At 32.6% G+C, this 143,034-nt stretch overlaps 13 protein-coding genes and 3 pseudogenes across 17 annotated transcripts; 7 read left to right on the forward strand and 9 right to left on the reverse strand.

Moving 5' to 3' along the window:
* Window positions 1–8,979: 8,979 nt before the first annotated feature.
* On the forward strand, window positions 8,980–11,198 carry LOC118060328 (cytokinin riboside 5'-monophosphate phosphoribohydrolase LOG5). Its single transcript, XM_035073549.2, has 7 exons — window positions 8,980–9,203; window positions 9,303–9,400; window positions 9,508–9,538; window positions 9,688–9,787; window positions 9,915–9,985; window positions 10,067–10,210; window positions 10,402–11,198. Exons 1-7 carry the CDS (start codon window positions 9,087–9,089, stop codon window positions 10,531–10,533), a joined length of 693 nt encoding a protein of 230 aa, XP_034929440.1. The 5' UTR covers window positions 8,980–9,086; the 3' UTR covers window positions 10,534–11,198.
* Window positions 11,199–19,949: 8,751 nt separating this feature from the next.
* On the forward strand, window positions 19,950–21,750 carry LOC118060317 (NAC domain-containing protein 6). The gene is made up of 3 exons (XM_035073540.2): window positions 19,950–20,224; window positions 20,333–20,604; window positions 21,138–21,750. The coding sequence occupies exons 1-3, from the start codon at window positions 20,059–20,061 to the stop codon at window positions 21,531–21,533; spliced, it is 834 nt and encodes a 277-aa protein (XP_034929431.1). The 5' UTR covers window positions 19,950–20,058; the 3' UTR covers window positions 21,534–21,750.
* A 768-nt stretch (window positions 21,751–22,518) lies between these two features.
* Window positions 22,519–23,882, reverse strand: LOC118060308 (probable inactive chitinase-like protein LaCIC). The gene is made up of 3 exons (XM_035073531.2): window positions 23,427–23,882; window positions 23,149–23,299; window positions 22,519–22,992 (listed from the first exon to the last, which is right to left on the reverse strand). Exons 1-3 carry the CDS (start codon window positions 23,833–23,835, stop codon window positions 22,593–22,595), a joined length of 960 nt encoding a protein of 319 aa, XP_034929422.1. The 5' UTR covers window positions 23,836–23,882; the 3' UTR covers window positions 22,519–22,592.
* A 4,009-nt stretch (window positions 23,883–27,891) lies between these two features.
* On the reverse strand, window positions 27,892–28,580 carry LOC118060300 (uncharacterized; annotated as a pseudogene).
* A 3,071-nt stretch (window positions 28,581–31,651) lies between these two features.
* On the reverse strand, window positions 31,652–33,131 carry LOC118060295 (endochitinase WIN8). Its single transcript, XM_035073507.2, has 3 exons — window positions 32,707–33,131; window positions 32,426–32,588; window positions 31,652–32,184 (listed from the first exon to the last, which is right to left on the reverse strand). Exons 1-3 carry the CDS (start codon window positions 33,095–33,097, stop codon window positions 31,776–31,778), a joined length of 963 nt encoding a protein of 320 aa, XP_034929398.1. The 5' UTR covers window positions 33,098–33,131; the 3' UTR covers window positions 31,652–31,775.
* A 15,198-nt stretch (window positions 33,132–48,329) lies between these two features.
* LOC118060437 (uncharacterized) lies at window positions 48,330–49,118 on the forward strand. The gene has a single exon (XM_035073664.1). It carries the CDS (start codon window positions 48,330–48,332, stop codon window positions 49,116–49,118), a length of 789 nt encoding a protein of 262 aa, XP_034929555.1.
* Window positions 49,119–54,928: 5,810 nt separating this feature from the next.
* LOC118060428 (uncharacterized) lies at window positions 54,929–55,798 on the forward strand. Its single transcript, XM_035073654.1, has one exon. It carries the CDS (start codon window positions 54,929–54,931, stop codon window positions 55,796–55,798), a length of 870 nt encoding a protein of 289 aa, XP_034929545.1.
* A 1,858-nt stretch (window positions 55,799–57,656) lies between these two features.
* LOC118060288 (serine/threonine-protein kinase BSK1) lies at window positions 57,657–62,146 on the reverse strand. Its single transcript, XM_035073497.2, has 9 exons — window positions 61,616–62,146; window positions 61,365–61,500; window positions 60,609–60,742; window positions 60,373–60,478; window positions 60,150–60,235; window positions 59,164–59,352; window positions 58,636–58,800; window positions 58,440–58,553; window positions 57,657–58,083 (listed from the first exon to the last, which is right to left on the reverse strand). The coding sequence occupies exons 1-9, from the start codon at window positions 61,928–61,930 to the stop codon at window positions 57,829–57,831; spliced, it is 1,500 nt and encodes a 499-aa protein (XP_034929388.1). The 5' UTR covers window positions 61,931–62,146; the 3' UTR covers window positions 57,657–57,828.
* Window positions 62,147–69,364: 7,218 nt separating this feature from the next.
* Window positions 69,365–74,942, reverse strand: LOC118060279 (uncharacterized). The gene is made up of 4 exons (XM_035073486.2): window positions 73,260–74,942; window positions 72,901–73,094; window positions 71,545–71,768; window positions 69,365–70,763 (listed from the first exon to the last, which is right to left on the reverse strand). The coding sequence occupies exons 1-4, from the start codon at window positions 74,581–74,583 to the stop codon at window positions 70,040–70,042; spliced, it is 2,466 nt and encodes an 821-aa protein (XP_034929377.1). The 5' UTR covers window positions 74,584–74,942; the 3' UTR covers window positions 69,365–70,039.
* A 16,588-nt stretch (window positions 74,943–91,530) lies between these two features.
* On the reverse strand, window positions 91,531–94,521 carry LOC118060276 (protein HIGH CHLOROPHYLL FLUORESCENCE PHENOTYPE 244, chloroplastic). The gene is made up of 7 exons (XM_035073472.2): window positions 94,035–94,521; window positions 93,837–93,935; window positions 93,405–93,599; window positions 92,919–93,011; window positions 92,721–92,816; window positions 92,368–92,508; window positions 91,531–91,919 (listed from the first exon to the last, which is right to left on the reverse strand). Exons 1-7 carry the CDS (start codon window positions 94,431–94,433, stop codon window positions 91,743–91,745), a joined length of 1,200 nt encoding a protein of 399 aa, XP_034929363.1. The 5' UTR covers window positions 94,434–94,521; the 3' UTR covers window positions 91,531–91,742.
* Window positions 94,522–95,007: 486 nt separating this feature from the next.
* LOC118060264 (O-fucosyltransferase 6) lies at window positions 95,008–99,684 on the reverse strand. 2 transcript variants are annotated; one of them, XM_035073459.2, is made up of 10 exons: window positions 99,369–99,684; window positions 99,125–99,190; window positions 98,926–99,016; window positions 98,463–98,539; window positions 98,233–98,321; window positions 97,967–98,150; window positions 97,055–97,236; window positions 96,779–96,881; window positions 96,357–96,688; window positions 95,008–96,025 (listed from the first exon to the last, which is right to left on the reverse strand). In XM_035073459.2, exons 1-10 carry the CDS (start codon window positions 99,564–99,566, stop codon window positions 95,590–95,592), a joined length of 1,758 nt encoding a protein of 585 aa, XP_034929350.1. In that variant the 5' UTR covers window positions 99,567–99,684; the 3' UTR covers window positions 95,008–95,589. The 2 variants fall into 2 exon arrangements, with proteins under 2 accessions (XP_034929350.1, XP_034929345.1); XM_035073454.2 differs by having other exon boundaries at window positions 98,463–98,545.
* Window positions 99,685–108,198: 8,514 nt separating this feature from the next.
* LOC118060252 (glycerol-3-phosphate acyltransferase 9-like) lies at window positions 108,199–112,180 on the forward strand (annotated as a pseudogene).
* A 7,470-nt stretch (window positions 112,181–119,650) lies between these two features.
* LOC118060236 (lysM domain-containing GPI-anchored protein 2) lies at window positions 119,651–122,516 on the forward strand. The gene is made up of 4 exons (XM_035073443.2): window positions 119,651–120,434; window positions 121,750–121,870; window positions 121,971–122,170; window positions 122,297–122,516. Exons 1-4 carry the CDS (start codon window positions 119,789–119,791, stop codon window positions 122,386–122,388), a joined length of 1,059 nt encoding a protein of 352 aa, XP_034929334.1. The 5' UTR covers window positions 119,651–119,788; the 3' UTR covers window positions 122,389–122,516.
* Window positions 122,517–123,679: 1,163 nt separating this feature from the next.
* LOC118060203 (protein DETOXIFICATION 45, chloroplastic) lies at window positions 123,680–130,057 on the forward strand. Of its 4 annotated transcripts, none has more exons than XM_073408774.1 (15): window positions 123,680–123,866; window positions 124,201–124,618; window positions 125,018–125,160; window positions 125,269–125,412; window positions 125,543–125,715; window positions 125,904–126,039; window positions 126,365–126,461; window positions 126,561–126,661; window positions 126,802–126,965; window positions 127,720–127,791; window positions 127,887–128,003; window positions 128,105–128,200; window positions 128,285–128,403; window positions 128,811–128,868; window positions 129,921–130,057. In XM_073408774.1, exons 2-14 carry the CDS (start codon window positions 124,266–124,268, stop codon window positions 128,866–128,868), a joined length of 1,773 nt encoding a protein of 590 aa, XP_073264875.1. In that variant the 5' UTR covers window positions 123,680–123,866; window positions 124,201–124,265; the 3' UTR covers window positions 129,921–130,057. The 4 variants fall into 4 exon arrangements, with proteins under 4 accessions (XP_073264875.1, XP_034929283.1, XP_034929327.1 ...); XM_035073392.2 differs by lacking the exon at window positions 129,921–130,057 and adding an exon at window positions 129,423–129,886; XM_035073436.2 differs by lacking the exon at window positions 129,921–130,057 and having other exon boundaries at window positions 124,216–124,618; window positions 128,811–129,105.
* On the reverse strand, window positions 129,255–131,673 carry LOC118060419 (26S proteasome non-ATPase regulatory subunit 1 homolog A-like; annotated as a pseudogene).
* A 2,188-nt stretch (window positions 131,674–133,861) lies between these two features.
* Window positions 133,862–136,362, reverse strand: LOC118060409 (cucurbitadienol 11-hydroxylase). The gene is made up of 9 exons (XM_073408918.1): window positions 136,163–136,362; window positions 135,737–136,073; window positions 135,513–135,650; window positions 135,171–135,422; window positions 134,977–135,069; window positions 134,790–134,868; window positions 134,588–134,694; window positions 134,374–134,501; window positions 133,862–134,034 (listed from the first exon to the last, which is right to left on the reverse strand). Exons 1-9 carry the CDS (start codon window positions 136,360–136,362, stop codon window positions 133,941–133,943), a joined length of 1,428 nt encoding a protein of 475 aa, XP_073265019.1. The 3' UTR covers window positions 133,862–133,940.
* Window positions 136,363–143,034: the final 6,672 nt, after the last annotated feature.

The raw sequence follows: 143,034 nt of genomic DNA on the forward strand, positions 1-143,034 counted from the left end.
ACAGAGACCCTATGAGATTCTAAGTTCGAAAGGCCTCAGATTAGGTATTTATCCACTAGGTGTATTATTTGCTAGCTTTGAGCTAAGGTAGGTATACAGACTGCTAAATGTCCCATCCTTGACCCAGTCAAGTTGAATGCCATGACCCCAGGTTTACAAGACACACTACCCTCCTGATGCTTCTAATTAGATTTATTAATATTTTTTAGTATTATCGTGAGGGAAGGAATTGCCCTCCAAATCATAGAGTTCTTCTCCTTGCTTGCCATTTATGAGTGTCAAATTCACTCGTTCATGTCCTTTTCTTCGAGTTGCATCTTTTCCATGTGCGTCAGCTGAAATTTCCAAGCTGTTAATGTGAATTGCTTGGTGTAAAGTGCTATTGATGGTGGTTTATTTTTTAAAAAATAAAAGATAAAAGATGATCCGGTGATATAAGAAAAATGTTTATCTCATATTTAAAATAAATACACCTACCATTAACTGTTTAAACTACTCTCAAATTAACGTCGAGCATGATGTTTATATCATGTTTAAATTACACTTTTAACGTATAAACAAAAAGGCAGGAAATAAAACGAAATAAAAAATTAAATTTCCACTTCAAGGTAATGCATGCACGGGGGGTGCCATAGTGCATGGAAGCCATGGTTGATCAGAATGTTCTACTTACAAGATCCAAAAACCTTTGATTATTCGAAATTTTCTTTCCAAGTCGTAATTTTATAATGATTAATGAAGTCAACGATTGGAAAAGCACGTCTCATGTAAAACGTTGTGGAGCAATTCTTGGTAAAGATTTATCGCTAACCTTTTTGCTTTATCCTATGGGTCGTCGTCGTCGTCTTTAATTCTTGAAATTGCCTGTCGGTATGGAGTTCAAAGATACTAATTAAACTCCTTTTGATACAGTATAAGACGATTACTATATTTAAATGGCAAGATGAGAAAAAACAATAGTTAAATAACCAAAAAGGCTGTTCTCTTTTCAAAATCCGCGTTGTTATCGTACTCCGATGTATCTCTCATTTTCGCACATTATTATAGCGAGGTGTAGATTCGAGGCAAAAAGAAAAGGAAAAGGAAATGACAAGGGAAAATTATCCTTCGAACGAGGGGGAGTGTTCTTTTTTAAAAAAATAGCATACCTTGCTAAAATAATGTGTGAACACATTCATGTTTTAGAATAATATTTCCGTACACAACTGCTATTTGAAATAGCGATCATGTCTCACAATATGTTTTTTTATACAATTATTGTTTGAAATAACATTATTTACGTTTTCAAATATTTTTTTTTTACAAATTAACTAATCTAAATAAAAGTCAATCAAAAAATTTATGAAAATCCAATGATTAAAGGATAAGATTCAAGTTTTAATGGTCAAAGAAAAAACATAATGTAATGTGGGGGAGAGAGAAATGGGGAAAGAGTAAAAAAAAAAAAAAAAAGGTTCACATGGAATACATAAAGATTTTATTTTTGACATACTTGATACTGTTAGAAAGATCTCAACAAGATAATTATAGTTACACTTTAGAAGAATATTAAATGAGATCGTAATTAATCCTAAACTAACCTCAAATAAAACCCCTGATAAATCATGATCATATTTGGTGATTTTTCAAGTTGTAATTAGAATTATCAATATATTTTTAACAGCATTGAATGTGTTAAAAATGGAGCTTCGATATGTACCTGGTAACCGTTATTTATTAGTTATTGAGTTTTCATTAAATTTTAAATTGATTTTTTATATATGTTGATTAAATTGAGAGGGATATTATTTTTATAACAATCATTATGAATGATTGTGCTCGTTCATTATTTTTAAAAGCAATTATATTTAAATTATGTTATTTTTCTAATAATTTTCAAACAATTACTATTACCCTGAAACTTTTATAAAAATATGACAGGATTCTAAAATATCCAAAGAGAAGTATAAACACAAGGCTTAAATTCGTTTGAAAAGTATGCTGTCATGGGAATAGCATTGTTTGGCATAGATTAGGAGGACATCCTTCTCAATGTGCAGTCACTTGATGGAGTCCGAAAAGCACACAGTTAACGTAAATAAATCCCTGCCAAAAATAATCGATAACGAGACAAATACTGTTTCAAGATTTTACTCCTGGAGGGTTTTTTTTTCATGGTTCGTAGCTGTGCTTCAAATTATTTTGTATGAACATTTTAAAAAAAAAAATTATGTAACATCTAATCCAGCCTGACAGGATAATCCTTTGATATATCTTGTTCGAGATAAATTGCACCCAGAAAACTTAGTTTTTTTTTTTTCTTTTCAAAACGATAAATCGCACCGGAAGGAATTTTAGATTTATTCTGTCCATGGGCTCCCAATGCAAATGAAATATTCTTACAATATTCCTGGAGCGGTTATCCGATAATTACACAAGTACACTGTACATTGTAAGAAAAATCACATCTTGCTGCAAGCAAGGAAGAAAGAGCAAATCGCTGAGAGGCACAACAACGTTGTGGCAGAAACAAGTTAAATCAAAAGGATGGTCGCTGATCACGGTCTTAATTGTATGTATCAGACTGGAGCTCGAGACCCAATATTCATAAAGTGCCTAATGATTCAACTTTTTTTTTTTTTTGAAGTCCTTGGGAACCACACCCCCTCCCCTGCAAATTTCATTTCATATAATTGGCAAAATCTGACGGCTAAACGTTTTGGGATTATCGTAGCCTGTATACTCCTAGCTAACTTCATTTCTCGGCACCGGGAGTGGCTATGGCTCCATGGCTGGGGCACATGCATGCGTGCAAGAAAAGGTCGACAGTTAGCCAATGGCATGTTTTCTGACATTTGAATTAACTTGTCAAAAAGAAAAGCTGGAGTGGAACAGTGATTTTTATGCGAATGCCGACTAAAATCACATCATTTTGCGAGTATTTTCGCAGAACTGTGAAAAAAACTTGTTTTCTAAAGTGGCATATTTGTGAAAATAACTTTCATTCCAGCACATAAATCGTACTTATACCATATACGCGACCCATTAAAGTAACAGACGCTTTCAATCCCAAACCATCTCAGTTAGGCTACCTGTATGTTTTTATAATTTAAAAGTATTTTTAAAAAAATTAAATTTTTTTATATTAATTTTTTTTGATATTTTTAGATTATTTTAATAAGTTGATGTTAAAAATAATTTTTAAAAATAAAAAAATATTATTTTGATACATTTTCGAATATAAAACACTTTAAAAAACAACCTCAGACACACTTCAAAACACGTTCGATAGCTTTGGATAGTCACAAAACAAAAACAGCAGTTCAAGCCAATATTTTACATGATCACAAAAAACAACAGTAATGCCTGACAACCAATATAATCACCTTTTCCTAGTTAGTAAACTTCTAATTAAAAATAATTAATCTAAATACCAAAATAATTCATTACAATTAAAAATATCAATTTAATTAAATTACATAGTTAAACGTCTAATAAATTAACTCGTCAAGAGGCAAAACCATGAGCATGTCGTCGTCATGCATGATAAATTCGGTCATCCTCGTAAACTGCATTGTGTATGAAAAGATGAGTTGTGTTAAAGGTATTGAAATTGCATTTATTGAAATTTTAATTTTTTATATTTTTAAATTGTTTTAATGTGTTAATTTTAAAAATAATTTTTTAAAAAATAAAAATAATATTATTTTAATATATTTTTAGTAAAAACATTTTATATTATAATGATTACCACACTCCCAACAAATTCTGCATACGGTGACAATGGAGACGGAGTATATGTACACGAGAGTCGGCGAAGAATAATCATTGCGCCGCTCTTGCTCAGTGTGCCATTACCATTTACCATTCCTCAGTTCTTCCCTGGACGACATTTTAAAGTTACCATGGCAGCGCACACACACCCTCAGGCCTCAGCTATGCACTGTGGCTTTGTCATCTGAAAGCTAGAGCTAGGGCACACTGATACATTTCTCTTTCCCTTTCTTCGATATGGGCCATGCCCTTCCTTTCAGCATAGTTCAACAGTAGCAACTTAATTAACAGCCTTTTGCCAGCCCAGCTTCACATGCTTTAACAGTTAGGCCTCGTTTCTCATTGCCCTCCAGCTGTTTTTTTTTTTTTTTTTTTTAAATTTTTAAAATTAATAAATATATAAACCTCCGGCACATTTTATCTTCTTCGTTGTAATGGTTTTACTGGCCTTATAAATGCTGCAAAGTATACACAACTCTATATTTGATCTATTCCTTGACATTATCATTGGATAATTATGTTTATTATGCCGTCAATTTTGCATTTTTAAAATTACTTGAAAATAAATAAAATAATTTATTTTTATTTTTTAAAATTTAATTTTTAATATCAGAATATTAAAATAATAAAAATACTAAATTTTTTTATTTTAAGCAAAAATATTTTTTAAAATTATAAACAAATAGTGTTCGAGGAACACCCCGTTGAACTTTAAGCGAATCCAAGCATAGATTGCAGGTCAATCAGCATGACTTGATTGTTTTTCTACCTAGTTTTTGTTTTTTTTGTTTTTTTCTAATTTCAAGTGGTACACACACGTAGTCAATTGTTTTCACAGATCAAATCCCGGCCCTTGCACAAGTTCAACCAGACGTCTAACATATTTTTGACAGAAAAATTGAAAATAGTTATTTTCTAATACTTAAAAATCTTTATTTCATCTCCTTGAAAATTTAAATTTGAAACTTTATAATAAAAATCTAAAAATTTGACTGGTGGGATTAAGTTAAATTGGTTCCACAAGTATCCTGTTATCAAATGCATATTTGAAAATATAATTGCAATTGTTTTTTAAAATATTTTTTATTCAGAAATGTATTAAAATGATATTTTTTATTATTTAAAAATTATTTTTAATATTAATACATGAAAATAAATTAAAAATATAAAAAAATATTAATTTAAAAAAAATAAAAAAAATTAAAATATAAAAATAAACAGGATGGTTTCAACTTCAACTGTAGCAAGATGGTAACATCAGGACACAACATGCCCTGATGGTGCCGGCCTATCAGGAGTAGAAACGTGCTCCTACAAGAGCCCCTATGATCAGCTCCATAGCGCCAATCAAAAGTCATAAAAAATATCTTTCAAGTGAATCCCACGGCCACCCTGTCCCTCCAATAACCGAACGCGCCTTCATTAACAAGATGTGACAAATGAGTAGGCGGAGGAGGAGAGGTTTCGTGTGATTTCTACAAGTAAAAGAATTTGAGAGGCGGCTGCTGCTGCCGCTGCTGCTGCTGCAGACTTATCTTTGACGTTTCAATTTTTATCTCCCCAATGGGAATTCATCCATTGATGTGTTGCTTGATAAATTCCTTCTACATGCAAGGCTGAGCTTGTTGGAATATACCCATGACCAACTTGTCTGTTTGGTTGAGTTCCTTTTGCTGTCTTGTCTCTTAATTAACATGCTAAGCTAAGGTTGCCGTGAATTTAAGCTGTTAATAATCTAACTGATAACATCCATGTATAATGATAATAACGATGTAACAAGATGAGCTAGCTTTTTACATATTCAAATCGATTTTCTTTCTAATTTATTTTTTAATACATAAATATTGATGAAATTACATTTTCAGTGCCATAAATGTTTTCGTATCCGTTTGCTAATTGGCCCGGAGGATCGAGAGCTAACAATACTAATCAAAATTAGTGTACAAACAGGTAATCAATAAATCCTTGTCCTGTCGTTAAATCTTTCCTACAAAAGATGAACAAGACGAGACGCTTGCTAGCTTTCACCATTATTGAAATATAAATGTAAAAACAATTACGCTTGTTTAACTAATCTAAGCCCTAAAACGTGTACCAAAGACAGCCAGTCTTGAAGTAGATTAAGAAAAAGAAAAAAGATAAAGAAAAGTCTTAAACTAAGTGGGTTAGCGTTGTTCTTTAGCAGCGAAAAAGTCTTAACTACGTGAGGTCTGGATTTAACGAGCTGTGTTAGCTGACAACTCATGTTTTCCGGGGGACAAGCAAATCTCTAGTGAAAGTTTAACTTGATATTGAAGTTTATGGACAAGTGACTGTAATGTTCTAAATACATAGTTACTGGTGGGGTGGAGAGAACAAGAGTCGATTTCTTTGATTTGGCTCAGCAGCAAACAGATTGATTACTTATACTGCACACTTGTGCATGCCCAGAACCTTAATCGTGGAAGTGATAACATAATGATTATTATTATTATCATTACTGTGATGTTTTAACTACTACAACCACACTTCATTGTAGTTGGGGGTAAATAGGGAGATTAGCACGCAAAATACAAATAAATGATGAATTAACACAGGGACAAAAGGTTGGGGATGGAACAGTACACTTTTAGGAGGGTGTGGTTTTTTAAAAAAGATTTTTAATTAATGTTTTCTTCAAAAAAATAATATGAATTATAATTTTATTTTGGATAAATATTGTTGTTTTGAACCAAACCATGTAATCAAATAGCAATTTAGTATGTCTATCTTGTTTGTAAAAAAATCAAAAAGATAAATTTTGAATCTGAAATATGTCCAAAGATACTCAAATACTATGATAGATTCGATTTTTGATTGTTTTAGTACTCGGTGGGGGGTTTTTTTTAGAGAAAGAATATCTAGTTTAAATGTTAATTTGACTTGAAAAAAAATTTTAATTTTAATTAATATCGTATTTTAAAAACAGGTTATTTTAAATTGTTGTATTTTTTTAATAATAAATATTTACTAAATATCATGTTATAATATCAAAATAAACTGTTTCATCAATTTGTTTTTTTTTTAAACAATGTTGTTCAGTCAGTCAAAACTGACTTTAAGAGTAATTTGCTAATTAAAAAAATAATCGATCCCACTGTACTGTTACCAGTAGTTAACTAATTACAGTGGGATTAGTTGTACTTAACAGTTGATATATTTAGCGTATCTAGATGTCAAAGAAAACATGCGAGCAGCAATCGTTATTAAATCTCAAACAGGATAGAGTTTTTCTTGAACCTATTAACTAAATTTTAGAATAGTTATTATTACATTTAGGTCCTACGATGATGTGCACATTATAACTTCTTCATGTATGGACCATGATATGATCTGCTAACAGGCGTATATTTCCGATCCCAATTTTAGTTTTTCCGGTGTTTGGATAAAGAGGTAATTTATTTTTTTTAGTAAAAAAAAAAATGTTTTTTTAGTTTTTAAATATATAATTTGTGCTTATAAAAATATTGTATCTTTAAAAAAAAAATCACCTCTTTAAAAAAAACACTTCTTTTTTTAAATGAGTTTTTCAATTCCATTTGTTTTTCTTTTTAAAAGGACCTTGCTCGTGGATAAAAAAGCTAGAGGGTGGAGAGCAAGATAGGGTTTTTCTGGGAATAACAATACCTGGCAACATATTTAAGTAATTAATATAATAGATGGTCTAGTAGGAAAGAATATTGGATCAAGAAGTTTGTTTTTTTTATGATTTCAAGTTTGAACCTTTGTGATTATTAATATGATGGACTACTAGAAATTTACTTGATCGTTAATTTTCAGGGTCCTGTGATATTAGTCGAGGTGTGTTCAAATTTACCCGAACATCCACATTAATAATAATAAAAAAGATTGATACATGATTATTGGATAAGGGTGTTTGAGAATACAATTATGCTTGTTTTTAAAGTGTTTTTAATTTGAAATTATATTAAAATAATTTTAAAAATTAATTTAAAATAAAAAAATTAAATTTTAATTAAAAAAAATTGTACCGCAGCTTTAAACGGCCACTTAATAACTTATCATAATCATCAGGCCAAGCCTCCGTATATCTAATCTAAGCATTCACACACTGCCACTACCTGCGTTCCCCTACACTGGCTACTAGCTAGTTATGGCTCATCCTCAACTGGCTCAGGGTGTATCAGAGAGTGTTGTTGAATTGTGATTATGAAGAATTTTAATTTTTTAATTTTAAATTAATTTTTTTAATATTTTTAAATTATTTTAATATTAAAAATAAATTTTAAAAAATAAAATATATTATTTTAATACATTTCTAAATATAAACATTTTAAAAAATAACCTCTATTTATTTAAATAATAATATATAAATTTTAAACTGAATTAAGCTCAACCAATTAAATTTTAGTTTTTTTTAAAGATTATTATTTTGAGTTTTATAAATTTTAAGATTATTTAATAATTATTAACTTTAAAATCTTAAAATTAATGAAGGTGTAACTCGTTGAAATATTTTGCCCTGATTTGAATTTAGAAAAGGAGCCCCTGCACGCGTTACAACCTCCAAGTTATAATTGCATTGCATTATAAAAATGTCACAGAAAGGGAGAGGTGGAGTTTGATTATGTCTATGCTACGATCAAGAACTTGAAAGTTTCATGATTCAAGGCACCAAAATACGACACGTGTAAGTAAGGGTGGATGGCACAGACTGTCCATCTGTCCCTTTAAGCCTTTTTGTCTTACTTCATGACAATCGCTATGTATGTGTTTGATTTTGCTGTGTAACAATGTTTTTTTAAAAAATATTTTTTTATTTTTTAAAATTAAAATTTTTAATTTTTTTAAAGTGATTATATTAAAAATAAATTTTAAAAAAAAAAAAAAATTATTATTTTAATTTATTTTAAACAATTTTTTTTAAAATGTAATCTTTAAATTATCTTTATCAAGTTTTTTGTATTTTTATTGTGTTATTTTTTTTAGTGCTTAATGTTTGGAAACGTTGGCATATTTTTTTTAAATGATTTTTTAAAATTTTAAAATTATTATTATATGTTGTTATAAAAAATATTTTTTTAAAATAAAAAATATTATTTTAATATATTTTTGTATAAAATAACTTGGAAAAAGCAACTGTCACGTCCATAAACACCTCTTTTATCTTGTTTGTTTTAATTGCTGTAGTATTTGATTTTCTTTTTAATACTATTGTTTTGTTGTGTCTATAAATAGTGGCTGTTCTGTTTCATTTAACTTCGTATAGTATTCACACAAAACCAACAAGCGTTTTTTAGTTCCCTTAGTGATTGATCTAGACACGCCAAATTTTTGCAAAAAGAGAGTGGATAATGGAGGGGAAAACAGTGAAACCTTCAAGATTCAAAAGTGTTTGTGTGTTTTGTGGTAGCAGTACTGGGAAAAGAAACTGCTACAGAGATGCTGCCATTGAACTAGCGCAAGAGCTGGTATAACTACTTCAAAGGCTAGACCTTTTCTGAGTTATCCTTGTGTTTTCTGGGGTTTTTGTGCTTGGTGTTTAAGGTTTTTCATGTTTTATGTTTAAGGTGGCGAAAAGGTTGGATCTTGTGTATGGAGGTGGAAGCATTGGACTAATGGGTTTGGTTTCTCAAGCAGTTCATAGAGGTGGAGGCAATGTTCTTGGGTACAATATACAGCTACTCTTTCTTGCCTCCTCTCGTTTGTTTAGGTTTTTGGTTTCTCGTTTTTCTGCATGACTAGCCTAATTTTGATTTTGGGTTATGTTTATAGGATCATACCAAGGACTTTGATGAGTAAAGAGGTGCAAAATCTAATTTGTGATGTATTTTCTTCATGTTATGTTTTAATTGTTGGTTGTTTTTCAGTTAGAGGAGTCTAAAGTTTGAAACTTTTAGCTTTCATTGGATGTAAAGATTGCGTCTTTATATGCGTATGTGTGTGGAACCCCAGATCACAGGAGAAACAGTTGGAGAGGTTAAACCAGTAGCCGACATGCACCAAAGAAAAGCAGAAATGGCCCGCAATTCTGATTGTTTTATAGCCCTACCAGGTCCCATACATTTCTCTCTTTTCCTGTATTAATAGATCATGTAAACACCTTTAGTCTCCTTTTTGCTCTTGTAGTAATCAATTGTGTTTTTAATTTCTCCCTTTTGATCCCCCGACTTCGGTTTCAGGTGGCTATGGCACTCTGGAGGAATTATTAGAAGTGATTACCTGGGCTCAGTTAGGCATCCATGACAAACCTGTGAGTTTCCTTATATGCCCAACAAAAACATCACTAGTTCTCTATTTCAAGCTCTTGACCCTGTTTCCAAAAAATGAGCAGGTGGGTTTGCTCAACGTTGATGGTTACTACAATTATCTTCTGACTTTCATTGACAAAGCCGTGGATGATGGCTTTATCAAGCCTTCCCAACGAAACATCATTGTCTCTGCGCCAAGTGCCAAAGAACTCGTTCAAAAGCTTGAGGTGGGTGGGTTACTGATGTTTTGCTTTATTTTTTGTTGTCCTGTAACATGTTGAAGCAGCTCATAAATATGGAAAAGACAATCTGGTGTTTGAAGAAAGAATCTTTCCCAGTTTGCTATCTTGGTGTTCCTTTTCTTTTTCTGGTGTATTGTTTGCTTGTGAATGATGGCACTGTTTTTTGTTTTAATCAGGAGTACGTGCCTGTGCATGATGGAGTTATAGCCAAGGCAAGCTGGGAGATTGAGCAGCAGCAATCACCACAGCAACACCAACAACAGGTGGGGTTCAATACTACAACTTTGCAGACTGAAGTCGCTCTATAAAGGAGGGATATTAAAAAAAGATGATATGAAGTTAGCCAGAAAAAAGGTGTTTTAGGCTTTCTTTCTTTGCTTTTTAGTCTTGATTTTGGGTCATATACCAACCGTTCCATAATGGTTTGGTACGGTATAAATGACTTGGGTGATAAATGAATGGCAAAAGTGGGTATTTTGTGTATTTTAGCAGCACTTTATCAAAAGGAGGCCGTCTAATTTAACTTTGGGTATTAAGATTGTAGTGGGGAGTATCCTGTATCTTGAATTATGTACAAAGGATTATATCTATATAGAAACAAGAAGCAAAAATTCAAAAAAAAAAAAAAAACTGCAGCTTTATTCTTCGTTCACAATGCTCTCTAGTGTCATGCACATCTACTTGCCATCTTGCTGATTCTTTAGTGTTATTTTGTGTGATGATCTGTGCATTTGACATCACCCACCTTGGGACCTTGAAATGGTGGGGCTCGCATTTGCCCTGTTTGTGGTGGGCGTGTAGACTGCTTTGTACCAACTTGGTGTTTGGCTGGGTGGCTGGTTGGGAGTGGTCAGGGAGCACTCCTACTGCTACAGTCCAGTAGCCACGGACAGGGATTTTTCGAACTGTAGCCAGAGAGGCTGGAGGCTGTCTGTTTTGTGCTATTGTAAAAGCACTGTAGAGAGAGAGAGAGAGAGAGAGAGAGAGTTAATGTTAATGATGGCCTGAAACAAAAAGAACTGACCAATCATGGTGATGACATAACAAACCACCAAACTAGCTTCTTTTGTTTTATTTATTATACTAGCCTTTTCGCAACTGGTAATGGCCAAGCAATGTTTCGGAGTCGCTCAAATCTTCACCTCAGCTTCCAGCAGCGGCAGCAAATACTTCTGTGAAAATTCAGGAACAAACAACCTCCAATAGATGTTTCTGGTGTAGTTACTTGACAAATTTCCTGTGGATGGATCCCGGCCATTTGGTTGGGATGTAACAGTAGGATAATTTAGGGAAATTTAATCTTTTGATACGATGTATTTTTTCCTGTCCAATTCTTGCTAGTGTGTGGAAGTTTTATTCGAATTTAAGTTTCTTCATCATCAAGTTTTAGGTCGTTAGAAGAGATGATGTCAGAAACAAATCCATTTACTATTAAATCTGTAAGAAAATAGAGTATTTATTTCATCCCTTCAAACACCCTATAAATGATGCTCCTATAAAGTCAGAAGATAATTAACTTTGGAAAAACAATTTCCACGACCGGCGATAAGGGATAACACCATGTATTTTCAGCAGCCAGCCAACATCAGAAGTTGGTCAAAAAATGACCCAGCGGAGCATCTGGATATGGGCCTGATTTGAAGTGTCGACAATGATGTTTGGAGAAGCTAATAACAGGCCGAGGAAGGAACACAGTTAGGCTAGACATGAAGTGCCTATAGATTCAACTTAGGAGAGTTAATTAATGCAACTCTCTCTCTCTCTCCTTCACTGTGCGCATCGTTTGACAATCTAGCTTGTGACTAGACCACACAGGGTCTGATATATGTTCATCAATCAAGACATGCAAGAAAGGGTTTGGAGGCAAGTCTCGCATCATTTACCTTGTGGGACACAGTTTCTGCTAGCCATGAGGCCTGTTGGAGAGCTGCTGGAGACCATTTTGTCTGTCTGGTTCAAGAAAGACATGGAAAGCATTAGCTTGGGTCGCCACCCAAAAGAATTATACGGAGGAGTATTCACAAGGTCCAGGTTTTGGGGCAATGTGACTGCAGCTGGGGACCGGTTCAAGTTTCTTGCAGTTATGCCTGCCATTTTGGCCCCGTACTGCTCTCAAAGTTGGTCCATTCCTTTAGCAAAGGCAAAATGATCATGATGCAGAGAGACTGCCGCCCTCAAGAGCATGTCCCAAGAGACTGATGACTACAAGCCAACAAAAACAGGTAGAGGTCATTGTTTCAACTCTAGTGGGGACCATGATAATCCCTTACATAACAAAGTGATTCTCCCCCAAGAGGTCCGAACAAGAAATGGAAACCAAACATAAGATGGGAAATTTGAGGTATGGAAGTGTGTAGGAGCATCACATGAAACTGAAAGCTAAGTTTCATGAAAAAGTTGGCAAACGTTAAGACTTTGGGGAAACTAGAAAGTAGGCCTAGAAAAAGAAATGTCTTCCCAACCAAAATTAACTAAAAACTTGAAAACGAAGAGTTAATCTAATTCTATTTGTTTTTTTTATAATTAATGTAGGTGTCTGGATCAGCTTGCATGTATCTCGACTAATCTCACGGATTCTAAAATTAACGATCATGTAAGCTTTTAGTTAATCTAATTCTTTATATTATATATACTAGCCCTACATCTTTCAAAATTTCTGATTAGAGTAGCTAGCAAAAGAAAAAAAGAATTGAAAAGATATGTATTTTGTTTTTAGTTTAAATACAACGATTCTAGTTTGAGTAACTTGGATAGAACCAGATCAAATAATCACGTAGTTTAAGTTGAAAATACCCTAAATTTATTATTATTATTATTTTAAAAGATACACTTATTGACTGCAATATCCATACAAATTTTCAAAACCAAACACTGAATTCAGTTTTTACATGTCATTGGTCTCGTGGACCTATATATAGATGATCTTTATTTATTTTCTTACTTTTATAAAAATTTATAACATGTGGATTCAATTTTTATACACGATTAGTTTTGTATATATTATTATCTTTTTATTATTATTATATTTTACTACTATATTCTTTATTTTTTTTTATAATAGATTTTATGAGCGAGTGTGACACTTTATGTTCGCCTGTTCAATTTTATGCAGGTTTAATTAATGCCATGAAATTATATTCATTAAAAAAACATTAAATTTGGAAAGGGGAATCCATCCCATTTCTAATAGCATGCCATGTTTTAAGTCAAAGCAAGGTGCTTGATAAAAAGAAAAAAAAAAAACCAGCTTGGTTTAGTTGTGGCCTAACAAGTTTTATCTCTCTTTGTTTTGCTCTCACCTCTTAACTCGATATAATCTTTTTTATTATTTATTAATAGTATTTGTTATTTATAAATGTTGTTTGCTATGTAAAGCTTGTTCAGAACGAGTCTCTAGACTCGGTTAGATCAAGCTTCATCCCTTTTTTTTTTTTTAGGCCGGTCCGAAAGAATTACCTTGTTTCAACTTGGTTTATTTGTTTTAAAATTTTAATTAATAATTAGCACTATTTACATGGTACTATTCCTGCATGGTACTATTCATTATTATTTATGAATAATATTTTTTCTTAGATATTTTGATCAATATTCTTAAGGTATTTTTCAAGCTATGTATTTTTTTATTTTGAGAGAGAATGAAAGAATCCAGAGGATTATTTATCGAAGAACACTATATTTACAAGTTCTTTATTATATAGAGAACATGTACGAAACAGAGAACACACAAATCTCTTCTCTATATGAAAACATGATTTTGTATTTGCTTGTTATGTGAGAAAAAAAACTCAAATACTGATTTAAATATCAAAGTATGTAGAGGGCTTGTTCTACAGTTGCGACTCAAGTGCATCACTCATTGAGTAGGGAAAGATAATATTTTCATGTGAAGTTTTTCGACAGTTTCATGAGTGCACTGGTACCATGTATTTAAAAGGGGTGACCAAAAATCTCAATAGTAAAAGATGGGGCACGACACCATGGCTGGGAGAGGAACGCTATTGATGTAAAAGATGCAATCCTTTCAGTTGAAAAGGCTAACAGTAGCTGATAGACCTTCCATGTCCGATGCCTACCACTACCCCGCCCGCCATCACTCCTGACACCGCCATCAAGTTTTCTTCTTTCTTGCTCCCCTCATTCCTCCGCCGCCCCCCTGACTTCTCTCACTCATTTGTTGATTGTCTCTGGTTCAAACCTAACTTGAGGGCCTTTGGAAAAACTTGCAATCAAACCATATTCACATTGCTTGCTCGGTTTTTCCTCTTTTACCAGCGAGTAGGGAGGGAGCCCTGTTCCATTTTCTTGGAAAAGCTATTGGATAAACAGTCTTGGGCTAAGGTCCAAATCCAACATGTAGTTTGGGTCCCTATTTTTCAACAAAAAAATTTTGATGGATTTGGTCATGCCTGTCCAATTTGAAGTGGGATTCAATTCTATTTGAATGTTTGAGAGAATGGTTTTAGTTATTATTTAAAGTGTTTTTTATTTAAAAAATATATTAATAATATTTTTTTATTTTTTAAAAATTATTTTTAACATCAGTATATTAAAATAATTTGAAAACCATCTAAAATATATTAATTTATAAATACAAGGGCATGTAAGAAACACTTGGAGGCTCCCACTGTCAAAGATGAGGCTCCCACTGTCAAAGATGTTTTCCATTTTGTAAGAGCGAAAAGGCCATTGTTCTTGAGCTCAAAACACTTGAAAATGTCAAATCCCGAAAGAATCGAGGAGAAGAATGCTGCTGCTAAAACCCCAGCTCAGCATGTTCTCCATTTGCTACCGCACTTCACTTGTAACCGATCCAATTCTGATTCGGTGGAGTCTTGCAAATTTTCTAGCTTAAACTACACTCAATATCTAATACATTGTTTCCTGCAATGCAGATACGAGAATCTTGACATGAAGCACTGAACATTTTTGAGGAAGTTGCTGTCAATTTGTATTTATGGGGGCCCTTGTGCTTTGACAGTTGCTCTTAATTGATGATTACCTCTCTTGAATTGCGCCTCAACTAAAGGTTGACTTCAACTTTAAGCCCTCCAGCACCTCTCCATACTGATCTCCAACACCCAATGCCCGCCCAAATCACGCACCATTTGTAATGTTGAGAGATTGGTCCCGCAACGAAGAAGGTTTTTTTTTTTTTTTTTTTTTGAGCTTCGACTTTAAAATCAATGTTAAAAAAGAATTATTCATTGAACTTTTGTGAATTTAATCGATTGATGTGAAATATATGTCTTTAAGATCATGTGAGAGAAACAAAACTTAATTTCAATTGATGAGCACATTTACATGGTGCTTATTTTAGTAATTGATTCTATATTTATTGTTGGGTATAATTCTCAATAATACAATAATACAAAAACAAGATCAAAAGCATGAAAATCATGTTTTTATGAGAACTAAATGAGGAACTTATAAAAATTGAACTTTGGGTTAAATTTAAATTAACCTCTCAATTATAATTTTTTATTTTAGTATTTTAAACTTATCTTTTAATAAAAACAAATCCTTATATTAATTTTGATAATAGACGATAATTTAGAAAGAAAAAGAAACATTTAATTTGAAAAATAATAACAATGGAGGAATCGGAACCTCAACAGAGACGCCTGTGTGTGTGTGTAAATAACTCATGGTTCTCGAATAAAAAATAAATAAATAAAAAATCAGAGTTAAAGGAGTCGGGATTATCCACATGATCTGGTCTGTGAATAGGCGTAGCCTGTAACCCTCTATGGACCATTCCGTACCTTTCCCTTTCAACTTGGGCTAACCAAGCCTGTTACACGAAATGGATTTATTTGGTCTGGGCTAATTAAAAAAAAAATAAAAAAAAGTTTCAATTTTCAATCATGCTGATAAAGGCAAGCATCTTTTTCTATACATGTAATGGGTTCCATGTGTAGAGGAATTTCCAGGAAATTTCATGGCAAGTTGCTACGAGTAATTCCACTGTTTTATTTTCGGTCCTTTAAATTGTATAAAACCTCCACCCTTGGATTAAACTTAATATCCTATGAAGTCAAGTCTTTCACTATTGGGTAAATTGATGGCCCAGCCTTGCTATTACTGAAATTTCTATATATATAAAGAAATTTCAGTAATAGCAATGCTCGACCGTAAATGAAAGACTTCCTCCAGGTCTTTAGAGGAGACTTGAGACTCCCGAGTCGTTTACACACATTATGAGATTGAAAAATATAATTTTGTTGATCTCCAACATCACTATTTATTGAAAAATATATGAAGAAAAGCAATGTAAAGAACGCGGAGTTGGCTTTGAATTGAAGATGTGACCATTTATTCTTCATGATCGACCATTGTTATTATATAGAACCACTACAAGTATCGAGAGCTTAGTTTTTAAACAAGACCAAGGTTTACCTGGGGAAGCCTTGTATCATGGTTTCGTGGGTTTTGTGAGTTGACCTGAATCAATTTAATTTTTATTTTATTTTATTTAATAAAAAAAATAAAAATATCATCATTTAAAAAAAATTAAAAAGATAAAAAATCAATGGATTTTTACTGGGTTTTTCTTATGCCGACTAGGTTGCGAGCCAATTCGAGTTTTAGATCGGGTCATTCCATATCAATTCTTAAGCACTTATAACTTTTTATATAATATATATTCAATTATTTTCTAAAAACACCTTTCATTAGTTATATTAACTAAAACATTATAGGGTATGAGTTTTTCACTATAGTCATGGACATGGTTTACTGTGGATTGTTAAATTAAAATTACATATTTGCCCTTGAGTGGAGACAAAAGAAGTCTTGAGGGTGAGAGTGCTTTGGTTTTTTTCAATGGCCTATTGTTATAAAAAAAAATTATGTGGGAGTGTCTAGATCTTTTCTATTTTTTGCGTAATAAACTTGCTCTTTTACCCTGTAGTTAATAAAACTTAGAGATGTTGACCACTGGTTTTTTTTTTTTAATTTTTCATAAACTTTTAAATAATAAAAATAATTATTTACCACATTATTAAAAAGTTGTTGAGTTGTTGGACACGAGTATTTTTGGTTTTTTTCATTATTTATGTACCATTAAAGTATGTTTTTGGCCTTGGAAGACACAAAAAAATAGGGCTTGTATTTGGAAATATTTTTGTACTTCCATATTGGTTTTTAGGGTAATTAATCACAATTATGAGGATGTTTTCACCTTGACTTTTTATTTTTAAATAGAAAAGTTGATGGTGCGTTCTTAGTACGCATCATTCAGGCGGCGCATGTGACATCATCTAATGGCTAAACCTGATATTATGCCATCTCTTTGGACTCTTCACTGTGTCCTCTTGCACAGGGTGTGACATATTACAGTTTATGGTGGTTTGATTGTTTCAGATAGTCGTTTTTCTTCCTTTGTTTTTTTCTTTCATTTGAGATAAAATGCATGATTTTCCTTTTTTTTTTTAAAATGTTTTTTCAATGCAAATCCTCATTTTTTTATATTTTGTTTTATAGATGTTTTTTTTTTTCCAATTTAGTCTTTCAATTATAATTTTTTTTTTTTTTTTTCATTTCAGTTCTTATTCTTTTATTCTTTTAATTTTTTTACCTTGGTCCTTTTGTTAAATTTTTTTAATTTTTAATTTCATCATTTAATCAAATTTTTTGTTATTTTATTTTTTCTAATTGAACCCTCATTCTTTTGAGTTTCTTTTCCGCTTATTAAAACTATTTTTCAATTCAATTTAACTTTCTAATTGAAAATTTTTGTTTGCTCTCTTATTATTGTTTTTTAATTTTCACCCTTATTTTTTATATCATTTTTGTGATTAATTTTTTTCCTTGATTTCATCTCTCAACATTTGAACTAGTAGAGATTCTTTTTTTATGAATCTTATTGTTCAACATTAGTCTTGTTTTTTTTTTTTTTAAATATTAATTTTGTGAATTTATTCAATTTATTTTTTATGAGTTTATTTTAGTCTCATGACCTAAGGTTACGGATTTTGCATGTCTTTTTAGAATATAAGTTTTTTTTAAAAAAATATTTTATTTGTGTTTGATTTTCAAGATATTATTCTAATTCATCTATATTTTTTTTTTGTTTTATACAAATGAACTTTATTTTTTAAAATAAAAAAAAAATCTTTTTTAAATAATGTTTCTTATGTGTTTGTTCTTACGTAATATTGTTTTACTATGTGAGTTTATTCAATTATTTTTATTTGTGTTTATATTTTAGGTCATAGATTTTTTATAGTACGAATTTATCTTATTTATTTAAATAAATAAGTTTAGTGAATCCAGTTGAGTAAATATCTCATTTTGTGTGATTGAATATCTTAATATATATTTATTTCTTATTTTTTTTTATATATTTTTTGTTTAGTTATTATTAATATTTTTTTTATTTATATAGATGATTATTCATTCATTTATTTAATTAGATATTTATATACACCTTTTGATTTATATTTTAAATCTTTTTATATAAAAAATCACATTACACTAGCCTGAAAAAAAAAAAAAAAAAACTAGCAGTGAAGCTCTGCACGGGTTAGATAGCTAGTGGAGTTTAAATGATGATATCATGATACTATTTTGAAATCTAAAATTGACAAATAAATTAAAGTTATAATTTCATTATTCATACTGATGCAAGAGTTAATATTGAAATTTACAGGGCTTATACTGTATGAAAACTACAATCAATTTAAAAAAATGATTTATATTTTTTTTATTATTTATTAACTATTTAAATCACTATTATTATCTCAACGTACTTCTACTTATTATTATTATTATTATTATTATTATATTGACGATGGTGTTATATTTTGCAAGCATATGTTCACCGGATTTTGAGAACTAAAATTCATTTCCAATAAATTATATATTTTTCAAGGGCTGATCATATGTATAAACGTCTTCCTTCTTTTATCGTATTAATTCGTATGGATAGTTTATCTTCAATAAAAAATAAAAACATATGCTTAATCTTTGTATATGTATCATCTGTTTAACTAAAATAAATAAATAAATAAAATTAAATACTAATTAAGTTAGAATATTCCAATAAAAAAGGAACTAAGAAAGAGCTATGTCACGACAGCATAAAAAAGTAATTAGGCACGCTTCTGGACAATTCTCTACTTAGAAAATCAACACGGCCATGCTCGTACTAGCAATATACTAGAAGAATTTGAATCCAGAAAACTAGAAAAGTAGCTAGGAGTTTGCAATACTTTTCAATGCACGAATCCAAGTGATTTTCTGGAGGCAAAAGATCTAGTTTCTATGACCAATTCAGTATGTTACTACCATACTGAAGAAGAGGAAGAAGGACTGGCTGACCATAACATTTCAAATCTGAGATTTACAAGCAAATGTTTGGTTCAAAAATCAAATCATTTGGATCACACATCTTTTGGAAAAAATAAAAAATAAAAAATAAAATCCTTGCCCGTAATTTCCAAGTAAAAGTCCAAAACCCGAAGAACATAGAAAAATCGGTCAAGCAAGATACCAAAGACCTGTCATGAGAGTCCCCTTCACAATGGTATTAGTCAGTGGTGACTTTATGATGACAAACCGTGTGGGTTCCACCATTGATGCATCATCCTAGCTTCCCATGTATTTCCAAATTTATCTTTCTGACTAGGTCTTCTTTTGATGCTCTCTCTATCACCCAAAAAAAAATCAAATAAAAAAACCACCAACATATCTTACCCTTATAAATAACCTTGTATGGAATCAGTGTCCATGTAGCTACATTTTCAATTTGATAACGAGAATAGCTAGCTAAACTACTACCATACACACACACTAGTCGCTAACCACTATAGATTGACTGCCAATACCATACCATGGATGAAATGCCATTACAGCTTGATCTTCCAGGCTTCCGTTTCCATCCAACTGAAGAGGAACTTCTTGATTTCTACCTCAAAAATATGGTTTTCGGAAGAAAAATTCGTCTCGATGTTATTGGCTACCTCAACATCTATCGTCATGATCCTTCGGAGTTGCCAGGTATATGTATATTGCTTGCTCCCTTCTCATAAAATCTCGGTTCATGTTACGACACAGCTAGTTTAATCATGCATGCTCACATCAAAGTTAATGTTGCTGTGTTAATAGGTTTGTCCAAGGTTGGGGAGAGGGAGTGGTATTTTTTTGTGCCTCGAGATAGGAAACATGGCAACGGAGGAAGGCCTAATAGGACTACACAAAATGGATTCTGGAAAGCTACTGGTTCTGATAGGAAAATCGTGAGCTTATCGGACCCGAAGAGAATGATCGGATTGAGAAAGACTCTTGTTTTCTACAAGGGAAGAGCACCGAGAGGGTCCAAGACCGATTGGGTCATGAACGAGTATCGCCTGCCTGAATATTCGAGCCCCCTGCCGAAGGTACTTACTATATATTAATTAATGTTATTACCTTTGTTAACTCTTGATATTAACGGAAGTTCTTGCGTTAATTTCTTACTTTTGGTGGGAGATGATTAAGTCAGTGCAAATTATTTACACAGATCATCACTTCATAATTTAAAAGAAAAGGCAAAAGGAAATTAGAACTCGTTTAAAAAAACATAATTGTTCGGCTAATTCTGATATTCTAGGCATGCATGTTGTCAAGAAACTTCACAGAATGGTTGTCATTTTAGAGAAACAACATCTCATCACTATAGTTAAAAGTAAAACCATTCAATTCCATTTTATTAGACAGTACTTGCTGTTTTTGAATTTTCCTGGGAACCTCTTTTTTTTTTTTTTTTTTTTTTCCCTGATGACAAAGAAATGTGTTAATTAGTGTTAGAAGAATGAACATCATTTTTTTTTTTTATATATAAAAAAAATCTGATATAATGATCTTACAAGTAAATTTGTCACTTTATTCGAAAGTGCCTGTACCTGTCTTAATTTTCTGATATTGAATGCAGGACATAGTATTGTGCAAGATATATAGGAAGGCAACTTCGTTGAAAGTTCTAGAGCAAAGGGCAGCAATGGAAGAAGAAACGAAGACAATTCATGCATCTCCATCATCATCTCTGGACACCATGTCATTTTGCAGTCAGCCAGAAGATCCAGTCCCATCCGAGTTGCCTTCGCAACACTTGGTTTTCAAGAAAGAGATAGAAGATGACATTACTAGATATGAAAAGCCCAGGGAGATTAAAGGGCCAAGTCTTCAATTACCAACGGGGACGGACATGTTACCTGAGCTCCAGGTTCCCAGCAAATTGAGCATGGAGTGGAACCAAGATCCAATCTGGTCCCTAAATAGTCCCTGGCTTCAAAATTTGATCCCTTATGCAGACATTTTGAATTTCTAATATGGGTATTAAACTCAAATTTTTTGTTTTGTAGATAACTTCTTTCACACCCTAATTATCAACTATTGTCAAACCTAGCTCAGCAAGTAAGAATCTTCAAGATGAGTGCTTAAGAGGGTGGCAATAACTGTGAGTTAAATATGTATTCGAAGCTTATAGCTTATCTTTGTTAACGAACTACTTAATTAAGAATTTGATTTACCATTGCTCTGAATAATCAATCCTCGAATACTCCCTTTTGTGAAGTGGAATGTCATTGCATCATGTCGATGGGCCGAGACGTTGGTTCCTTGCAATGATGATTGCTTGGGCTATGATTTTATGGTATGGGCCTGGTCACCAGCGGGCCTAAATTATTATTTATGTCAAGATATATATGGGCCAATATCGTTTTTTTTTTTTTGGGTTTTTGGTAACGATCGATATTTTTTGTTTGGAGTCTGGACTTTTCTCGTATTTTTGTCACTTGAAATTAGTAAAAAAGAATAAAGGGAATGACATTGACCTCCTCGGCACATAGCTCAGCTGAGAGTCCTAGCAGGAAGAAGGACAATAAAGAGAAAAATACCAGTGTCCATGGAGCATAGGCATTGACTGACCGGAGGACTCTTTAAGTTTCCCGATCATCTTGCAGTGACGATCAAACATCCAGTAAATAGAATAGTTTAATCCAATATAATCTCACAATCTTGTTCATGCGCTTGTAGGAATGGATAAGCTTCTTTTATTTTCTAATGTTATAGTCATTTTGAATCACCATGAATCAAGATATAAATCTTCGAGGCCAACACAAACATAGTCCGACGAGTGTGCGGCTCTGGTTGTGGACAACCAGGGAGGCCCAGAAATGAGAAAACATAATTCTGGGCTCAAAGGCCTCAACATGATTCATCATATTATTAGATAAATTCAGACCATTGTTTTTAAAATCATTAAAATTTAAATTATCGGTAACTTGAGGAAAGCTCATGAAATCACATATATATTGTTTTTACTCAGAACAGGCAACTTCTTGTTTATTTATTTTTAATTTCATCGTACAGAAATTACGTCGCCAAATCACATGGTGTCAACCAAGTCCAAAAGTCCATTTCCAAATGGTCTTTGGTTGTAGCAGTCAAGATTGCTTCCATAGCCAACTCCGAGTATATCACAGTACCTCTTGTAGAACCCAATACGATCCTCCACTTGTTGCTTCCACCCCTTACCGCATTCAAGCCCGCCATTGATGATGTTTGTTAACACACCATAGCCTGGAACCCGGCCAGCTGCTGAATCAGCTCCAGAAGGTGACCATCTTCCCGTGATGACATTGTGGCATGAGGGCTTTGGAGACTGTGGTGTCATCCAGAACCAAATTGCTGTCTTGAAGGAGATTACTGGATCAGTTGCAACAAGGTCAGGATTGTTTAATAGATCCACCCCTATGGCTCTTCCACACTGCCCGTAGTTGTAGTTCCTGTGTCACATTTATCAAATTAAAATAATAAAATTACCTAAGTGCAAAGTCGTGGTCAATTATAAAAGAAATATCGCATTAAATCTGATTTGATGGATGCCCATACAAACTCATCGATGAAGAAAAAATATCTGCAAAATAAATAATCGGACTTACCATGAAAGTTGCATAGGACCTCGGCCGTAATATTGCTTGCCACCAGCACATGGATATGTGGAGCTTGGAGCACAGTAAGATCCTGGATTTTGTTCCCTCACGTAGCAATACCCCCAAGCGTATGGGCCATCAGGTGCAGTTTGCCATCCTCCTATATATATAACATACATTCATCAAATGAAGTAATGATTATATTATCTGTTTGAGGTAAAGTTGTGCTAGCGTTTTGGTAACGAATAAATATATAAATTAAGGTAATTAATCTTGATTAAACGAACCAGTAGTTTCATGAGAGGTCTGGCCGAAGAAAGCAGCTATCTCCCTCTTACGAGTGGCAACATCACCAGTAGTGCCAAAGCCAGGGAAGGCCTTGGCGGCTGAGATGAAAGCATCGTAAGTGTAGAATCCCTTTGCCGGGCATCCGCCATCATTTCTATGTTTGAGCATCTCGTTGAACTTTTCTCTTGAGATGATACTAGTAAGGTCTCCTCCACCACCACTACCACCACATTGGCTTTGACAGCCGCTACCGCAGTAAGCATCAGTGTTGCCACACCAACCAAATTGGCTACAGCATTGACCTCCCGGACAAAGGGCACCCCCAGCCTGCCTTCCACATTGCTCAGCTGAGACTCCTAGGAAAAGGGACAGTAATAGAGAGAAAACTGAGAAGACCCAAATCTTCATTTTCTGGTTTTGTGTTTGGGATTTTGTTGGATGACAAGCTTGTTAGAGCACTGGTGTATATATATAAAGGGGAACCATGGACAATTAATACTTGGGTCTTTTCTTAATAAATACTAGCTGGACTTATTCAATAACGGTGGCTGCCCATTTTTATCTAATCTACACGGCAACATGATTGATATCAAACAATAAAGAGATGCATGAACAGTCCACGACGGCTCTTAGGTGTCTAGATTTCGACCTTCATGTGCATGACTTTTGCTGTGAATCATCAGTAGATGTGGCCCTGCTACTCTTTAGGATATAATAAACATTAGTTAATTAGAAACGAAAAAAAGATAATGTCGCATTGACCACTGTTCCTGGGTTGGAAATTTATGGAGACGAGAAGACATATGAGGAGCTCTTTTCGGTTGAAATTCTATCACAAGAAATCCTACATGACTAGCTTATGATCTTTGATAACATCAAGTAATTTGTGAGTTAACGTGTGAAAATTGGATATGATCTTTAATGACTTGAACTTGAAGGGTTATAGCGAAAATTAATCTAAGCTAAAGCCCATGATATTTTAAATGACCTAAAGCTTGAGCCTTAATTTGCTTAAAAATTGCTTATAATTCCAACGTACGTGAATATCATTATTTTTAAAATATTAATTGTTTTTATTATATTTATTGTAGAGTTAAAGCAATAAATATGTCTATAAAGTATTTGCATAGTCTAGAGACCAATATGTCTATAAAATTTTAAAATATAATTTTTCAGTCAAATTAAAAGAATAACTTGGCAGGAGGTATTATATATGATTAATTAAATTAAATTAAATTAATTCAAAATTTTAAAATTAAATTTTTCAGTCAATGTCACTTCACCCATTGAATATTCAACTCTAGAAACCAAATCGTTTTGCCTTATGACGATGGAGATTGAAAAGCAGAGGATATGCTCGAGGAAAAAAGAGGATAATCCATCCATGGGGCTGCTTTAAACAGGTCGGAAAGTGGGTCATAATTGCTTGCTGCTAACCACCATTGAAAATAAGGTTTCCTCTGGTTCATGCACTTGAAAAATATTGCTAGAAGATTGACAGTGACACCCTCCGAGCAACCCTAAATTGCTTACACTCGTGATATATACAAAGTATCATCTGCAATCTTGGCCACCCTCGAATTGCCAGGATTCACCTTGGATCATGATCATATCACTAGATGGCATAAAGCACATCCTTGAAGGAATTATATATTCCATCTTTATTATAAAAACAAATCTAGACAGAATAGGATTGTGCTACTTGCAATTTTCATCATTGACTAGTCTCTTTAAGGCAGTCTTAAGCACTGATCAATACAATTCCTAAACAAATTAATACTATGATGTTTAGCATAAGTAAAACCAATAACCCAGATTAACCCATAAAATCCGGATCAATTGCTGTACTGAATTTAAAAACTATGGTGAAAACTTCGTCTGTTAGGCTAAGGTTGTTCCCTTCCCTGGGCTCATCTCAGTAAACAGCTGTCTATCACTTTTGTCGCCTATCCAACTTGTATGGGCTATTTAGTGTTGCGTGCACCTGCACGCATGCAAGTAATTAGCTAGTTTCTCTCCTTGGGCTGAGCTAGATGAGATTTTTTTTTTGTTATAGTGGGCTACAGTTACACATGGTCTCATCTCAAGATTAGGGAAAGATGTTTTTTATTATTATTGAATTTTGTTTTTACTTTTCTCATTTTTTTCGTAATCCTAACAAAGTGATTGAGATTACCATATTTTCAACAATGTGAAGAATTCAGTGTGCATATATATATTGAAGTTACACAAAATTAAAATTTTTTTATAAAGAATAGAATACTTATTATTACATAGTAATAAAGTTTAATATATTTTTTAAATTCAAATATTAAAATAGCTCTTAAATTTCTTTCTATCAATTTTTTTTTTAAATTCATAACCTACGTACATATCATAATTATTATTTACGACTCACTAAATCATATTATTTTTTAAAATAAATTTTGAACTTTGTTTTTTCTATCGTGCTTCTTTGCAAACAAAACTCAAATGTGTTGCATGTTTGGCTTGATTTTGAAGAAACAGGTTGGCTTTACCATTAAATATGCCTAGACGTCTAGCTCGAATATTTTGGGAACATGGAACAGTTAATTTTTTTAGTAAAATAGTATAGAAAAAAAAAATTTAGAGATCTAGCCTATATAACCGAGTTGTAAATATTATCTGCAACTTGATTATTGTATTTTTTATTCACAACTTGAGAGTCGCAAATGTCAATTACAACGCTCAAGTTATAGATGTTATGTACGACTTCACTAAAAGAATTAGTCTGGGACAATTTATTATGCCGTTAACTGTCTAAAAAAATCACAATTTAAACAACCAATTTTTCAATATCAAAACATAATTTACAGAAGTAACATATAATATATTCAATCATAACAAACAAAACTAGATCAATGATTAATATTACATGAGTTTTTAAAAAATTAAATTAATTATACATCTATTCATAATTTTTTTGATATATAATAACATATAACCATATTTAATAATCACCTTAGCTCGTGAATGAATGAATTTGGAGGATCATTCTAACTTATCTAACTCAATGATGAGTTTATAATATCCATGTAGGTGTAAGTAGGATTAATATTATCCTAGCTTGAGGATGAGACCGAGACACTCATGGACAAACTTGAGAGGCTAGATGACAAAACTTGAGAGTTTAATAAGTGATTGTGATTTATGATTTTATTGATTCCTTCATAGAAAGACAAATAATGTGTTTTTCAATGAATTTTGATTGAAATCTATAATGTGAATGTTATTTTATTAAATTTTGATTAGTTTAATCATAACTTTTGCAATTATAATGTATAGTTATTAAACTTAACTTAATGAATTGATTAAAAACTAACGATTTGAAATCTTATTTAGAATAAGATTTTAATTTGAATGAAAAAATCATTTCATTTTACTTATCAAATATATTGTCCTTATAAACTCTATTTTTTTTAATAAATAACACCAAATAATATTATTTTGATTAAAAAAATAATAATTGACTCGTGACCTTTGCCCAACAATTTAATAAAAGTGTTTGCTTTTATATTTAAAAAAATAATTTTAAATAATTTTGTTTTTTTTAATAAAAAAATAAATCATTTCTACGATTCCAAATACGATCTCAAATCCGAGATTAGCTTCGGACAATTGTGCTGTAGAGTACTCCGGATGACAACGATGGCGATTTTAATGTCAAGAAATTTCAGCATATGCATTACGTAAACTCGATATTTACTAAGAACAATTATGACCGTCAACTTATCAAAGAACTCGATATTTCAGCATATGAAAACTATTGTGGCTGTCAAGTTATCAAAGAACAATTATCTTGATTGTCAGAGTTTCTTAAGCATAGCTAAATCAATTTACTAACTTGGATATCTGATCCCCGGATATATATTTATCTGCAGTTTTAAATCACAACTCTCTTGGTTTACAACACACTTGTGGTGATTTATTAATGGATACAATATTGAATGTCCTGAAGCCTCTGTTGTAAAACAGGAAGACAAGATCTGCATCCATGGCTTCAGTATCTCTTGCCACATTGTAACTTAACGATAAGATCTGCAGGGAGCTAGGGACTGACTAACATTGCTGGATGGTTCCACTTTCCCCCTAACAGAAAGACAGCCATCGAATTTTTCATTGCTTTCGATGCGAAGAAATTCGAGTCTACAATGTGAGCGCCATTAAATTTCATAAGGTGTTAAATGACTAAGGTCCCAAATTATATATCTGGACCAACTTATTCATGACTCTACCTTGTTAATTCTGCTGTATTTAATCTGGCCCCGACCCTTCAATCTTTTGACAGCCTTGTATTTGCTAAATCTTTTTCTGTCCCCCATCTCCAATTGTGAAGTGCACTGTCATTTAACTGCTAAAGGAAAAGAGGCTGTTGTAAATGCATAACAAGGTGAAATCTGAAAAGATGAAAAAAAAAAAAAAAAAAACTAAACTTGGAAAAACTTTGAGCAACTGAGTTATGATTTCATTGTCTTTGGAATATTTCCTGTATATTTCTACAACGTACAAACATGACTATATCAAAATTGTTCATGCTAATAATGGTTTAGGATGTTGAGAAGGGAGACTCTATTTTTGATCAAATTCCTGATAAGGCACTTAAGACCACTATCAAGATCTTGAATGCACAGTTCTAAATTCTCCAGTTGGCTTTGAACACCCTTGATTTTATCAGATCTGCTTGTGTTCTGATCTACCAAGGCTAGTAATGCTGCATCCACTGTAGAGAATTCATTTATATCAGTTTCTTCATCCGCATCTATATGCTACCTTTTTGTGGTGCACCAGCTTGGGGACTGATGACCAACCAGTGGTCTTTGCCTTTGCCCAGAGATGAAGGAGAGGAGAGATTGTAATTCTTTGAGAGAAACTACTTCAACCTCTTTTATCATGTTAAAAATGGTTGTAGTTTCATGGTCTCCGTTAGAGGTAGAGAAGTTGGCTTTGTTTTGCATACCCTTCAAGGCCTTGCGAATCGCCTTGTTCACTGTCTTCCTCCGGGTAAAATATTTCTTAATCTCAGTTGCAAGACCAACTTCACGGCAACCTTTCCTGCGTAAAATCGATTGAAGTTCGTATACGCACTCTTTTGTTTGCAACAAGGCATCCTTCGCAGTATTACACAAATCAAGAAAAGTTCAGGCTGCTGTGGGGAGGGAGGGAGGGAGGGAGAGAGGGAGAGAGAGAGAGAAGACGAGAAGGGGGGGGGGGGGGGGAGAAAGGCTCCCTATGCTATCTGTGCGTATCGCATATAACAACTAATAAATAAGAGTCGCGATGCGCATCGCGAGTAGAAATTATTATTTACTAGTTAGATGCTCGTGCGATACCGCGGGTCAATTATTTTTTGCATTTTAAAAATAGCTAAGATCTAAAAGTGTTAGGTTTTTTTGTAAAGTTATATCTAAGAGTCTCAGTTTTGGTTACATCACCTGATCCAAGAGTAATGTTTATAATATTAATAATAAAATTAAACTTGGGTTAACCCTTAGCATAAAAGTGTCTGAACTACAATACCAGATCCAATAGCATTGGATGTGGGTCTGGCTGCAAGGTTGTGTCATAAAAGTGTGATAATTAAATAGATTAGTTAAAAAAAACCAACAGGAAGAAAAAAACTAATGAGAAAAAAGAAAAAAATATATAAATTAATTGGATTAACCCTTCAAACCTGATTAACCCGTCATACCTTGAATTCGCATCATGAAAGTTTGACAATTAAAAAAAAAACAAATTAATGAGTTAACCCAGAATTAACTGGGCTAACTCGTCAAACCAGGTTAACATGTCAAACCCGGAATCCGTATAATGAAAGTTTGATAACTAAATAGAAAAAAAATTTAACATTAACAATTTAAATTAAATGAAAAAAATTAATTAAAAAAAAAACAAAAGACAACAACCTTTTCACTGTGAACTGCACTGTGCAATCCACAGTCAAAGGCATAAAAAAAAAAAAAACTAAAGGCATCATCCGAAAACTACTTAGAAAAAAATTTAATATTAATAAACTAAATTAATTAAAAAAGAAAAAAAAACCTCTAAGAAGAAAAAAAAAACTAAATATAAAGAAATTTAACATTAACAAACTAAACTAAACAAAAAAAAATTAGGATAACTTGTCAAACCAAGTTAACCCGGGATCTGTGTCATGAATGTCTGGTAACTAAATAAAAAAAAAAGTGAACATTAACAAACTAAACTAAACAAAAATTAATTAATTAAAAAGAAAAAAACAATCTGGGTTAACTCGTCAAACCATGCTAACCCGTTAAACCCAGGATCTGTGTCATGAAAGTCTGATAACTAAATAAAAAAAATTAACATTAACAAACTAAATTAAACAAAAATATTTATGAAAATAATAATAATAAAAAAATTGACCGGTCAACCCGGAATTAACTGGGTTCACTCGTGAAACTCGGGATATGTGTCATGAAAGTCTAATAACTAAATAGAAATAAATTTAACATTAACAAACTAAACTAAACGAAAAAAATTAATTAAAAAGAATAAAAAGCAAAAAAAAAATTCTATTTTAACTTGTCAAACCAAGTTAACCCGTTAAATCAGATAAACGTGTCATAAAAATCTGACAACTAAATAAAAAATTAAACATTAATAAACTAAATTAAACAAAAAAATTTTGTTAAAAAAAAAACTAAAGGAAGAAGCAAAAAAAAATCCCAAAAAACATAAAAAAAAACAGCTAAAAAAACTAAGACAACTTAAAAAAAAAAGGCCTAAGAAATCAGTGTTTTACTATGGAAATAAAAAAATTAATTAAAAAGAAAAACAAAAAAAAAAAATTTGAGTTAACCTGTTAAACCTGAAATGCGTGTTATAAAAGTTTGAGATAGAAAAAAATTTAATATTAACAAAAAATTTTTTTTAAAAAAATATCCATTAAAAAAAAATAAAAAATGAAGAAAAAGAAAAGCAAAAAGTAAAAAAAAAATTCTAAATTAATTGGGTTAACCCTCAAACCAAGTTAACCCGTCAAACCTGGGATTCGCGTCATGAAAGTTTGATAACTGCATAGAAAAAAAAATCAACGGGTTAACCTATAATTAATTTTGTTAACCTATGAAACCAGGTTAACCCATAATTAATTAAACAAAAAAATTAATTAAAAAGAAAAACCATAAAAAAAATAATTTAGGTTAACCTGTTAAACCCGGAATACATGTTATAAAAGTTTGAGATTCAAAAAAATTTAACATTAACAAAAAAAAATTTAAAAAAATATCCATTAAAAAACACAAAGAAAAAATGAAGAAAAAAAATACTTTAAAAAAAAAGCAAAAAGTAAAAAAAAAATGAAAAAAAAAAAAACAACAACAACGGGAAAGTAGTAGGGATCAATGTTTTACTGTGGACTGCACAGTGCAATCCACATTAAAACACTGATTTCTTTTAGTTATATATAACAATAACTTGGGAAATTATGATGTATTTTCAAATATTTTTTTCAGTGTATTACTTTACTAATTTTTTTAACCGTGCTAAAAAAAACTCACTAATGAAACAATTGCATGTCTTGTCAAGGTCAGCCACATTGTTTTGGATATGAAAATTGAAAGGTTATACTTTCAAAACGTGGCAAAAATTAAAACACATTACGAAATTGTCCGGAATACGGTAGAATTTGTGTTTTTTAAAATTTTAATTTTTTTAAAAAATAAATATTATTTTAATATTTTTAAATTATTTTAATGCGTTTGTATTAAAAATAAATTTTTAAAAATAAAATTATTTTAATTCATTTCTAAAAAAAAAAAACATCTTAAAAAACCAACTACAACTATTTTCAAAACCTTCTAAACCTATCTGGTCAAGGCAAGGGTGAGCTACCCTCGCGGTATCACTTGAGGGTATATAACATGTCCTTTCATCACGGATAATTCAATATTTTCATCTGCAAAAAGACAAGTAAAGAGGGGAGCCTGGACATTTAATGATCGGAGAAGTTCAGTTTATTATCAGCCATCATTTTCCCGGTCCATCTTTTTATGGCATGTCTCTTAATTTCTATCGGTTTGCACAAATAACACACTGGAAGATTGATGAATCTGACAAGAAACCTTTAATTTTCTGGGCGTAGCCCTCGTCTCATTTGTGAGCACATACGAGTTTTGTGAACACATTCCAGGCAGAGATATAATACTGGCATGCTGAGCTGGCCATTAATGGAGTAATAATATATAAGTAACAAACACAAGCCAAATGTCTTGGCCTTTTATTCATTTATTTATTGCTTGGATTATTTAGTTATATTTGGAACATAGACGTCCTTGCTAATTCCAAGCAATAGCCTTAGCATCAAACTACATGGTACTGACCACCATTTTTAAGAGTCCATTATCGTCAAATGGCTTTTGGTCGTCGCAATTAAGGTTGTCTCCAGGGTCAACCTCTAACAAGTCGCAGTACCTCAAATAGTACTCAATGCGATTCCGCTCCCTTGTTTCCTCGTCTTTAGCACATTCACTGCCATTAGTGATAATGTTTGTTAACAAACCATAGCCTGGTTTCCTGCCGGCCTCTTTATCCGCTTCTGATGGAGACCATTGTCCGGTGATGACTTCATGGCACGACGGTGCACCTGATGGATGTTGAGTCATCCAGAACCAGAGTGCTGCCTTGAATGAAAGCACTGGATCCTTTGCCACCTTTTCTGGCTGGTATAATAAATCTTTCTCTAATTCATGTCCAAATCTCCCGTAGTTGTGGTTCCTGTACGACATAATTAATATCGAATTAACACAGTGCAAATATATAACAAATATCACTACAACGTTAATTTAATTTAATATAATATCCAGTTTCTAACCCGGACAAGGAATAAAGGAACAAAGATTAATTTTAAGATATCTGTTTACTTTTTTAAAGTGAGACACTAGTTTGAAAAGATCAAATTGAATAAAGAGTATGCGGGAAAAAATAAATAAATTGTACCCAAGTATATCGTACTCACCACGTAAGTTGGATAGGACCTCGGCCATAATAATGCTTGTCGGCTACACATGGATAAGCAGAATTTGTATTTGGATCACAGTAATGAGATTTAGGGTTCGTCTCGTTAACAAGGCAATATCCCCATGTATATGGAGCAGTCTCCTCTCCAATTATCCACCGTCCTGTACATCGACCGTGTTAACCGCAAACAATTAGTCAACTGATCAAATCAAATGTGAGGTGATGCGATGCCATAAATCAATGAATATGCAGTTTCATTTATAGTATGCCATAAATTACCACTAGTTTCTTGAGAGGTTTGTCCGAAGAAAGCAGCAAGCTCTCTCTTTTTAATGTCATCATCGCCAGTCATGCCAAATTCAGGGTAGGCTTTAGAGGCATTAATAAAAGCATCATACGTATAGAATCCCTTTCCAGGACAGCGGGAATCGTTTCTATCCGGTAGCATCTCCTCAAACACTGATTCCGTGATGATGCAGTTATGGCATTGGCTTTGACAGCCTGCACAACAGTAAGCATCTGTTGAACCGCAGTAACCAGCACTGCTACAGCACAGGTCGTTTGGGCATGTGGCATTCCCAGCATCCCGTCCGCACAGTGGAGTATCCGATGAGACTCCGAGTAACAGAGACAACAATAAAGATAAAACTGTAAGTGCCCAGAACCTCATTTCAGGAATATAGCTATTTGGGTTTTGATGATGTTTAAGAACGTTTCGGGATTGGTATTTATAGAGAAGGATGGAGATCATGAACAGGGAGTAAAGTTCTTGAATTATTTCATTCAATACATTATTTCTATTTAATCATTAAATCTATAATAAAATATAGAAAATATTAAATAAGACATTAGAAATAATTTCACTGCAACATTATCACTTCTTCTCTATATTTTAGTGAGTAAAATTTATTTTTCCTCCTGCTAATTATCTTGACACGTTTATCATTGATCAAAGGCCATACATACAATAATATATTGTTCTTAATATGGAAGAGGCCACATTACCACTTCTTCTCTATGTATATTCTAATTCTAAAACAATGTTTTTTTTTTTTTTTAATAAGACTTTTACCCGATATGATTTAGATTGAGTTGATTAATAGTATTGTTCAAGCCAATATTTTACTAGTTAGGTAGCCCGGGCTACACCGCAGGCACACCTTTTATTTTAATAAAAAAATATTATTAAAAATCTAAAATCCAAAAGTATTTGGTCTGGTTGTAACGTCGGAATATTCAAGAGCGTTAGTCTGGTTGCAACGTCAACCCCAACAATAATATTTGTAATATTAATCATAATATTTAACTTTCTGCCAAAATCTTTAAAAAAAATTATGAATTTTCTTTGATAGTAATAATAGTTTTTTAAAATTTAATAATAATAATAATAATAATTTTTCATTTTTCATTTAAAATCAAATCTCTATTTGTTTTCAATATTGATAATAATTGTTTTTACAAATTTATTAGCTATTTTGTTAATGATATTAATTATAATAAAAATAATAACATTTATAACACAAATAATATTATTTTAAATATTAATACTTTTAATTATAATAAAAAAAATAATATTTATAATACAAATAATAATATTTTTTATATTAATACTTTTAATTATAATAAAAATAACAATATGTATAATACAAATAATTATATATAGAAACCCAAGATTCAAGAAACTTGATCCTAACGCCAGACCCAAAAATACCTATCTTTTGATATACTAATATTAAAAATAATTTTTATTAAAATTAATATTTTAATATATTTTTAAACAAAAAATATGCTTTAAAAAGTACCTATCTTTCTCACATTTAATCACTGGTGGTCCTCGTCGGTTTAACATTATCGAAAATTTTATATATGTTTAATAAATGAATATAAACATCACATCAAGACATGTACTCTGTGAGGTCGATGATTAAGCTGGAATTAATTAAATATATTATCACTGCCAGCTTTTCTTGGGTGGGTATAAAGTTTAAAACTAAGGTGGTGTTTGATAACGTGGCTGCGGGTGAGATTTATCCGCAGCCACGTTAATTTATGTTTGGTAAGCAGAGTGAAATTGCTTTTAGTGGGTAGGACCCACATGAAACCTGTGGTTTTTGAGAAGCAGCAAAATGCTGCTTCTCGTTTGAAACTCAACAGTGGAGCATGGCTCCACTGTAGCAGTTTCTCTTTTTTTTTTTCTTTTTTTTTTAAAAAAAAAAATTCAAAAACCAGTGTGAGTGAATTAATTCACTCGCACTGTTCACCTGAGAAGTTTAGTTTTTTTTTTTTTTAAAAAAAAAAACCAACGCAATTAATTGATTTCACTCGTGAACGTGAATAATATTTTTTTTATTTGTTAAAAAAATAGTTTAAGGTGAATTAAATTTACTCATACTATAATCTCAATTTTATTCTTGATAATATTTTATCTAATTTTATTATACGCTCAAAAAATTATGAAAACTATAGTCCTTATTGAATGAATTATGTACGTAATGAAATTGTAAATTTTTTTTAAAAAAATTGAGTTTTACTCGAAAAACTAGTATATAATATTATTTAATAACACTACATAAATTAGAAAAATATCGCATGATGACGTAGCATTTGTGAAATTTGATCGCAATTCCAATTATGTTCTTGCCGGGTCCGACCCAGCTAAAAAAAATTCAGTTTTTATTTTTATTTTAATTGTGTTTTATTCAAACAATTAGAAGGATATCGCTTGATGACGTAAAAAAAAATTCAGTTTTTGTTGTTGCATGCTTAAGAAACTAAGAAAAATATAGTCATTGTTGGATAGATTTCGTATGTGATGACATTACAAATAATTGAATTGAATAATAAAAAATATTTGATATCAATATTATTTATTTCATGATGTAATAATAGTAGTTAAATCTACAATATTTAAATTAAAAATATTTTTAAATTGTTTTATAACCTCAATTTGAAAAGCATTTTTTTAACCAAACACATTAAACTACTTTTTGTTTAGCCTCAATTTCAACCACAGTTTTAACCAAACATATATTTTTTAAAACCAACCTCAATTAAAAGTACTTTTTATAAAACAACTTTTTTAAAACCACAACCACAACAGCAACCGCAATACCAAACAGACCCTAATTAAATTAGAGAAGACAAAAGCGGGACACACGTGAAGAAAATGGTACGAAATAAGTTTGAGTCTCTTCGACTCAAATTCTATCATTTTCTATGTAAAAAAAGAACATTATCTTTATAAATCATCCGAACCGTGATTTGGACTGAAAAAAGGGGTCATCTCTACAATATATATATATATATATATATATATATATATATATATATATATATATATATATATATATATAAGGCATATTGCAAAATAATTTACTCTATACGGAGATGTAAGTGCCCATAGCTACGTGAGTTTTGATGATGTTTAAGAAGGTTTCAGGATTGGTATTTATAGATAAGGATGGAGATCATAAAGATGCCAGCCATTTATTGTAAAAAATTTATTATTGGAACTATTATATATATTAAAAAAAATTAAAAGAGAAGGAGAATATACTGTTCACCTAAACGTAGTTCGCTATGAACAAGAATATTATTTTTTCCTTCTTGGCTTTAAATAAAAAAGCTCTTTGCCATGTGTTAAAATAGTCTTTGCCTTGAGATAATTTTGGTGTTTTAAAATTAATTGGGAGCAGGACGAGTATTTTGTGTTTGAATTGTATATTGAATTTACAACACTACCCTCAGAAGAAATCAATTTTTGAACTTCTATTTAGGGTTAGTATACACAGTAATATAATATTTTTACCCTTGTAATTAAAACAAAATAGATGGGAAAATGGAGGGCTTTTTTTAGGGTGACTTTAGCTTTGTCTTAACGTCATTTCCCTGGATATGTGGTGTGCACATTGATTAGAGGTCTGGTTTGTCATCGATGACCATGTTTTTCTTCTTTTTTTCCCTTCTTTTCCTCGATGTTTGTGCCTTGCTACTTGATTTTTTCAAGTCAACTCTCAACTTGTATTTATAGTTTTTTGTTATATTTTTTAAATAATTCATGAAATTATATTTTTCTTTTAATTTCATCCTCATCCAATTTTTTACTTTGTCAAATTTTATCTTCATTTTTTATTGCCATTTTTTGTAGTCTAAGATAACTTTTAGAGTTGCATTTTATTTTCGATTCCACCCTCTGTAAATTTTTTTTCAAATAGATTTCATTCTCATTCTTTTGATTTTTTTTTTGCTCTGCAAAATTTTCAAGAGTGGTATTTGTCACGGGTGTGCGCCACAACATTGTCGGGAAACAACGAGGCTTATGTCGTACCTTTTGATGAGGTGTGATGTTTTTGGAAAGGAAAATAGTTTTGTTTTAATTATAAAATTATGATTAAGGTTCAGAAGTTGTCATCTAGTATTATGATCACTAGTAAGCTATGTTTTATGAGAGTCTAGGTAAGGCACTAGTTTTGCAAGGAAAAGACGCACCACCCTCAGTGCACCCTACTTAAGGTAAGTTGCATTATTATTTTATTGTTTTTAAAGGTTGGGTTTCTATTTGTTTGTCTCGTTTACGATTTAAGATATATCTCTCTTCATGAGAGAGTCTTTACTTTATTGGGTGAAGTCTTAACCATTCTAAAGTCAAAATTTAGCATCCTGAGTCACCAATCTAGTAAAACAATAAAGGGTATGTGTTTTTTACTATAGATAGCACTGTTCACACACTAACAAAACATTTTTGACCCACTATTCATTTTTCAATAATTCATTTTGGTCCTCAAAATTTATTTTGGACGATTTGATCCTATTTAGAAGCCAAAAGCTTTTGATTTCTTAGGTAATGATAGAATTGAAAGAAGATAGACCGGAAAAAAAAAAAAGAAAAAAAAAAGAGGCTCCAAACTTGGATGGTGTGCAAGAAATTTGACAAGAAAACTTGTTTCATCTTTCCGCATTATGTTATTTTGGAATTAAGTTATGTGATTTTTCTTGATTCATTATTGACCCACTATTCATTTTTCAATAATTTATTTTGGTCCTCAAAATTTATTTTGGACAATTTGATCCTATTTAGAAGCCAAAAGTTTTTGATTTCTTAGGAAATGATAGAATTGAAAGAAGATAGACCGGGAAAAAAAAAAAAAAAGGCTTCAAACTTTGATTGTGTGCAAGAAATTTGGCAAGAAAACTTGAGTCTACATCAAAACAAAATCAAGAAAAATCACATAACTTAATTCCAGAATAACATAATGCAGAAAGATGAAACAAAAAAAGAAACAAAAACAATTTAAAAAAGGATAAAACAAAAACATGAATTTACTTGAGTTAACCTACCAAACTCATTATTTGGGTTCTGAAACCGGGGCAACCACTTAGAAATCAAATTGAAAAAAATCACAAAACCAGGGCAACTTAATGTTAAGGGATGAAATTAAAAAAAAAATCAACTTAAAAACAAGACAAAACAAAAACTTGAGTCTACCCAAGTTAGTCTACCAAAATCATGACCAAAATCATGAAACCGGGATAATTACATCAAAAGAGAATCAAGAAAAATCACAAAAGTCAATTCCAAAATAACATAATGTGGAAAGATGAAAAAATAATTAAAAAAAAATAGCAAAAACATGAGTTTACTCAAGTTAGCCTACCAAACTCGCAACTTGGATTGTGAAATCAGGGCAACCACTTAGAAATCACAAAACTCAATTCCAAAATAACATAACGCAAAAGAATAAAACTAAAAAATAAAAAAAATGATAAAAAAACCTAGAAAATATGAATAAGCCTATAAAACCTCACGACTTGGGTTATATGAATGAAATAATCTAATAGAAGGAAAAATTAAAAGAATTAAGATTACCAAATCCTAAACCAACAAAATCAATTTGAAAAGATGACAAAAAAATAACTCAAGTCAAGTCAAGTAAACTTGTCAGACTTACAATTCGAGTCATAAAATTGGGATAATCCTATAGAAAGCAAATTGAGAAAAAATACGAAGCTCAATTAAAAAACCCAATTTTGAAGGATAAAATAATAATAATAATAATAATAATAATAATAATAATAATAATAATAATAATAAAAGAATCAATTAGAAAAAAAAAAAACGATAGCAAAGCATGTAAATCTAGGTAAGCAAGCCCACCAAACCTTGCAACTTGAGTTATGCGAATGAGAGAACCTAATAGAAGGAAAAATAAAAAAGAATTATGATATCCGTATTCTTAAACTAACCAAATGTTGAAGAACAAAACTAGAAAAATATCCAAATCAAGCCAAGTAAACTTGTCAAACTTACAATTTGGGTCATGACATCGGGATAACTCTATAGAAAGCAAATAAAAAAAAATACAAATCTCAATTAAAAAAATCAACTTCTCAAGTGAAGCTCGGGTCAATATAATATATTGTAGTCTCAATATTATATACAAAAAAAGATATCATCTTAATTTTTTTAAAATAAAATCATGTTTTTGTCAATCACTTAAATATTTTTATATTTTCGAATAGTTTTAATGTGATATTATTAAAAAAAAATAAAAAATATATATTATTTTAATATATTTTTAAATAAAAAATCAGTTAATGAAGCTCGGGATTACATTTTTTTTATATTAATTTTTTTTTATCCGATCCGAAGATAGCGCCAGTCGGCTATAAAGCAGTAAAAGATCGAGCCATGTGACACCGAATTGCAAATACTGACTAGGGGTATTTAAAGCAACAGCGTGAATGAATTAGTCTCACTTTTCTCGAGCATATCCTCGGCTTTTCAATCTCGTGTCAAAAAGGCAAAACGATTTGGTTTCTGGAGTTAATAATGCCACGGGTGAAGTGACGTATTTTGTTCCCTTTTTTTATTTACATTGACGAGGACGTTGTTTTTAAGGGGAGGCTCACGTTTTAGGTCATTTAAAATATCATGGGTTTTAGCCTCGATCAATCTTACCTATAACATTCACCGAAACTATTTAACGATATTTTTGTCGCTACTTGAAAAAAACTTATAACTAGTTATTGACAACATCAATATCTTTTCATATAACACTTTACTTATTTGTAAATTGATGAAGGATAATTATATCTTTTCCCAGCTGAATACAAAGTAAAATTATTGAAATGCTTTTCAAAACAAAATCTTCAGTACTGGCATTAAAGAGCAATTTGATACTTCAAAAAAGATTTTTTTTGTTATTATAATATAAGATGAAGGATAATTTTATATTTGGACATGTATAAACAATAAAAAAGAAATTTAAAATAGTTAAATGATTAAAATGTCATCAAAGGTAAAAAATTTAAAACTGTTTTCTAGAGGTTTTCTTATAGTTTTCCTAAGGTCTTTTTATTATTATTGTATCATATCAGGGACAATTTGACATCTGACTATATATATAAAGAACAAATGCATGCACGACATTTAAAGGCCCGTGGGAGGTGCCCACAAACTTTAAACGACTAGACTAAGCCCTACCTCACTTTTTTCATTTATGTTTACCTACAATTATGTGTTTCGCTCACCCAAAAAGGTTCCCATAATTACCTTGTCATAAGCAAATAACAAACACAAGTAAATAAACTCAAAGTACATTGAAAATACAAGAAAATCTCTTGACCTTTATTAATCTCACAAACAAAGGATTACACAATATAAGTGTGTGTGGGTGTATTATACATAAAAATTGCATACTACACAACCAATGTTTTCCATCATATTCATGAATAAAGATATGTGAATTACAAGCCACAACTATCATCCTTATCTTTCAGGACATAATAGGGCCCTTTCTCCCCCGTGTTTTTCATGAACTTAGTGGCCTTTTTTACAACAAGTATTCAGCAGTTTCTCCTCCATGTTCCCATGATCTTAGCAACTTGTAAAGCAACCCCAGCTTTGCCCCAAGTTCAGCCCCATGTCCTTTATGATCTTGATATTCATAACTGCCACAACTAACCTATAATCAGCATGTCTAATTGCCAGTCCCAATTGTCAGTCTCTACCGTGTTTGCTACCAGCTTAGAAGGTCCATGATCCAAGCTCCACGTCCATGCCAAGGTAAGAGCTCAATAACTCGCACAAACCGTTGCACGCTGCTTCCCAAATTCATCGTTGTCTATGCAAGGCTGTCATTATCCATCGTTGTCGAATTCTAGACAGTGTACATTTGTTGGCAAGTCCTCGCACCTAGAGCTTGAGAAACATTCATCACTGATAAAGGATCAATAATCATTAACTCAATAAAATCCTATAAAACGAGGTTGTCCCATCTCATGTTTTTAAGGTGGTGCTTGACATTGAGTTTCAACTTATTTTTCATTAAAATTTAAATTTTTTGTTTCAAATTAATTTTTTTTAGTATTTTTAGATCGTTTTAATATATTGATCTCTAAAATAAATTTAAAAAAATAAAAAAAATATTATTTAAATATATTTTTAAATAAAAAATACTTTAAAAAACAATTATTATCACACTTTCAAATACTCCATCACATTTTATTATTGTTGGTCTTGTTGGTTTAACATTATCGATAAAATTTATACATGTTTAATAAATGAATACAAACATCACATCAAGACATGTACGAACACAAAATTATACGTTTAAATTCCTTTAGTGAGGTCGATGATTAAGCTGGAATTAATTAAATATATTATCACTGCCAGCTTTTTCTTGGGTGGGTATAAAGTTTAAAACTAATTAAATTAGAGAATACAAAAGCGGGAAACACGTGAAGAAAATGGTACGAAATAAGTTTGAGTCTCTTCGACTCAAATTCTATCATTTTCTATGTAAAAAAAGAACATTATCTTTATAAATCATACGAACCGTGATTTGGACTAAAAAAAAGGGTAATCTATGCAAGCTATATGTTGCTACTCAATTTTTAACTTATTTTTTTTGCTAAAAAATTTTCAACGTGCGCCACTATATATAAAAAAAGCATTTTATAAAATAATCATAACAAACACTAAAAAAAGCTAAGACATGTACTATAAATTTTGAGTATATTTACTTTGGATTCGAGCAATAGTTATCACGAAGAAATTGATTGGTTCTCGCAATAAATCATGAGCAATTTGCTTTTTGTAATTTTTTTATGATGTGGCGTGTTGTGGGTTGTTGGGTTGTTTGTTGTTAATGAATATTTAGTGGGCTGTCATTCTCTTGATTTGTTCAATATGGAGGATCTAGTAGTTATATATACAAGCCTTACCTACAATTTACATGGTTGTTCTTGGAAAAGTGCTGATCTTGTACAGATGAATGGGATTTTGATTAATTTTGCACAGGATAACAGTTATTTCTTTGTTGTTTCTCTTCGTTCTGCGCAGGTGTAAATACTCTATCACAACGTTGGGTTTGTATAAGTACCCAGTAACTGCGATGGATTGTTTATTTTAATTATTGCTTTTGAATTTTGTTGGATTTAAGAGATTGCGAATGGATTTTGCATTTGAATTGATTGAGACAATCATGTTTTTTTATTTTATTTTAATCATGTTAGGTTGTCAGACCCAGGTAACATGGGTCTAACAAGCTTATAAGACTCAACCAAAATAGGTCAAGTAGGGTGTCAGACCCAAGTTCCTTAGGTCTTGTAAGTGTTGCCACATGTCTAGCAGAGGTTGGTTATTATTATTATTATTATTATTATTATTATTAATTTAATAATTAATAATAATAATAATATGTCAGAACCAAGTGAAACTTGGGTCTAGGATCCGGCGTATTGTTGTTGTTATTATTATTTAATAATATTTAAGGTCTAGGAAATTAGTGAAGGGTATGCAAAATTGCCGCACCTTCTCTGCCTCTCAAGAAGACCATGAAACTAACAATATTTGCGTAATGTTAAAATAGGTTGAAGCAATCTCTCTTGAGAGGCAGAGAAGGTTTCAAGTCCCTGTGCGTTGCCTTTTTCACTAACTTCCAAGACCTTAAATATTTCCTAACCTCACTTGCAAGACCAATTTTACCACCTATTCTCCGTTGACGTTTGCTGATGTTGTGGCAAGCTTGGACATTATCAAAACAAATACAAGGCAAAAAAGAAAATTAATGTCCCTGCAATTGATGAGAACCTCATGTGAGATCCTGATTCATGAATTAGAAGGTGAAGATCTAGAGCTCAAAATAGTTCGGAGATCGGATTCTGACTCTTCCTCTACCTCTTATGTTTGCCCAGTCTGATGGCTCATTTACATAAATCATTGCAACGCTGCACCCTATCATGAAAACAGTTCGATACCTTATCAACAGTTTGATTGATCTTGGCATCCCGTCCTCAGCCTTTTTTTTCTCCTCTGTACTGCAAATCACTTTCCCTGTTTCTTCTAGTAATTCTTAACCTGCGTGTTTTTTTTAATCACTAAGCTCGAAATTAAATAGTTAATCTCTGTCTGTCTTAATTTTTTCTTACCTTTTCAGCGTAAATCTTAATTCCAAAAACTCCATCAAATCCACACCGACCCTTTCAGGGAAGACCCGAAGGGCACCCACATGATTCTAATTCGCTACATCCTATCATGGGTGATGGGTATTGCACAAACTCCTTCCCTTTAATTGCTATAAACACCTCAGCCCTAGTGGTGTTTAAGGAAGTAGTCATCAATTCTAGGTATACTAGTCTATTTTGTGCTGGGGCTTTAATATTACCTCTGAATGGTTAGGTATTTAAATGAGGATACATGTTATCTTCCTTTGGAGACACTTTTCTTTGTCTATTAAAGCAAGAATGCTCTTGTTATGATACACTAGCTTCTTCCACTCAGATGTGATTTTATATCAATTGTTTTACAATGAGTAGATTTCTCTAAAGAATGGTATAGAGTCATTCTTAAATGGAGCAATTGTGTATATCATTGATCAAGGCTTCTATTGCCATAAGTTCTAGCAAATTCTTCACCTTCAACATCTTTTCGTTGAACCTTTTCAAATAAGCTCTGATGGTTCTTCTTTTTTCTAGTTGAATAATAAAAAACAGTTTAGTTGAACTTTTTTTTGGTAGGAATGCTCATGCTGAAATGAAGGATAAACTTATTTCATAAGTTAGGAGAACTGGATATGGAACTAGGTTTTAGATTGTGATACCAGGTTAACTTAGACCATTGAAAAGTAGTTGGAAGGACCTTGCCCATAACTTTTAAATCTTGCACCACCAATTTCAAAGTGCTCCTTATATTCTAAACATGTTCTTCTGATAATCAATCACAGTTATCATAGTTTTTGCTAGCTATAAAGTCTTTGGAAAAGTGTGTGTTCAACACACTGTCACATAGTGTTGGTCGACCCTCATACCTAACTTGAGTCCATTTTATCTTCATTTATGTTTCCTTTTTTGTTCTAAAATGATAGAGTGAGACTTTAAAGGAGAACAAGCTCGTTAACGAGGATGGTTATGGCTCTCGGCTTTGCCTCTTGACCTATGGTGACCATGTCAATCTAGATGGCTACATGAGATAACTGCTCTTGGTGATGTAATCTACTTCTTGTATGAATGTGGGTATGATGTCTATTTTTTACCATATTTTGGTCATTTTCCTCAAGATATTGGAGTAACCGTTGTTGCATAAGAGGTGCAATAAGAGCAACTGGTGCCACCAACACAATGAGAGTTTGTATAGCAACTAGAAAGTTATGGAGAGAACTAAGTTGTAGTTGGGTAGCTAACACAACCTTAGTAAGTTTCATCATCCATTGAGTGAGTTGATAGAGATCTATATAACAAGCTGATGAGGATGGTGAGGGGTCAGTGACCCTTCCTCTCGAGGTTTCTATGCTATCAGCCATAAAAGATTTAGAATTAGGTAAATAAAAAAGATTACCATAGAAAACGAACAAAGTTTTTGTTTAGTTTTCCACAGACAATGATGATGTGTACCCACATCCACACACAGTAGGTCCTTCAAGAGATATTGTCCTAGTTATCATGAGTTCATCCATATAGTGAGTTTTGTATTTGAAAAGAAACCTTTTGGAGAGAAATGAGACCTTTATGCTATATAAATGATTAAGGCCCTCGTCTCCTAGCCTCGAACATCTTGGTTGGGCCTTTGCCCAACCAAATATCTTGGTTGGACTAGGCTCATCAAATCCCTACTCCTAGTTGGTCCCAAGGACTTACCAAGTTTTCTCTCTTTCCTTTTAATCATTTTCTTATATATTACAGGTTAGAATCCTACTATAACATTACGTGAAAAAATAACAAAAAAATAGGGTTGCCACCTTAAGTAGTTGAAAGATTTTTTCTAGATATTATCTAGATTTTTTCATGTTTTTCCAACTATAAATTCAATGTTTTAGTAGGATAGAAAGGCATTCTCTCAACATAACACAAAAAATATATAACTCTATCTATCCATTATTTTTACAAAATATCTATCTAAAAAACCCTAAAGTGACTTTGACATCGAAGGGGTTTTTTTTTTTTTGTAGGTAACACCTTCATCCAATCAACTATCATCGTCCATAAAGAAAGCCCATGTCCAATCAAAGTCTTTTTTAGCTTTTTTAGTGGTGTCATCTATAGGAACACCAGCCATGCTGCACTATCCAAGCTCCTCATCTATAAGGCTATGATGATGCAACTATCTTACATTGGCTAGGAGGAAAGAGCTTTAGTTGTTTATATAGCACAATGATCTTCTCTCTCATCAAAAGGTGTCTTTTTAATAACAAAAACCACGACGCGGCTAAACCCATGTTAGTTAGGACAAAACTTTTTAAAGAGCCTGCCATATGTGAATATGAGCGTATATCATAAAAAATAATTAAAATAGATCATCTAATAAAAATTGAAACCCAACACCTAAAAAGACAATGACCATGATTTTCTTAACAACAAAAAAATGTTGAAAATAAACCATTTCGCACTATGAAAAATGAATTAATCTAATATAATCTCATCCAAAGGAAAATATCATGATAGAATAAGCTTAAAAAAGCTTTGAAAAAATCTTTAAATAATAAAATTGAAGAAAACAAGTTGAAATGCAAAGAACAATAAGAAGACCCAGAAAAATACAGACCTAGGTAAAGATAAACATGTTATGAAATAACCTGTTACTCACCAATTTCCTTTACAATTTGAAAGAATCAAACCCATCTGTCTTTTAGAAGGGGTTTGATTCTTTTATGACTACAATTAGTTTTTTTTTTACTAGATTATTAATGTGTGATATGCTACGAGTCAAATTAATTTATTTTTTTCACATAAAAAATGTTCAAATATTGCTAATATTTTTTCTAGTGAAAAAAATTTAAATAGTGCGGGGGTTGACCTAATATGATCCAATTCACTTTGTAGGTACAAAAACAACCTAAATGACTTGTAAAAACATAGTTTAACTAAAAACAATTCAAGATGTTTTTTTTTTTGTATTAAGATTATAATATATTGGATTGACTTGAATTAACTCAGATTAACATATCAGAACCTGGGTTATAAGATTATGATAAACTCATAGAAAGTAAATCAAAATAAATTATGAAGTCAAATTCTAAATCAACTTAATGTTAAAAAGGATGCAATTAAAAAAAGAAAAAAATTACTGGAGTTAACATGTCAAACTCGTGACCTTAGTCATAAAACTAAGATAACCTCAAATAAAAAAATAATAATAATAATTACGAAGTCTAATTTCCAATCAACCCAACATTGAAGGATGATATTAAAAAAAAAATCAATTAAAAAAAGAACATAAAAGAAAAACTCGATTCAACCTACCAAACTCATGAATCATGTCATAAAAGCAAGATAACCTCATGGAAAGAAAATAAAAAAAATGACATGGTTTAACCTAGGTTAACCTATCAAACTCACAACCATGATCATGAGATCGAGATAACCCCATAGAAAGTAAATCAAAACAAATAAGTATTTTGAGAAAGTTGGTTTTAACATTAAATCTTTTCTTTTTGGAATTGTAAAGTAAATGAGGTAACCTCTAATTTACTTTTGTAGTATTTTTAGAGATTGAACTCCATTTAGAATTCAATTCTTAACACTTAAAAGGTTCCAGACATGAAATTTCGTTAAAACTTCTGAGTTGAATTCAATTCAGCAAGTTCCAAACATGTTGTAATAATAAAATGACACAAAAAAACAACCTTAGTTAACATAGGTTAATCTCTTAAGCATTATTCTTGGATCATGAGACTAGGATAACCTAATAAAAAGTAAACCAAAATAGATCATGAAGCCTAATCCCCAATCAAACATAATATTAAATTATGAAATTGGAGAAAAAAGTCAATTAAGAAAACAAAAACCTGAGTCAACTAGGTTAACTCATCAAACTCACGCGTCAAGTCATGAGACGAGGACAACCTAATAAAAAAAATTTAAATGTTGAAAGACATGTGACCTAGTTCATGAGACCTAGATAACCTATTAGAAAAAAAAAAAAAAAAAAAAAAAAACCTGATTTAACCTAGTTAACGTGCCAAAATCTGCAATCTTGATCATGAGACCAACATATCCCTATAGAAAGCAAATTAAAATAGATTATGAAGTTCAATTCTCAACTAACCTAATGTTGATTAATGAAATTGAAAAAAAATCAATTAAAAAAAGAATACAAGAAACAACTCGAGCCATCTTAGGTTAACCTGCTAAACATTATTCCAAGGTCATGGGGCCTGAATAACCTAATAGATAACAAATTAAAACAAATTATAAAGTCTAATTACTAATTAACTTAATATTATAGAATAAAATTGAGAGAAAAAGTTACTTAAAAAAAAAGAAAAAAAACCCGAGTAAACTTGGTTAACCCATCAAACTTGCGACTTGTTTCATGAGAATGAGACAACCTAATAAAAAGCAAATTCAGAAATAAAATTAAAAAGAAAAAAAAAAGCATTGATTGAAAAAAAAAAAACAAGAGAAGAAAAAAAAAGTCACTATATTCCCAATGAACAATGCCTTGTAAGAAGTCCTCTTTTAGGGTTTTTTTTTTTATATATATAAATAATTAACGTTATGTCTCGCTTTCCTCCATTGATTTTGTTTGCTTGTGCGTTCGGCTTGCAAGTTGCAACAGTTGATGAAACATCAATTAACCATTTCGAATGAGTCCAAAGGGGGCTATTTCCAAATACAAGCTGTCCTTTACAGGACCCAAAATTTGATATCCTAGAAGATCAATATCCGTGAGGGTGGTGGGAATCTCGAAGCCACTCGTGCATCATTCATATCTGTAAGTTAAAATATTCAGCTCATGAGTTGGAAAGCTGGTGGAGAGGAGACATAAGACATTGCTCGAACATCGCTGAGATCCCACATGTATATGAATCAAGATCATGCTGTCAATAATTGTTATACGCAAAGCCACTGGTGTATCTTCATATTTTAGATTGAAGTGTCATTATATCATGCAACATTATCATTAATGCCAAGGAGTTGAGTGAATTTGTAAGTTAAAATACCCGGCAAACGATGAGTTGCAGAGATGGTGGGGATTGGGGAGGGGGCGGTGATTTAACATGGACCGCGATGGAGATTACGGAGCTTATCTAAGAGATTAAAATCGGAAGAGATTCATTAAATAGTTGTGAAGAGCATAATTAATGTAGATGCTTAAAATAAGTTCCTATTTACGTGCAGATGTATTATAGAAAATGGCATCGAAACCATTCGTGTGTCGCAAATTATATAAAAATCACTACCAAATGTGTATTATGAGTTGGTGATCAGGCTGGAGGGAGACATTGCATAAACATTGCTGATAGTGTTAGATCTGAATCTGAATCACATTACCACCGGTTCACCATACGAAGCTTTCGAGATTCTTCATGTCTCCCTTGCCTTGGAATATATATTCAAGCTGATAGCTGTGTATGGACAGCAATATTTCAACTTCTTGGCATTCTCTTTTCCAAAGAAAACAAATGGCTTTCTACCATACCCGTTCTAACAGCTTGCCTTCAAGGCCACACCCTCTAACTTCACAAATCAACGAGCATTTCAGCAGATTGAATGCTTCTCAAGCCACCTCCTCTTCTTCATCGTCTATATGCCACAAACTATGTTGCCTTCAAGATTTGCATGATTGTGTTGATAAGTTGATTCTGCTGCCTCTCACTCAAAAATCGTTAGCCCAAGAGCAGAATGAGAAGTGGGTTGATGTATTGGACGGATCCCTTGGAGTCTTGGATGTTTGTAGCATGGCTAGAGATGCCTTGTTGCAAACAAAGGAATGTGCTCAGGAACTTCAATCAATCATGAGGAGAAGAAGGGGAAATGAAATTGGGTTCTCAGGTGAGATTCAGACGTACTCGACCTCTAGGAAGGTGGTAAAAAAGACAATCCACAAGGCCTTGAGGGATCTGAAAGATATGGGAAATAAATCATCTTTCTCTCCCTTCAACAAAGACCATGAAGCTGTAGCCATAGTTAGTATGCTTAAAGAAGTGGAAGCAGTCACTCTCATTGTGCTCGAATCTCTCCTGACTCTTATCTCAGGTGGGTCAAAAGCACAATCAAAGCTAAGTGGCTGGTCCTTGGTGTCCAAGCTAATGCACCCCAAAAGAATAGCTTGTGAGGCAGAGGAAGCAGAAGTTAATGAATTTGAAAAACTGGACTCTGCATTGCACTCTCTCATTTATAAGAAGACAAGCAAATCTGATAACACAGTGCCGGTCGAGAATGTGCAGCACCAGCTTAAAGAATTTGACTAGTGCATTCAAGAACTTGAAGAAGGACTCGAAAGCCTTTACAGGCGTTTGATCAAAACTAGAGTCTCTCTTCTCAACACCTTTGTAAACTAGATGTATTTATATCTATACATGAATGAAATATATACAGAATATACATAGCATTTTCAGCAAATCTTGTCTCTATGTTCATTTTCTTGTGCTTTTCCTCTCAAAATTTGAAAGATCATTTAGTTTTTTAGTTCGAGTAACTAAACCTTTTGCATTTACTTTGAAGGGAAAGCAATACAGACAAATAAGCCATTTATAGTTCCCATTTTTATCACCCAGAATTACAGAGAAATCTTTTTTTGTTCTTCTGACAAAAGTTCTCTTGGCGGTCAGAATCTTTAAAGGAAAATTCTTTCTGATAAATCTAAATTTAAATTGTAAATTCCTACTTCTAGCTATGAACCAGGTTATTTATTAAATGGATTTGTTAAGTTTAAGACAAATAAAAAAATTAATAATTCCATGAGTTAAATTACTGATCAAAGGAAATGATTATCACTGATAATCACAGTTTGAATATCCCAGGCTCTAAGCTGAACGAAGGACAGTCGAACCGTGCTGCACACTTACTTTCTGGCCTCAGAGTAGATTAAGAACTCTACCATATCATGAAGGCTGATAAATCAAGAATGTGGATCTTGCATAGTTGTTGAGCAACAATCAGGCCTATCATTTAAGAGTTCTATAAACGACTTGCACGTTTACATGAATTTTTATTCTACCATTTGATCTTGAACAGATAAAACAAAGAGACCCCTCGTGCAAGTATGTTCTGGATAAATGGAAATTGCCAGGACACTTCTATCTAGAAAATTGGTTTCAATGTAGCTTTGTTATTGTCTTAGCTTTCATCCATGGAAATTGTGTTCCATTTTATTGGTTTATAAGCACGTCATGGCGATGTTTCATGATTCTTCAACCGTTTTTTTCTTTTATAGTTTGTAAGTGGAGGTTAATTTCATTTGTCATTCTGTGCTTTGAAGTTTGAAATTTGTTTTTCTTGATTTTTACAGGTGCTTGGCTGGATTTTCTATTACTTCGCTTTCTAACAAGTTCTTTGTCGTTTTTTTCTATAAACATAACTGATATTCTTATAAGAAAAGGCCATGCTTGAGGAATACAATCAGGCACCAATACTCCAACGGAGAATAAGTTGGTTCTTCTAATATCAAATTTCGCTGTCTTAGCGCATAAATAATCTGGGACCTTAATCATTTAGCACCAAATGAAATGAAATGGCACACATGGTAGACTCAAATTTCTTCATATCAAAACAACGAAAAATTCGATGGCTGTCTTTTGGAAAGTGGAATCATCCAGCAATGGTAGCCAGTCCCTACCTGCAGCTCTGCAGCTCTTATCGTTAAGCTACAATTTGGCAAGAGATACTGAAGCCAAGGATGGGGATCTTGTCTTCCTGTTTTACAACAGAGGCTTCAGGACCTCCAATATTAGACACATTAATAAATCACCACTCGTATGTTTCAGAAACATTTACCATCATTAATACTTGAAGAGGATGGGATTCCTCATGTATCCCTCACCCCAATATATATTCTGTAGATGCCAACAGATGGAAACCACGTTGAGTTGAACCAATATTTTCAATCATCAGACGTCTTCTCTGAGAAAGAAAAATGGTTGTCTCTCCAATCTGTCCCAAAACCAGCTTTCATGCTCGATCCAACAGTCTGCCCTCTAGACCACACCCAATCATTTCTGAATTTGAGAGAGATTGTTACCCGAGTGAGAGATTCACAGGCCACCTCTACATCATTTTCATCATCAATAGGCCACAAACCAAGTAGCCTTCAGGATTTGTATGATTCTGTTGATAAATTCTTACAACTGCCACTTACACAACAAGGATTAATAGGATAACACAGAAAAAAAATGTGTTGATGAGCTCCTAGATGGATCTGTCAGGCTCTTGGACGTGTGCAACTCTACCAAAGATGCACAGTTGCAACCAAAAGAATACATCCACGAGCTTCAATCGGTTCTTCGCAGAAGACAAGGTCTTGGCAGCGAGATCAGGAAATACATAGCATCCAGGAAAGTAGTAAAGAAGGCAATAAAAAAGGCCTTGAAGAACTTGAAGGGCATTGAAAACAAGTGCAAATTCTCTAGTGAAGACCCTGAGATTGTTACCATGATTCGCATGTTAAGAGAGGTTGAGTCCATCAGTCTCGCCGTGTTCGAATCATTGCTGCCATTCATTTCTGAACCAAAGTCACAAGCAAAGAAAAGTGGGTGGTCATTGTTTTCCAAGTTGATACACCACCAGAGAATAGCATACGAGGAAGAAGAAACAAATGTGAATGAATTTGCAGTGGCTGATGCTGCATTGGAATCTCCTCTCAGTCGCAAAACAGATAAGATGATGAATGCGCAAAAGAAGCTAAGCAGCTTGGAGTTGTGCATTGAAGATCTTGAAAATGGAATTGAAGGCCTCTACAGGGGCATGATCAAAACTAGAGCCTCCCTTCTCAACATTTTCATTTAGTAGCCTGAACAATCTTTGAAAATCATGCTATGTATACTTGTGAATATTTTCTTATACTAGTTCACAAACTTAATATCAAACTATACACGTGTCCCTTATGAAGTGTTTCCTCCTAGTTTTTCACAACATCCATCCTTAATAGTTATAATTTTCATCCCTTAATAACAAAATATTAAACCTGATAGATCTAAACATGTTTGTAAAACAATTTTTATTTAGATCAGATATGAAAAAATAAATAAATCAAAATATATCTTTTGTTATTAATGAAAAACAATCACATAACTTTTTTAAAAATTTTGGTAAACTGTGAGATGCTCAAATTTAATGGTATATTTATGTAGATAAAAGTTTGTATTTCAGTATGTGAACTTAGAGACCAAAAATCTGTATTTATATAACAAGGGTCTCATTAAACTCATATTAATATAATTCATAAGCCATTAATTTAGGAAATATAACAGGGGAGTTAACTTTATTGGACCAAATATTAAAGTTCTTGAAAAAACTAAATCCCACATTAATATGGAAAAAAATAATTTTAAAATTCTCTCACTTGGTCCATACATTTAACATAAATTTTTTTATGTTGATTTGCGTGAAACAATACAGCTAGCAAAATCTGAATTTGAGTAGTCAATTACTTCTAGATTATTCGTTTGCCTAGACATAAACATGCAGTCTTTGGTCTCTTAAAGGTACCTCATTACTTTCTTTACAGCTCTCTAGTTGTATGTACCTAAATTACTCTGATATCGTACAAACGTTCCTATAACAAATGCAATGTCAGGCTTTGTACAAACCTAAGCATACATTAGGCTTCCTACAGCAGAAGCATATGGAATGTTCTTCATTTGTTTCCTTTCAATATCATTTTTCAAGTATTGGTTCAAATTAAACCTATCACCCTTTACAAGGGAGTTACACTTATGGATAATATTTCATTTGAAATATCTCTAAAACTTTATTCATATAGATTTCTTGAGATAGACCTAAAATGACTTTAAATCCATCTCTTTAGATCTTAATGTCAATGATATAAGATCTCTCACTTATATCCTTATGTCAAAAAAAATTAGAGAGAAATTGTTTCACCTCATGCAAGAAACCGTTATCATTGGTTGCAAGTAAAATATCATCCACATATAAAACAAGAAAACAATTCTTACTCCTATTGACTTTCTGGTATATACATTGATTCATGATGTTTTCTACAAATCCAAATGAAGAAACTACATCATGGAATTTAAAGTACCATTATTGGGATGCTTTTTTTAGACCATATATGGATTTCTTGCTCTTGCAGATCAAATGATCACCATCACTAGAGAAGAATCCTTCGGGTTATTTCACGTAAACCTCATCCTCTAGATCTTCATTGAGAAATGTGGTTTTCACATCCATTTGTTGCATTTCCAAATCAAAATGTGCAATTAATGCCAAAATAATATGCAAAGAATCTTTTTTAGATACAGGGAAAAAATTCCTTATGTAATCGATTCTTTCCTTTTGAGTGAATTATTTAGCAATGAGTCTTATCTTGTATCTTTCAATGCTGCCCAATAAGTCTATCTTTGTCTTAAAAACCCATTTATATCCAATGGCTCTTACATTATTAAGCAACTCAACAAGATCCAAGACTCCGTTAATTTTTATAGAATTCATCTCTTATTTCATGGCATTGTACCATAATTCTAATTCTTTGCAACTTATGGCTTGTGAAAATAATTTAGGATAGTTTTCAGCTCCAATATTATAGTTAGATTCTTGTATATGTATAACATAATTATTAAGAATTGTTGATATCTTTGTTCTAGTAGATTTTATCAATGTTGTACCATCATCTTCTTAAGAAGTATTTAGCTCAACTAGTTGTTCAAAAGTTCTTAGTAATGCTTGAACTATCTAATCTATTAGGAATGTTGTCAACAACTTATGGAACCTCAATAATTGATCATTCAAAACCAGTTTGTAATTGAGGGATGTTACAAATAATAACCAATCTATCACTGGATGTGGAAAGTTGTGATTCTGAATGATCTTTTTTAGAAACTATGTTCATGATTTGATCGCTCTCATTGATCAAGTCATTTTCAAGAAACTTTACAATTCTTGATTCCACAATTTTGATGCTGTGAGATGGACAATAAGATAGGTACCCTTTAGACCTTTTATCATATCCAATGAAATACCCAGTAATAGTTCTTGGGTCTAGCTTCTTTTCTTGTGAATTATAAATTTTTACTTCAGACAAGCATCCTCAAACATGCATAAGTCATAAATTTGGTTTCCAGTCTTTTAATAACTCAAATGGTGTTTTTGGAACAATCTTGGTTGGAACTCAATTTAATATGTACATTGTTGTTTTTAGTGTTTTATTCCATAAGGATTGAGGTAGATTGGAGTTGTTAAGCATACTTTGTACCATGTCCAATAATATTTAGTTTCTTCTTTCTACTACATCATTATGGTATGGTAAACCAAACATGGTGTATTGGGCAACTGTCCTATTTTCTTGAAGAAACTTTGTGAACAAACCAAGTGTTTGTCCATCCTTTATATATCTACCATAATATTCTCCACTTCTACCTAATCTTACAATCTTAATTCGTTTCTCACATTGTTTCTCTACTTCAGTTTTAAAAATTTTGAAGGTATCTAATGCTTTGTTCTTGTTATAAAGCAAGTAAAGATATGTGTATAATGAGTAATAATCTATAAAAGAGATGAAGTGTTTGTGAACATATGAGTCCATGTTTGGACTATATATATCTGGGAAAAATTTATTGCAATAGGTATTTACTGTTCTTTCAGTGATATCTAAATTCTAGTGTAGCATAGAGGCCTCACCAAATCATTTATGCGGATCTTGCCTGCCTGTTGAGCGACAATCAGACCTGTGATTTAAGAATTTTATAAACAACCTGCACGTTCACCTGAATTTTTATATGATCATTTGGTTTGCAAAACAAGTTCACTCGTGCAGATGTCTCCAGGCCACTTCTATCAAGGAAAGTGGAATCGATGCTGCTCGTGTGCGATAATTAGATTAGTACTATACCTTGTCTTCTGTTAATGGGCTATAGAGGCTGTCTTGTGAGTTGGAGATGAGGTGGGGGAGGAGACATTAACAAACATAGCTGATATGGATTGAATCGAAATAATGTTGGTGAGATTCCTCGTCTTTATAAAGGCAGTGCAAACGCAAAGGAAGGCAAATTGCAAGACTGACAATTCACATTCACCTGCTTTAGTCTCTCCCCATTGAGGAAGAAAAATGGCTGCTTCTTCTAACCACAAAAACAGCTTCCATGCTCGCTCCAACAGTTTGCCCTCTAGAGAAAACCCAATCATCACCCAACTTGATGAGCATTTGTGCAGATTGAGGGCTTCTGAAGATGCCTCTGCGTCATCATCCTTCAGCGGCAAACTAAGTAGACTTCAGGATTTGCATGACTGTGTCAACAAGGTGCTTTTGTTACCACTCACCCAAGAAGCCATAGCCCAAGAGAACAATGAGAAATGGGTTGATGAGCTATTGGATGGATCTCTTCAGGTCCTGGATTTGTGTAATACCGCAAAGGATTCCTTGTTGCAAACAAAAGAATGCATGCACGAGCTTCAATCCATTTTACGCAGAAGAGGTTATGGTGAAATTGGTCTCACAAATGAGGTTAAGAAATACTTAGCCTCAAGGAAGGTAGTGAGAAGGGCAATTCACAAGGCCTTGAAGGTTATGCAAAACAAATGCACCTTCGCTACCTTTAATGGAGACCATGAAACCACAACCATGTTTAACATGTTGAAGGAGGTTCAAACAACCTCTCTTAATGTAACGGAATCCTTCCTCTTCTTCATCTCCGGACCAAAGACGAAGTCTGTTGGTTGGTCATTGGTCTCCAAGCTGGTGCACCACAAAACAGTAGCATCCGCAGATCAAACTGGTAGAAATGAGTTTGCTGAAGTGGATTCCGCATTGATAGGATTGGTAGAACACAAGACGAGCAAATCTGATTACATCAAGGTTGTGCAAAGCCAACTGGAGAGCTTAGAGTTGTGCATTCAAGATCTTGAAGAAGGTCTCGAGTGCCTCTTCAGGCATTTGATCAAAACTAGAGTCTCCCTTCTCAACATCCTAAATCACTAGAGCCTGAACAATCTTGATCTACTCATACTTGTACATTATTAATGAAATATACATGTATTATTCCGGAGACATACAATGAATTCAGATGATGAAAATCTTCCACTATATGCTGCATCAATTCTTTTTTATCTTTTCCGATATGATTAATTACCTTAATTTGCATTTGCCATATACCCGGTTTCATTAGTAAATTACAGTGTACAGATTAGTCACAGAGAAATTACCAAACGAATCATTCAAACCATAGTAAATTTACTTCTGAAATAATGGAGATTTCTTTCTTAACCCGTAATAATTATAAAGTCATTGGCATAATGCGTGAAATCTATGATTAAAAAACACTAGAAGAAATTGCTTAACAGTCACATTATAGCTAGAACATGGGGAGAAAATGGAAAATGAGATCGCTGTCTCTCTGTTAGGAGGAAAATGGAATCATCCAGCAATGTAATACAGTCACTGAGCAGCCCCACATCATTTTTCTACGATTTGGCAAGACTCGGGAGATGCTGATGCCAAGCATGCGGATCTTGTTTTCCTGTATCACAGCAGGACTTGCAGGAACTTCAACATTTTAAACATTAATAAATCAACATGCACTCGTGTGCTCCAAAACTGTTTCCTGTATCGCCACCATTTCCCAACATGATGAGCACATTTGCAGAGTAAGAGATCCATACACTGTGATTAGACAAGTTGATCTACAACCAAATTTATATATAACAATGGTAACTGTTCTCCCACAAATTCATATTATATTAAATGGCATGATATTTGCCAAAACTAATGTAATAATATTTGCTGCAAATTTGGTAACGTTTTATTGTATTGATTATATTCAGCAATTAAAATGTTTATTTCTCTTTTATTTGTGGTATTTTTATCTCTTTCTGGTAAAATTTTATTATGTTTATCATATATATTGTATCCTTATTGTATTTTCTGAGTTTAATTATTTATTTGTGATATTTTTATGTTTTTGGTAGTATTTTATTATATTGATATCGATGGTGTTGAGAATAAAAAATAATTTTAATTCATTTAAATATATCACACACGTTGAAAAAGAATGACTCATCCTAGTCATCAATCGACATGTCACTTTAATATTTTAATTAAATATTTAATTGATCTTGATTGAAATTACTTCTTATTTATTATAATCATTACAGGGATCCCACGCTTTAAGGAGTAGAAGGAAATGCAAGGTGGGCCGGGTTATTATAATATTGGGCTTAAAGCCAACTCAGGCTTAGAGCAGATTAGTCCAAGGCCGCAATAGGAGGTTTCCAGAATTAGTTTAGCTGGGCTGCCCTACGGTCGGTTCCTTTGCTTTCAGCGGCCCAAGAGAGCCCAAGAATGCACTTCTTATTTCTTATAGTCTTTCTAGGCCGCTTGATTAGCAACACCAATTCTCTCTCTCCTACCTGGGCTTTGGGCTAAACAAGATATCCGGACAAAATCTCAAGCTAAGGACCAGGCCCGTAAATATAGATAACCCGAAAACCACCCCAAAAAAAATTATTGTTTTAAAATCTGTTATATATATAAATCAAAAAAATCAATTTAAAAAAATTCAACATATTATTTTAACAAAAAAATATCCAAAAAAAAAAATTAATCAGTTAATAATTAGATTTTGATTAGGTCATGCTTAAGTTTGCGGTTGAATCACCAAGTCAACCCATATTTTTCACTAAGTCAGCCATTTTTTTTTTTCAACTTAGATTGATATACATCTGGAGTCAACCCATCAGGCCAATATAGGTTTTAAAACAATGCCAAAAAACAGGCTCATTAAATAACAAGCAGATCATCGGGACGCCATGGTGAAACCTTTTGCAAGTTCCCCACGAAATGGGAAAAATTATACATGCATTAATGAACAAGGGTTTTGTTTTTTTCTCTACATTACACTGATGATAACAAATTCAATTCCCAGCTCAGATTTTACACAAACTTGGGGTAGCCTCAATGACAATGGGTAGTGGTGTGGGATATTTATTTATTTATTGTTGTATATGTTTTTCTCATGATCCTTTTCCACTTCTTTGCTTCTTTTCTTCTAATCCAGCAGCTTCATTCAACATATCCGCGGCATCATTGTGCATGTCAAGTTTAGCAAGGGCAACTGACTGCATGTAGAACGCTGTAGGCCAATCTGGATAAACACATTGTGCTTGCATTGCATCTCGAAGAGCGGCATCCGGTTGATCACACAAGAGATAACAAAGACTACGCCGAGCAAAAACAGTTGGGGAAACCATGGTTCCTACGTCTATGAACTGCATCATCGCAAAACCAAGCAAAAGGTTTTGGGAACATGTATACGTAAGTTGTTTCCAAATCTTATTTGTCTAACTAATGCTTGTGCATAATAGGCACAACTCTTCTGCACAAAGCATGAAACCATGCTGATATAATATATCATTTTCTGAGAAAACCGATATGTTCTGTGACTAATTTGCAAAAATGAAAACAAAGTGTTTGAAACTCCTGTCTCAATGAACAAAACATGCAATCAATGAATCTGTGGATATAAAATGAATAGGCAGGATTAAAACACACTATAAAGCCATCCAAGAAATAACCAACTGACTGAAAGATTCAATGAATAAGTGGGTAGCTTTCAAGGATATACCTGGGAATAACAGTCAATGGCAGTTTTAAAATCTTTGTCGCGGAATGCAAAGTCCCCTCGCTTTCTCGATTCCAACATATCTCTCATCTGTTGCGTCCACTCTTGGAAAGATAACTGAAGCAAACCACGTTTTAGAAAACATATCAGCGTATTCAAGAACAAAAATAGATAGGACTTCCTTTTCTTAAGCAATTACCTCATTTGTTCCCTCGTCATCTTTGTAGTGCGTCATAACCAAGATCTGATGAATTGCTGTTAGGTCCATCCGTGAACAGGCCTCCCCCATTGGGGAGAGGGGGCGCTGAGGAGTTGCTGGGGCTTCCTCGTGCTTTGATATTCCGAGCATAACATAAGATGGAACCTGACAGCCAACAATTATGATAATTAGTTTCCCAGCCTGACATGGACTAATATGCGGAGATGATCCCATATGAAGAACAAATGGAGTGGGCATTAAGATACTTATTTCTGGAGAGAAAGAGAGAGAGAGCAAGAAGAATATAGTGTCTTAACATCAGAATATGTGATGTACTTATTGGTGTAGGATACTTTCAGGTCTCTTAGTTGTGATTTGAAGCTTAAGACATCCAAAACATTTGTTAAATTGACGGAGTAAATAACCACATCCAATGTCTGGTTCAAAATATTTCACTCTTAAAGGAATGAAGAGCTTAAATTGATAGCTGTAAAATCAAAATATATGATGTAGATTGAATTTCCTTACATCAGGTTTTGTTTGCAGTGGAGCTAGTGTTGTAACGAGGTCCTTCGTACTGGGCCGCTCCCTAGGTTCATATTGCAAACACTGGGAGGCATGCCCAACAACCAAAGTTGCTTCTTCTGTAGAAAAGTTTCCCTCCAAATGTGAATCCATCAAGAGAATGATGTTTTTGCCCTTTATCATATCAATAGCCTGCAGTGGCAAAATCAAATTAACACCCAAGATTATATCTTACAAAAATTGAAGAAACATCAATGTTGTATCTATATGGTCCACGTATAACAACCAATAAAACCGAGATGAACTTTTGGGGATGCCTGGTGCTTTTGCTAAAATGCATAGTAACATATACTATATGCTATTTGTAGAATATCATGAAAGATGATGAGCATAGATGCAAAATAAGACTACTGAAAAACATCTAAACCTGCTTGTCACTTTGTCCTGAGGTTACACAAAAATGAAAGATATGCCTTCAATCAAATTCAAACATTGTGTTTGAGACAAAAATGATCATGGTCAAGATGTCTTTGATTCAACTGAAATAATAATTCAAATGTTTATGAATGAGTGAATAATGCTACTACCAGTTGAGAAGTGCTGTTTAATTGGTTTCAATATTGCACTAAACCATGATATTTAGACAAATGAGGTCAACAAAAATCCAAGGTTAGCAGACTATCGTAGAACTGGAGGAAACAGGGGATGCACTGAATTTAGCAAATTATTGCTAAGATGCATCGTACAAGAAAGAGAAATTCACTATAGAGATTCATTATCAGAAAATTCAGAATTACAAAAAATCTCATTCTTCATACCCCTTTTTTAATCATTTCATTTAGATTAAACAGAAACCATGGTATTTACAACTCATAAGTCTACTCGTTAGATAGGAAATTATGGATGACGTTGGCTCGTAAACCAGATAAATAACAGAACCATCCAAGATTGAAATGAAATGCAACCAGCTATGTGCATACACCACTTACACGACTTGGAGGGATATGCTTTCCACTTAGCAAATCCAGAAGAACAGTACCAAAGCTGTAAATAACACTTTCAGGTGTGAACCTTCCTACAACATTCAAATTATGGCAACAACAAGAAGCATTAAGCCAAAACACGGACAAAAAATGGCAATGTGATTTGAAGAGAAGACAAGTCAGAAAACAATTAACAAGCTTGCCAATATAAAAATTTGACAGTAATTACCATTTCTTAGATACTCTGGAGGAGTGTAAGCAAGATTTGTACTGTAACTTTTCCCATCTCTGCTATTTTTCATCAAGCCAAAACATGAAAGGCGTGGATCACCATCCTACAAGGTCCATTAAAGAGAATTGATAAGCAACCTAGATTCCAATAAATGCATAACGCATAGTATTTATGAACACAAAAGAACCACAATACTACATGGTAATTTCTTAGAAGCTGAGAAAAGGGAATACCTCATCAAAGAGAACCCTATAGGCATTCAAGTCATGGTATAATGGACGACCCTCGGAACTACAGTAATCTAAGGCTTCAGCAATGTAGAGGGCTACTCTTAAACGCATTGCCCATTCAATGGTTTGATTTTCCCCTGAAAAGAATGGAAGAAGAATCAAGTTTAGCCCATGATATGTCAGCATAGAAAACTATCTAAAATCGATGCATCACACCAGGCATAAAGTATTTTTTTTGTTTTTAGAGTTGGGTTGGGTTGCTTTCGTAAATACTTTAACTCCAATTGAAATCTTTCTTTGTTTTTAATGGAATAAAATTCTTTATTCATTCAAAAAATAAACTTATTGATGATTTGAAATAAAGTATAAACAACTACAACAATGCAATTGAATTTACTGTGCACCATAGAGGCATAAACCCTATATCAAGTAAATCAATCCTGCAATAAAAAGAGAAGGACCAAACCCAGCGCTATCATAACATATGGAGAACATTTTAATTCAATAAAGCATTGACTAGGAGCAAAATTGGAATTATTGGATACATTACCAGAGCCTTGAACAAGATTTCAACAAACTATAAAAGTAACAAGAAGGAGAGAAATCAACAATTCCTCGCCATCAGTCAAACAATCATAAATAAATAATACCAATCAAACTACCAATCATAATTATACTTCAAGTTCAACACAACATGACTATAACAAGAATCAATAATGGAACAGAAGTGGTCAAACCAGATAAGAGATTCACACATACAATGGAATAAATGCTTAGCTAGAGTATCATTAGGCATGTACTCAGCAACAAGCAGCCTCTCATCTCCATCACAGCAATACCCTATCAAATTAGCCAGCTTTTTATGCCTCAACTTCCCCACCCCCCATGCCTCCTCCTATGACAACAACAACAACAACCCAATTCACAAAAGCCATATAAAAATCAAGAAACCATATAAAGAAAAAAACTTGATAAGCTAAAAAAATCAAAGCAAGAAACTTTATGGATACCGCAAACTGTTTAGGATCAGGCCAAGCCATCTTAGTAAACTTCTTAACAGCGATCCACCTCCTGTTTTGAAGTCGACCTTTGTAGACAAGATTAGGTGCCTTTTCACCACTTTCAGAGACTATGTTATCAGAACTGAAGTTATTGGTAGCTGTTTTGAGGTCAGAGAAAGAGAATTCACAGAAAGAAGGGACTCCTGTTGCAGGGTCAAGTACAGCAGAACCTGATGGACTGCGAGGTGGTTGTTGTTGATGGGTTTTTTTATGGTCTTTTTCTGGATGTGTTTCAGATAAAAATGAAGAAGAACAACAACCCATGATAGCTCTAGTGCTGGTGTTGGCGGTGGAGGTTGTTTCTTTCTTTCTTGAATTTGTTTTGGTATGGATAGAGCGGCGAGGTGAATGAGTTTTATTATTATTATTATTATTATTACAAGAGGCGTCTTTTTGTTTTGTTTTCAGAAGTTGTTGTTTGCTGCTGAGTTGTGTTCTTTTACTTTGATCCTTTGTGATGTCTTTTCTTTTCTCGTTTCTTGTATGGGCATCGTCATTTTGACCTTATCAGAATACTAATACCAATAGTCAAGTTCGTTGTGATTAAACCCGTTCTTGGTTGGGTGTGAAATTATCTTAATTAATTAAAATATTATTTTATAAAAAAATAATTTAAATTTTGACCACATCACAATTAACTAGTGAAATTGACTTTGAACTAAAAAAAAAATTAACACTCATTTAGGTCTCAGATCAATTCATTAAGCAAGGTCAAGTTTAATGATTGTTCTTGTGGGAGTAAAAATTATCGGTAAATAAATCTATATGTTGGGGAAATTTGGAAAGTTGTTAAGTAACGATATGTAAGATTTAAGTAACCTTCCCTATTAGTGATTTTTTAGAAAATACAATGAGTTTTTTCCCATGCTACCTTTAAGGTAAACTAGCACAGTAATTCTCAAACTAAAACCAGGTATATTTTGGCTGGTTGTGCGAGCATAACATGTGCAACTTGACATTCACAGATGCAACATGCAAGTAAATAAATTAAAGAACAATAAGGCACCAATTGCCATAGCTAAAGAAAATAGAAGTTTATCTTGTTTGTTTTTTAAAAGGTTATTAAACTGATAAGTAAAGAAAATAAAAGTTTAACTGATTTGTTTTTTAAAGGTTATTAATTTAAGTTTTACAAATCTCGAAATTATTTAAGGTTTATATGATCATTAATTTTAAAATTTATAGGATTAATTGAGGTGCATGCAAACTGATACGAATATCCATTTAAAAAAAAAAAAAAAAATGAGAGAAGAAGATAGAAGCATAAATGGATTGGCACAATAATAAAAGATGTATGAAAGACAAAATAGAAAGGGAAAAAAAGGAGGAGACATTAAAGCTTTGATAATCAACTTTTAAAGATGAATATAAATTATATGCGCCGCCTGGAAACAGCGGTATGCTCACTATTATTGAATAGAAATACATATGTCAGCAACTTGAACTTTTTTTCATCACACGCCAGACATAAAAATAAAAAAATTATGGGCGTAATGTGTTGCGATGCACTAGAAAAGGAAATTGATTGTGAGATGTGCATCTATATCTTTCTATGTGTCTCAAGTTGGGATTTTGGGTAAATTTAATATTATAGAAGGCAAGTTCTTAAATGAATTATTTAAAAGATCTGGTCCCTTGAATTAGGAGGATACATGTTGAGGCCTACGAATTCAATGGGTCACATGAAACTGTATTTGGAAACCCATTTTATTATATTAATACCCTTTTTTAAAAAACAAATGTTTCTATTTTTACACTCATGCCCTCGTATTTGATTGTGAATATTTTTAAAGTGTTTTTTATTTAAAAATATATCAAGATAATATTTTTTTATTTTTTTAAAAAAAAAATTTAATATCAGCATATCAAAATGATTTAAAAATATCAAAAATATATTACTTTGAAATAAAAAAAAATATTAAAAAATTAAATTTTTAAAAAAATATTTTTGAAATACAAAACATGGCCCGCAATTCTACTATTATATTATGACTTTTAAAATTTTTAATTTTAACTAGCATTTGAAAAAAAAAATCTATTAAATAAAGCGTATAAACAATGGAGAATGTAGTGAGATTTGTAGTTATTTGCAAGTAAAGATAGGTTAGGGGTTCGGAAATTATCCATCCTGAGTAAGCTAGAATGTTATTTCATGAAGAATTGGAACGTTAAGAGAATCAAATGATATTATCATTATGATATGCTGCTTTTTATTATTATTAACAGGAATCTTTGGTCTTGGTATTAAAGCTCTGCTTGAGAATGCGTTAATTTAAAATCGTGTTTTTGAAAAGAATTTTAAAAAAAATATTAAAATTATTTTTTTTAATAATTTTAGATTGTTTTGATGTACTGATATTAAAAATAATTTTAAAAAATTAAAAAATATATATTATTTTAATACATTTAAAAAAAAAAAACCATTTTATTACTACACTCATAGACACCACTATTTACTATGCATAAATTGAGTGAAGGCATCTATTCTCTACCATTAGCTGCTCTTAATTCTTTTTGCACAGATCATCATTCGCCACTTCACCACTACTTAACTGTGGGAAATTAGTAGCAAAGTGGATGCTAATGCATTTTATTGAGCTAGAAAAACCTTTAGAGGCGGACGAAGGAGGAGTGCTCAAAGCGGACTACTTGTCGCAGAAGTTTGATCCAAAATGTAAAGATGAATAGACGACCTGTATTGTTGTTCAGGGCAAAAGACACATGAAATATCAAAAAACATTTTCAATTATATATCAAATTAAGCAAACCAACCAACCCAGCTATAACCCAAGGAAGCTGTGTTATTTTATTCTTGCTTCAATTCGAGATAGGAGAGACTGTGAGCTAGCATGGCTGGACCACAACAAAGTGTTCTTTTGGGTTCACAACGTTGCCACACTTGAAAAAAAAAAAAAAAAAAAAAAACAACGATAGATGCTCGAAGATGAGCAAGAACTGAATATATGCCACCTTTTTAGAGATTTTGAAGGTATCCATCCCTTTCAGATTTTCTGTCATGCTAAATCATGTCTACTGTCAAATATACAGTAGTTTTTCTCACTCGTAAATGCATGTGTAGGCTGTCAAGCAACATTGATTTTCTTCTTTTTACACTGGAACCCTACACTTTGAGTTTACTCTCCACTATTTTTGCTTGCACGAGTGTACAATTGTGTCAGCAGCCTAAAGGCATGACGACGAAGACGACGACGATGATGAACACTCAAATTTTTCTTCCACCGGAGCAGTTATCACAAGCTTTTTCTGAGTCGAGGGACCGCGGCTACGCCATGGAATATGCACAGTAAACTGCTGCTGTATATCAGAACCAGAGAGTACTGATCGCTTTATCACGACACTGTAAAGATAGGGCTCCATTATTTGAAGCTGAGTCATGAATTGATAATACATCGTACCTCTTCAAATCTATCACGTAAATAATGGCATTTGCAGGTTTCTTTACGGTTGAAACATTACTTTTTTTCAAAAATATGGGCCTGAGATCCAGAGCTGTGTTTTTAGTGCATAGCATACAAGACAAGTTGTTGATTATTAACATTAACAATTATAAAAAAACCTAGAAGAGCTCATGGATTCACTCTCCATGAACTCATATTTTACTATAGCTTTGTACAATAAAATTATTATTTTGTTCTTAGAGAAAGAACTCTCTTTACTTGAATTTAGGGGTAGAAGGGTTTTTTTTTTTTTTTTTTTATAAAACCCATTAGTCATTACAAGAAAGGAGAGGGTTAATCGGTATTTTTATATCTTTGATACACAATATAATTACTAAATCACCCTTAAAAAATGTTTTTTTAAAGGTCAAGGGAATTTAGTGATTTGTTATGGGTTTTATTATTACTATTATTCTCATATTGATATCAAGGGAGTCATTAAATCTTTATATATATATATAAATGTGCTAGCAAGTGGGAGCAGTATGCAGCACCAAAACAACTCTGAACATTGTTGTCTGGGACGGCCTTTGATACATGTCACCAATCCTTAGGGGTGTTCAAAAAAACCGACCAACCGATTAAACCGAAAAAACCGAGAAAAAATTAACCGAAAAAACCGATTAAAAAATAAAAAAACTGACCAGTTCGGTTCGGGTCCGGTTTAAAAAAGCTTAAACCGATTGAACCGGACCAAACCGAACCAAACCGAACCGGTTTAATTATATCTAAAAAAAAAGTATAAAAAGAAAATCCTAACCCTAAAACTAAATCCTAACCCTCACAGCAGCCGCCCCCCTCCTTTTCCCCATTCCCCCCCTTTCTTTCCCTCTCCCCCTTCCTTTTCCCAATCTTATTTTTCTACGTTTCTTCCTTATTCTGCCCATATATTATTCTCTGCCTTTTAAGCAAAACCAATGGCTAAGGAGCACCAGTTCTATTCATTGAAGTTAGCTCTTCTCGTTTCCTGTTCCCTGCTTGTCCTTCCCTTTTCATCTTTTTATGTCCAAGCACTCAACATTGGAGTTCAAGCAGCTGATTCTGTTATCTCCCTGGTTTGGTCGTTCGATCATCTCTCAAACTATTACATAAGCCTCACTGTAATAAATATTTGAAAATTTCTTTGATTATATGTTTAACTTCTGCGTGGAATGTGCTGAGAGGGCTTCTGAAGGTTCTGCCGTTATTTTCCATTCTTTTGATTCTTTGAAGCAAGAGGTCCTGAATGCCTTTTACTCCATGTTTTCTCGTGTCTATGCGATTGGTCCACTTCAGTTGCTTCTCAATCAAATACCTTTTGTTGCTTTATGGAAGCCATAGATTCATCCTAAATGGCAATCTATCGAAGATGTAGTATACCATCTCGTTTTTTCATTGGCACAAAGCCCAGATTAAGGTATACAACAGCAGCAACAAAAATGCTTCGGTTTTTCTGGTTTTGGATGCTAAAAACCGACCCGAACCGAACAAAACCGGTTCGGTTTGAACCGGTTCTCGGTTCGGTTCGGGTTATATTAACAAGGACTGTTATTTTTCGGTTTGGTTAAATTTTTTAGTTAAAACCGGACCGAACCGAACCGTGAACACCCCTACCAATCCTATCATGGTAGCGAGGTGTGTGCTGTTAAAAGATCGGCAGTTGAGCTCTAGCTACACTTTTTTTTTTCTTCTCTCTCTCTTTCCTCATAAAAAAATGTGTTGGCGATTGTGGGAAAAAAAAGTTTAGTTTTTTCTTTGTTGAGTCAAATTAGATCTTTATTTATTTTTTATTACAATGTATTTGGTCTTGAATCATTTATTGAGTTTTTTTTTTAATTTTATTCCTTGACATTTGATTTTATATTAGATTTAATCCTAATTCTTTTAATTGTAATATATTTAGTCTTGAATCCTTTATTGAATTATTTTCTTTTCAAGTTCATCCCTTGACATTTGATTTTTATATCAAATTTGATCCGCATTCTTTGCTTGTTATTTTTAGTTATTTTTATCCTTTTATTAATTGAAATTATTTTTTAATTCCACCCCTTATGATTTGATTTTATTTTCATTTTATGTCAAATTTGCTTATTATTCTTTTCAAATCTATATTTTTTTCTATTTTATCATTTGTTTTAAGTTTATCGATAACTATTTTGGTTGATTGAGAATTTTATGTTGTTAGTTTTTTGGGTTTCCCATACATGATGTGATCCAACCTCATGATTCATGTCACAAGTTTTGAAAGTTGAACCAAGTTGGCTTTGGTCATTTCTGATTTTTTTTTAAAATTCCATCCATCATCAATTGGTTCATAGGAAATTTATTTTATTTGTTTGTTTATACATTTTTCTTATTATAGAGTTATCCCGATATTATGTCTCGGGTCATGGATTCAGTAGGTTCACTAGGTTTGACTCGGACCTTTTTATTATTATTTTTTATTTTATTTTATTTTTCCCTTCAATGTTAGATTGGTTTGAAAATTAAGATCCGTGATTTTATTCAGTCTACTTTCCACAAAATTATATTGGTCTCACGACTAGATTATAAATTTAGTTTGATTTTTGCTCAAGTCGAATAATAAAAAATTATCATGTATGATTCTTTTGAATGATATAGTTTTAAGAATTTACTTATGTGATGGCTTAAACATACTCGAATTAATTTTTTTAAAAAAAAAATTGTTCTCTTAAATTTTGTCATTTTTCATTTTATTTGCTAGGACTTGAAATTAATGCTTTTTTCATTTTTCTTTTTATGCAATTATCTCATCCTCATTTAATTTTTACTTTGTTAACAAATAATATCATTAAAACATTTTAGAAATATTATAAGGATATATTTTTATAATATTGGCAAGTATTCATCTTTTGCATTGAATCGTTGTTATTTTTTCCGTCTTATTTCCTGTCAATATCTTATTTTCTAATCATATTATAATATTAACCAAGTTTATTAAATCAATTTTTAGAATCTTAGATTTTTTTTTCTCCATTTTGAAAATATATGCATCATCTTGATGTCTTTACTACAATAAGAAAAAATAGGTAAGCCCGCGGTATAACGCATGTCACTTGTCTAGAAAAATACTAAAAAATAAACAAATTTTATTATACCCTCATCACAATATACTATTCATTATAATAGTGTTTTGTTTTCTCCCTTGGTTTTTTTTTTCAATCTATGTTATTTTTTAATTTCAATTATATTATTCAACATTAGATTTATTGGAGATTGAACTTCATGATTTTATTTAATTTATTTTTTATGAAGTCATTTTAGTCTCATAATCTAAATCATAGATTTAATAAATTGACTCGATTTTTTTTATTATTAATTTTTTTCTCAATATTAAAAATTAAACTTCGTGGTTTATTTTGATTTGTTTTTTATAAAATTATTTCAATCTCAAGACTCCAGTTGTTTTTATGTTTTTTTTTAATTAATTTTTTTTCAATTTCATTTTTCAACACTAAATTAATTAGATATAAAACTTTATAATTTATTTTCTATTAGGTTATTTCAATTGTGAATTTAACGAGTTAACCGAGTTAATTCTTATAATTTTTTTGTTTATTAAAAATTAAATTTCATAATTTGTTTTAATTTATTTTCTATAAAGTTATTAGAATCTACATACAAATTAACTCAAATTAATCAAATATATTTTTATTTTAATATTTATAGAAAAAACATCTCTAATATTTATTTTAAATCAAATTATATTTTTATTAATCATTTAGATTATTTTTAAACTCACCAAATCAAACAGTTATATTAAAATAAAAAATATATATATAGTAAAAATACCTAGATATTGTTTTTACTATTTATGATAGCACCACCGAGGACGAGAAAACATAAGTCATCGATGTGGAATTAAAAAGAAAAATTTCTTTTCAGACGATCCACGTACACTTAAACCTAAGACTATAGCTTGTGCTGGTGTTTGGGAGAGGATTAATAAGCATACTCAGCCCTGCGATTTAAAATGTGACAGTAACAACCCAAAACTGCCCTCAGTTGGAAAGCATTCTTACAAAAGATTTAATTTTTTTTTCATTTAATTAAATTTTTTAATAATTTTAGATTTTTTTTATGGGTTGATATTAAAAATAAATTTTAAAAAATAAAATATTATTTTAATATATTTTTAAATAAAAATTATTTAAAAATAAAAACCCACCATTACTTCAACAGACAATAAACAAGTTACTAATCCTCTTGTCTGCCCAATTGTTGTGTTTGCAAAAAGTACTAATTATCGAAAGCATTTCATTTCGTTGAAAAGGCCTGTACAAAAATTAAGTATAAATAAATATTCAAAAGAAAGGAACAAAAAGATTGAAGTTATTTTACCATGCATCTGATATCTCTGTGCATTTCCATACCCGTGAAGCCACAGAAACTCATCCTCGTTCAAAATAGAGGGGAACTATCCTTTGCTCAGATTAACAGGGTTGCAGATCGATTGTTTTCCTTAACTTCTCAAAGATTGTTCCTTGGTTCTTTCCCAAGGAGGCTAGAGGCGCCAAAATGTCAAGGATGCAGAGTGGCTTGCTTTGGTTTTATATCATCATCCCTTTTTATCACTTGCAAATTGTTATCCTGCTCTATTGTTTACTTGATGCAACTGAATTCTGCAGGGGTAACAGAAGGATGATTCTACTCACAGCCTTGGAAAGCCTCCCAAATCTAGGCCCCACCGAGTGTGGCTCAGCCCCCAGTTGAAGACTTGAACAACCGGAGCTGCCCATTATGGACCATATTTGGAGTAAAAAATATCCAGCAAGGACTGAGCAGATTGAGCCATTACCATGGATTCTTGATGATCCTCATAGGGATGTAAATTTCAGTTATGAAACAAGCTCAAGATTAAAAAGGAGACTGAGAAATTTCTGATAGCCAATACCTGTGAAACTCTTTTATGTTCTCAAGCACGCCTTTCTTCTTCACTACGTTGCAAGAGCTCCTCATAAGCCTTCATTGAATCAGCCATGAATCTTTCCATGGCTTCAAAAATGCGTTGTAGGCTCCCCTGTAGACTACTATTACTAGTGTCACTTTGATATACAATGTTTCCAGTTACTGACAGATTATTACCATCCCCAGCAACCAGGACTATTTTCTTGTCTAATGCCTGAATCTCCTTTTGTATCTTCTGATCCTCTCTATCTAAGTTTCTGACTTTTCTCTCCAAATCCTTGTCTGTCACCAATCTCTGACGCATTTCTAGTTTGTCATGCTCCCGAAGTTGAAAAACACTTGTCGTAAAAATACGCATGGCCTCGATTACTTCCTTCCCAGATATTCTATCCATAGCTTGTGCCCACTGATTACAAATAACAAACACCGGGGGCGCACCCATCCTACCAGGAGAGAAAGGAACTATGCCATCTGGTGTTTCTTCTGGTTCATATAAAAGACACTTAACAAGCCAGTTATTCAAGGCTCTCACATAACCTCTCTGGGCACCGATCCAACTAGAGAAACTAGAAGTCCAACTAAGAAGCTCATGCCCCAGCTGCAGTGTAACATCTAGATGATCATCACTGGGCTTTTTACCTGATCCAAGGGGACCTAAGCCTCTGGCTTCTCTAATTGCTTGGCACTGAATATGATGACATTCAAGCATACTCTTCCACATTCTGGTTAACCTGAAAAATTAAATGCAGAAAAACTGCCGTCAAGACTAAGGATAAACATTAACAATTAACTTCTATATAAGATCATATCAGCATGGTAATTGGAGTCTGGAGGTGCTCCACATCCAGAGAAGAGGCTACTGTTATATATATGCATATGAAGAATTTTTAAAGGGATCGCTTGAAAGCCATTATAATAGCAGGAGTAATATAAAAAGGTTAACTCCATAAATTTAATTAAAAACAACGCAATCCACAAGCTTTTCCATAGGGATCATTTTAGCCAAGTTCAGGTGTGCCTGCTGTTTGTGATTAAAGCTTTATTGTTATTGTGGTGGTGGCGTACCTGCAGAGGGCGCAGCTAATGCAAACATCATAGAAGGCATGAACACCTGCCCTTATATACAAGGCTAGAATACAGTTCACTGATAACCAACAATTCCTTTCTTAGTCTTCAAACGGCCAACTTGTCTCCTTTAGTAGGTGTGTAAAACTAAATCATGTATTCTAAATGATTGGGCATATTGAATAACATCTAATAACTAAATCATGTCTTCTAAATGATTGGGAATCTATTGATAACATCTATTGATATACTAGCACATCCACAGACCATAAAAGAAAGGGACTGCAACAGGAGTGCTTTACACAAAAATCAAACGGCTTCCAACAATTAATAAAAGAGGTAGATTTTGCATTTCTGTGTGGCCCCACATACATACACAGCAAATGGTAAGATGGGAAGCAGCTAAAAAGAAAATGGTTCTTAGAAAAATGGCACATATTAACATACCCTTGAATCAATTCATTTAGTTGAGGCCATAGCTCTTCATCCCTAATCTTGTTTATGGTAACCGATATCTTGTCTACGACTTGAATTGCCATCCTTATTTTTGTTGATAAACTCTTGATTAAAGTTCGAGTTGCATCAACTTTATGAGCTTCAGCACCCCTCTCATCTAGACGCTTCAGCTTACGACACTTTTTCTCATGAGCCACCCGCATTTTCTCCTCAACCTGCAAAAGCAAAATCTGTGAAACTTCGAGTTCTTCAGCTTAAAGATAATTATTCACATAGATAAACAAAACACTAAGTACTGCAGTGCTGTAATTCCAGATTCCACTACATGCAGAACACTGCCAAAAGACCAAGTGGCATGCGTCACGGGAAATATTTAGCCATTTAACTATAAAATAGAACTTCCAGATATAGCAGTATGCTTACTGAAATGAAACATGATAATAGGCACAGAAATAGCATAGCTTGGTTGGTAAGCTCTGCTCTTCATTCCAACAAAGAGGTTATTCATGGGAGACATGCTAAGAATTTACTTCCAGGGGGGGGAAGAAAAGGTTAAGAGACTGTTTGTTTTGTAGAAAATATTTGTTAGGAAAATGTTTTCCTCCATTTTTCAGTGCAAAACAAACACTGGGAATCAAGTCCATAGAGAATATTTTTCAGTCGACTCCTGAATAGTGCCAATTTGGAGAGAAATATTCTCGTGAAGGCAGGTAAAATATTTTCCATGGCGCTACCAACTCATGATATTCACTGACACCACCACTACCACCAAAACCACCATCTTCTTGTGACCATCATTTTATAATCATCCCACTGTAAACTCCAACCACCACCACCACTGGCCACCATCTTATTATCAATATAACCACCATTTTATCACCATCCCACCATAACTCTATAACATCATCACTACCACCACTACAACAACCATAACAACCTCACCTCCATCGCCGTTGCCGCCACCACCTCTATCACAAACAATACAATTTTTCTCATCTTATTAAAATCATTCAAAAACCATGAATGAAAAATAATTTATTTTACAGGAAACTATTTTCCTTTATACATCCAAATAGTGGAAAATAACTTATTTTCCAAAAAATATATTTTTCACAAAACAAACACCCTGAATCTTTACCAACACTTGTAAGAAAATCATAGCAATTACCATGTCTCATCATTACTGGAAACACAGACAAATAAAAGCATGTTTGGAAAATTCATCAGATTTCAATGAATGTACAATACATTGACAACATTTGAACTTGTCAATAAAGTCAGCTGCCTGAAGCAATTTAATTGGTATGATTCCCAGATAATGATAGCAAAGAATAATGCAGGACGCACCTTAACTTCTTGATAGAGTTTCTTCTCCCATAGATATAGCTTTTGTAGGGTAGAAGAAAGATTTTTCGATCTCACCATCAATTCTTCATCAATCTCCAAGGAAGGGGGACCAGCCACAGCACTTCCAGAAGTAGACGGCTGCGAAGATACTACAGATAATGGCGGAGTAACTCCTTGCAACATCTTGGAAACAGCTTCACAAAGATCCACAAAAACTCTTAAGAACTACGGCGTATTTATATATAAAAAAAATATATACCATTTTTACTTCAACATTCACAACAATAAATAAAGCACCAAAAGAAAAACAGCTTATACAGATCAAAATTATGAGCAATCTATAATCTTTTCACACCTACCATGTTTGCGCTGATATGGGAGCTTTCCGACTTCAAGCATCTTCGCAATCTCATTACCACACTCTGAAGCTCTCTCAAACTGAATCTTAATTTCCACAGCCACTTCCAGTGGTCCACCTCCTCGGCCCTTAAATCCAGCATTGCTTCGCTCCTCTGACCTCTCATTATCAACAATTTTCTTATCTACCACATGAACCTCATACGCCACTCTATCTTCCTCAGTAGCCACACTCGGCCTAGTTTGATAAAGCGAAGCAGAAGCCTCAGTGTCACCTTCAACCTTACCATCCCCATCATCCATTACCGGCGACTGTGAAAAGTTTTTAGCCCCATCCATATATTTTTTATCCACGTGAACTTCCTTCACAACCTCATGTTGGTAATCCTCATCTTCCAAATCCGGAATCCCCTCCTCTTCTCTCAACTCCTTGGAGTCCCTACTCGGCGTGTACTGTGGATAATTCCTATCATAGCCCTCGAACAGATTCAAGAAATCCCAAGCTGAAGCTCCTGGAGGAGGAGGAGGAGGTGGTGGTGGCTTAGACGATGAAGGCACCTCCGGAGGCGGTGGAGATGAAGAAGATCCATACTGATTCTGAGACCCATTATAACCACCACCATAATTTGGATATCCAGAATAACCATAAGGGTTCGAATTACTCATTGCATAACCGCTATTTGAATAATTATTATAATAAGCAGGCGACGAAGATTCACCAAAATGAACAGTCTGGGAACTCACTGGCCTTTGCTCGTAAATAACAGACGGAGTAGCGCCTTTATTCTTCATATAATTCGTATGAAAAAACGTTCCGCCGCCTCCTGGATATGAATCCTGATCCATATTCATATAATCCGAGCTCATATACGGAATATGACCACCTCCACCATCATCACCACCACTCCCCTCGCCGTGACCATGCAACGGAGAGGAGTTATCAGAACGATGAAGATGTAAAACATCATCATCGTCTTCATCGTCACCATCCGAGTGAAAACGAAGATGAGAGCCCGAACTGGAATGAGAAAGATGATGACCTTTCCTCGGCGAACTCGATCCAACAACCTTTAAGTCTTCACTTTTTTTATTCAGAGGTAAATTCAGCTTAGGAGACATCGGACGGCCGCCGCTGCCGGCGGTAAAATTTTCCTTCTCAATAAAAACATATAACGAATTACCAATTCTTTTTAACGAGTGGATATAAGCCACGTGAGCTTCTGCTAAAGCATACCGCTGGTGAATAGCTTCGTCGAGAAAAGCGCAACGGTCACGGCAAAGCGCAACGGCCGGTAGATCTTCTAGTTTCGAACTTGTACAGCCCATTCGAGACGTTAAAATGAACTTGCTGCTTTGGCTTCAAATAATAATAATATTTATAAATTAATATTAATTCTTTTAATTATTATTATTATTAATAACAGTTGTTTTAGGCGTGGGAGGTGATAAAATATTTATAAATAGAGTTCAGAGGGATGAATGTATTGATGGTGATGGAGGAAGAGTGTTTGGTTGGAGAGAAAATTATTGTTAGGGTTTCAGAAAGGGAGGAGGAGGAATCTTTTGCCAGCGGGGAATGTGTCGTCGTTTGTATTGTAGCGGAAAGGTGGTGGGCGAGAGAGAGAGAGAGAGCGAGTAGACGGAATCTGTGCAGTGTGGGCATTGTGGGTGGTGCGTGTATGCGTCGGTGTGAGTTTTGTTTGTATTGTTACCTTTATATATATATAAGAGTATTTTATGGATAAACTATGGTTTGATCCTTGTAAATGTCACAGTGTTTCATCTTGGTTCTTATATAGTTTAAAAGTTTTTATCAGTAGTTTCATGAGTTTCCAGTTGTCAAATAGTTAACTGCAACTAATATTTTATCTAAAATCAAATTAAATATATTTACATGCAGTGTTCAATCTAAAGATATTGTTATAAAAAAAAGTTTGCATAAGCTAGATTTTGAAGAGTAGGCAAAAATTACCAGTAAAAGGGCTGTATTTTAATTATTGGAAAACTAGAAAACTCATTAAAAACATTTAATCTACAGTAGCTGAAGTGGTACATCGCTAGATGTACAAGGACTAAAATATAGTTTGACCACGTTCTTTTTTGAGTTTGTTTTTGACGGAAAGTTTGACGCCAGTTGCCGCCATGACGTCTCCTTTTCTTCCAGTCTTCAGCCTTAACATCGTGTATTTTGCTGTTACAAAAGTACCCTTGTGTAAAATTCGATAGAACGTTCTTGTTTTCCTTTTTTTTTTTTTTTTTTTCTTTTTTCACGTTATAGCTAAGACGGTATGTAACGGTGAGATTGTTAATCCGTTGCTGCATGCTTGCTTAAACTTAAATCAGGAAAAAATTTGTAACGGACATAATTTACTGAATTTTTTTGGGGTGTTTTTTTTAAATAATTATTGAAAGGATACCCGGCATCAAACCATCAGGAAACTTGACACACCTATTGTCTCATTTGATCCGAACAATGTGTTTTTGAAAGTCTGTTTTTTTTAAAATAATATTTTTATTTAATTTTTTTATTATTATTAATGTAAGTATTCAGGTCAGCTTGCGTATATCTCAATTAATTTTACGGGTCCTGAAATTAATGATCATGTAAACTTTTAGTAGCTATCATATTTGCAACTATAAAAATCGAACATAAGATCATAGGAGAAACAATTTTCTTGATCCTAAATTCTTATTATTAAGCTACCTACTAGATAATTATTTATTAATGAATATATATTTTGCTATAAAAAAAAATAGACATACAATGCATTATATAAAAAACATTAAAAAAAATCACATAATTTGATTTATCTATCACCAAGAAAAGGTGGTTTTATTTTATTTTTTCACGTAAATTGTTTGTTTCCATGGTTAAGGGACGTGGCCAATTTTTCTCGCAAGGAATTATCTTAGATTTGTACCCAATTTTTTGAGTTTTTCAGAACAAAATATAGGGTATTTGTTAAATCTAGCATTTTAATTTTTAATAATTTACAGATGGACATATTATAATAAATGAATGGAGGGAATTATATATATATATATAAGGAGAGGAATGAAAGCTTGAGAAGGGAAGCTCGGGACGAATTCCCATTTATTGCTGGGCCTCAAGACATGATATATGTGCTCGTAAGAATTAAAACCTCACCATAAAAGAGAACATCCAATTTGCCAACTAGTGTTTCGTACAAATAAAGCAATTATGACCCTTTTATTTTAGTTGACAGATAACTAATTATTCAACAATTCTATCACTTTAGTTGGCCATCGGACATGTTCCCCGTGCTTCTTCATGGCGTGGAGAAAAAAAATTGACGTATCAAAAGTGTCGGCCTAAAAAAAAATTCAAGTTATTAGTTCAATAGCTAATTTAAATAATGTAAAAATTAACAATAATAAGTAAATTGAAAAAAAAATTAATAGTCTATCCAAACTATTTAATAAATCAATGCTAAACTAATAGAAGCATGACCATAAAAAATAAAAAGAAAAAAATATTAGCTTAGAAAAAGAAAAATAAAACAAGAAAAATAAATTTAATTTTAAATGATAAAATCATCTAAAGGCATTAATAAAAACACTTATAAAAGAAAAAAAAAATAGAGATGAAATTTGACAAAAAGAAACTTGAGAAGCATAAATTTGAAAAAAAAAATGATCCCAAATGAAATAAATTGCAATTAAAAAATGAGAATAAGATTTGAAAAATTAAAAAATCATAGGAGGAAATAAAAAAATATTTGTAATTTGATGGATTATTTATAAGATTAAAAAATAATAAGAGTGAAATAGAAAGAAACAATTGAGAGATGACCTAATAGAATCAAAATGCAAAAAATAATAGCAGGATGATTCTACAATGTGTGGTCCAAACAACGTGAGGGTTGTCAACATGTTGGCTACCACACACACTCAAGCAAGTTTTGTTTTAATTATATTTAATAAAATTAATTTATAATAATATCCCAAGGAACCTTGAAAATTATATAAAAAACAATGACAAATAATGAAAAAAAAGTCTTTGGATGGGAGTTCAATTAATTTTGTCTATAAGAGTATCAAAGTAATTACATCATACAAAAAAAAAATACAAAAAGTCCCTAAGTACTAGGTGTTAGATTATTTTATTTTATGATTAAATTATTAATTTTATTGTACATAATAATAATTTTTTTTTAATCAACCTAACCCCATACAATTAAAAAACAAATTGTGTCTTTATGAAAAGACAATCTAACCTAGGGCTTAATACATTGTTTTTTTTTCTACGATAAACTTGTAATTATACTATTGTAATAAATAATAATTTATATGTTAATGAACAACTTCCTTGAGAGATTTAGCTTTTTTGTTAATACTATTAGAAGATTGTTGACAACATAGAATGCAGTGTAAATCATGTTTTTTTAATTATTAAAATATTTTTTGTTTGAAATTAATTTTTTTTAGTGATTTTAGATCGTTTTGATGCATTGACATTAAAAATAATTTTTTGAAAAATAAAAAAAAATTATATTAATTTTTTTTAGTAAAAAACAATCTCAACCACACTCTTAAATACCTTCTAATTAAGAAAGTATAAGTAATTGTATTGTGGTGCATCATGCTTTTTAAAAATATTTTTTATTTGAAAATATATTTAAAAAATTAAATTAATTTTTATTTTTAATATCAACATATATATATAATATTAAAAATAAAAATTAATTTAATTTTTTTAATATATTTTCAAATAAAAAATATTTATAACATTGAAATAAGTTAACCCTAAGTCATCTCAATGACCTAGACCCTCAGCCCCTCAATGGAGTCAGAAGCCATGTATATTAGATCTCACAGTCTTTTCAACCCATAAATCTAAATTTTAAAAAATTTAAGATTAGTGCTAATTAATGACATTATTGTAAAAGATTTGGATTAAAAAAAAAAAGTGACAAAGGAAATAATCAATCCATCTCTGGACTCCCAAAAAGGCCAATTGGGAATTCCAGCTTCGAATCTCCCTGCCAAGAAAGGTTCGGCCGAAAGCCCTAACAGTCCCCCAACTTTTCTAGTGGTGTAAATTGGTCCCTGGTGACCAATACCTAGCAATTAGCAGATAAGCTCTCATTGACGGGATCTGCTCAGAAAGAAATAAAAAAATAAAAATCATGAACGTACCTAGCTGAATTTAATATGAAAGCTGATATACAGAACAATATCTAACCTGCAATTTGCTGGTATAATAAGCTTAATTTAATGAATATAATACAATTAAGATGTAGCTAGGTGCGAGGCAAGGTAATGGAATATGCTCTCGTAATATATAAATTAAACTAGCGATCCTCTCAGCCATGCATGACACTCTGCAACCACCTTTCTTCTCTAGATTTGAGCTGAGCTCCACTTTATTTTTGCTTTCAACAAGGCAGTGGCAGCCATGATTGGGAACATATTCTAAAGAGATATGGATGCAGCCTAGAGAGAGAGACCTGCCCTACACATTCAAAGACAAACACACCTCCGATCTAACCATTTCCGGGCAACACTTTCTTCTGCTCAAAGCCCTTTGAATCGGAATGTTCAGATTCCTCCCCAGCAAGTGCATGCACGTGGGGAAGGTGCTGTCCGAGGGAGAAAAGAATCCAGGAGATGAGAGCGACCTAATTATCTACCATGCATGGCAGTTCCAATTTGGAATGTTAATTTAAAATTGAGCTCCTGGTGCGCGCAGGAAATTAATATGATATCCATGTGAGGAAAGTGATGTGCATTAAAATAATTTTGAAAAACTTTGTTATATAAAACAAAAAAAAGAGATCTTAATCAAGGAGAGGCCAAGGGGCACTTCTCTTGCTCCAATCACCCTGTCAGTATAATCAAGGGCCACCTTCCCCGCTTCAAAAATTGTTATTTTAGAGGCATTTTGAGTGGGTGATAGTAGCTGTTTTTAAAAATGTTTAAGTATTAAAATAATATAGTTTTTATGTTTTTAAATTTTATTTTTAATATCGGTATATTAAAATGATTTAAAAATAATAAAAAATATATTAATTTTTAATAAAAAACAGATTGAAACATACTACCAAACACCCATAATCTAATAATTTTGATTTGTATATGTCACACCCGACATAGCAGTGACCTTTAAAATTAAATTTGTGAAAGAACAAATTTTTGTTATTTTATTCTTACATAAAAAAAATTTAATTTAAGGAATAATCATCTAGTATTTTGATCGTTAGAAAACCTAATTGGTTAATAAAAATTTTATGATATATGACTAGTTATAAAAAAAAATAGAAGATATTATCATTACCTCTTAAACATCTACATGAAATAGATTGCATTTCTGATTTTATTTTAAATTGCTAAGGATTTGTTTTGTTTTATTTTTTTTGATTTACTTAAAATATTCCCGATTCTGACGCTAATAAATATTCGATTATGAATCTTTTTAATTTTGGTATTGATAAATATTATGTAACCGAAAAAAATATGATATTATTGACTATGCACTATATAACATTTTATTTTCATATCTTAAATTTTAATACATCATCACTATCAACTTTACGTCAATGTCATTATTCCGAGTGTTTCAAATCTTTAAAGTCTTGTCCATAATTAGAAACAAGAAAACAAGAGAAGGAAAGGAGAAGTGTATATATTGTTTCAATAGTCGTTCAACATAAAGTGATTCACGATCGAATCGAGTAATTTCTTCCTCACAAGAGAGGGATCACTTCTGATCATTCCTCTGGTTGTTTATCTACTATGCATGATTCTTCCTTGTTCCTTGTAATATACTCAATTATTTTTGCTCTAATTTTCCAAAAGTTTAGCCAAATTAGCATGATTTGGTAGCTGAGACTTTGTAAAGGCTTTCCTTTTTATTCCTTACACACACACTATGATCTCTTTATCATACAAGGAAGGGCTACTCGCACATCCACACCACTCATGAATTGTCCACAAACACCAAGTTCTGGTTCAAGAAATTCATCTTAGCCAAACTTAAGATTGGTCCCCTAACTATCCACCGATCCTCAACTCAGTCTATAAACTATTGTTTTTTTTCAATTGGGTCCCTAAACAAGGGACCCGTTTGATAAATATACGATACATTGAGGACTTGATTGATGTTAGCTTGAGGGCTGTGTTGACAATCTGGGGGCTAATTCTGAGGTTTTTTCTTGCATCCATTTCCCGGCCCTCTACCTATGCATGTATAGCCAACTTTTGCCAACGAAATATTAGCAGATTAATTAGTCAATGAGTCCACCTAAAAGGGTAACAATCCGTTGCATGTAGTCGTGTGATCTACTCAATTAGTACTAATGCTCCAACTAATTATCGACTTTCACTAATTAATTGCTTTTTAACTAACAAATCACATCGAACCAAGGATTTCCTGTTAAGGACCTCTTCATCGAGTCCCAAGGTTTCTGTTCTTCCTTGCTTTAGAGATGTACAGTGAGTGCATGGAATAAGTGTCATGTCAAGAGTTTTTCTTTAATCTCGAATGATTTCGAGATAATCTCCAAGATTATAAGAAAACACATAAAATAATATCATTTTAATTAGAATAATTAACTCGGTGACTTGCAATTGCTAGTTGATCCCATAACTCAATTGCCAGAAATCTTCTCTAAGAGCCATGATTCCTACGCTAATCTCCTCAACTGGCCAGAATTGATATATATATATCTTCCTGGGATCCCACAGATAAATTTTGGTAGCCCACCGTGTTTAAATATGTTGGAAATTATTATGATCCATCCACAGCAGCGTTTGATGTAAGAACCCTGCAGTGCTGGACCACGGGCAGAGACACAGTGTTTTTAATCTGTAATTTTACAATGATGTCTTCCAGCTAGTTCAGTAATCCTTTTGAGCATTAACCTGTAGTTTGTCTGTTCCTTCGTGTGTTTTTTCTGGTTTCTTTTTATATATATATATATATATATATATATATATTAGATGTTTGGAAGTGTGATTATGATTATTTTTTAAAGTTTTTTTATTTAAAAATATATCAAATTAATATATATTTTTTATTTTTTTTAATTATTTCTCATATCAACGTATCAAAATAATTTTGAAATTTTAAAAAAAATATTTTTAAAGTACAAAAAGTGTTTTTAAATTCCTACCAAAAGCTTGATGTGGCTGGGATAGCTATGACCAGGCAGTAAAAAAAAATTTAATTAATTTGTTTAAAAATATATATTTGAAATATAAAAATAAACAGTGCACCTGGAGTCTAGCTTCCTGCCAATCTTCGAGCATTAAATTCTTTGGTCCCCACTGCTCTAAAAGAACCAGGGTCGAGTGGCGTGGTTGCATAGAGGAACCAAGCAGGAATTTAACGCCGTAATAGTAGTGTGTCCTTTTTAAACTTTTATTTTCCTTTGCATTATATTTTTTTTTTCTTTGATGGGAAAGATTTTCTTTAAAGATAGGATGTTTTTCCAAACTAACACCGTTGACAATTTTGTAAAAAAAAAAAAAATTAAAAATAGTACAGATGAAAAAAGATTTTAGAAAATAATATAGGTAAGAAAACTTGAAGCCAAGGAGAGCCAATTTGTATTTTAAAATAATATTTTGAATTTTATATAAGAATATATCTATCACCTTGATTGTGTATAGTAGCATGATGTTTATTACTTTTTAAAAGTGTTTTTTATTTTAAAATATATTAAAATATTTATTTTAGATTTTTTGAATTTTTAATATCAAAATATAAAAAAAAACACTAAAAAAATTATCAAAATAAAATTTTTTAATATTTATTTTGATTCTAAATATTCATCCTCTGAGTTTCAAGTTTATTCAATAAAGTATTTTTCTTTATACATGACCATGATTAAATTAACATGTGTTAGAGAGTGTGGTTGTGGTTACTTTTTTGAAAGTACTTTTTACTCAGAAATGTATCAAAATAATTTTTTTTTTATTTTTTAAAATTATTTTTGACATCAGTATATTAAAATGATCTAAAAACATAAAAAAAATATTAATTTAAAGTAAAAAAAATTAAAAATTTTTTTATAAAAACTTTTGAAACGCAAAAACAAACAGGACTACACTTTAAATAAATAAAAAATTGTATCATCTTGTAAAAAAAAAAAAAAAAATTTATATTAAGGTATTCTAACAGGTGCTTTAATTGAAAAATTAAAACTAGTAACAGATAATCTAAACAAATTTTATTTGAAGGTAAAACGGATGAAGGTCCCAATTATTGGTAGCCTTTCTTTAAAGTTCTATCAAGACTCAAAGGTGTTTGAAAATGTGGTAGCGGTTGCTTTTCAAATAGTTTTTGTGCTGAAAAATATGTTAATAATATTTTTTTATTTTTTAAAAATTATTTTTAATATCAACACATCAAAACGATTCAAAAAATATAAATCATACTTAATTTTAATAAAAAAAAAAATTTAAAAATGTACAAAAAAACAGGTTACACCACAGTGTCAAATGAGCAAAAGAAAAAAAGACATCATATAAGGAGAAGAAATTTCAGTGCCACCGTCAAATCACACAACAGCTGGCCCAATAAGAGTTGGGTATCGTGATTTGTTTCCTTTTTTTTTCATGATTAGATGCGTCACTGTCAAATGGCCAGTAGCTAGCCAGGCACTGAACCATGGATGCTTTTTCTTGGCCGTACATGAAAATAATTCTTGTTCTTGCTTCAGTTTCTTCTCTTCTTATGATGCCATGTGATTTTTCCTTCGATAAAATCCCTCCTCCGCATAAAATCTTCCCGGAAATCGATCTACAGAACGACCTCTTGAAGGGAAATCATGGAAGAAACCCCATCAGTACTGATCATGCTGCCTTGTCAATCTGCAATCATATTCGCTATATATCTATCCATGATAAGGACACGATGAATCGATGAGGCCAACTTGTTTAAAAATTCTCAAGAAAGCGAAGCTAAATCTCTTGTTCAATCAAAATCGCTAAGAATGTTATGCACACAGTACTGTTCCTCGTGATGGCCTTGCCAGCACCAGCAGTTGGCTTATTTGCTGTCTTCTTCCCTCCATTCGTCCAAGAAATTCATTTGTCTTCTCTCCCATTGCTATTCTGCAGAGGATCGAGCTAGCTCATGCGACGTTTACAGTGCCAGTAGCAGCGTTGATAGTTCCCTTTATTGCACCTAAACTGCTAGACTCAAAATCCCCCTCATGTTCATCCTTCTTGACACAGTAAAGTGAATTATTGTCGACTCCTTGTGTTTTATTTGTGTTGAGCTGCTAGCAATCTTTCTTTTTTTCCCTTTCAAAATACCATTTCAGGCATAAATTAATTGAAAGAAACCTGGAAGTAGCTTGGCTTGGTTATTTTCTAATAAAGGAACTAATGAAGCTTTAAAGTAATTAACGATCATACACAGTCCATGGATTAACCTTTTTTTTTCCCTCCTAAAACCAGAGAATTTAGGTCATTATTAGCTAAAAAATACAGTATTAAATTATTAATTACTCATTAGTGTTCGAAAGTATGATAACAGTTATCATATTAAAATATTTAAAAATATTAATTTAAAATAATATATATATATATATATAATATATATATATATATATATATCCCACAGTAACTCCTTTATAGATAGAGCCAAGGCCACCAGTGCCCCATTCACTCTCCGAAAAGTGAACCAACGCATAAAAAGAATCCAATGTGTCACCACTCATTTTGAACCAGGGGGCCCACTAGACATCCTGTACATTGACCAGCTAAAAGAATAGCCATAGGTGGATATATCGTGTCAATACACATTTTTCAGTAAAATTTTTAAATATTATATATTCCATTATATTATATTAATTTTAAAAATAAAATTTTAAAAATAAAAAATATTATTTAAATATATTTTCGAGAAAAAAAATGAAAAAAAATATTATTTATCGATATACTCGAGTGTATGTGTACGGTTAAGTAGTGCAGTCAAAGATGAACGGAACATGATTTCAACAAATCATGTGCACTGGAGCATTCATGTGCCTAACACCACCTCTCTCTCTGCGGACGTGGCATTGAGCTTGAGGGTCAATTTCAAGATTATTTCCCATCCTCCTCCTCACTGTGATTCTTGCAAAGAGCTCACCTGTAGCGCTGTGCACAGGATCAGATGTCAACCTCATGACACTGTATGTGCATCATCGAATCAAAATGCAAAGAGTATACGGCTGTTAATTAATTAATAGTATAGGATTAAAATGGATAATAAATCTTCTTAATTAAATCTAATTCAAACAGAAAAAGAACAGAAAAAATTGCATTCTGATTGCAAACATGCATTCCGTGCCCTAACTTATCGATATCGGTAAGAACATAGTTTAGTGGCCTGGGACCTAAACTATGATCTCATCATGAGTGCTGCCAAATATATAATCGAACCCAGATAACTTGTTTGAATACAGGCTACAGTCACATCATTTTCACATTTATTACTGTTTTCTCGAATATTAGACAGAGTAATCGCAGCAAGAGCGTGTTTGGCAGTGTAGTAGCAGTTGTTTTTCAAATAATTTTTCGTGTTGAAATACATGTCAATGATATTTTTTTATTTTTTAAATTATTTTTGATATTAACACATCAAAACGATCTAAAAAATACAAACCGTACTCAATTTTAAAAAAAAAATTTAAAATTTGATGAAACGCAGGTATAAAAGCAATGCCAAACGGTGCTTAAAGAAATTTAAGTAGCTGCTCGAAACATATTTAATTTCAATGCACGAAAGTTCATCCGAAGAATTTAAGGAGATTGTAAGGCAATAAAAAAGCAACGTGGAATGTTTGAAGTCGGAAGCCACACCATGGCAAACCCTCCTGGCCAGCGGTGTCCCTCGAAGAACTTTATTAATGGAGCCCTCTCTCTCTCTCTCTCTCTCTCTCTCTCTCTCTCTCTCTGCGTTGATCAGGAAAGGGAAGTTGACATGGAGCGGGGGCAATGGAGGGTCCTGCGAGAGGGAAGTAGCCATATTGTGGCCGAGTATACATGCATTTTTTCTTCTTTCAAGGAAAAGCAAGCTGTTCAATGGTGAAAAGTGCTGAGTGATCAGAGATACGTGAAGACTGATCTTAACAATCACTTTCACTTTACATCTCTGCAGGGAAAACCTCACGTTCATGAGGGGGTGCGAACTGCCATGAAAATTTGCTGCTGGAAACAGTTTTAGGTCTTAATTTGAAGCTTCATTTTCATATTTATATTTATCAATCTGGTGTCTTTGTCTTCTTCCACAAATCTTTAGCTTAATTTATACCAGTCTCCATCCCTGTCGTCTAACAATCTTGCTTTTGCGCATCAAAAGGTCCCCTTAAATAGACAAAAAAGAGAAAATAAAAACCTAAAACTGCTGTCCAGGTGCATGAAAAAAGAAAAAAGGAAAAAAAGCAGAACGTGGGCTTCTCCTCGCAGCACCTTTTTTTTGTCAGAGACAGTATTAATAACAATAAAAAAATATAAAACTTTCCCCAGAAATCAATACAAATTCAAAATTAACACCAGGAGGTGAGAAATGAGCATATGTTGCTGTGTGCTGTATTGTATAGAACATGTCATAATAATTATGAAGATTACTGTGATGATGCTCTTAATCAAGATTAGCAGAGTCAAGTCAAAATAAAGACATAATCGAGGTCAATAAAGGTTAGAATATCCGTACTGTGACTGTGCTACCAATCTTTAAAGTATTGGGGACTTTGTGCAGAATCCTCGATACAGATCCATCTTTTCAATTCCACTATATCAGATCGTGCTGAGGATTTCTTAATCATGTTGCTCTTATGGGAATATGAGAAAGCTGGGCATGGAGATGAAATTAAAGTTTTAGATTTCCAAGTTTGTAAATAAATAAATAAATAAATAAAAGTTTTGTACATGAGAAATTTCTCACACATCAACCATTTTCACCTTCTTGTGTATATTTACTTTTGCACTCCATGTTGAAGGAAATCAAGCCTTCAAATGTTGTGGTAACGACAACATCAAAGGATGGAAAATATTAAGTTATGAGGTCAATAAATCTTGATTTTAACATGATAAAGTTGAATTGAGTTTGAGTTAGCAATAAATTAACTTGTTAGGTTAATCAAAATCAATATATAGTTTTTATTTAATAAAAACTTGATCTGAGAAGATAAAAATAACGGTTTTATTTATTTTTTTTTATTTTAAAATTTTTAAAAAAAATTTAAATTTCAAAATTTTTTTTTATTTTAAATTAATATTTTTTATGTTTTTAAATTATTTTATATATGGATATCAAAAATAATTTTTTAAAAATAAAAATATATTATTTTAATATATATTTTTAAATAAAAAATATTTTTTAAAAAAGGGAGTATTTTGTCAACTATAGCAGTGCATGCGCTGGTGAATAGAGCTGGTTTTATGCGTATTTCAAGATATGTTTGTCCTAAATTTGGTACAGTAAACATGTGACTGAGAGGTACAGACTACAGACTCACAAGCCTGCAAAACTCTCTCTTATTTCACCTACCAACCCCTAAGCATTTCTCATTTGACCCTCGGGAAGCCCAAGCCCATCAGGCCCTATAGGCCACGTCTTCCGCAACTATCAACATTTTCTTCTTTTAATCACACACTAATTCAACCTTTTTGCTAATAAAAACTATCTAATGGTTCAGCACGTATATATATTTTAAGAAAAATAAGCTTATGATATCGTCACAGAAATTATTTTGATATCTTGATAGTAAAATTATTTATAAAAACATATAATTATTTTTCACGGTGAGTCTTTTACATTCAAACTCATATTATATTATTATTATTATTATTATTAAGGTGTTGTTTGGAATTGTATCATTTCATGATATATTTTTTTATGTTCTTGAATAGTTTCAATGTAATAATTGCAAAAATAATTTTTTAAAAAAATAATAAATATATATTATTTTGACTATAAAAAACACATAACCTGCCGTAATTTTATTCCTTCTAAACCAAAGTGACGGTAGTTTTCCTAGGATCCAATAAGTGAGATCATTAGTGGTTATTGAGAGGGAGTTGCAACCAAATCTCTAACAAGCACCCATTCATTTTGTAATCATTAGAAGAGTTATAATCTTGCAAGGCATGGAAGCTGGCTTCCAATCAGATTTCCCAATTATTTGACAGTGATTGGTTCATTGCATGATAATATAGGAGGCTCCTCCTCCTCCTCCTCCTTCCTCCTTGGTGATGTATGGCCCTCTCCATCTCCTGATCTTTCATAGGGAAAAAAGAAGAGAAAAAAGAGAGCAATCATTTCATTAGAATTTCAAATAGCTAATCATACAACTTCGACCTCCCACTTATCATTTACTCTTTTTTCTCTGTAGCTTCTTACTTACTTGGAATTCCATGTATCTTTGCCGGTAAATTGGCTGCACAAATGACCGGCAACCACTCGTAGCTTTTCTAAGGTGACCCACCAAATTCTGAAATAAAACAAAAGAAGGGTATTTATCAATTTATCCGTTTCTAAACCAGAAATAGAAGAGTAGTAGAAAGCTTTGCCGAAGTTTTTTTTTCCAAATTATCATTTTGGATGAAGATTCAAAAAGAGATTGCTCTAAAAATAACATTTATGAGTGTATTATAAAAAGCAAGAAACTAAGGAGACGAGGTAGCGAAGATTCCACAACCATGCATCAAAATGGCCACTTAATTTGCAGTGAAGTCTTCTGTTCTATTATTAGACATGGGCGATCGAGCACAGCTCAAACTAGCCCTAATTAAAGTCAACACAACAGGCCTCTCTGATCTATAGCTTGGCAGTGGCATCAGAAACCTGGATTAAAGTGGACAGGCCTGTTGCCTGTTGCCTGTTTCCTACCTTCATCCTTCAACCAGAGGGTGACAGGTCTAGTCAGCACTCTTTTCAGCTCATTCCTCAAGGTATGCTATGGATGACAGAGATATAGCATCATGTGGGCATGGGGCTAGCCACTCCTATGAACCACAAATTTATACCGTATTTTACCATTTTAATACATTCTTGTAAAAATACTGGGAAAATGATACAAGTAAGAAAACTATTTGAAAAATAATATAATGACATAACCGTTATGGTATTGTTTTTGTAACAACTGCTATTAAGAATTTAAGAGAAATCAAAAATAAAAATAATTATTATATAAAAAAGTCAATATAAAATTTTATGAAGATTTAAGATATAAGATTCAAGACCTAATAATTAAACAATAAAATAAAAGATAAGCTGATATGGAATGAAAGAGATATTAATAAAGAAAAAGATTGGAAGAGAAAAATACATCACCGGGGATGTATTAAAGCTTTTTTTTTTTTACATACTCGATACCATTAAGAAGATCTCAATGAAATTATTTTAACCGCACAATAGAAGACAATCAAAAAAGGTTATAATTGGTTAACAGTTTTGTTTAGGATCAACCAAACCCTAAAGTATCTTAACTCAAAACAAAACCGTTAACCAATTACAATCTCGTTTGATGGTCTTTTATAATATAGTTATAATTATCTCGTTGATATTTTCTTAACAATATTGTGTATGTAAAAAACAAAGCCTCAACGTGTTCCAGATAACCCATTTTTTTTTTTTTTTATCTTTTATCTTTTTTTTATTTTTCTTTCATGCCACGTTAGCTTATCTCACCTTTTATTTCTTAACCTTTGGGCCTTGAATATCATATCTTAATTATTGAATCTTTATAAATTTTTATATTTACCTCTTCACATGTAAATTAATTTCACTTTTAATTTCTTGAGAAAACTACCGCTATTCCCGGTTATTGCAAAAACAATATTCTGAATTGTAGTTTTGTTGAAACTATGTTATTTTTAAATATTTTTTATAAAATATATCATTTTACCAAAACTCTGTTAGTTTTCAAAAAGAAATCCAAATTTACAGCACAACACTTCACAAGAAGTCCAAGCCTATCATCCCATTCTATCACTCCAGCCCAAGTTCGCTACAAGGACACTCTTATTGTTGCATTTTTTTCAGTCATCTTAATCCAGTAATCCCAAGCCTATGAGTTTTGTTGAAACTTGAAAGGCAACAACTAAAGGCATTTCAGGCTTGAGCCTTGTGCCATATTAAATGAAGGTGAATGTTAAGGAGTTTAGTCAATACCACTAGGCCTAAGGCCTTCTAAAGAATTGGAAGAAAATGCTGGCAGGAGTTTCTCTTTAATTGTGTGTTTGAGAATATAGTTATAATTGTTTTTTAAAATATTTTTTATTTTGAAAATATTAGTAAATTTTTTTTTTTTTTTTTTGAAAACATGGATTGGCCTACATTTCTAAACGCTCTCTAAGTCCTTGGTCTATTACACAAGTAGATGACAAAAAAAATGTTACCACAAAAAAATATGAATGGTTGTCAATATTATAGAAATATATCTTTACAATAATTCCAAAACATCTCAATGATTTTATTTGTTAATAAAATAAAAATTAAATAAGAATAAAATAATTGCATAGAAAGAGAAATAAAATAAATTATTGTTTACTTTTTAAACCATGACCCGGGTTATAAGACTGAAAGCACTATATATGAAAGAGTTAAAATAAAAAAAAATACAATAAAAATAATGAGTGTTAAAATTGCAATAAAAAAAATCAAAAGGCAACAATAAATTTTAAATTTGAGAGTTAAATTGAAAAGAATAAAAAAATTAAAAAAACAAAAATCAAAAGAAGAAAAAACAAAAAAAATCAATACACTATAAACTTGGATTGAATGATGAAACTAAAAACAATGAAACTTTCATAAAAAAATCAAGGAAAAAAATTAAAAAAATCATTACAATAAGCATTAAATCTTAAATATCAAAACATAATATAAAAAAAAAAATGAATATACAGAATTATTCAACGTGTTTTTTTACACTAAAAAAAAACTATTAGATGTAAATCGAAAAACTTATACACTCATCTAATTAAACAAATCAATAACTATTGTGTAAAATAATAATAATAAAAAAAAGCATCAACAATAAAAAAAAAATTGAAATTAAGAAAACCAAGCGAAAAATAAAGATCAAAATATCCAGCATCGTAATACGAGTAATCTACCTAATTATATTTAATGAATTCCTTTATCAAAATAAATTTGTAATAGAAACCAACACACACATAAAATTTATTGAATATTAATTAAAAAAAATGCAAGACTGCACATATAAAAAATCTTATAAAAAAATCAATATTAAAAAAAATTAATCTATATAAAATTAAGAAAAAATCACAGATAAATCATATCTACATCTTTAAAAATTAACACACTTAATGTTATTTAAAATAATCACAATATAATTAAAGTATAAACCTAAAATTTATTTGAAAAAAATACATATAAATAATACATTATTTTTTTTTTAAAGAAAAAAAATCAAGCCAGGTGTTGCTAAGCTAAGCCCAACACCTAGTCTAATAAAGCTATGGTTTGTACACAAGCCTGCAAGGCTAGCCCAAGCGTGGACCTTTATTTTTTTAAAAAAATTAATTTCATTGTCCGCCCCAAGTATATCCACAAAAAAATAATGTGTCGTTTGCATCAGCAAACGATAGTCGTCTTCTCAATCTAGAATCTGGTCATTGGGGTGGCCGAAAAAATAAGGTCCTTTATTTTTTTCACTTAAAAAACTATTTTCAACTCATTTTGACTCAAAACACCTAAAAAAAACCATAGAGATGTTGTTAAACCAATCCATTGTCACCAAAAACCTAATAAACCATCCTAAAACCTGAAATCCACCCGAAATGAAAATTCTTTCCAAACTTAGATCTATTTTTTAAGTGTTTTTAAAAGAACATTAAAAACACCTAAACAAAACCCCCTCGTCATATAGAATTTTTGACATAAAAAACAACTATTTTGGTAGTTATAATCTTCCCCAATGACTTTTTTTTTTTCTAGACTGGAATTCGACGACTCCCTCTCTTTCCTCTTAACAAAAAAAAAAAAGACTAAGAAATAGAAATATAAAATTAGATACCAAAATATATTTCACCTAATTTCTAAAAAAAATAAGAAATTAAAATAAATATGTTAACAAAAATTTCAGCTCTTCCTCCATGTTACCTAATATTTTCACTCTAGTTTTTTATCTTTCAATTCAACCCTTCCTCCTTAAAAAAATGCAATTGAAAGGTAATTAGAGCTCAAAATAATTAAATCACGCACAATAAAAGTTAAGAGCGAAAGTAAAAATTATAAAAAAAAAAAAATGCACGCTCCAATCCTAGCATACATTGAGAGAGAGAGCACAGTAATTCCAAAAACTGATACCTTTTAATATAGAGTAATTCTTCACTGGTCAATTTTGACCAAAGGAAATGACAGAAAAAAGTGGAATAGAGAAAAGAGTGAGGATGAAGTTGAGGAATATGAATGGCGTTGCCTATTCATACATTTTGCCAAACATAAAACTTGTGCTTAAATACATATATAGCTTCATTTACAGTAACATAATGGTGTTTCTTCAGATGTAGAAGTCGCTTTGTTTTGATTGTGCTTTGAGGTCTTTCAATTTCTTCAAAATGTTTGTGAAATAATCCTGCAAATACTTCTCCAGTGTAATTATATCTTTCTGCTCCACCCCTAGAAGACTATATGTCTCAGCCATCGGAACGGAAAAAACAACATCACTTGTAAGGACCTGCAAGCCTCGCAGGGGAGATAGTGAGCTCAGTTATGTACAAATATTATTAGTTTTCAATTTATTCTATATATGGTAAAATGGGAAATAAAGTATAGAAGAAAAAATTAGACATTAGGGACAATTGAAAGGTAGCAAAGCTAAGACATGGATAAAAACATGATTATTCAAGGTCCTCATCACAGGTGATGTGAAAAAGTTGACAAGGGCAGACAGTTCAATCCATCCCTTGAAGGTGAATTCATGGTAAATAATCACATATAATGATGATTATTAGTGAAAACCATTAATCTTTTCAATAATATTCGCACATTTCCAAGAGATCTTTCATAACTACAACAATCTTTCACATGGTCAGCACTTTAGTGCAAGACGAAGCACTCGCAGATAAACCACTTGCTTCGTGCAACATGGCTGGAAGGTGAAAGGAAATATAAGAATTTGTTACCTCTGAAAATGCTAGCCTATCAGCAACATCATTTGTCCACTCAAAAAACCGAGTCAACTGACGAGTGAATCTTAAGACAGAAACTGGGACAGTAGTAACATTTGCATCCTGCCCCGCAAGCCTCTCGCACAATGTTATGACCTAAACCAAGTGAATGGATATCATTCCAACCCAATGAATTGAAATATTAACATCATAACAAAAGGAAAGGAAACCTTGAAGGCATGAACTAACAAAGCCACGAAACAACAGCATGGTATGATCAATCAGAGATCATCAGACAGCAAAAAAGACTTCGGAAACGACTGAACGAAGTGACCTTAATCAAGGTTAAACAATGGTGTATCTCTTACCTCTTGAGTAGTCCAAGCTCGAGGGCCAGCAAAGGTGAGGAGCTTCCCATTAATTTTCTCATTCCGCAATGCTACAAGTGTTAGTCGAGCTATATCCTATTGGCATGTGAAATTTTTAGATGGCAATTGGAAGAAAAAAATTAACAGATTTAGCTGACTCCAAGAGATTAATTACAGAAGCAATTGTGAAATTTTAACCTGCGTATCCATATATGCAATTCTTGTTGGGGCATCTGTTCCCCATACAGATTTCTCTTCTAGAATAGGTACTGCATATTGCCCAATAAGGCCCTGATTAAATTAGCAACAAACATTCAGACTCAATAAATGAATAAAAGTGGAAGAAAGACAGCAAGGCAAATTCAAGACTTCATAGAAGTAAAAGGAAACATCTATTCAGGAGTGAACAAATCACTGCTTAAATTTTCCAGATAATCATGTTCCTACTAGTTTGGTGAGGATAAAAAGCAATCTCAAATTAGTTTCTGCTTTAAATGCATCAAGGAACTAATGCACATTTCCATGAGGGTTCAGAGATGAAGAGCTCTGATGGGAGATGTAAAGCTAACACAGACAGAATTGCACTAAGCTGGTAACACACCACCACCACCACACCACCACCACCACCAACAACAACAACAAAGAAAAGCATAAGAACAAGAATATAGTTTGCTCTACACTTACTTGCATGAAACCACATAGACGGATAATGACGTGGGTTAGACCAGAGTCCTGAAGAAACTTCTCAGTACAATATTTAATCTCCATTAGGGGAACTTCAGGATGCTTGTCACAGTTGTGGATAGAATAGAACACATACTTCTGGATTCCCATTGCTTTTGCACATTGTATTAGAGCAACTTTTCCTTCCCAATCTACCTAAATAGAACAGAGAGATTAGATGAGGCCAAGAGCAAAATTTAACATTTTCTTGAATATAATTACAATCACAGTAAATTTATGGGCCTTTCATTCACTGAGGAGATATAGTTACATTTAAAGCAAAGATAGTATAATACGCCTTCTTTGTTATAAGTTCCTCTTTTTCATCTAATCTTTTTCGAACCAAGTGACTGGCCAGCTAGAAAACAAGAAATTAAACAGATATCTTCCTACCGTTTTAATGGGCTCTTCGGGACGCCCAGTAGCACAGTCAATAACTGTATGAACCCCAACCATTGTTGCAGGTATAGTCTCAGGCTTACTAAGATCTGCCTGTTCATCAAATCAACATTGAGAAAACAATATCAAAATCCAACAAATCCATCTGAAGCAAATAAAAAACCCTATTTTGGAAAGCAAAAAATATCTTACATTGACAACAGTGGCACCCCAATCACGAAGGAAATCAGCAGGGGCAGGTCTAGGCCTAACAAGACACCTAACATCATAGCCTTCATCAAGGGCTCTTCTCACAATTTGCCTGCCTAAAGTACCAGTAGCTCCTACAACTAGTATACTAGTTGGTCTAACCGGAGTCCCTGGTCCTAAATTCACTGCCCCTGTTGCCTCTGCAGTCCCAATAGCACTACATGTCACAAGTTGCTTTCCATGACACTTCCCTGAAGGAAATGAGGTGGAAAGAGAGAGGAGAGGTTCTGGTGACAGAGTCCTACGCCAGGAGAGGGGAATAAAGGCGGATGTGATGGTGAATTGACAGTGGTGATGGAGTTTTCCTGGGGTTGCTAGCTGAGCTGGGAGCTTGCACGCCATTGCTGTGGGAGCGAAGCAGAGGCAGAGAGAGAGAGAGAGAGGGAGAGAGGGAGGGAGGGGAAGATACTAAGAGGACAGAAAGGGCAGAGAATTATGGATGTGAATGCTGCCACGTCGTTCTCTCAAATGGATTAGGGTCTTTGCCACGTGTATTTCTCTCCAACTACTAACGAGAAAGACCGGCCCTTTGGCGCTTCTTTCTTGGGACAACACGATGTCGTTCTACAATTTATACTTGATTATATAGACAATTTTTCTATAGTTATTTTAATACATTTTAATTATATTAACTTCAAATTATAAACTATAAAAAATATTTATTATGTCATAATAATTGATATTATCACCCAGTAAATTAACTAATCATCTTATAATTTGATAGTTATTGATAAATGGCATAATCATAACTCAAAAATAAAATCTTATTTCAAAAAGAAAATAAATATTATTCGCCTTGTTATAAGCTATTATGAACTATCACATATATTCATTTAATGAATCACAAAGATTTATCTAATTTCATGTTAATTACTCTATAATTATGATAGTTGAGAGCAATTAAATATGATTTCAATAAGAAAAAAAGCTCTTTATTACCTCACATTTGTAAAGAAACTATTTTCAATTAATTATAGCAAGTCCAATATACATACAGGAAAAATTAAAAAGAATGAGAGGTGTAGTTTTCAGGCACTGATGTGTCTCCTTTCTAATTCTTTTTTCTATTCGAGTACAAAGAAAGAATCTCATAACAAAAAAAAAACCCTCTATTTTTATCTTCACTGTTGAGTTGTCTTTCTGGTATAATTTTCATGCGCCTCCAGTTCTATACCCATCTCACCTTCCGGCGAGTAATTCGCCGGAAAATAAGGGGAAAAAATGAGAGATGTGCAGTTTTCAGGCAATGATGAGTCTTTCAACCTACAACAAGCCACATGAATGGAGCAGGTATACCTACAAAAAAGTTTCTATTTGCCGAGGCCTCTCTATGTACAAAGTGTATCTTTTCACACAATGCCAGTTGCAGAAGATAAACTGTTGGCGTTGCAGAAGTAAAGGGAAGGGCAGAGATGAAGATAGAAAAGAATTTGTTGAGGAACCGGGTTAGGTTAAAGGACTCGTTACTCTTGTGATGCGGAAAATGCGGTCTCCTTCCTCAGTCGGAAAAGAATTCCTCTAAAAGCATTTCACCAGGCAGACCTTTACCTCTAACCGCTGTTCCATTGTCCACGTAATCCATGTCAGTCAAATCCTGATCATCCTCTATCGAGTGCTCATCAGTCACATCACTAGTCTCATTCCTGTTGATATTCTCTTTACCATCTTTATGGCCCTCGTCCAGTAGATTTTGAGGAGTCAGAGTCAGACCTGCCCTAGCCTTGGCTGCAGAATCCTCGCATATGCAGGATGAAGGATTTTCATGGAACTCACCTCTGCCAGGCTTCACCTCATTTGGTTCTCCCATGAAACCAATTTGATGAGTTCGAACCCTGGAGGCAAATTCTTCCCATGTTTTGTTATGCCGGCTCATGAACAATTTGTACAGTTTTTTAGCGTTTGGACGGATTGTTGGTTTGTGCCCAAAATACCTCCTGCAACACAAAAAAATATTATAGTCTGTGAAGTGAGCTGCCAAAGCCATCAGCATAAAGCGGGTGTCTAGGAAACTGCAATGACGAAGAACATTTCATATGTCTTTAAAATGTTCTAAAGGCAAATGTGATGTTATAATTTTGTGTATAAAACCAAAAAAAAAAAAATTGTGTTTGCAGCAGGAAATACTTTGATGGTTAAGCCATCTGGACTTGAAAACAAAAACAAGAAGAGCACATAAACATATCCTCATCAGTTTATAAGGTCTTTGGAATTGCTTCTGAACAAACTGCAGTGTATAAAACCAAAAAATAATTTGCGTGTACATACCTTCGACCAGCTAATATCTTGGCCATATTTCCATTGTTGTTGGTAGAAAAAACGTCACTTTCATCACAAACAATGAAGTCCAGTGCAGCCATTTGAGAAGAAAATGATGAAAATGGCGCCAACTCTCTCATGCTGGCTAAAGTCTCTTTTGAATGGAAATTTGGAAAGAGAGCTTTGAGTGGTGCTAATGTCTCTTCACCTCCATATACTTCGCCTGAAGCCACGTACAAGTGAACATCACTTCCGAAACCCAGAGCTCTCAGCATAAGACCAACTTCCTCTGGTGTGAGAGGGCATCTTCCTTGCCTTCGTTCTTTGTCAGGGTTGCTTGCCTGCATTTCACATCAAAATAAACATATCAACCATGCTTCGTAAACTGTTTGGGATACACAATGTGCTCTGAGAAACTACAAGGGCCTCACGTGTAAACTTTTCCACCTCCTCCGGATCTTGCCAAGTTCCATCCTTTCTTTCTCTCCCCCGCCAAAATAGCATCCCGAGAATGCAAGCATATCAGGTTCAAACCTATAACATGATAACGTTAACCCTCTACTGTGTTGACTATTCTACACTTAGCATAGGTGAAAAAGAAAATCTCCAATGCAATTCAATAATAAAAATCTTGCCAGCAATGATTCAAATAACAAAAAGAAGTTTCTAGAAGAAGACTATAATAAATCAAACATTGAGGACCTTACCTCAAGTGCAGGGCAATGAAGTGCTCACTCTTCATTCTCATTCTCTGAACCAGTTTCTTGCCCATTTCAAGAATTGTGTCCGTGAATTTTAAAGCATGGTAGTTGACCCTGCATCTTAGCTTCTGTAAATCCGGGTCCAACCTATTTGAGAGCCTGTAATCAAACTTTCCGAGCTGAACAGCCTGTGATATCAAAGGATAGCCAGCAAATGTCAGTTAAAATAAACAAGAAGAATCAAGAATTGAAGCAGCATTCAAGCAACAGAAGTAATTTGTCATTAATGCTAGAGAAAGTGAGATTAAAGAACATTCTAAAATTATGAAACAGAAAAGAATGTCCAACAGTTTCTGATATTTTGCCCCTGCTTTCCCTACTTGGCTTTCAGTTTCACAACTGCGCAGATTCTGTCCACATGTCCCTGATTCTATATATGTAAAATTCTACATTGAAATTACAGGTATTTATCAGCTTTTGGCCAAGGATGGTTGCTTTCTGAAATTTCCAGGTTTGCCTATATAATAAATCCATCCTCCAATGTTGATGGAACTGTAGCTGTATTATTTCCAATTCTGTGCATCGCTTCATGAATTCTAATTCAAACATGATAAATTAAAACCTTAACTACATTAACCATAATGTAATTCAATATACAGGTATGTTTTGGTTAGCTTGGCAGATCAAATTCCTCTAGCATCCATTGCTGATGCAACATTGAAATTCACTACTCCAACAAACAAAACTAGAACGATAGAGTGATAAACCCATGTCCTGTTAAAGCTTTTTACATAATTAGGTTGCACCGTGTAGGCATATACAATCATGAAGTGAGGGGAAAAAACACAGAATTTAAGGAAGTGCAACTTAAAAGCTTCTCTGTAAACACAAGTATTAAACTTTTAGCATAACACTTACATGCTTCTTATTAAGAACAGGTAAAACTTTCGTCAGATAGCATGTAGGAGTACACTTCCTTGGAACCCGCATCCTATATGGATTCAGCGCTTTCCCACCCTTTGCATGGAGCTGTTTGATGATAGTAACATCTTTTGATAGGAATGAAATGAACCAGTCAACATCAAAAATTTGAGCAAAATCGCTGCATCAAACACCAGAACAATATGAACGCACTGATATTTGAGCAAACAGGATTGAGAATGTTAACAACGAAAACAACATACCTACTATCATTCCAGAAAGACTTCTGATCCAGCTTAGGAACAACTAGAGTAGCATTCAAGATATATGCTGCAACAACACCATCTGTTATCTGCGGCGGGAATGGTCATAAGAATCTCAGAATCACAAACTAATTTACCATCCTATCCATTTCAAGGCAAGCCGACGATTTGCATTAATTATCAATTGAAAAAATTGAATCAAATTTACACGTCAAATCTAAGAAACTCACCCCTGTTCTCTGTTGATTTAACCCTCCACTGGTAGCAATCAACAAGTAACGATCACTATTCTTTCTCGTATCAGCAGCTGCATCTAAAACACACCTCCATCAAATTAATGTCTAAACTCATCTGATTACATTAACACTCAAAGTAAATAAAAAAACAAAAAACGAAACCCTTAATCATCGCAAAGCTATTTTTCTCTCTCCCAAAAAATGGAAACAAAAAAAAAACAAAAACCCTCCGTAAATTAACAAAATTAGACATGAAATCTGTTACCATTCTGCAATTAAACAGGCTGGTTTCCAACTAAGACCAACTCCTCTGTCTTTTTTAGAAAATTTCTTTAAGTGGTTAATACTCTAACTTCGCTCCAATTATTCATAAATAAACCACTAGATTATCATCAACACTAAAAATCTCCAAATAAATAGGAAACTAAACAACAGGTATTAAAACAGTAAAATTTACTTTCAAAGCTCTCGCTGGCATTACTGCAGCCATAGTAAAACTTCGATGACCTTGAGCTCCATAAATGACTCCCTAAGCGCCCTCCACTTCTCTAAGTATTTCAGAAAATCAAACAAATACAAAAATCAGGCAAGCGAAAGCAAAACACACAGACTCGTAAGAGCTAAAGAACAAACAAAGGTTCGTATAAATTACGTACCGGAACACGAAACGACGACGTCTCTTTACTTAGCGCTGACTCTTCCGCTTTAGCTCCATTTTTTATCTGATTCATAGCACGAAACAGAAAATCGCTATCGTTAGCTGGCTACTTAATTAATTAAAACGATCAGAACAGAAACGTAAATGTCCACCTCACATGACAGCAAAACAAGCAAACAAAGTTAACAAACACTATACAATCATGATCGCAGAAATCTGGGCAACAGAGAGAGAAAGTGTACTTGTGAGGAGTGGTTGTGGTGGTTGATGATAGGAGGAAGAGGAGAGAGGAAAGCGAAGGCGGCGAAGAGAAGTAGGAGGAAACCGAAGAAAGCGGTGAGTAACGGAAACTGAACCAGGTAGTAACGCGTAAAGAGAATCCAGTGGAGCACGGCGGCAGGTATGCTACGCCTTTTGGTTTCTCTCTTCTTTCTCCTCATGGTGGATAGAGAGAGAGAGAGAGAGAGAGAGAGAGAGGGTTGTTGGAGGCTAGCTTTCTGGATGAAAAAAATGTCAAAGCGATAGGCAGAGCAGAGAGGAGGAGGAAGGTGATATTCTGTTGTCGCGGTCGCAGCTACGATAAATACATATCCGTATTGGTTTTTTTTTTTTTTTTTTTTAATGGGAGGAAAAGGCATAAACCGATTGAGAAAACGACAGTTACACTGGATTGGCCTGCGAGCAGCCCTTTCCACCTAGGCTGAGTCGCGCCGAATATTTTATTGGGGGATGGTTGGGTGTGGTGCATGTCATGCAAATTGGATGCTGAGGCGGAGTGAGATTTGTACGTGATAATTCAAGAGAACCCGATGAATATTGCCAAACTCCATCTAAAACCATCCTAATATACACACACACACATAAAATTTATATTTTAAAAAAATATACATGCATAGCACATATACCTTCATCACTTAATATACACATACACAAATATATTGAGCATATGTTATTTTTTATATTAAATAAAAAAATATTTGAATAAGTAGTTATTTAGATAAATACATGAAACGTAATAGATAAAAAATGTATATTAAAAAATTTTACCTTATAAATAATAAGTATGATATTGTTATTATAGAAATTCGATACGTTAATATTTATTGTCAATTATATTTTTAAGTTGTATAATTTTATTTGAATGTCAGAAAAAAAATGTAATTGTATTTTAAAATATGGTAGTTTAATTATGACAAAATTGGTATTAGTTATTTATTTTTGTGTATATGTTAAAATTGATGTCTTTGAACATTCTCAAAAAAGAAAAATAGACCCTAATATTTTTAATTTTGTAATTATGTACTTGTATGGAAATTATCTAATTCTAATATAAACAAAATGACTTAAAAGCTATATTCATTTTAAGTATGGTATATTAGTTGTTTACTTTGTATTTTTCTTTCTAGGCGAGACATGTTTGAATTTTAATGGTTTTTTTTATTAATATAGGTGTTCAAGCCAGCATATATGTATTTTAATTAATCTCATGGACTCTGAAGTTAATAACCATATAAGTTTTCAGTGATTCTGAGATTTGTGGGACTCGAACTAGTGATCTCTAGAAAGCAAACTTATTATTTAATCAGTTGAGCTACACCCCTCAAGATCTTTTTAATTTTTTTTATAAAAAAAAATAGATTAATTAACATCATTTATTTTACTATCATCAACTAAAACATTCGAATACTTGGAAATTATTAATTTTGTAAGGTTATTTGAGTCCATAAATTATAGTTTTTTAAAGGTTATCTGAGTAAATTTGTATACACAATAATTCTTTTTTCATCTTATAATATACTATATTATTTCATTAGATGTTTATATTCATTCATCAAAACAATAATTTCTGCACTGGACAGCCTACCTTCTCTTTATCTAGCAGAGGTCTTACCTGGTATTAACACGCGCGCGCACGAGCTGCTCGTTCAGGCTGATTTTAATCAAGCAACAACATGTAAAGCAAGGTGTGAGCGGTTCGCACAGGAACTTTTCCAACCATTTCAAAGCTTCCCGGCAAGATCTTTGTTTGCTCGCTCTCTTTTCACGTGATACACACGTGCTAACATAATTGCCCCTTTTTTTACACTTAACGAGAAACTATAATCCCACACACACCTGGAGTGCGTGTCTTGCATGAACCCACGAGATGTCAGCGACTCTGCCTCACGTGCTATTGAAGCGAGTGGGAAAAAGTGCACGGCCGCTTAAACATTGTCGTTTTGGCCACATTAATAACGCTTTTCGATGTGATTTAAGGCTGTGCTTTTGTGTTTTTTAGCTTCTCAACCCCACCGCCCCCATCCCCCGGTTTGTATAGTTAATTTGTGAATGATAACGATGCATCGAAGGCCCTGGCCTGTAGTTTTCTCACTAATTAAAGGTATATTTGATTTCAACTCAATTTTTTTTATTTATTTCTCCATAGTATATTTTTATTGGCAGACCATTTCATTTTGTAGATATTTCAAGTCGAATCGTGGGTGTTTTGAATTATTGTTGATTTTTTTTTATAAAAAAATTAAATATATTTTCTATACAGATTAATTGTCGTTCAAAAATTATTTATCTAGAATGGAGTGAAGAGGGATAAGTATGACGGACTACAATTGTGTTTAGGTCGTCTGGTACGGTCGTGAACCGTTTGATTCAGATCAGACGGTCATGATCTTGGTCAAAACTTATGATGTGGAGCCACATCACCTGCCAACCGGAAGAGATAGGGGATAATCTTTTGTGATTAGTTATTAAATCAGAGTTAATTAGGTGATAATTTAGGTGGTTAGTTGATGGGCAATAAAACCATAACTAGCACAAAAACCCACCTAACTAGAAGCTAAAAGGCCACTTGGAATGGTTGAGAGGTGCCCTTTATATATATTACGTACGTACGTACGTATGTATGTATGTATGATATCTACACTTGTCAGAATTTTCCTTTATCTGGGACAGAAGGCAACTAAGGCTGGCAGCAACAGGGAAATCAATTTTTGGACCTTAGATCTTGCTTGATGTTTAAGGTTGTGTGATTAAGAAGGAAAATGAGATTCCCCTCTTCTTCTTTTTCATAAAGATTTTGTCTTATGAGTGCCTTTTTTTTTTTTTTGTTTTTTTAAGGGTGTTCTGTCCTTTAATTTTGGAGTTCCAGGGTTATTTGGGTTGGGTGAAATCTACATTTCATGATTTTTATTTTTTATGTTAAAAATAAATTTAAAAAAATACATTATTTTAATATATTTTTAAAAAATAATTGTTATCAAACTTATGAACACCCTCTCCATCATCTCTGGTAAGGCAGCTCGAGTTGCGGGTACGGGGTGTGGTCTACTGTGATTTTCATGAAGAATCATGAGATTAAATGATTGGAAACGTCAACTTTAACAATTTTTTTATTTACAAGAGAAAGTATGTTGGATGGTTCCCTTCCAATCGACGCAAGCACGTTGATCTGGTTGCCGTTGATGTGTGGTGGACGTTGTGGCTGTCATGGTCGCCAAGGATCAACCGCTATAATATAATAAGAATAGTTATTATTAAATCTTATTGATGAGTTGAATTCGAAAAAATTCGTTGGGTTTGGTTTTAATCTGAATAAAAAAATACATTAATCTGTGAATTATTTCATGATACACTTAATTTGACTAAACTGGTGGAGTTAATATTAAAACATTTTTTAAAAAAAAAACAAATCAATTTATTTATTTATTTATTATTGTATTCCCACTGGGCCACTACTGTGTTCCCGGATCAGTTTTACAGAGATCAAATATTTTCTGTTCACCTCAGCCACTTATATGTACTTGAAAAACATTTTCTTTTAATCTAAATCACATGCAGTTTATTTATGTGTCCTAGGTGGTCTCTACTCTCTAGCATCTTTCTCTCTTTTCTTTTTTAATTATTATTAATGTAATTTTCGATTAGTTTATATGTATCTCAGTTAATTTTATAAATTTTAAAATTAATATAAATATCTAATAATCTTAAAATTTATAAAACTCGAACTATTATTACTAAATAAATATAAATCTTGACCAATTAATTCTACTCGGATTGTCTGTTTGGATCTAGCCCAGGAGACGGAATGTTTTTATATCTCGGTTAGGCTGTTACTGGCCTGTAAGGTCTTCACATGGCATTCTGTCCATGGCCCCTCCTCGTAAAAAATACTTCTCCCGGCGTTGGCTTTTGAGTTCAGCTTGTGCTACATCTCGTGTCCAGGGCACCACCGCGCTAGTAAGAAGTGGGTCCTCGACACGACGCCTCTTGCAGTTCTTTTTCTTACGTTAGACTCTAGCGCCCAACGCAGATTTAAATGACAAAAATCACTTTTTTTAATTACTTGCAAGTTGCAATAGCTATCTGACACGTGTTTTATTATAGATTTTATAAAAAAAATAAAAAAAATATTGGATATAAAAGTTGTTTTGATATATTTTTTAACATATAAAAATTCAAAATATAAATAGAAAAGTATTTACAAGCATCTCATTAAATAAATTAATAATTAATTACTTGAATAAATAAAAAAAATGTTAACAATAACCAAATGAAAAATTAAAAAAAAAAACTAAATGATGAATGTAAATTAAGATGTTCAATCACAAAAAATAAAATATTCACCTGATTGTGTTTACTGAACTTATTTATTTAAATCAATAAAAGATAAATCAATATCCTAAAAAACTCATGATCTAAAAGATAAACACAAATAAAACTGATTGAATAAACTCACGTCTTGAATTTTTTTTTACAAAAAGCCGAACACATTAGCAATATTCTTTATTTTGAAAAATAAACTTTGTTTGTATAAAACAAAAAATATATATATTAATTAGAATAATATCTTGAAAAATCAAACACTAACAAGAAAAACTTGTATTCATAAAAGACATGTAAAATCGTAACCTAAATCATGAGATTGGAATAGTTCCATAAAAAAAGAATTGATGATAATCACAAAACTAATTTTAAAAAAAAATAGTGCAGAACGATAAGATTGTACGAAACTGAATCACCAATAAATTAAATGTTGAAAGATGAAACCAAGAAAAAAATCAATTATACAAAAATTTCCAAATTAAAATGATGAAGAAAAAAAAAATAATAAGAGGGCGAAAAAAATTAAATTGGAGGTTTAAATTGAATTGAAAAAATAGCTTTAACAAAATCAAGGGAAAACAAATCAAAAGAATGAGGGTCAAACTGTAAAAAATAAAACAAAAAAAAATATATAAAAAAAATAAGAGCAAAATAAGAAATTGAAAGAATAATGACTAAAATAATAATAAATAAAAAAAAAAACAAAACAAGTGAGAAATTGTAATTGAAAGACTAAATTGAAACAAAAAAAAATATAAAATAAATAATAACGAAATAAGAAATTAAAAAAATGAGTACTAGAATTGAAAACAAAAAAAAAACAAATAGAACAATTGTGTACTTGATCTGTTTGGAGAGAGACAAGAAAGAAAAAAACAAGCAACCATCAGCGATAATCTAACCATGTGGAAGAAAATATAGGGGCTCCTCTAAAAAGATAGCAGAAGGCCATATTTAAGAGAGGAGAGATAAATCATTGGATTCTAATGATAAAAAAAGAAAAGTGTTGTTGATATTAATTTAGGCAATTAAAGCGGACCATATTCATATCAAACGATCCCATTTGATAAGTAGAGTTCATGTTAGGTATTTATGTATCCTTAAAGTTTATGGAAAAACATATCCGAGCTCGGGTTGATTATGATTTTATAGCGGATTTTTGGGTATTTTAAGGCCATAGATAAGTTCATCATGGTTCATGTAGTGTTTTAGAGGTGTTTTTGGTAAAAAAAAAAAAAAAGTTGAAAAATAGCTTTTTCGATAAAAACAAATGCAAGCTCTGATTTTCCGACCATAACAGTAGCCGAAATCTGGGTAAATCAAATGAAATGTCGTCTGCTTTTGTTTCAAAAAATATTATGGCAGATAACATGCTATCTATCTTGGTTGCAAAAAATATATATTAAGAGTTCAATCACGCGGGCTGTGATAAAATAAGTCTGGTGGATTAGTTTGACTTACCAAGCTAGCAACACCCAGTATTTACTTCTTTTTTTTTTAATGTTTTTTTTTTCTAATTTATATTTGAATTAGTACCTCCTTTTTCTTTCATTTTGTTTATAAAAGCCTATTTTAAATAACAATTATTTTCTTAGTCATGTATTTAAATTTAAAGAGTTTTTTTTTATTCATTTATGTTTTTTTTTAATCTTTTCTATAGATAAACTTTATTTAAAAAAATAAAAAAATATATTTTCAAATAATATTTCTAATATGTGCGGTCTTGTATGATATTTTTTCCCTTTTTATTTTATTTGATCATTTTAATTTGTGTCTCTATTTTTATTATTGTTTGTTTAAATAAAAAATTTATTTTAATAAATAAATTTAACAAACAAAATCGAGTAAATATTTTGTCTTTTAAGATTCAATATCTTGATTTACATCTATTTTTTAATTTTTTGAGTATTGTTAATAACTTTTTATTTATTTATATAAGTGATTCTCGATTTATTTGATTATATATATATGCATATAATAGAGCCCGAATCACATAACTAGTGGTTACTATTTAGTGTAAGACATTATAAAAACAACTTAATTTCTTATTAATTTATTTCTTTCACTTAATTCAAACCAGTGAATTTAAGATTAATGGCGTGATTTGTAACATGATTGATCATCTTCTCTTGGGATTACATTCGAATACAAATATTTTTTCTAATTTTGCAAAAAATATATCTCTTCCATATATGATTAAGATTATTTTCCATATAAATTAGCATTGCTAAAATATTAAATTTCTGCAAATTAAATATGGAAGTACAGCTAAAAATGATTTTATTTCTATTTTAACGTCATATTTTCCTAAAATATTTAACATTTGATATTATAAGGAGCTAGGATACTATTAATGCGGGAAAAAGGTCTCAATAACAGTTCGATTTAATTTCCTTTAACACATTTTAAATTACATTTGGGAATGTAATGCTAACCATGTTCTCTTTCAGATATTTTGAATAATTTTTTACAAAAATAATAAAAAATATTAATTTAATATATTTTAAAATAAAAAATATTTTAAACCATAATTATTAATATAATCTCATAAACATCATTAAACCAGTCCAAGTCCATCACCATATTTTGGGACAACACCCTAAAAGCAGAGCTCATTTCTTCTTGCGGCTGTGTGAGGCCTTTAGTGGATCCGGGCTCTGAGGAGTTGGAGCTGTTTCGGTATGTTGTTTTTTTTCCCTCATTGGCCATAATATCTATAAAAAAATATATATTTACTTCATTGATATTTTAGATTAAAATCTTGATATCAACGTTAAAAAATAATTTTTATTATCGAAATAAAAATATAAATTTATATATATATTATATATATATATATGTATATATGTGTGTATAAAATAAAATCATTATTAATTTGCCACAATGATAATTTATTTGCCCCTGGTTTAATTGTTTACATAAATAATAATAAAATTAATATATTATTTTAATACATAATAGTGTATTTGTATTGTAGCTTGGTTAACGTGTAGCGGTAATTAATAGAAGGTTGTTGGTTCCAGCTGTTGTGATCGTGTTGTTGTTTTGTTTTTTTTTTTTTTCCTTCCAAAAAATGGTTTTGTTTAATAATAAAATGGGCGTAAAAGAATTAAAAATATCTGTGTTTAAGAAGGAAGGCCAGGATCGAACCATGGTTCATTCTATTATTTTCTCATTGCTTTCTTTCCTTTTATTTTTTAAAAAACTTTGTTCTATTTTTTTTTTCAATTTCTTTTCTATCAATTCCATTCTTTAACCTTTTTTTTTTTTTTTGTATCACACAATTAAACAAAATTTTTTTAAAAAACAAGTTATTAAACCTTGTTTAATTCATAACACGAATCACAAGTTTAGTCATGAAATTTAGATCAATTCAATATATTATCATCTTAATATTTTTTTAAATATCACATTGAATTTTTTTAAAGCATCTAGGATTATTACAATTTCATAATTTGAATTGTAGATTTAACAGGTTAACTTGAATTTACATAGGTATTTTTACATTTTAAAATGATTTTTAATTTTTTTTCTTTAATTTAAATTAATTTTTTTTTAGTGTTTAAAAATCATTTTCATGCGCTAATGTTAAAGATAATTTTTAAAAAAATTATAAAAACATTACTTTAATATATTTCAGAGTGAAAAACAATAATTACTATATTTTCAAATATCCTCAATGATATACTACTGTTTCAATATTTTTTTTAAATCTAAATCATATATTTTTTTTATTGTATATTTAAGATGAATTCAAACCCAAATGCTTAAGCGATTTTTTTTTAATATTTATGTTTTTTAATTTGATTTTTTTTTTAGTTTTACACTGGTTGAACCGTAGTTTTGTAAATTTTTTTTTTTATTTTTTGTTTTAAATGATATTTTAAGAAATTTTTAAATTGTTTTAATGTATTAATATAAAAAATAAATTTTAAAAAATTATAAAAATATATATATTATATATATATATATATATATACCTGGACCACTTTCTCGAGGAGGTCTCGGTCCTCGTCCTATTAGTCGCAGAACGGCGCCGTCCTACTCTCGAGATGTAGATAGTCTTCGCATTATAAGACAACGAAATGAAAAGAACAAAACCAAAATGGAATCACAATTTCGATACAACCTATGGCACATATCATTAGCAAGGAAGGACTCGCATTACAACTAATCACAAAAGGGAATTAAAAATTAAAAGTAAATATATAAAATAAAATCATATTAAAAATACAAGGATATAAATTTATTTAATAAGACACGGTCACGTCACATGCGCAGGTTTCCAAGGTTCATGCCGTGCAAGATACGTCCACCACAGCAATTGTACATTTTTTTTAAATTTTTTTTCTGTTATCATATTAAGAATGTATATATATATATATATGTATGTATAAAACACATTTATCATCCTTCGTTATAAATTCTAAGAAAATCAATTTAAAGAATTAATAATTTTTTCAAGGAAGAAACAGAAGACAAAAGAGTGTAAGAAGGTAGGGGGAGCTACATGCTTTTGCTTTGGGACGCGGAAAAGAACAAAAAAAAAAAAAAAACAGAAGGCACTCTCTTCTTCTATAAATTCCCCCCTGCTCTGACTGCTCACATATCTAGATAATGGATACTGCAGGGAATTTGAAGACATCAAACATCGAATTAGACCTGGATCGTCCCAATATCGAGGACTACCTTCCTTCTGGATCCTCCATTCAGTAGCCTCGGGGCAAGCTTCGTCTGTATGAATTCTGTCTCAAATCTTTTGATTCGGGTTCTGTTTTTTTGGCTACGCTTTGATTCCAAGTTCTGTTTTTCTAGCTGTTTCAGAGCTGTAAAGATTTGATTTTCAATAGGGTTTTGCTTGATGGTCTCTCTGGTTCTTGTTCAGGCGTGATTTGCTTGATATTTCACCTACTCTTACAGAGGCAGCTGGTGCCATTGTTGATGTGAGTTTTATTCAAGTTCTTTTTTTTTTTTTTCAGAGAAAATGTGTGAGCAAAATGTTTTTTGAATGGAAAGAAAGGAACTTTATGTAAATTCTGGATGAGTTAGTGTTAATCATGGATTTTAGGCATGCAGTGGCATGGTTACATTATTTTAGTTAGCTGAAAATGACCTGTTTTGTTGATTCAAAATAATAGCTTGACAAGGAGATTTAGAAGAGAAGTTTAGTTTTTTCTATGAGAGTTTATATATTAATTTTACTCATGTTTAGATTAAACTCAAATTTGAGAATGAATGAATTACGACTCATTTACATGATAAGTAATTTTTTTTTACTGAATGCAAAGAGGAGAATTTGGGCATAGTTTTAGATTAAAGAGTGTTAATCATGATAAAAAAAATATAAATAAATCTTAACGGAAAAGTAATGATGGGCTATTATTTATTTTCAAGTTTGGTCTCTCTCTCTTTTGAGTAATTTTCTGATTAACTTGAGACCAAAGAAGCAGTATAAACATGCAACAGTATAACACTATAACTAGCTAGGTTTTGCTCATTGAAAATAACCTGATTTTCTTGATTCAAAATAATCGGCTCAATAAGGAAATTTAACCCTATTTGGCTTAAACTCAAATTTAACAATGAATGAACCAGGATTCATTCACACGATGTTTTAAGTCGAATCCTCCAGAACCATGGAACTGGAATGTGTATTTGTTTCCCCTTTGGTGCTGTGGTGTGGTGATTCGGTACGGGATTTTGTTCCCTGTCAGGTTAGTTATCTGCTGACTACAATATTTTCCATATATATCCCAAGGGTCACTAAAGTGAAGCTTGGTCTCTGTGCCAATTTAGATAATTTGAGTTCTCATTTTGATTCTTGACTTTATGGAGTTTTAAAATGTCATAATGAAGAGATGAACTGATGTTCTTTATTTGCTGCGCCTTATCTTTTTACAAATTTTTGTGTCCCCTACGAAAGTCTGATTGATATGATGGTTTATCTTCAAATAAGTTGCTACAGTGAACTCTTGTTCAATCTAGCTGGTTGATGTATTTCAATGAAATCTGCAGGGTTCTGGTACTGACAATTGGGTGGATTATTTTTCTTTCATCCTACATTCCAGTGCATTTTCTGCTGAAAGGGCACGACAAACTGAGAAAAAAAATAGAGGTGTCGATCATTTATTTGTTGAAGTTCTTACTCTTTTCTCAGAGTTATATATATGTATATCAGAGAAGACAATTGTGAAAATCTGGTTTCTCTATATTTTAATGTTCTAATATCTCTAGAAGTGGTTATTGCAAACTGTGCTGAATGTATTCCATATTTTTTAATTTATTCTCAGAGGTGTTTGTTGGAGTTAATTTGCATGTTCTTTGTTGCGTCATGGACTGGGGTTGTCAAGTACCATGGACCACGACCTAGCATACGGCCTAAACAGGTTCGTTTCAGTATAAACTTTTTTGATGTATTTATGTCTAATAGGTTTTAATTTTTCACTTGTGAGTCTTTTTTCTTTTTGATCTGAGCATATCCAATAATTTTATTCATACTCACTTATTAGCATAAACTTGCTGCTGAACAGGTTTTTGTGAGCAATCATACTTCCATGATCGATTTCATTATCCTGGAACAGATGACTGCATTTGCTGTGATTATGCAGAAACACCCTGGTTGGGTTGGTAAGTGAGAAATGGCTTCCTATGTATTTCAGATATTTGATCCAATTAACAGTTACATCCTGAGTTATATGTCTGTCAACAAATATCAAAGGATCCCTGAATTATGTGTAACTGATAATATCCCACAAGTACAATTTTGAAGGAAGAAATAGTGCAGTCCCAGCTCTTATTCTAGTTGTTTTGCTTCAAGTCCTTTGTGGTGGTTGTTTATAGATAGTAAGAAATGTGGTGGCCAAGCTGAAAGGATTGTCATGCAGTATAGCATAGCGTATTTATTAAATTGAATGGTGGTTGCTCTAAATGCAGGGCTGTTGCAAAGCACAATATTAGAGAGTGTAGGATGTATCTGGTTCAATCGTGCAGAGGCAAAGGATCGTGAGATTGTAGCAAAGAAGTAGGTGTAAATGCTGGTGTTAAAATTACTGTTCTTGAAAATGATGTTCTCTTCATGATCATATGGAGTTGTATATTTCAGGTTACGGGATCATGTTCAGGAAGCTGACAATAATCCTCTTCTCATATTTCCAGAAGGAACTTGTGTAAATAACCATTATACTGTGATGTTTAAGAAGGTATGGATATTCAACATAAAAATTATTGCTTCTTTAAGCTTGCAATGCATGTTTTCTGTAACTTATATTGTTTGATGACGTGCAGGGTGCGTTTGAACTAGACTCTACTGTTTGTCCAATCGCAATCAAGTACAACAAAATTTTCGTAGATGCCTTTTGGAACAGCCGAAAGTAAGAAGCTTTTCTTCTAATGACTGTCTTTTATACATATCCCAACATAGCTTTCCTTCTATTTACTGTATTTTATATATATCCCAGCATTTCCTAGAGAGTATGCATTTTTCAAAATGGGAGGAGGTTGGGGTATTTTTTGGTTGAGAAACATGCTTAAATGTCTCAATTGCAGGCAGTCTTTCACAAAGCATCTGTTGCAGCTGATGACATCTTGGGCTGTTGTTTGTGATGTGTGGTACTTGGAGCCCCAAAATCTGAAACCTGGAGAGACCCCCATTGAGTTTGCAGAGAGGTGTGTACATTCTTTTCCACCCTTTCTGTATTTTACATTGACATTTGTTTTGTAAAATTCCTAATAATAAATTTATTTGGTTCAATTCCAATGCATTTGTGCAGGGTCAGAGACATTATATCTGTCCGAGCAGGTCTCAAAAAAGTTCCTTGGGATGGATATCTAAAGTATTCTCGCCCTAGCCCAAAACATAGAGAGCGCAAGTAAGCCAAACACCTTTCCTTGTCTTTCATTGCCCTTTTTGTTTTATGACACCTGATAGTCACACTTCCACTCTGATATTAGCTTTGCATATATGCATGGCAATATGTTTATAACTTGCATTAGTTTTGCCCGGCAACATAATTTCCGACTACGTACAAGAGAAAGGACGAAGCTTACCAGCCTATGACTATGTTTTTCTCCGTGTCTCTTGGCATTTATACGAGCATCGTTTACCAAAAATGTCTGTATCTACTTGATTCTGCTGGTTGTGTATCTCTGAGAATGGTTGATGACATGCAGTTCCTGTTGGCACATAACTTATTTGTATGCTGTATAAATCTCTGATCTCATTCCCCCTTTGCATTTCAGGCAACAAAGTTTTGCCGAGTCAGTACTACGGTGCCTGGAGGAGAAGTGATGTATATTTCTGTGTTTTTTCTTTTCTTTGCTGTATTTATATTTTATCCCAGAAATTGCTTCCGCACTTCTCTCCACATCTTATTGTAGAAATGTAAACTGTGATCTTTATCAACAGTTAAGCTGTGGGTATGATTAAGAAGCAATCTTTGAGAAAATTCCATATTTATCACTTTCTTGGTTTTACTTCAGTAAATTCGCCAAAATGCTGTGAAAAGGCTCAAGTCTTGTGTGTCTAGTTCAATTTTACTTGGTCTTCAATTTTCATATCCATTTCTTGCTTCTTGCCTCCAAGGTTCGTTCTACAGCGAAACCGATCCACACTTTCTGGATGATCGGATGCCACAGTTTCCGGTCAATGGATAATGAATGTATCAATACTTTCAACGTCATCGTGGAATTCTTGAGCATCTACTATCAGGAAAAAAAAAAAAAAAAACTGTTTTGGGAATCTCTGTATCCGTTTCCTTTTTTATTTATTTTATTATCATGTTAGAAATAAGATTTTGCCTGTCAAAAGAGGATGATACTGAAATCAAGCATTGGCTCGTTGGACTGATAATGACTGTCTTCACAATTAACATTAACCGAAAAAAAAAAGAGGTTTTTTTTTTTTTTAAAAAGAAACTCTCTTTTTTTAAAGTACTATTTATTAATTTTTTTTTCTTTTCAATAGATTTTTTTTAAAATCTTATTTTTTAATATTATATATATATATATATATATTATATATATAATGTGTAAATCTAATAATATCAATTTAATTTGCTCTTAAAATTAGAGTTGAGGATTTGGTAGGTTGGCATGAATTAAATAATGTCATATTTTTTTATTTTTTTTTTCTATGTTGTTATTCCGGTCTTATGACTGGTTATGAGTTTGACGGATTGACTCAGATTTTTTTAATTTTTTTAATTATTTTTTTAAGCTCATCCTTCAATATTAGGTTGATTGAGATTTTTTAAAAATTTATTCAATTTAATTTCTATGGTGTTATTTTAATCTTATAGTCTGAGTCGCAGGTTTGATAAGTTAACTTGAATTGTTTTTTTAGAGTTTTTTTTTTTTAATTTTATCCATTTAATATTTGATTGATTGAGAATTATGTTTTATAATTTGTTTTATATGGATTATCATAGTCTTATAATTCGAGTAGTGGATTAAGACATATTTTGCAGGGTTGACCTAAGTCAATTCCAATATGTTGTTATCTTAATATTAAAACAAAAATATCATCTTGAAATTTTAAATCCATAAAATCAACCAGGTTATATAGGTCAACTTCCACACGATTTAAATTTATTTTACTAGAAAAAAATGATTCAGGTCTGTTGTTGTTGCTACTTATGTGTTGTTATGAGTTGTTATGAGAAGGTGAATTCTATTAGGAGATAAGAATTGAAAGTGCGTGGATTGTAGATTTAATAGATTAAGTTTTTTCATTTTTGTCTTCATCATTTAGTTTAATAGTAAAAGGTAAAATGACGTTGTTTTACTTATATATATATATATATATAAACAATCGGGTCTTAGTTAGGTTTACCCGAGAAGTTCGGGTCCTGGGTCGACCTTCTGAGTAGATCGGGTTTTGCTGGGCCAAATCTTAGTTGGTTTTTTCTTAGACCCAACCTGATTCCAGACCCGGGTCGGCCGGTTCAACCCGTCGAGTTAGGTTTTAAAACCACATTCCCAAACACTCCCTTAGTGGTGTCCTAGGTTGACCCGAATTCCAAGCAGGTCGGATCAAGTGAATCTCGATAAAGATATCAACAAAGTCAATCAAATGCTTTTTTCATCGTCTTCAACTCTACCGAGTTATTTCTCAAAGAATCAGTTGAAACTGCAATCAAGAAAAGCTGAAGCTAAAGAGTGTGAAACTTGATCACGTTTGAGTTGCTGTTAAAAGGCACTACCCTTTTAGAATCTCTTCATCTGCCAATTCAATCACTGGAGAAGTCTACTATACATACTTTAAAATATCAAGTTTCATAAAGTAAATGATTTTGTTAATTTATTTTAGAATTTCACTAGAAACTATTATGTTTCAAACTTCTAGTAGAATGGGAGAATTTCACTAGAAACTATCATGTATATACTTTTAAATATCAATTTATTCGATACAATAAACATCCTCTGTCCTTGCATTTTTCTTCCTTATTTTATTTAAGATATTCCTTAATTTGCAGAAATGATGTTGTTGGTTCCCAAATGTTGCGCTGGATTTTTTTTTGGGTTGACCCTTTTGACTTGTGACCCGATCATTATACCGGGTCGATCACTGGGTCGGGTTTAAAAACTATAGTCTTATCCACCAAATATTATATTTTTTTCAAACCTCCACTTAAAAAGGAGGCAGAGTGCGTAATCTGATGGCAATGAACTTGGAAGCACAACTTATAACTTACAGAGATTGCTCTAACACTTCTTTCTGGCTGTGTATGTTACTTTTGATTACCATCCTACATGCCCCTATATAGAATCACAGCAAGAGGAAGCCTCCAACATCTTTCTATTTGAACACACTGCAAAACTTATGTTTTTGTTTTTTTTTTTTTTTTTTGGTTGAATGCAAAACTGATGTTGTCGTGCCCAAAAGGAGTTTTTACAAAACTTAGCACAATAATTTTTTTTTTTTATAATATTTAAGGATGTAGTATACTTGATTGAGTCGTAGATAACATCTACGATACTTGAGTCGTAAATATTATCTACGACTCAACTAAAAGACTCACTCTTGAACAATTTCTTATGTTATTAACTCTTTGCTAAAAGAAACAACAATTCAAATAACTAATTTTCAGAATCAAAACACAATTCACATAAGCAACAGATAACATCTTTAATTATAAGTAAAAAATTAGACTAACAATTAACATAACATAATATTTTATTAAAATTAAACTAATTATAAATCTATTCATAATTCTCATAACATATAATAACATGTAATTATATCTAATAATCGCCTTAGCTCATAGAAAGGCATGAAACACTCGTGGACAAGTTTGGAGCATCACCTCAACTCATCCAATTGAAGGATGGGTTTATAATATCCATGAAGGTAGGAGGAAGACCAATATCACCTCAGCTTATAGACATATTTGGGACGCTTATGGATGAACCTGGGGCACTTATAGATGGACTTGGGGAACTTGTGGATGAATCAACATCCCCAACACTCCTACAATAAGTAATCTCATCTTCCGCTAATGCCACTTCAAAACGCTTAGCCTTCTCAACCTTATAAAGTCCACTAAAACATAAATTGAGCTAATGTTTGTCACGATACGTTCCATTTCATTGACATCATTATAAATAGTTGTTACTACTTTGTGAGCCTCCTGTACCAAGTAATGAATCGTATACATACATTAAAAAAACAATTAGTAGTCATCATCCATAATAACATTAATCCAGTATTTAATAAATGTTATATGCAAAACAATATTGCATACCAATTGATTATGTCTTGGGTATTGGGGCACACAATGGACTGAATTATGGGGATGCCTTAAAAAACATGATCATGTAAATGTAATGAAACAAAACATAATGGATAAATACCATCTCATACAGGTATCTACATTAATTTTCAAATGTTGCTCCTAAAAAACACGATATCTCATAGCATCCCAAAGATCTAGGTAAGATGCATGGTTCACCAACCAATTTCCCTTATGTTTACCCTAATTACTAATATTGTGCATCTCATCACCGATAACAACATAATCCGGTATATACCAAGATAGTCTAAACGGTCACATTACCTGATTTGGATAATATATCTCAACAATGTTGAAGTAGTGCAATGAGACATGCGCTAACCAAAGATCAGATTCCTCATGGTACATAGGCGAATATGAAAGTATCAAGTTCTCTATATATGACATCCATATAACCTATCATAACATATGAAAGATTTATATTAAAAACAAATCAAAACTAAATAATTTACGTTCAAATAACAAAAAATTCAATGTATTTATAACATATACCAGATGCGGTTTTTTTGCATCCAACTCATCTTGATAAAACTTGTGGACATAAGTAGGATTTACAGTGAAATGTCTAGCCCCATACCATGTTACATGACAATCCATAAAGTTAGCGTGTTTTTTATATTCAATTTATATAAATAATATGTTGATTAGAATAAATTTTATTTTTTTATTGCCTAGAACTTATAGATAGTATCCTCTAAGTGACAATATCAAATATATTATTACCATAAAAATGACCATAATGGTAATATAATAGGCTAGAACCTAAATTCATAAAATTAATCGGCGAACACTTACATTCATCAAATTTCGCAACCATAACAAAATTATCAATCAAATTCATATATTTCATAGCTAATATTATTATTTTACATGTAATTCGATATAATCTATAATTTAACCTAAATCAACACTAACTCTAACAAAATGATTTTTTTCATTTACAATCAACAATAACCCAAAATCATTGATCATTTCATAAAATAACTTGATTATTAACTCAAATTATATCTAATTAACCTAATCTTTAATTTAAAACCCTAACATTGTATAGAATCAAATTAACACATTAACATAAATTACATTAAACTGATAAAGGAAAATTATTCAATATACCTCTAAATGTATAAAATAGGTGGTGAAGGTGACTGGCAATGGTTGTTTTGGCTGGAAACTAGTTAAGTCGTGATGGAGAAAGAGGGATATGGGAGCCAATATAAGGCTAAAGAGAAATATATGGGTGATCTTGTGGTGTTTTAAGAGTGTATCGCAGTGGGGAGAGAGAAAATAGAGGAAGTTCGCTAACAATAAGAAGAGGGGAGTGCCAGGTTGTTGTGAGGAGAGAGAAAGGAGGAAAGAAAAAGGGAAAAGGAAAGAATAAGCTCTCTAGGTATTAATTTCAAATAAAGTCATAGATTCCATATGTGACTCACATGTAATAGATGGTATTTACAATTCATCTGTTGTAGACGATATCTGTGACTTATCACAATTGCCATTCACGATTCGTGAAACCATGCTGTATCCTAGAATATTTTCTCCATTGTGTTACTTTACCTTTTTTTTTTTTTTGTGCAATTATGCTAAAAATACTCATTGTTAAAGCTTAATGAGATTGCTAATGATAGTTTAATTATTGTAACAACTCCATTTAGTGTTTCTCTAAAAGGTTAGCAATTAACATTATCTAGGATGTAAACCTTTTTTTTATTGACATTCTTCATTTATGGATGCTTTTGCTTTGCTAGTTATAAACTTTTGTTTTACTAGTTTGGTGCTTTTGGTTGCATTTAATTTGGTCATGAGGAAAGGGTAAAAACTTTTCTTTTTTGATAAACACACTTTTTCAATTTAGAATAGGCTTTTTTAATTCTAGGTAACATGTTAGCATTTGTCAATTCTACATGAATTCACCGAGTTCTTTAATTTAAGCATAGTTTGTTTTTGTATTTAGAATTGTGTTTGAGTGTGATTTAAAAGTATGTTCGATTTAAGAAATCATTAAATTGATGTTTTTTTTTTTTGTGTGGTTTATGATGGATCCAAACTTAACGAGCCTAAAAAACCCAAAAAACCTAAAAAGACTAAAGAAAACATCCAAAGATCATGGGATTAGACAAGGATCTCAAGCCTATACACCCAACTGGGCAAGGAGCCCAGGTATACACTTATGCAGGGCGAACACCTAAATGGTGCTGGACGTGCTACCTAATACCTGGCTATGAGTGTTGTGTAGCATAGAAGGTGGTGGGCGGATGTCCAACATGGGTGTATGCAATATTTGGCTTCGGGTGCGCACCCCAAGCCCAACATGCTTGGGTTCAAACAACATGTCTATACCCATTCTTCACCTTTAAGGGGCCCGAACACCTTACTTGAGCCTAACACTCCATTGAGATTTTTTTAGGGCTTCACGCATGTTCCTTGATATTTTTTACTAATTCTATATGTATTATTTTGAGTATAATACAACTTAAAATATCACAATGATGAAATCACACTTCAACCCCTTCTCTCAGCAAAAAACAAGACTTTTAGGTTATAAATACACCATGAATCCTTCAAACTCAAGGTGAATAATCTCTTTATTCTTAACAACTTGCAACATGTATATTTTTAGAGTTTATCTCTCTAAAATATTATTGCACTTTCTCCCTTTACAAAGTTATTAACTTAAACTAGAGGTGAACAAAAAAAAAAGAAAAGAAAAACCAATGAAACTGAGATAACCGAAAAAAAAAAAAATAAAAAAACTGAACTATGAAAAAAAATAATTACACCGATTAAAAGAATTAAAAAACATTTCAGTTCAATCTAGTGTCGATTTTAAAAGGCTGAAATAGAATAAACTGGATTGAACCAAATTGAACTAAACCGTTTCAAATAGAAATAAAAAAACTAGTGGTACTATATATAGCTTTCCAGACCTATCTATTTTTTGATTTATTCTTCAAATCATAGCAAACCCTTCTAACTAAACCAGAAATGCTCACCCCTAACTTAATCATAAGAGAGTCTCTACCTTTTACAAATATCAATTACCAGCTACCTTAACTTACAATGTACCACCCTGCTACTAGCTTTCAACCACCTAGGCTTTCCATATTAAGTTATCAAACATCTTGGTTAGGAAGAATTAATCATATTGTTTGAACTAAGAGATTAATCAATTATCTAAGATATCAACTTTATTTCTAAGTATATTGAATTTTAGAACTTATCACTTTTTGATGATTTTGACAGCACTAATAACAAAGATAAATAAAAATCTAAAAAAATTATTTTAATATATTTTTAAATAAATTTTTTTTGAAAAACATCATGTATCACGATATTAAATACACATTTAATCTTAGCTAGTTTTTCATGATACTTGCATATTAATAATGTGCTTGTACATCATACATATGCATCGATTAGACAATCATAGATAAACAATTACGAATCATTACCATAAAAAATAAAGTTTAAACAATTTAAGATATATGCTCATTGGTCACAACTTATATCACAAGGATGTCTCTGTAGATCTTCCAAAGATTCGCTTAGTGACCAAAGACGGAAGTGAATAATTCTTATTTTGTGGTTTTAATTCCACCCTCTTTAGATTTGAGAGATTTATCTGTAAATTATATAATTTATATGCAAATTAAAATTAATTCTATTTTTATACGATTTTTTACTTCAAATTTTAATCTAAAAAACTATATATATATATATATATATATATATATATATTATATTTTTTTGAATGGAGTTGATTTAATAATATCACTGTAATCCACCATCTAGCTCCCCAAAGTGCCAAGTTTGTGCTAGATTATGTTTAATCATTTAAGTAAATAAATTACTTGAACTCCTAGCGCCATTTTTTTTATTTAAAAAAAAAAGTATAAAATTTTTAAAAATATTAAATTACTTAACTTGTTTGTATTTTAAAATTATTTTTAAATAATTTGAATTTTATTTTTTTAATTTTAAATTTAATTTTTTTTGATGTTTGTGTATTGTTTTGATATAGTATATTAAAAATAATTTTTTAAAAATAATAAAAAATATTTTTTTAAAATAATTAATATAACATATTCCACCCTCCCATATTTAATAATTAATAAAAGCAAACGACCCAGGAATCAAAATTCAAAGAATTCAATATATCTTCATGTCAGACAAGGTCTTCTGCCATCTCATAAACCACACCCCTCTCCCCTCTTCTCCTTCCTCCACCTTCTCGAGCTCGCCCTTTTCAACTCCCAAGGAATCACACCATAGCGAAGATGGGTTTCCATTTCACTCCGCTGCTTCTCACCCTACTGTTATTCTCCACGCTCCACTCAAGATCTTCTTCCCAAACCTTCAAATGTAGCACACCCACCACGTGTCATTCTCTCATTGACTACATCTCTCCAAACACAACGACTTTCTCCCACATCAAAACCCTCTTCTCCGTCAAGAACATACACTCCATCTTAGCTGCCAACAACCTCCCTCTCTCCACGTTACCAAACTCTACCATACCTGCAAACCAGCCCATCAAAATCTCATTTCCTTGCATGTGCATCAACAACACTGGTCACTCAAACAAGCAACCAATCTACACCGTTCAAAAGGATGACGGGCTTTCTCATATTGCAACAGAAGTTTTCTCAGGATTGGTAACATACCAAGAAATTGCTGCTGTTAATAATATTCCAGACGTTAATCTGATTAAGGTTGGGCAGAAGTTGTGGATTCCTTTACCTTGTAATTGTGATGATGTTGATGGGGTCAAAGTTGTCCATTATGGACACGTGGTGGAAGCTGGCAGTTCTTTGGAGTTGATTGCTCAAGCATATGGGACCAGTACAGATACACTAGTGAAGCTTAATGGGGTTAATGACAGTTCTCTCTTAGCTGGTCAAGTTCTTGATGTCCCTCTGCAAGGTAAGCTGATCTAATTTCAACCTTGGATGCATCATTTGTTTTTTATTTTTAGATTTAAAGTGATATTTTCCAATCAACTCTTAGATGCACTTCTTTTTTGCTCAGGCAAAAACAAACTATTCATTCTAATTTTACTCGGAAATATTTGTTACCATGTCGGCAATGGCCGAGAGTGTAGAAAATTAGAAATAGTTTTTTTTTATATATATAAAATATATTAAAATAATATTTTTTATTTTTTAAAAAATTATTTTTAATATCATCACTTTACAATAATATAAAAAAAACTTAAACCGTGTTCCAAATAATTGACTAAGTAGCTTTCGCAATGATGTTTAATTAGATGCTTGAAATATTTAAGAGAAAGTGGTTGAAGAAGTGGGCATATATAAATTTGGATTTGCTTTCTGAGTGGATATTCCTTGATTTTGTTTTGCTTTTTGTTTGCTTGGAGTAATAGCGATTAAAATGTTAGAAAGTGGCAAATAATTATTATTATCCGATAGAGAAAAGGCACCATTTCACACCGTGTGGCTTGGTATGATCTCAAGATGAATGGCAGTGAGGTACAGCCAGTCTTTTCAACTTATTGAATCTGTATGGTCCCTACCATACCCGTCTTCAACCTTTCCTGCCCACTGATTAGGGTGTGCACAGTTTTGCAAACAACGTAAAGTATGATCCATGGGCCCTTTATTTCACATGACAAGTTGGTCTTCTTGGCTCCTTATGCTACGCAAAGAGGCTTCATATCTAAAAAGATACGTCTCGTGCAGTATGCGTTCACATTTCTGCTGGGAATCAATACTTCTATAGTTTTAGCTAGGCGATGTGCGATGTTGTTTGATTCTGTATGTTGCCAGGATATTTACTACTCTATCTCATGGAAAGCAAGGAAGAGGATCGAAACCGAGACATCTTAGGGAGATGGGTGCACGGGATGCGGGTTGAGCTACAGGCTACAGGCTACAGGCTCATTGGCATTATATGTGCATCCCATGCACATTTAATAATTCTAATTTTGCTATACGTGATCGAATACTTTTATTTGCCAAACATTTTCAGGAATGTGCATTCGTGCATTTGAATTTCAAGGTGGAGATTGAATGATAGTTGTTAACAGCTCATCCTCTGAGCATTATTATTGTTTCCTGCTGTTAAGTGTCAGTCTACATCTTGGACCGATTAATGTTTGTATTATGACTAAATTATTGAGTGCTATAAAATTCTCAGACAGTGCACTGTACTTTCTTGATCTTGTTTGTCTTCGAATGTCTGTGTTATTCTTTAATGTGCCTATCATGTCAATTGACAGCTTGCAATTCATCGGTGAGAAGTGACTCGGTAGATTATCCACTACTTGTTCCTAACAACACCTATTTCTTCACTGCAAACAATTGTGTTAAATGCAAGTGTGATGCTGCAAACAACTGGACGTAAGTTTGATGCACAAATGGCTTTGTTGTGTTGAAAAATTCACTCAAGTGGGTATCATGAGAATTTTTGATTTGGATAATTCTTTTCTCACATTTCCAGATTACAATGTGAAGCATCTGGGATTAAACCATCCAACTGGTCAACTTGCCCTGCTATGCAATGTGAAGGTGGCTTGTTATCCATCGACAACTCGACAACTTCTGGTTGCAACGTCACAACCTGTGCCTATGCCGGTTTTATCAAGAACCAAAGCATCTTCACAACTCTCGCCACACGGTCCGCTTGTCCAGTTACCGCAGGTAACTTCTCACAATAACACTGCTAACTATGTTACCAAACTGCTGCATGTAGTATTCTTCGAGGGTTGGTTTAACGTGATGATTGGAAACTTACGATGTTGTGTTTTTTTATTGTGGACAAAACAGCTCCCGGCAGTTATGCTTCAAGGACTGGTTTGAGTTGGAACTACTTGTTCATCTCTCTTCACCTGATTCTTCTTCTTGTGTATCTTCTTTGATTAGTAAGAAATGGTGCTTCTCTAAGAATGCTTTCTTGGGTTTATGTAAGAATACACTTGTAACGTGGAGAAATTCTGTTTCTTGATGTTGGGGCATATGAATAAGAAATTATTTATTTAACAAACAAGGGAAGTCGGGAGGAATTGCTAGCTTAAGATTCTCCAGCTTACAGTGTTAAATCTTAGCTTAAGGTGTAATTTGGTCCATTGGGTTACAACTTACATAGCTCTCGAGCAACAGCTGTTCCCTCTTGTGTTTCTTCTTGTTCCAAAGCAGGAACCAAATCCTAGCTAGATGGTAGACAGAGTGGACGACAAGCATTTAAGGATTGAGAGTCTGTTTGCAGTGTGATTATGGTTATTTTTTAAATAATTTTTATTGTTAAAATAAATATTAATGATGTTTTTTTTTTTTTTAAAAAAATTATTTTTAATATTAGTATATTAAAATAATTTAAAAATACTAAAAATATATTAATTTGAAGTTAATAAAAAAATAAAAAAAATTTAATTTTTTTTTAAATATTTTTAAAATATAGAAACAAATAGCTGTGAATTTCTTGCCCTTATCGCCAAAGATCAAACTACCAAAGAGGCAAAAACTGTTTTCCCACAAAATGCTTCTTGTTTGACGACGAAGCATCATTAATTTGAAAGTTTATTTGTTCTGTGATTCAACATTTAAGAGAGAATTCTCGAAGCATTTTTTTATATCAATTAAAATTAATTCTTTTTAATGATTCTAAATAGTATAGTGTATTAAGTTTTTTTTTTTTTTTTAACAAATCTCCTTGTACGTAGGTCCTAAGATTTGCAATATTTTTACAATATTCATGCATCATACACAGACACCAAGACTTTTGTCTTATGAAGGACAGAACAATTTATATAATAATTTAATTTTTTTAATATAATATAATACCATTTGACCAAAAAAGTAATATAGGTCCTAAGATTTGTAATATTTTACAATATTCATGCATTATACACAGACGCCAAGACTTTTGTCTTATGAAGGACAAAACAATATAATAATTTAATTTTTTAATATAATATAATACCATTTGACTAAAAAAGTAATATTATTTATTACTGGATAGATCCGGTCGGGTACGGATCTGAGTCAGAAGCCCATCCAAGCGGATAAGGTAAAAGTCCGGTTTTTTTTCAAAGTGGGCTAAATTGCCATCCCTAAGAAAAGCCCATAATTCGGCCGAATGTTTCTAAAGAAAGCCCATAATAGAGCAACCGCTTAAAAAGTAGGTCCACTATATAAACAGTTATGTTTTCGTGAGTTTCAGTTCGGTTGACAGCGACATGCAACTTAGACAGACAGACATTTCGGTCATGACGATGCTGATAAAATTGGCAAAGTTAACGATGTCTTCTCTTGTCTTCATCTCTTAAACTTTCCAATAAAAGAAACCCTCAAAACCGTAACAAAACCCTCTCGTTATCATCTTCACCAACAAGAAAAGGTAAAGCCTTTCTCTCTTTTATGCTCCTTTTCTTGATATTCTGTCTATTTTTTTTTTTTTCTGGCCAAAACCACACTGTTCTTCCTTGACTCAAATTCCCATTCTTCATGCAATTGCATGGAAAAAGTTTGTTTCTTCGATCGTTTTGTTTCTATACTCTGTTTTTCGTTTCACAAACCCGATAAAATTTTGTCTTTCTTAATGGAAAATATATAATAAATTCCCTTTTCGTTTTTTTTTTTTTTTTTTAATTTATTTTTTATTTTTTTTATATAGTAAATTTTTTAATGGAAAATAACTGCTATGTATTTAGATTTTTTTTGAAAATTGACAGTTATTTTTTCCTTAGAAGTTGATTATCTGATATTGAAGTTCATAGAGATAATTAATTCGCTAGAAATGGCTAGTACTGGACAATTCAGTGGCAAATCACTTTACAGAGGATTGACAAGTAGAAGTAGTGGTGAACAGAGTCGATTAACAAAAGGAAAAAGGAAATTTTGTTTGTTGAATCAAAGTAAAGTTGCTAAAGGATTAGGGGGTGGAGATATTGTGTCGAGAAAGTGTCATTTGTGTGCCGAGCAGAAGAATTCTTTGTCGCCTCTGGTGATTAGACATCGGAAGGCGCGATTTGGGGTGGTTTGTTGTCAGTCAAGTTCTGGGTATGGTGTGGAATCCACTGATGAGCAGGAGAGATTGGTTTTAGAAGAAAACAAGCGCGGCATTATCAATGGTTCGAGAGGTGAAGAAAGGTAAGAATGAAACTGCATCTTTTAGTCACGTTTCATTATTTTTTGTTCTGGATATTAAAAAGATGCTTTCATGTAGTTGTTGTTCATGTGTTTTTATGAATTTGATATTGTAAAATTCCGCTCATTGTTTGGTTTAGAATGTCATCATTGTAAGATTTTGAAAGTATTTGAAGGACATTCCCTCCTTTTTTCTGTGTTAGTATTGAAACTGTTTTTCTTAATCGAGAAGATAAATTAGTATCAATCATGTTCCATTGGTTACAAATTTCATCAAATTGAAGCGGCATTAGTCTTTTTCTACATAGCATGCTTCCTTCCTTCTATGATTGATCATGTTGCTTCGGCAATCTAAGGATTATTCATATGTGATGGTACTTGCTTTCTTAATTTTGTTTGCAGGGAGTCAATTGGGGTTCTGATCAATCAACCATGTTCTTCAGATGTCAGATGCGAGCTTATAATGCTTTCTTTGCCTGCAATTGCTGGACAGGCTATTGATCCTTTTTCCCAGTTGATGGAGACAGCGTATATTGGCAGATTAGGTTTCGATCTGCCCCTGCATTGTAGCTTTCTTTGTGTGATTATGCTTACTGGTTCTTTGTCTCTGATTACTGATCTGTTTAACCTTTGCCCTGATCTTGTTTTCTTAGGTCCAGTAGAGTTGGGTTCTGCTGGTGTTTCTATTATGATATTTAACAATGTATCAAAGCTATTCAATATTCCTCTTCTAAGTGTGGCAACATCTTTTGTGGCTGAAGACATTGCAAAGAATGCAACCAAAGATTCTATTTCAGGTATAAGTTTATACACGTTCTTGATGTTTTGATTACCATTTTGAACACGGGCATTGTCACAGTGCAGCAAGTACTGAAATTAAGTTCCAACGATTTTAGATGATTATATTTATATGGATGGGTTATACAGAAAATGGCATCCAAGAAGACAGTACTAATGGTAAACCTATTGGGATGGTTGAAAGAAAGCAACTATCCTCTGTGTCCACTGCTTTAATATTAGCTATTGGGATAGGAATCTTTGAGGCTTTAGCCTTGTCTCTGGGATGCGGATCTTTTCTCAACTTGATGGGCATAACCATGGTAAGTTTTACACATACCAAATTCACGTGACATTTCATTTGATCTTAAGCATCTTTCTCTGTGGCCATCTATAGCTTCCTGTGAAGACTCGTTCATAAAAAAAGTAGATGTTCATGTAAATGCTGTTTGTACATTTTGAGATCAATCATTTTCTGAGAGAATTTCAAGCTTTATCATATTCTGAACAGGATTCACCAATGCGAATTCCTGCAGAACGATTTCTTTCACTAAGAGCTCTTGGTGCTCCAGCTGTTGTGGTCTCCTTGGCTCTTCAAGGCATTTTTCGTGGCTTCAAGGATACTAAAACCCCTGTATTTTGTCTTGGTAATTGTTTAGTTCACATTTGATTTTCTCACTAAATCTTGACGTAAATATGTGGCTCTTTAACTGTTTGGAGGGCGAAATAAAATTAATATGATGAATACTTGGAAAGATATTGTTGTATTGCTCGTTCCATCTCTGTCTTGCAGCTCTCTCTCCCCCTCACTCAATAATTAATCTAGAATGGCCCGCTCTCTTCTTTTCTTTTCAATTTTGAAGGAAGAAGAAATCTTGTTATGTCCGCTCTCTTCTTTTCTTTTCAATTTTGAAGGAAGAAAAAATCTTGTTATGTCTCTCCCGATTATTAATGTAGTTCTTCCACATGCAGGCTTGGGTAATTTATCAGCTATATTTTTATTTCCCATACTCATGTATTATCTTAAGTTGGGTGTGACTGGAGCAGCTATTTCCACAGTAGTGTCACAGTATGTTTCTCTATGTTCTCTGAGAATTAATAAAGTTCTTCAAATACATTTTTCTGACAAATGCTTAACAATAATTTCATTAAATGTTTCATGTTCTAGATACCTTGTCACCTTTTTGATGGTTTGGCATCTAAATAAGAGGGTTATATTATTACCTCCAAAGGTTGGAGGGCTCCAATTTGGTGTCTACATGAAATCTGGTGAGTTTTTTCCTTAAATTGGAATCTAAACTAAATGAGACTCAACTGCTATTCTGTTATGATGTTTACTGATCTCTACTTCATGCCTAATATTACTGTATTTTTATCTTGTTTTCCTGAGGTTCCTTTTCCTCTTATAGGTGGCTTTCTTATTGGAAGGACTCTTGCTGTTTTAACTACCATGACATTGGCCACTTCAATGGCGGCCCGTCAAGGTGCAGTAGCAATGGCTGCACATCAGATATGTATGCAAATATGGTTGGCTGTTTCTCTTCTCACAGATGCACTGGCTTCATCTGGTCAGGTACAACTTTCTCGTCATTAAAGTCATCTTGTCAAAATATCATCACGACTTATAACTACTTGTTTATACTCCAGTATATATTTTAGTTCCTTATTTTGAATCACTATAGATTCATTTGAATTTCTCTCATCTGAATGTATATTAATGCCTCTTCTCACAGATGCACTGGCTGCATCTGGTCAGGCACAGCATTATCTTCATTAAAGTCATCTTATCAACATATCATCACAACTTATATCTACTTGTTTATACTCTAGTATCATTGTAGTTCCTTATTTTTAATCACTATAGATTCATTTGAATTTCTCTCACACGAATGTACATTTGCGTCTCTTCTCATAGATGCATGCTCAGGTACAACATTCTCTTCATTAAAGTCATCTCATCAACATATCATCACAACTTATATCTACTTGTTTATACTCTAGTATCCATTTTAGTTCCTTATTTTTAATCACTATATATTCTTTTGAATTTCTCATCTGAATGTATATTTGTGTTTGAAGCATGGAATCCATATAAGAATAGAAGTATAGCTGATATGTTAGTACTAGAAGGAATATACATACCCAAATAAATTGCTTCTGAACTAATTCCATACTGTGCATATGGAAGTTATGCATTTCCAACAAGTTGATATGAACTCCCATTTGACATGTCTGTAATTTTTAGTTCCCTTCCACATCAAATACTTAGCTGGTGGTTCCACACATTATTTATTGTTCTCTTGTTGCCCAACCTATCTATTTTGTAGGCTCTAATTGCAAGTTACTCATCAGAAGGTGACCACAAAACTGTGAAAGAAGTCACAAAATTTGTTTTAAAGGTGGGATTTCTTGGCCCTTCTGTTATTCTGAGTTTATACCGTGGGATAACTTATTTTCTCAATTTGCTCATAGCTTGATGTGCATGTTTTCCTAGATTGGACTAGTTGTTGGTGTTTCATTGGCTGCAATTCTGGGTGTATCTTTTGGTTCCATAGCCACCTTGTTCACCAAGGATGCTGATGTATTAGGAATTGTAAGAACTGGGATATTGGTATGTGTGCTAATCTCTATTGGTGTTTCTTTCAGATTTTACATGGTTTTGTTTATCTGAGTGCTCCATATTTGTAGTAATTTGATTTTAAAACTTTCCAGTTTGTTAGTGCTAGTCAACCTATCAATGCCCTAGCTTTTATTTTTGATGGTCTTCATTATGGTGTTTCTGACTTTCCATATGCGGCGAAATCTATGGTAAGCTACAACTCTGTAATGTCCTTTTCTTTTCCCAAATGCCCACATTTTGGGTTAATCTTATGTCTGGTAAATGATCTACAGATGTTGGTTGGATTAATATCATCCGCCTTTCTGCTTTATGCTCCAATTAAGGGGCTCCCTGGGGTTTGGTCTGGTTTGGCTCTCTTCATGGGTTTGCGTACAGCAGCAGGATGTTTGAGGTTAGTTGAACAATATTTGGTGTAAATTTTTATTTTCATGAGCAAAGACTGAGTTTGCAGCAAGAGTTTATGGTTAAGGAATGATGCTTCTTTTTTTTTTTTGAAAATTAGTGTGGCCTAGTCATTAATCTATTTCTAGTTATGGGTGTAACTCTGTCGAATAAATGGTTAACTAACAATTCCACTAAATTAGTGATGCATTATCATTCTTCATTGTATTCATAGCCTCGTATATGCGTGGCCAAGTTTTTTAAGCGAGTCCTCAATGTCCAGCATTTGAATAACATGCCAAGGCATACCCCCCTGTTATTATGCTTCTGCACTATACAGACTTGACATTTTCAGTTTGGTGCTATTTTTTACATAAATGCTCCTTCCTCCTTACAGTGGTTTATTTTCCTTTTCAGAATACTTTCAAAATCTGGTCCGTGGTGGTTCATGCACAAGGATTTAGAGACTGTTTAGGTTGGTTAAAGTTCAGATTCAGGCTGCCCATTTTCTATTTTAATCCTCCCCCCTGTAATTACTTAGTTGCTTAATTTTGATTTCTGAAAGTCTTCACAAAAGAAGAATTATTGGACTCAATTCTGCTGAAAGTTATTAACCTAAAAACATAAAATGCCCTACTAAAATATATTTTGGCCCTTGCCAATTGCCTTAACGTTGATACCATCAGAGGATGAAATATAAAATGATGTTCGATGTAGAGGCTATTAACCTTGCATCAGCTTTGAAAATTGATGCCCATGGAGGATGAGGACAAGGAAGACACCATTTTCACAAAGAAAACTTAATTGGTCAGCCTCCGTATAAGGACAGCCTTAATACCCTTATATGTCAAATGGAGTTGATTTCAAGAAATCAAGTCAACTGCTGGCTTGATTGTTGATAGCCATAAATGGCTCACTTTGGCATTTAACCACTTAGCCACTTCAACAAGGCATTTCAGTATTATTTTTAAGTGTACTTGAAATATTCCAAAATAAGGGAGAAAATTTCCTGACCACCCAAATCATCAGGTGCTCTTAAAGGTTTGAGGAGGCTGGGGTTTCTCGTCAACATCCATGACTGCCGAACCTTGCTCTCCAGTAATTGAATCATCAGCAGCAGGTGACACTGTAGATGGATTGTTTTTAGATGAAAACACCTCAGGCTCACTTGGCTGCAAATCACTCAGGAGGACAAAACCTGAAGGCGCTGACTTCACGGGATCATATCTGCTATCTTCCAGAAATTTAATAAATTTTTCCTGAGCAGGAACCACCCTGGCAAAAGAAGCAATCAAACATGATGATTAGTAATCTAGACGTGACAATTAAATTAATTCTGGTGGTGATTTCTAAATCTTAACAAAGTGTGTGTGAGGAAAAAAATGATAACAGTGTCTTGTTCTATAGATTCCTCAAAATTCCTGAAACCATAATGAAACAGCAGTTTACAAGTAAACATCAATTTTACCTGCAAGGGATCGCCGTTTTTTTCAGTTGATGATTTCCCTTTTCCTGCATCTTTTGCAGCAGGAAAAGACTCTTTCCCATCGGCCTTTCCAGCGTTAGCTTTCCGGTCCGCTTTTCTATTGGCTGTAGCTTCAGCCTTGGCTGATGTTGACAGAACTGCAGGAGGAAGTGCCACAGCAGGGGCAGTGGCAGGAACAGTGGCTGGTTTTGGATCCCCAAACAGAGAAGGTTTTGCATTTGATAGGAACTCAAACCCTTTATCTTTCAGGTCATATTCCAGCCCAATAAAGGCTGTAGGGGAGAATGATAGGCTTATGGAATATACGAGGGGGTGTCAATGCCAAAACTGTCAGAAAACAGCCAGGCCTACAACTGCAGCGACTTTATCATGTTTTGTCTTCGAAAGTAATCTTGTGGTCACATTCCTCCCACCAGCATTAAGTATTCCAGAAGCCAGGATAGCTTCCATCTTGCTCATGTATCCTTTCTGCTTATCAAGAATTATATTTTCCAACTGTTGCCTTCAATAAAATAGCAAAAATACATTAAAAGTCGGTCTTACATAAGATGACACAGAAAAGTAAGATATTGTAGTGGAATACCTGAATGTTGCACCACGAGAATCACTGGCTCCATTCATCTGGACCATGACCATTTCCAAAGCAATAAATGCACCTTGACAAACAAAATCAACAGCATCTGATGTCAGAGGTTCTAGCAATGATATAGCGTCACTCAAGCATGTGCCTGCACGGGAAATGCCTACTGCGAGAGCTGCACCATATCGTACATGAGGGTTGTAGGATTCCCATATCATGGAGACAATTTGAGGAGTCCGCAGTTTCAAGGTGCAGTGAGATTTACCACAATTTACAGCTCCAGCGATATTAGAAGTACAAAAATAAAAAATAAAAATGAAAATGAAGGGAGAACTAGAAAGCTAAAATTCAAAGAACAGTATAATTAGATCAAGGAAATGAGTAATTATTTTAATCAGACATTAGAAGCAAGCACTACCTTATTGGATGAGAATATCAATAGTAAAAATTGGATCATGGAGCATAAAATTTTATGGAAGAGAGAAAGAACCAACCTGCTCTGGCTCAGAGTTGAGGACAAATCCAAGTGCAAGAGCAGCAGTTCACCTAACGTCATCATTTACATCTAATGCAGCGAAGTACAGCAACCGGAGAATGACGTTATTGTATGATGTTCCCCTGTAGGCCAATGCCAAAGCATACATACCACCATAACGAAGTATAGGATCTTGATCCCGAGTCAGCCTTTCAATTAGTGTCTGCTTCCTTTCTCTTCCATAAACTGTAAGGGCTATTCCCAATGCAAGTTCCCTGCAGCATATGACCACAGTATAAATAAAGTGGAAAAGGATCGTCGATGGCCTAGCTCCGTTCACAGAATATGAATATTAGATTTACCTAGTAAGCTTCTCATGTTGTGTCTGACGAACACAAGCAAGCATCTCGCTTGCAGTTCCAACCATGAGCAAACCCATGCTTATGCCAGCAGCTTCTCCAGTCACAGCACTGTCAGCATGCAACACATTTTTGATGTCATCATAGTTATTTTCACCAGCCGTTCCTAGAGCTGCCAATCCAAGACCTAAGCATGCACCATGTTGAAGAACCTGCATAAAAACATTTCAAATCAATTTTATAATCACCCTACGTTTTGGCTCCAAAATGAATCTGTAATAGACATAAAGCAGTAATCACACCTTGACATTGGTACCACGAAGGCTATCACGAATACATTGCTTGATTTCCTCCCCGTGGTTAGCATAGTCGAGATCCATAGCAGAGTGCACCACCTTTTGTGCATGTCACTATTTTCCTTCAATACAAGGTGGCAGGACACATACATGACTTTCTAACTACACTGTCGACTCCATCCAAGCAGTCATATTACTAAATATAAATAGAGTAGAGTGTAAGAACTCAGAAACATGCATGAACATTCCAAACAGTGGTGCACAAACACGTGTAGGATCACTTTGGTGCAATGACCATAACACACACACTGATTAGAGATCTTTGTTGAGCCAGCTCAATGAACCCCTTACCTCATGCCGATACACTCTACGATCAATGAAAGAATGACAAGCGTTGATTCAATATGATAGAGTTCCATGAAAAATATCACTTCTTTCGAATGCTTCCACAAGTTTATCTAATCTTCGGCATTCTATTACAGTTCCCACAGCTTGTTGTTATTCTCTATGTTCGATACACCTAAGTGAATGAATGGTAAGAAAAGAGCCACAGAGACTTACCGATTATCAAAGAGAAATTCACATCTACATACTTATCCAGCATTCTCTCCACAATCTCTTCCAGCATCTATTGGTCAGGACTTGATTCAGTTGCCTTGGATTTCAGCCTGGCATACTGATCTATAGCCTTAGCTGAATATAGCAACAAAGGCAAAAGTAGGGCAAGTAAAACAGGGAAGCATCCTCAAACCTTAAAGCATCAAACTAAAGCGATCTCAAGTAAGCAAATGATGTTGATATTTGGCCTAAACTTTCCAACATTTCCATCAAACAGCATCTCTTCAAGGTAATTGTAACACGAACCAAATTTCTAATCCTTCAAATACCACTAGTTTCAACGCAAATTGATCAGAATCCTCTGAAATATACAACAGGGAACCAGCTCCAAGGGCATAAGATAACGAATCATCACATTCGCCCGTGTGACAATAAAGCTAATGAAAGAAACACGACCAAATAATGATTGCATTGTGCGCAGGAAAATATTCAGCACTACAAAAAAAGAAAAGGGACAGAACAAAAAGAAAAAAACAAGAAACAAGAAACGATCAGTCATTGCTAAAAGGAAACAAAACCTTCAAAGAAACCACCATAACTGCAATATAAACCGTTAAAGCTGCAATGCTTTTCCCTAATATCGAAGACAATGAGAAACAGATAGAAAAAGCCAAAGTTCCAAACTTTATAAACCAAAAGCTTCAAAAACAAAAACAAGAAAAAGCCCAAAACACAAAAATTCTTAAAGAGAAAGAAAAAGGGTATTTATGAGTGATATTTACGTAATGGGGACACTGTTGGAGATTGATCAGGCCAAAAGACATCAACAAAGTTGTTAAGATTGCGTAAAGCTTGCTGCTTTATTACTGGGTTGTCATCTTTAAGCATTGACAGTAATCCAGAAACCGAATTCATTACCTTAGCCATTGCAAAAACCAGAAAAAATTCAAGACCCAAAATCCAGTTTTTGAAGAGAAACAAAGATTTGAGCAATGAAAAGAAAGAACTTTGGTTATTCTGGTTACTTGCAAACAAAGTCAGGTACTGTAGAGTCAGGTACTTGCCCCAGTATTTATTTATTGTTTTTCTCTCTCTTGTTTTCAGTCAAGTATACGATGTTTCAGTTTAATTCCCGGGTCTTAAATTTAACAGTGTTAGTATCCACCTGACATTACTTTCGCATTTTTTTTAGCTTTATAAGCATTCTCAAAATTACTAATACAAACTCTAACACAAGCTTAGTTTTATTTTAAATGGAATTCTTTTTATCAAAACGTTGTTGTTCTTAGGGTTTTTTTCAAAATTAATATGATATTAACTTTTTTTAAAAAAACACTCAAATAATATTATTTTAATGAAAAAAATAAATTGACCCTCCAATCAACAAATTAACTTGGAGCAATCCAAGGCTAGAATTGAGTGGTATATCTATATTATCAATCTATATTTAATGTTATGAAACACAATTCATTGCTCAAATTCAATCAAAGATAAATTATTCATATTGATACTAATATTTGAATTCTAACAAGTATAATCGCATTTCGTCATGAAATCATATTAAAAGAAAGGAACTAAATGATGCATATAATTGAAATATGTCAATATAGCACTTGCATGTATATATTTTATTCAACTTATTAGACATTAATTTGCTTGAATATAAAATTAAAGGAGGCTGAAAGCTTAGAACAATCTCAAGAGATGAGACGGGAGATACTTATTGGTTACATGGAAGATATAAATATACTTGATCACAACACTAAATCTTGAAATATTACAAATGTCTTTGATTACTTGTCCTTTGGTGAGAAACTTATGTGGATGCCATCTCCAAATCCCATAATAGGATTTCTGCCAATGTTTCCTTGCTTGATTATATTCCACCTATTAGAAATCAAAACCCAGAAAGCTATATATTAGCGACGATTTAAATGAAACAAATTTGGTTACGTGAACAAAGATTAAGGAAAAAAAAACAGTTTACGTGTAGAATCATTCTTGAATCAGACTCGGTTATTGCAGTTTAACTCATAACGAAGGCACAAGTTACTACTTCTGTTGCAAATTCGAGCTTGCTTCGCAAAGCTAAAATCCTTCTTGATAAGATTTGGGAGGTTCAGGTCAAGCATGTATATTGGGTCCATTTTTCCTCGTTTAATATAGTTTTTTAGGGTCTTTGATCCCCATTTTTACCAAAAAAAAGAAGAAAATATTAAAATTGACCTATATTTGGTGACCAATTTGTGAAGGAAGATTGCCATGAACAATTTAGTGAATTCTGATCCTGCACATTGTCTCCTTCCTCCACCGAAAGGCATCAAGTTCTTAGAAACAGTATACGAATCGAAGTCCTGCGTTTTTCATCCAGCATTAACAGATGTAGATTCTGTGGGTATTTTGCATTCAATTTTGTTTCATTGTGGAATAACATGTATACCTTCCATCTCCAAGGGTTAAACTCAAGTGGATCCTTGAACGTGGCGGGGTTTAAATGAAGGGCAGAATTTACAACCATGATAACCCAACCCGCAGGAATTGTATATCCTGATCAAATATAATCCCCTCTCGTCAGAAACTTGATCATAACATTATGCAATCAAAAATTAAGAAGACATTGAATGTCATCAACAACATCTTACCTTCCACTTGCATATCTTGCAATGCTCTTCTTAACAATCCAGGCGCAACATTTCCCAGCCTAAGGGTTTCATTGATTACCTGTGATTTCACCCCCAATCAATCCAGATTCTGTGAGATTATTGCAACTTGCAATGGATCGAATTGACTAAAAGGAAAAGAGAAATCCAATGGGGTTAGAGGACATGCCTGAAGTGTAAAAGTCATTGAGTTATTATATTCAGCCCATGTAAGTGGGGAATCAGGATTCTCTCTGTTTTTCAGAATCGCTTCATGCTCAACCTGGTAAAATTAATCAGCAATGCCAGGTTTAAACTATCAAGTTATAAATTAGTGGTTGGGAGCTAACAATTAAATTGTTGATATAAACTGCATAGACTTACTGTCAACTCCTCTAACACTGAAGGATGGTCTCCAATTAACTTCAGGGATAGTGTCAGTGCTGCTGAAATCGACTCGAAGCTCGCGAATAAAATCGCGAAGATCAGATTTACAGTAAAATCTTCAGTTAGGAACTTTTCTTTATCCATATCAGCTATGATTTGATCAAGGAAATCTCCTCGTCGTGATTCTGCTGGTGAATTCACTCTTTCCTTCAGTGTATTCCTCAAGACACTTAGCGTGCTATCTTTGTCCTGAACATTAAGATGTAAGAAATTGATTGGTTCTATGATCCAAAACAAAGTTTAAGGTGAGGATCTTTTTTATTTATCTATTTTAACTACCTTTAAACATTTGTGGTAAGTTGTGCCAGGGATGTTCAGGGGCCAGGATATGAAGACATCTATGACCTTAGTGAACTTTTCTGATGAGTTTTCAGCATCATAGCCAAAAAGCTGTTTCGCAGTAAAGTCACAAACCGCCTGCAATGGCAAGAAAAGTTATCAGACAGCATAACATACGTGTTCGTTAGAAGTGATCAGAGTCTATCAATGAGCTTGGAATTTACAATTGAAAGAGCCGCTTTGACATCAACCGATGGGTCGCTAGACCACATTTGCAAGGACTTGCTAACAATGTTTTCAACTTGAGGAAGCAACCTTTCCTTAAGGTTCTCAGAACCAAAATGAGTCAGAGTCAGACTTCTTGCATATTTGTGAATGATACCAGAAGCATTAGTCCTTGATTCACCGCTTTGAGCGAAAAGCTTAGAGAATGTGTCCATATACCACACCTCAACCAACTTCCCTTCATTTTGTAAGATGTAACGGTTGATTTCTGGATCAGCAGACACCACTGCAGGTCGTCCGAGGATGTTTGTTCGAAAAATCGGTCCATACCTGAAGATTTGGAAATATTATATTGCATACTTTCGAGCAATGTCTTGATTAAAGTAAAGAACTAATATCATATGGGTGGACACTATTACAATTACCTTTGAATTCTTTTCTTGATGAAATGGTGAAGATCGAGAGAATAACTTGGAACAATCAACTCAAGAGTCTCTCCGATGATCGGCAACCCCATGGAACCAGGAGGCAGAACCCCATTACATGCTGGGTTCCTCCATTTGTTTATCCAGTAAGTATAGTAGACAACAAGCACAGCGACAGCACACAATACAATTGTCCACATTTTTTAGTAGCTACAATTACAAACACAGAGAAATGACGACTTTGGAGAATTCACAAAGAACGCGTACATATTTATACGGACACAATTGCGAAAAGAGGCCATATACAAGCAGTACAAAGTGTTGTTAGGTTTGTTGCTATTAATGGTCAGCAACTATTCATTAACTGCACCATTCGTTAACAAATACAACAGCTCATTTGCAAACTATCAAATGTCAAAGTTTGGTAAGTTTAACAGCCATTTAAAGATGAGTTAGAGTAGGTGTCACCATTATTGTGCACCAAAAAAGTAGTACAATGTGGAAGAGATAGCTAGAAAAAAGAGGAGAACAAGAGAGAAATACATGAAAAGAGAAAGAGGAGTGGTTGCCAAGGATAGCAACCCTGTTGTCTTGTGCAGCAATGTGTGTGAGAGTAACGAGAGTTGAGTTAGAGTGGATGTGATCCTCCTACTCTATGTATTTATGTTGTACCCTTTCTCTATCTCTAATAATATGGATTTTTGTGTGTGGATGTAGACGATTTGCTGAACTACGTTAAATATTGTGTGCCAGCGTGTTAAGCCTCCAATGGGCAATGATCTCAACACCACCGGTCTGGAAAAAATCCATACAATTGGTATCAAAGAGAAGAGCACACTGGTGAAAATGGCGCAAACTTCTGACATAAGACATAGCCACACACGCCCGCACGCTTCAACAAAGAGGCTACCCACGCGTCTTCTTCGTCCGAATGGGTTGACCCAGCCCTAATACCAGACGACCTGATCCACATGACTGAGGATGACGTCGGCATGATGTAATCATGGCGTCACCATGCACAAAAGGTGTCGCATCCGACATCGCGGTGACCTTAAAAATAATTCAATGAAAATGAAAAGGAACAAATTTATAACATCTTGTTCTTCTGGGTAAATATCTTGTTTAAGGAGTCGCCAGCTAATATTATAGTCACTAGGAATGCTAACTGGTCAACAAAGATTCTATGGTACGTAACTGGTTGTGGTTAAGAAAAGTATTAGCACCCCTAGCACACCTTATTTGAGGTAAGCTGCATTGCTAGTTTTGTCTTAAATTGGTAAGAGTTTGTTGATTTATGCTATGATGGTTTCCTTGTAATATTTCTGACTTTTGCGTCAGTGAATATTCAATTATGAATACTTTCAACTCTAGTATTGGTAAATATTACGTAGCCAAAAATAAAATAAAAATAAATGATATTCCTGACTCTTGCGTCAATGAATAAACCAATAAGATAAATTTAAATCTATGCATGCATGTTTTTAAAGTATTGTATACTGGATTTGTATTCGCAGTAAAAATTCATAGATCAAATATACAATAAAATACCTTAAAAACAATACGAGGGAGAAGGTGCTCGTCGTTTGGCTGAATATCAAAATAAAAAAGGATAAAAATAAAAGGGATTGGGCCAGTTGGGCTTGAGGCCCATGCCCAGCTTTTTTTGTTTTCCTTTTAATTTTTTTTTTTGGATCGAGCTAGATCCAACAGGTCCAGCCTGCTTACTGGCTCAAGCCAGTGACCCGACCAAGTAGCAGGTGGCTATCTACACAAACAAGAATTACCTTTGAATTCTTTTCTTGATGAAAGGGTGAAGATCGAGAGAATAACTTGGAATAATCAACTCAAGAGTCTCTCCGATGATTGGCAACCCCATGGAACCAGGAGGCAAAACCCCATTACATGCTGGGTTCCTCCATTTGTTTATCCAGTGAGTATACTATACAACAAGCACAGCGACAGCACAAAATACAATTGTCCACATTTTTTAGCAGGTGCAATTACAAACACAGAGAAATGACGACTTTGGAGAATTCACAAAGAACGCGTACATATTTATATGGGCACAATTGCCAGAACAGGCCAAATACCCATTAAAATAAAAATAATCATTACAAAGTATTCAAGGTAGTGACAACCTGAGGAATCTTGGATAAAAGACACTGCAAGGTAGCTGGTGAAATGTTCGAGGAGTTCAACTTCTAGTCTAGGTGTCATTGATCCATATATTTCTTGAAGTTCTTGCTAATTGAACAAAACTAAAACCAAGTGTACGTTCCAACTCAAAGAAAAAAAATGTTTTATATTAGCCCAAGTTCGAATTCATGGAGTCGGCCTCCCATTTGAGAACAGTGAAAGATATTGATTAGTCCAGTCCATTTCTTTATGTTGTAAGAGATTACTCTTTTGGAGCTGCCTCGTGAGCAAGTTCATAGCTGTTTCTTGCACCTTTACTCCTACCAATATACCCAATGGCATCTAGTGAGCCTCTGAAAATATTTAGGCCTCGTTTGTTTTTTTAGAAACTGGTTTATGGAAACAAGTTTCCAAACTTTCCTGTGTTTGTTTGTCATTAGAAAAGTTAGTCAACGGAAAATACTTTCCCGTCAATTTTAGTCAATGAAAAATTTGGTTTGGTTTTCAGGAAAATGTTTTTCCTTTAGCTGTGTATGTTTTCCGGAAAGTGATTTCCGGGAAATCACTTTCCAAACTTTATTGTGTTTGTTTGCAATTAGAAAAGTTGGTTAATGGAAAACACTTTCTAGTAAAAGAAAAATTTGACTTGGTTTTCAGGAAAGTGTTTTCCTAAAAAATTTGGGAGAAAACACTTTCCGAAAGTTGTGAAAAATTTAAAAATGTCATTATTTGCTGATTATATCAAATTTGATCCTCAAACTTTTGATCGCTATATATATTTTGTTTTTAATATTTATTTTCAATTTTCATCTCTTAAAATTTTATTTTTATATTAATTTTGGTCCTTATTTTTATAATTGTTATTTGCTTTTTTCTTATTATTTTTTTATTGAAAATTTTTATCTATTAGATTTGGTCCTCATTCTTTTGATTGTTACTTATTTTATTTGAAATAATTTATGAAATGTTGATTATTATTATTATTATTTTAATTTCTTCATCTTTTATTTTTTTTTAATTTTTTAGATTTGATCTCTATTATTTTGATTATTATTTATTTTATTTGAGATAATTTATGAAATTATATTTTTTTTCAATTTTATTTTCATTCAACTTTTTAATTTGTAAGATTTGTTTCTTATTATTTTAATAAACTTGAGAAAAATAAAATGTTAATAAGTTATTTTCCAGCTCATTTTCCATGACATAACCAAACACTGGAAAGTGTTTTCCAGTTTATTTTCCATTACACTACCAAACATCGGAAACTACTTTCTCGGAATTCACTTTCTCGGAATTCACTTTCCAAAAAAAAACTACTTTCCAGCAAACAAACGGGGCCTTAATTTCCATCAAATTCTCTGAACGCTATTTATAATTGTTTGATTTTTGTGAAACTGTAAAGATTACTATCTTGGGTTAAATTGGGCATCAAAGCACATCCACGGGATCATAATGGTATCTGCCGCTGGAATTTTTTTATGTTTATATCCTATTAGATATTGTTAGAAAATAAATAACTTTGTAAGATTAAGATGATTTTTAAAATTATATTAGAGTTTTAATGATCGAATGGTCACGAGTTTTAATTTTATTATTTTTATTATTTGATAAAAATTAAATATAAAATAGTGTAGGTCTATGCAAGTTTTCAAATCTAAAGAGTTTTCACTTGAGGAGGTGTGTTAGAAAATAATATAAATCATATCTTGAGACCTCACCTAACTGTTTAAACTATTAGGTTGAGATGATTTTTTTTACAGATATTCATAAACTATTAATTGGGGTCGAGTTTAGGTATTTAATGAGTATCCACTATCTACTATTATTTATTAATCAATAAAAAATAAAAATAGTTAATAAATATTTGAAGTATTTTTATGTATATTAAATGATAAATATTATTCATATATATATATATATATATATTTTATGTCAATATTAAGATATGTATATATTATATTATATTAAAAAAATCCAGATATTCTATAAATATACTTATATAATATAAATATATATTTTAATTTATATTCAAGTGCATTGGATTTAATAATATTTATTTTTTATCTTTTATTATCAAACCCAAAACATATTTATTTATTCATATTAAATTAGATCGGATTAAATTTTCATCCTACGCAGCTCACGAAGAGAGTGTATGCCCTTAAGGGTATCGGGCGCTAGGGGTATCCGGTCAACGGGAGGGCTTCAGGTTAAACAAGCTCAGTTTAGTATGTTTGCACTTGAATAAGTTTTAGGGCCTGTAACTTTTTTTGAGCCTAGATCCAAACTAGATTCAACTCCGAAGAAGGATTGTGGGCCTTATCCAAAGAATGTAAACCCAGGCCCATCATCAGTGAAGACAATTCAAGGCATCAAGCCATACGGAAAGCTACCTTGTTCAGGGATCAACTTAACGTAGCTAATTAAACATTTAATTAGAGGTGATCAATTCCAAAAGTAAAATAAATAAATAAAATAAAGCTAGATCTCATCTAAAAAGATGATTCTCTCTTTTAGTGCTTGCGGCGTAATATGATACATAACATTTTTAAAAATATTTTTTAAAAAAATTCATCAAAATATTTTTTTAATATTAACATATTAAATTAATCATAAAATACTGAAAAAAAAATATTAATTTACTATTTTTTAAATATAAATAAACTAAAAAAAACATTAATTTACTATGACATCATATTTGCATTACCAAATCTCATCTAAAAATATGATTCTCTCTTTTAGTACCTGCTAGGTAATGTGATGCATGCTATTTTTAAAAATATTTTTTATTTGAAAATACATCAAAATATTTTTTTAAATCATCATATCAAAAGCATTAAAATTACACTGAAAAAGCTTAATATTTTTTTTAAGACAAATACACCCAACAATAACATTTAATTAGCTAATTACAGTTTTTTTTTCCTTGCAAATATTGGCCCCGTGGGGAGCGGCAGCTTAGTCAAGTCAATATTTACCGATTGGCAAGTTATAGAAGTCAGGAGCCAGGTTTTCCCAGCTGGTAGTTAAAGATTAATTAGAGAGGTAATGATGGTGATTTAGAACAACTAAATTACGCGTAAAAAACAGTCGAGAATCCATTAGGTGTTAGGTTTCAAAGAAACAATAGTTAAAGCCATGAACCATCGAGCGACTAAGCAAAAAGGAGGACCGGCTGCCGAGCAGACGTAGACCTTTCCACAATTTAATTCTCCAGGTTGAACCACCCTCTCAGTTCGGTACACTCCCACTTTGAAACTCAAGGCCGTGACCCCTTCAAAACTGCCATTGATTCAGAAACAGAGACGAAGACTTTTAGGTCAAGTCAACTGGCCAGCCAGAACTTTGGCTTCTTTCTTTTCTTCAAAATCTAGTAGCTCGACCGAACTAGTTGGTTTGATGACCGTTTGACATGGTTAGCATCCTCTCCGCTGTTGAGAACAGAACTAACCTAACCCCTTGTGATGTCAATGTTACATAGGCTTGAATCACCATGTTCCCTTTTTCCGGCCATTTGTTCCCCAGTGTATGTTTAAAAAAAATGATTCTTTATCCCTCTTCGTAGAAAATAATATAAATTATATCTTAAATTTTTATCTAATAAGTTAAAGCTTTTGGATTGAGATGATTCTTTAACATGGTATTAGAGCCTTAATGATTAAACGGTCACGAGTTTAAATCTCATCATCCTCATTTATTTTAAAAAAATTAAGCACAAAGTAATATAGATTTATGCAAGTTTCAAGCTCAAAATTGCTTTTACTTAAAGTGGTGTATTAGAGAATAATATAAATTATATATTGAGACCTCACCTAATTTTTAAATTTTTAGATTGAGATGCTTTTTTAAACGATACCTTTTCTTGTTAAATAATATATTTATTCTATTATCTGCTTAAATAATACCTTTTAAAATAGTTTAAATTACTACATGTATATGTGTTTATTACCTATTTTTAATAATAAAAAAAACAAGAATATTCATATCCACCACAAATGAGATTTAAAATGTTTAATATGATGACAAATAAATAAATAAATATATTTTGAGTAGAGTAAAGTTCAAGGAGGGGCAAGGGCTCTAAATGAGAATCCAAGATTGGGTTGGAAACGGGTCTGATTCAAGTGGCCCAACAAGTCCACGTGGTGGACACGTGATCATAGAAATGAAGGCGGCTACCTTCTGGTTCTTCAACACCTGTGACCCTACGACCTTGAAATTAGTTTTACATAGAAATTACAAATGTGATTACACAAGGTTACGTTTATCTCGGTCTATATTATATATACATATAATGAATGACACTTATGATATGACATAAATGTTTTTTATTTTTATTTTTAAAATTAATTAATCTAATAATTATACATGATATTCTTTATCAAGTTGTTCAAATAATTTAAATGAAGAGTTTATCCTTTAAATTTTATAGATATATTGGTATGAATAGATATGTCTCTAAACTTTACAAACATATTGATATGAAAATATATTTATTTTATAAATACTAAATTTTTATTGATAAAATTAATTAGAAATAATTTTTTTATCTTTTTATTTTTTATATACAAACTTTTTATTATATTTATTAGAAACAAACATAATTTTTTAACAAATTTATAAAAATTATTATTTATAAATCTAAGATTTTACTATATTCTTAAAATATACTATTTTAACCCTACATCAAATATAATAAAAATAATTAATATCTTAAAAATAATAAATTTGAC

The sequence above is a fragment of the Populus alba genome, chromosome 4, assembly GCF_005239225.2.
Source record: "Populus alba chromosome 4, ASM523922v2, whole genome shotgun sequence".
In the NCBI taxonomy this organism is placed as follows: Eukaryota; Viridiplantae; Streptophyta; class Magnoliopsida; order Malpighiales; family Salicaceae; genus Populus; species Populus alba.

What these genes read in the sequence shown, in the direction of transcription:
- LOC118060328 (XM_035073549.2), top strand. Translation starts at nt 9,087, where the DNA reads ATGGAGGGGAAAACAGTGAAACCTTCAAGATTCAAAAGTGTTTGTGTG. An exon ending in TTGAACTAGCGCAAGAGCTG is followed by an intron (nt 9,204 to 9,302) that starts GTATAACTACTT and finishes TTTATGTTTAAG; the next exon opens with GTGGCGAAAAGGTTGGATCT. An exon ending in AACTCGTTCAAAAGCTTGAG is followed by an intron (nt 10,211 to 10,401) that starts GTGGGTGGGTTA and finishes TGTTTTAATCAG; the next exon opens with GAGTACGTGCCTGTGCATGA.
- LOC118060317 (XM_035073540.2), top strand. Translation starts at nt 20,059, where the DNA reads ATGGATGAAATGCCATTACAGCTTGATCTTCCAGGCTTCCGTTTCCAT. An exon ending in TGATCCTTCGGAGTTGCCAG is followed by an intron (nt 20,225 to 20,332) that starts GTATATGTATAT and finishes CTGTGTTAATAG; the next exon opens with GTTTGTCCAAGGTTGGGGAG. An exon ending in ATTCGAGCCCCCTGCCGAAG is followed by an intron (nt 20,605 to 21,137) that starts GTACTTACTATA and finishes TATTGAATGCAG; the next exon opens with GACATAGTATTGTGCAAGAT.
- LOC118060308 (XM_035073531.2), bottom strand. Translation starts at nt 23,835, where the DNA reads ATGAAGATTTGGGTCTTCTCAGTTTTCTCTCTATTACTGTCCCTTTTC. An exon ending in GACCTCTCATGAAACTACTG is followed by an intron (nt 23,300 to 23,426) that starts GTTCGTTTAATC and finishes TTATATATATAG; the next exon opens with GAGGATGGCAAACTGCACCT. An exon ending in GGTCCTATGCAACTTTCATG is followed by an intron (nt 22,993 to 23,148) that starts GTAAGTCCGATT and finishes AATGTGACACAG; the next exon opens with GAACTACAACTACGGGCAGT.
- LOC118060295 (XM_035073507.2), bottom strand. Translation starts at nt 33,097, where the DNA reads ATGAGGTTCTGGGCACTTACAGTTTTATCTTTATTGTTGTCTCTGTTA. An exon ending in AACCTCTCAAGAAACTAGTG is followed by an intron (nt 32,589 to 32,706) that starts GTAATTTATGGC and finishes GTCGATGTACAG; the next exon opens with GACGGTGGATAATTGGAGAG. An exon ending in GGTCCTATCCAACTTACGTG is followed by an intron (nt 32,185 to 32,425) that starts GTGAGTACGATA and finishes TATGTCGTACAG; the next exon opens with GAACCACAACTACGGGAGAT.
- LOC118060437 (XM_035073664.1), top strand. Translation starts at nt 48,330, where the DNA reads ATGGCTTTCTACCATACCCGTTCTAACAGCTTGCCTTCAAGGCCACAC.
- LOC118060428 (XM_035073654.1), top strand. Translation starts at nt 54,929, where the DNA reads ATGGCTGCTTCTTCTAACCACAAAAACAGCTTCCATGCTCGCTCCAAC.
- LOC118060288 (XM_035073497.2), bottom strand. Translation starts at nt 61,930, where the DNA reads ATGGGTTGTTGTTCTTCTTCATTTTTATCTGAAACACATCCAGAAAAA. An exon ending in AGCTAAGCATTTATTCCATT is followed by an intron (nt 60,743 to 61,364) that starts GTATGTGTGAAT and finishes CATTCTTTTCAG; the next exon opens with GGGAAAATCAAACCATTGAA. An exon ending in CCATTGACTGTTATTCCCAG is followed by an intron (nt 58,084 to 58,439) that starts GTATATCCTTGA and finishes GCGATGATGCAG; the next exon opens with TTCATAGACGTAGGAACCAT.
- LOC118060279 (XM_035073486.2), bottom strand. Translation starts at nt 74,583, where the DNA reads ATGGGCTGTACAAGTTCGAAACTAGAAGATCTACCGGCCGTTGCGCTT. An exon ending in AACTCTATCAAGAAGTTAAG is followed by an intron (nt 71,769 to 72,900) that starts GTGCGTCCTGCA and finishes TTGCTTTTGCAG; the next exon opens with GTTGAGGAGAAAATGCGGGT. An exon ending in CTAAATGAATTGATTCAAGG is followed by an intron (nt 70,764 to 71,544) that starts GTATGTTAATAT and finishes TTAATTTTTCAG; the next exon opens with GTTAACCAGAATGTGGAAGA.
- LOC118060276 (XM_035073472.2), bottom strand. Translation starts at nt 94,433, where the DNA reads ATGGCGTGCAAGCTCCCAGCTCAGCTAGCAACCCCAGGAAAACTCCAT. An exon ending in GTCTATGTGGTTTCATGCAA is followed by an intron (nt 93,012 to 93,404) that starts GTAAGTGTAGAG and finishes TAATTTAATCAG; the next exon opens with GGCCTTATTGGGCAATATGC. An exon ending in TTGCATATATGGATACGCAG is followed by an intron (nt 92,817 to 92,918) that starts GTTAAAATTTCA and finishes ACATGCCAATAG; the next exon opens with GATATAGCTCGACTAACACT.
- LOC118060264 (XM_035073454.2), bottom strand. Translation starts at nt 99,566, where the DNA reads ATGAGGAGAAAGAAGAGAGAAACCAAAAGGCGTAGCATACCTGCCGCC. An exon ending in CGTCGTCGTTTCGTGTTCCG is followed by an intron (nt 99,017 to 99,124) that starts GTACGTAATTTA and finishes TGAAATACTTAG; the next exon opens with AGAAGTGGAGGGCGCTTAGG. An exon ending in CTGTTCTTAATAAGAAGCAT is followed by an intron (nt 97,237 to 97,966) that starts GTAAGTGTTATG and finishes TTGATATCACAG; the next exon opens with GCTGTTCAGCTCGGAAAGTT.
- LOC118060236 (XM_035073443.2), top strand. Translation starts at nt 119,789, where the DNA reads ATGGGTTTCCATTTCACTCCGCTGCTTCTCACCCTACTGTTATTCTCC. An exon ending in TCTTGATGTCCCTCTGCAAG is followed by an intron (nt 120,435 to 121,749) that starts GTAAGCTGATCT and finishes GTCAATTGACAG; the next exon opens with CTTGCAATTCATCGGTGAGA. An exon ending in CGCTTGTCCAGTTACCGCAG is followed by an intron (nt 122,171 to 122,296) that starts GTAACTTCTCAC and finishes TGGACAAAACAG; the next exon opens with CTCCCGGCAGTTATGCTTCA.
- LOC118060203 (XM_073408774.1), top strand. Translation starts at nt 124,266, where the DNA reads ATGGCTAGTACTGGACAATTCAGTGGCAAATCACTTTACAGAGGATTG. An exon ending in AACCAAAGATTCTATTTCAG is followed by an intron (nt 125,413 to 125,542) that starts GTATAAGTTTAT and finishes TGGGTTATACAG; the next exon opens with AAAATGGCATCCAAGAAGAC. An exon ending in TTGTAAGAACTGGGATATTG is followed by an intron (nt 128,004 to 128,104) that starts GTATGTGTGCTA and finishes AAAACTTTCCAG; the next exon opens with TTTGTTAGTGCTAGTCAACC.
- LOC118060409 (XM_073408918.1), bottom strand. Translation starts at nt 136,362, where the DNA reads ATGTGGACAATTGTATTGTGTGCTGTCGCTGTGCTTGTTGTCTACTAT. An exon ending in CAGTGTTAGAGGAGTTGACA is followed by an intron (nt 135,070 to 135,170) that starts GTAAGTCTATGC and finishes TAATTTTACCAG; the next exon opens with GTTGAGCATGAAGCGATTCT. An exon ending in TTAACCCTTGGAGATGGAAG is followed by an intron (nt 134,502 to 134,587) that starts GTATACATGTTA and finishes TGAAAAACGCAG; the next exon opens with GACTTCGATTCGTATACTGT.